The 144,179-nt window shown below is 39.5% G+C and overlaps 2 protein-coding genes and 1 non-coding gene across 14 annotated transcripts; 1 reads left to right on the top strand and 2 right to left on the bottom strand.

The window, feature by feature from the left end:
• Positions 1-2,608: 2,608 nt before the first annotated feature.
• Positions 2,609-2,712, bottom strand: LOC114673626 (small nucleolar RNA U13). Its single transcript, XR_003724400.1, has one exon. It is a non-coding gene; the product is annotated as a small nucleolar RNA U13 (small nucleolar RNA).
• A 25,341-nt stretch (positions 2,713-28,053) lies between these two features.
• On the top strand, positions 28,054-42,778 carry METTL21C (methyltransferase 21C, AARS1 lysine). 3 transcript variants are annotated; one of them, XM_077973936.1, is made up of 5 exons: positions 28,054-30,631; positions 32,170-32,308; positions 35,681-35,832; positions 40,157-40,274; positions 40,790-42,778. In XM_077973936.1, exons 2-5 carry the CDS (start codon positions 32,179-32,181, stop codon positions 41,182-41,184), a joined length of 795 nt encoding a protein of 264 aa, XP_077830062.1. In that variant the 5' UTR covers positions 28,054-30,631; positions 32,170-32,178; the 3' UTR covers positions 41,185-42,778. The 3 variants fall into 3 exon arrangements, with proteins under 3 accessions (XP_077830062.1, XP_077830061.1, XP_001094031.3); XM_077973935.1 differs by having other exon boundaries at positions 32,153-32,308; XM_001094031.5 differs by having other exon boundaries at positions 28,054-32,308.
• Positions 42,779-48,056: 5,278 nt separating this feature from the next.
• TPP2 (tripeptidyl peptidase 2) lies at positions 48,057-131,724 on the bottom strand. Of its 10 annotated transcripts, none has more exons than XM_028837276.2 (31): positions 131,462-131,724; positions 123,800-123,928; positions 114,204-114,299; positions 111,884-111,992; positions 109,542-109,666; positions 105,060-105,223; positions 101,241-101,395; positions 100,177-100,253; positions 97,357-97,484; positions 96,783-96,882; positions 92,888-93,036; positions 91,247-91,362; positions 90,556-90,724; positions 89,715-89,872; positions 88,633-88,709; positions 86,563-86,669; positions 83,567-83,721; positions 82,257-82,373; positions 81,919-82,019; positions 80,567-80,663; positions 79,646-79,783; positions 78,010-78,254; positions 77,670-77,748; positions 75,739-75,777; positions 69,965-70,116; positions 63,504-63,600; positions 62,317-62,447; positions 59,513-59,638; positions 52,731-52,938; positions 50,792-50,911; positions 48,057-48,975 (listed from the first exon to the last, which is right to left on the bottom strand). In XM_028837276.2, exons 3-31 carry the CDS (start codon positions 114,245-114,247, stop codon positions 48,886-48,888), a joined length of 3,573 nt encoding a protein of 1,190 aa, XP_028693109.1. In that variant the 5' UTR covers positions 114,248-114,299; positions 123,800-123,928; positions 131,462-131,724; the 3' UTR covers positions 48,057-48,885. The 10 variants fall into 10 exon arrangements, 8 of the variants coding, with proteins under 8 accessions (XP_028693109.1, XP_014976890.1, XP_077830059.1 ...); XM_015121404.3 differs by having other exon boundaries at positions 111,888-111,992; XR_001440922.3 differs by lacking the exon at positions 59,513-59,638 and having other exon boundaries at positions 62,306-62,447; positions 111,888-111,992.
• Positions 131,725-144,179: the final 12,455 nt, after the last annotated feature.

Raw genomic sequence — 144,179 nt, 5'->3', positions numbered from 1 at the left:
TTCTGGAGAAGTTTATTTCTCACAGTTCCATGCCCAGTGAAGAGACTCTTTCTGATTCACAGATGGCACCTTTTTGCTGTCTCCTTGAATGTGAAAAGGAAGAACTCTGAGCTCGTCAGCTCTTTATAGGGCATTGATCTCATTCTGGGGGCACCACACTCATGACCGCATCACCCCCAAAAGCCTCACCTACTAATACCATCACATTGAGGATTAGATTTCAATGTGAATTATGAATTAGGTGGGGGTGGCGCAAACATTCAGGTCATAGCAAAAACAAAACAAAACAAAACAAAAAACCTTTTGGCTCCTGTGAAACTCTTCTCCTTCTCTCACATCGCACAGCTAATTCAGGAGAAGACCCAGATCCAAGCTACCATCATGTCTTGCATGGATGAGTGCAATTCCTCTTTGAGGTCTCGCTTCTACTTCTGTCACTGTTCAGCAAAGAAGCCATGGCGATATTTAAAACTTAAGTCAGATCTTTCTGCTACTCCTTATTTCACTCAAAGAAAAACATTGAAGTTTTCACAGCAGCCTCCACGGTCCTACATGATCTGGCTTTCTGATAACCTTCTGAGTTCTTATTTTTCCCTGACTGCTTTCTAGCCACACTGGCCCCCTTGCTGTTCCTTGAACACACCACATATCCTCCACCTAGGGCCTTTGCTGTAGCTCTTCTCTTTCCAAAATGCTTTCCCCGAACAGGTGTGGAATTAATTGAATAATAAAAGTGTTAAAATGAGAAGACCACCATGACGTACCTTCTAAAAGGCTTCCCTTCTTTCACTAAAATATCTTAGATTGGCTTCCCTGGTTGTGACAATCTGGTAACACCCAGGAGTTCCCTTGAATGATATGCACTTCTAGTGTCCACATCGTGGTCCTTTGCATGATCATTTAATAATAGCAACCAGTAGGATTTTTTGGAGATAGTAATTACCTAATCTTGGGCCAGGTAGAGCAAAATGGGCCTAGAACTCATGATTGCTTGGAGCAGTGATTCTTCCAGAGATATCTGTGGGCTATTTGTTCCAGAGATATTTGTTGAGCTGGACAGAAAGGTCAGCAAAGGAAAGAAGCCTACCCATGGGGATGGCCATGCAATGGCAATTTGAGCAGGTAAAGCAACAATTACTATCAGTTTCAAGAGTATGAGTATATAAAAGCAAAACAAAAACCTTGAATCTATGAGTATGACACCATGAGTAAATGTATTAGTCTGTTCTCATGCTGCTGATAAAGACATACCTGAGACTGGGTAATTTATAAAGAAAAAGAGGTTTAATAATCTCACGGTTTTACATGACTGGGAGGCCTCACAATCATGGTGGAAGGCGAAAGTCGCGTCTTACATAGTGGCAGGGAAGAAAGAACTTGTGCAGGGAAACTCCCCCTCATAAAACCATCAGATCTCATGAGACTTATTCACTATCACTAGAACAGCATGAGAAAGCCCCACTTCCATGATTCAATTACCTCCCACTGGGTCCCTCCCACAAGACATGAGAATTGTGGGAGCTACAATTCAAGGTGAGATTTGGGTGGGGACACAGCTAACCCATATCAGTAATGTGAAATATGCCAAAAGACAGCTCTTAAGGCACACCTAATTTGTAATGTTGTCTTTGACATCAGGCAATGCTGTCTAATAAGCAAGCCAGGTTCTGATGACAGTGCAGTGAATTTCTTAAGTGCAAATTACTTAAAACAAACGCTTCTTGCCCCACTCGTCTTCAGACTTATTCAAATTAGTATGATTACAAAGAAAAAAGCATTCTTTTTAATCAGAGGGGAGATCCTCATGCTCGCTTCTGCATCTTCCAGACATTCTGCCTCTATCAGAAAATCTTCTCTGCTATCAGCCTCCACCACAAGCCTCTTATGCTCTCCCATGGACGTAATATTTTGAAACAAAATTCAGAAAGTTTTACAGCTGAATTTGCTTTTTAGCCCTAAAACACACTTCTGTGGAAGGAGTAAAATTAAGCTGGATACTTCCTTGAGTGGTGGAAGGAAAAGGGGAATTTACAGGGAAAAGGAGAAAAATCCTTGAAATGAACCTCTCGAGATATTCTCCAGGCACACAAGTCGAAGAAAAACTATTCCTGGTAAAGGGAAAGTGGCATGATCCCCTGTGGCTTGGCTCTCTACCCTCTCTTCTTTCTGCACTGAAGCTAGAGAGCTCCTCACAGCACTTTGAAAAACACTAAATAGTGGCTGAAATAGATGGAGCTCAAAGAATGTGCTGTTCCATCCACAACCAACACAAATAATGGATCCTTACAAATAGAACTGAAATGTTAACTGCATCCCAAATTAATGGTGCTGAAAAGAATGTATTATAGACCAGTGTCTCAGTCTAAATGTGGATGATACAGTCATCACTGTGCCCAGACATCTGGTACATAAACACTTGGATATTTTGGAACAGGGTGAACAAACACAATGGCAAATCTCTGAAAGGCGACTGGCCAACTGAGCAGAGAGGTTAGCAGAACTGACCAGCACATGGAAACAAGTTTTGCTTGCCCGTTGACAGGACATGACTTGATTGCATAATGTTGAATTTTTTTCCTTTTTTTTCCTCCTTTTTGTTTGTCCTTCATGTCAGATGGGTAATGTGCTGACATCATAACAATGTTGGAGGGAGGCACATCTCATATGTGAGTGTGAAAACCCAATCGTCACATGTATAAACCACAAAAGGGTCTCAATATACCTTTAAATAGGAATCTCAAATTTTAAAATATTTTGAAAACACTGAGCCTTATGTCAATACCGAAAAGTCAACTTTGAAATGAAAGGTTGTTTAAAATATTCTATTAGGCCACTTCAGAGTCTTCAAGGGGTGGAAGCTATTGCTATCTCCCTATCTTTTGTAAAAACAAAAACAAAAACAAAAAACATAAACGGGGTAGATAACCTCTGAGTAAATTTGATAGGTGCAAAATTCTCTCTTTAATTATTTCCCCAATAATTATCTATCCTTTTTATCCAACATGATAAAGAGTACTTATCTTATTGTACCAGATACCATAGTATTTTAAAAGAACATTTAAAATATGAATAATATATCGTAGATAAAATACTCAAAGGAAAGATCTGGAAAACCTGTAATACTAGTGCAATGAAATTAACACAGCTTTGGAATCAGACAAGCCAGAATTTGGTTCTTGTAACCAATTTATCAGTGGCATCTTGAAACCAAAGCAGTCTCAGTGACCATCAGAAAACCAAGGCCACTGTGTACATGTGCAGATGGGGGAGCCTGGGACTGAAGACCTTATTCTTTATCTTATACTTGGAAGAATCCTAGTAAAATCCTAGAATTAATGTTCTGACACGAAGACAGGCAAGTCACTGACTTGCCAAAGAATCACATCATTTTTGAAGCGAGAGGTACTTTGGTCTCATCATCCAACCAACCAATTTGACTTGATGGTTAGAGTGGACAGAGGGTCAGAAGTATTGGTTCATGCGCTAGTTGTATGTAAGTATTGTCTGTGTGTGTGTGTGTGTGTGTGTGTGTGTGTGTGTGTGTGTGTTCATCCTTACTTTATTGGTGGGCCAGTCCCAGTCCCATCTTAAACTCCAAAGAGTGTGAAACATAGGAGGAGAGCAATTCTGTTACTTTGCAGCAACCTAGTGATAGAGCTACACAATTTAACATTCAGTTTCTTCCTAGAATTCACAGTTCACTGCAGGGAGAACATACCACCAAAGCCATTTTTTCTAATTTCATTTTGAGACTCATATGCATTTCATATTTAAGATTATTACTGGTTTTACTAAAACACTGTCAAATATGTATTCCTGGTTCCTTTTGTGCACCATATGAACATACCCATGACTTTTCTAGCAACTTAAATGGGTTCCCCCTAAATATGTATAAAAGCATAACACTATGACAGGTCTTGCCCTGTCACCCAGGCTGGAGTACAGTGGCGCAATCTCAGCTCACTGCAGCCTCCACCTTCCAGGCTGAAGTGATCCTCCCACTTCAGGCTCCCAAGTAGCCGGGACTACAGGTGCACACCACCATGCCCAGCTAATTTTAATTTTTGTAGAGACAATGTCTTGCCATGTTGCCCAGGCTGTTCTTGAACTCCTGGGCTCAAGCAATCCAGCTGCCTCAGCCTCCCAAAGTGCTGGGATTACAGGAGTGAGCCACTGCGCCTGGCTCATTAGTCTATTTAAATGATGCATATCATCATAGGATTGCAAGAATTATTACAAAATAAGCCATATCACCTCTTCTTGCTGACAAAAATAGACTGGAACTCTGGAAAGGGAAACTTCCCCTTGATCCAAGAATCTGCACTGATTATGAGCTGCTGCACAGGAAATTTACCAGGCCTCAGCATTACTCTGTGTCCGTTCTAAGTTAACGTGTCATCAATTCTTCAAAACTCAGCTGTTGCTGGCATATCATTTTCCAAAGGGAGAAGATAAGTTGCAACATCCATCCAAACATGAAATAATACCGTCTTGATGTACATAGCAAAGCTAAGTAACCATACCGCGTGTGACCATTCATTAGGGAAATCTGCCTGCCCACACAGCTGGGAGGCTCATCAGCCCACATGCATTGAGCACAAGGCACTCTTTTTTTTTTTTTCTTTTTCCAGACAGGGTCTTACTCTGTTGCTCAGGTTGGAGTACGGTGGTGCAGTCATAGCTCACTGCAACCTCAAACTCTAGGGCTCAAACAATTCTTTCACCTCAGCCTACTGAGTAGCTGGGACTGCAGGTGCATGTCACCACACCTGGCCAGTTTTTTAATTTTTTGTAGGGATTGAGTCTTGCTATGTTGCCCAGGCTGGTATCGAACTGCCTTGGCCTCCCAAAGCTCCGGGATTGCAGGTGTGAGCTGCCACCAAAGAACTCTTTATATACGTAGGGTCATCTAATTCTTACAGCAGCCCTGCTATTATTACTTCCATTTTATAGATACGGAGACTGAGGCTCAAAGGTCAAATAACTTGCCCAAATTTACCAATTAAGGGGCAGCGTCTCAGTTCCACCCTTGGTCTAATTCCAAAGCCTCACTTAGAGAACAGAATGTACAATTCACATCACCTTTAACCTGCACGTTGTGCACATGTGCCCTAGAACTTAAAGTAGAATAAAAAATAAAAAACGATCGGGGTGAGATTTCAAAGGCAGTTACTTCAGGCTGCACTTTCATACGTAGAGAAGAGCCAATCACTCGCTTCCCGTCTGAAAAGTTCTAGGAGCTCCAGGCTCTTTCCTTGAACTGTCCTTGAACACACTCCTGCTTTTCCAGAGCTGTTGCTCCTCTCAGGTCAGCAGAAGCACATGGGGAAGTGGCAGGACCCTGACATGGCAGCCAAGAGACGTGGGGTCAGGCCCAGCTCTGTTACTATCAGCCAGAGCTTCCTGAGTTTTCTTTTGCAAAGTAAGAGTATTGTACTAGATCCATGATTTCAGCCATGCTATATCCAAACTCAAATAACAGATGCCCGACTTTTTAGTTAGCTTAATCTCAACAGTCTCTTTCTACCCTAAAATGCCATAGTTTGCAGTGATTTCTCACGAAGCCCTCCTTCATAGCTCACCCAGCCCACTGTGATCTCTCTCTCCTCTGAATTCATGACTCATCCTCGCCATATAAAATGCTACCCCAACATTTAGCAAGGCTGGGACAAGAATATAAAGGGAGAACCATGTAGCATTTGTCTAAATATGTAAAATTTATAAATCAAACTAATAAGCTGTCATATATGCTCTATTATTCTACCCTGTCAAAATCATCTTTAGCCTGCACTGAAAGCCAGGCTTGAATTTAGAATCCTCAGAGCTCCTGGAGGCCTGTTCTGGAAAGTGACAGTGAATGCAGAGCCACTCTCGGTCTAGGACTCTGGCCCGCAGCCCTCCCAACTTTATCTCCAACCTGGCTCTGTTTCCACAGCAAGAAGAGGAGTCCCAGGTGTCGACACACCAACACACACACATGCCATCAACCTACACACACACACACACACACACACACAGAGCTGTCTCTTGCCTACCACTGGGTTCCTTGGAGAACAGATCCGAGAAGAGGCACGTTCAGGAGTTGTGCCTCTTCCCAGATGTGGCTTAGAGTTGGCTCAGGACTTTTTGGACAGGGTATTCTGGAATCCCAGCAGCACAGAGCAGGGTCCAGAAGAAGGTGGGTGGCCCCTTACTTCCTGCCTCCCCTCGCCCCTCTCACACACACCATGCACTCCTTGCTTGGAAGGTGGCCTTTGGATGGAAGAAAAGCCAGGCTCTTGAAGACATGTGTGCAGAGCAGGGGACCCTGTTGTTGGAGTGCGAAGGCTGCACTAACTTCCTGACATGACTTTCATCCTTTCTTACCTTTACCTCACCTACTTTCCTCTTGTCACATATCATCTTGAGAAAGTTCTGCTTCCTATGAGTCCCAACCTTTCCCTAACTATCAGGGGTGGATAACTGTCTTAGTGTGTTCAGGCTGCTTTAACAAAATACCACAGACTGGGTGGTTTGTAAACAATAGACATTTATTTCTCACAGTTCTGGGGGCTGGAAGTCCAAGATCAGGGTGCCAGCATGGTTGGGGGTCTGGTGAAGGCCCTCTTCTGAGTTACAAACTGTGGTCCTCTCGTTGTATCCTCACATGGTGGAAGCAGGGCAGGAGAATTCTCTTGGGTCTCCCCTCTAAGGGTATTAATCCCATTCATGAGGACTTCACCCTCATGACCTAATCACTTCCTAAATGTCCCACCTCATTATGCCATCCTAATGAGAGATTTCAACACATAAATTTGGAGGAGGAAGTGTACAAACATTCTGTCCATAACATAAATAATTGAATATTTTACTTTCAGGCTATTGAGTTTTTCCTCTGCAAAATGCTTTTTCTGTTACAAAAATCTTTATTTAGAATTTATACAGAGTTCTAAAAACCTAAACAATCCATAATCAACCATTTAGATTTAACTGTAGATCACAAGAGTCAGAGCTATAAAGTATTTCTTCACTTAGTGTTTCCTCATCTTTAAGTCAATCTTCTAATTCATTTGTGGTTTACTGTAAATAGATTTCTCCAGCATATTCATCACATAGAATATGAAAGCTATACTCTCTGAAACCATGTATATCCATGCATATGTTTCTGTTGCTACCTAGATGAAGGATACTTTGGCTGGGTATGGAAACCTTAGCTTGTAGTCTTTTTCTAGCACTAGTTAATATATACAATCCAACTGTTTCCTAGCTTCCAGTGATGACAGACGAGGCATTCCACACAACTCCAAATCCTTTGCTTTAGTAAGTTTCTTATTTTCAGTCTGGAAGCTTTTCAGTTTCATCTTTATGCTTAGAGTTCAGCTATTTTACTAGGAAGTGCCTAGATCTGGGCCTTCATAATCTTTTCTGAAGAGGCATGCACCCTCTCCTTTTATAAAGTTGTGTCTCTCTCCTACTTACGGGTCTCTTCATCTATTACCTGTCCAGTGTTTGCCCCTCTGTTGGTTTCTTTTTCTTCTCCTGGAACTTCTATTATTTGCATGTGAAGTTTCTTAGATCTGTCTTCCAAGTTCCTCATCTTTCCCCTCACAATTTGTGTCTGTTTTGAAATTAGCTTTCATTTGATTTCCTAGGTCACAAATTTGTGTGTCAACAATAAATAACCTCTCTTCAGTTAATCTACTGAATATTTTAAAGGAATCATTTGCTTTGATGGAAGTAAAACTTTTATTGAGGGATAACACACATACATGAAAATGTACAGATTATACATGTCCTACTCAATATATTTTTGTGAAGAGAACAAGAAAATAACATAATAGATTATATAATAAACCAAAATAGAAATTATAAATCAATGGTTTATAATTTCTCTTTCATCACATAGCATATGAGAGCTATACTCTCTGAAACCGTGTATATCCACGCATATGTTTCTGTTGCTACCTGGATGAAGGATACTTTGACTGGGTATGGAAACCTTAGCTTGTAGTCTTTTTCTAGCACTAGTTAATATATGCAGTCCAACTGTTTCTTAGCTTCCAGTGATGACAGACAAAGCATTCAACACCACTCTAAATCTTTAGCTTTAGTAAGTTTCTTATTTTCATTCCGAAAGCTTTTCAGCTTTTCAGCTGATAAATCAATGGTCTATAATTTCTCTTTTCATTTATTATTTAATCTGTTATGTAAAAGACTTTAAGTTATTTTATAGAAATTTTAAACATGCACAAGATTGCAGAGAATAGCACATGAACTCTAGCACACTGCTCCCCAGATTCAACAGTTCTCAAGAGTTTTCCATACTTACCTACCCACGTCCATTTTCTTTTTCTTTGTTAAAGTATTTTAAAGAAAATCCTAGACAACATGTCCTTTCTCTTCTGCATACTTTAGCCCCTAAAGTATAACAGCATTATCTTCCTTGCTCCCGATGTTATCACACCTAATAAAATTAACGATAATTCTTCAGAGACATTTTATAATCAGACCACGATTAGATTCTTCCAGTTGTCTCAAAAATACTTGTACAGGGTCGGGTGCAGTGGCTCACGCCTGTAATCCAGGCATGGTGGCACATGCCTGTAATCCCAGCTACTTGGGAGACTGAGGCAGGAGATTCGCTTGAACCTGGGAAGCAGAGTTTGCGGTGAGCCAAGATTGCACCAATGTACTTCAGCCTGCGCAATGAGAGTGAAACTCCATCTTAAAAAAAAAAAATACTTGTGCAGATTGTTTATTCAAATTAGGATCAAATCAAAGTCCATTCATTTCATTTGCATATTGTAATTTCTAAGTCTTTTTTAATCAAATTGATTCCTCCCTCTCTCCCTCGCTTTCTGACGTTGGCTTGTTTAAGAAGCCAGACAAGCTGTCCTATAGAATGTCCCATATTTTGATTTCTTTTTTGCTTCCTTGTGGTTTTAACTTCCTTCTTTAGCCCTTGTGTTTCTCTAGAGGCTTAGTTAGATTCAGGCTTAACTTTTTTTTTCTGGCAAGAATACATTACAGTTGGTGCTGTGTGCTTCATATCACATTACATCAGGAGGCACCAAATGATCGGTTTCCATTTTTAGTGATGCTGAGATTGATCAAAGAATTCAAGTAGTGACAGCCAGACCCCTCCATTCTTCCCCACCAACCAATCCTGAAGTAATGTTATCCTCTGGTGACTGCTGTGCGACTCAATTGTCTCACTAGGGATGGCAAAGCGACGGTTTTCTCATTCTGTCATTCCTTATTAACTTATTAGCTGGAATTCCTCAGTAAATAATAATTTTCTCTCTCCAATTAGAGCTATTTAATTATCCTGAAAGACAAGATGAGTGCTTAATTCATCTCTTTTAATTGTAAATTTTCAGAGTAAGGAATTGGTGTCCTGGTATTTGCAATAGTGTCCAATGAGCTGGATCTCTCTTTTTCTCATATGTTCAATTTATTCATTTACTTGAATGAATATATTTTTCTTATTCATGCCCAAATTGTGCCCTTTTGGTATGACTTTATACTTGTTTCTCTTTTGTCATACGGAAAATTTTGGTTATTAATAACATTAGTCTAATTATCTATTTTTATTATCCTACACTATGTAAAAATTTCAAAATACTAGTAATACAGTATACCTACTTAAAATTAGACTACCCAGTCAACTCCAACATTTACTCACACTTGTATTTGCCCTTAGAATATATCTCTATAAGCACGCATAGTCAAAATATTATGTTCTAAAATCACTTGAAACAACTCTTTTGTCTGTATGCCATACATATTGACTCATTTATTGTTGTTTGAATTTAATTTTAATTTTTAAGCTTTTTTTTGAGATGGAGTCTCACTCTGTCGCCCAGGCTGGAGTGCAGTGGCACGATCTCAGCTCACTGCAAGCTCCACCTCCCAGGTTCCCGCCATTCTCCTGCCTCAGCCTCCCAAGTAGCTGGGACTACGGGCGTCCGTCACCATGCCCAGCTAATTTTTTGTATTTTTAGTAGAGACGGGTTTTCACCGTGCTAGCCAGAATGGTCTCAATCTCCTGACCTCGTGATCCACCCGCCTCGGCCTCCCAAAGTGCTGGGATTACAGGTGTGAGCCACCGCACCCCACTTAGTTTTTAAACTTTTATTTTATTTTTGAATTGTCTCTGAAATCAAAGCTATATAGCAAATGACTCTCAAGAGAGTCCTGCTTACATTCCTGTCCCTTCATTCTACTTCCTCCCTCTCCATAAAAGCAGCCATTTTTGTTAGCTTTAATTTTATCTTTCTAGTCTTTCTTTTAACAAATATAAGCAGTACTTGCATTCTCCTTGCTTGCTTGCACATTGGGTTGCATACTATATATTTTTTATTTTGAGACAGGGTCTCACTGCGTTACCCAGGCTGGAGTGCAGTGGCATGATCACAGCTCACTGCAGCCTCTACTTCCCAGGCTCCAGCAATCATCCCACCTCAGCTTCCCAAGTAGCTGGGACAAGAGGTGTGTACCACTACGCCTGGCTAATTTTTGTATTTTTGGTAAAGATGGAGTTTTGCCATGTTGTCCAGGCTGGTCTCCAATTCCTGAGCCCAAATGATCCACCTGCCTCAGCCTCCCAAAGTGCTGAGATTATAGGCGTGGCCACTGTGCCCAGCTGGTTGCATACTATATGTACTATTTTCAGTGTACTTTCTTCATTTAGCAATATATCCACCACTCACTCCACAGCAGCATGTGGTGGCCCTCCTCATGCCTCTTACTGCTACATGGCATTACATTAGGAAAATGTGTCACAGTTTATGTAACCAGTCCCCTAATTAGATGCATAAATCATTTTATATTTTTGCTAGTGTGCCTTTGGGAAATTGAATTGCTGGGTCAAAGTATAAATGCATATAATTTTTTTCTAGACATTGACAAATTATTCTCCATTTTACATTGCTACCAGTTTTAGAGTGTCTGTTTCTCCAGTCTCTTGTCAACAAAACTTATTGTCAAACCTTTGGATTTTTGTTACTATGACAGATTAAAGCTGGGGACAGTTGCTCATGCCTCCAATCCCAGCACTCTGGGAGGCCAAGGCGGGCGGATCACGAGGTCAGGAGTTCAAGACCAGCCTGGCCAACATAGTGAAACTCTGTCTTTCCTAAAAATACAAAAAGTAGCCTGGTGTGGTGGCAGGCACCTGTAATCCCAGCTACTCGAGAGGTTGAGGCAAGAGAATCACTTGAAACTGGAAGGCAGAGGTTGCAGCGAGCCGACATCATACCACTACATTCCAGCCTGGGCGAAAGGGTGAAACTCCATCTTGGAAAAACAAAAAAAACAAAAAACAGTTTAAAATGAAATCTCAATGTAATTTGACTTACATTTATTTTACCTGCGTGCAATTCAGCATTTTTTCGTATGTTTAAGGTCATTTTTATTTTTCTTTGAACTTTATATTTTTGTACATTGTTTACTGTAAGTTAATTTGTACATCTTTTAAACAAATTTTCAGAGACCGATATGGTTTGGCTTTGTGTCCCCACCCAAATCTCACCTTGAACAGAGATCTAGCCCTTTATCAGAGACTTAAATTGCAAATATCTTTTCCTAGTTTGTTCATTCATCTTGTGATCTTGCATCTGAATTTTTTTTTTAGATGGAATCTCGCTCTGTCACCCAGACTGGAGTGCAGTGGCATGATCTCGGCTCACTGCAATCTCCACCTCCCAGGTTCAAGCCATTCTTCTGTCTCAGTATCCTGGATAGCTGGGATTACAGGTGTGTGCCACCACATCCAGCTAATTTTTGTATTTTGAGTAGAGACGGGGTTTCACTGTGTTGGCCAGGCTGGTCTCGAACTTCTGATCTCAGGTGATCCACCCTCCTTGGCCTCCCAAAGTGCTGCAATTACAGGCGTGAGCCACTGCACCCAGCCTCGCATCTGAATTTTTTATCATACAGTATTATTTAAATCTTACGTGGTCAAATTTGTACCTTTTTTTGAGACAGAGTCTTGCTCCATTGCCTAGACTGGAGTGCAGTGGGGTAATCATAACTCACTGTAACCTCAAACTCCTGGGCTCAAGCAATCCTCTTGTGTCAGCCTCCCGAGTAGCTGGGACTATGGGTACATGCCACCATCCTGGCTAATTTTATAATTTTTAGTAGAGACGAGGTCTCGCCATGTTGCCCAGGCTGGTCTCTAACTTCTGGGCTCAGTGGATTCTCCTGCCTTGGCGTCCAAAAGTGTTGGAATTACAGGTGTAAGCCACTGGGCTCAGCCTAAATTTGTACATCTTTTAGACATTGGTTTTGGATTTTCAATCATGGTTTTAAAAGTTTTCTTAAATCACAAGTTATAAAGAAATTAACACATCCCTTCTAATACTTATAGTTTCATTATTTACATTTATATTTCATCCATTTGGAATTTATTCCTGTGTATTTTTTTCCACATAACTCAATATTATTTATTAAATAATTCAAAACTTCCCCATGACTTGAGATAATACCTTCACTATTTATTGAACTTCCGTAACCATATATGTCTGTTTCCAGATGTCCTATTCAAATGCAAACTTTGGCCTGTTTTTCTATCACATATCAATACCATGAAGCTTTGAATATAGAAGTTTTATAATGTTTTAAATATCTGATGGGATTAGCCTCCCATATTGTGCTTTTTTCCAGAACTTTCTTTGATAGTCTTGTTTATTAATTTTACTTATTTATTCATTTATTTTTTGAGACAGAGTCTTGCTCTGTCATCTAGGATGGAGTGCAGTGGCACGATCCTGGCTCACTGCAGGCTCCACCTCCCAGGTTCAAGCGATTCTCCTGCCTCAGCCGCCCAAGTAGCTGGGGTTACAGGCATGCACCACCACACCCAGCAAATTTTTGTATTTTTCAGTAGAGACAGGGTTTCGCCATGTTGACTTGGCTGATCTCGAACTCCTGACCTCAAGTGATCCGCCTGCCTTGGCCTCTCAAAGCGCTGGGATTATAAGCATGAGCCACCTTGCCCAGCCTATTAATTTTTTATTTAACACAAACACTATAATCTAGCTCCAGAGGGCAAAACCAGCATTTTTAATGGAATTGCGTCAGATTTATATAGTAAGGGGGAAATTACATCTTAAGGAATTAAGTCCTCTTATCAAGAACGTATTGTGTTTTTCCAGTTGTTTAAGCCAACTTTGTGTCTTTTATTAGTATGCTGTATAATGTTACTCCAGTCAGTAATGAGCCGCGTACATGACCAAACTACCTGACTAAGGAGTGTGGACCAGGAAGAGATGAAAGAGATAGGGTCAGAAGTCTTTTAAATCAAGTTTTCAGGAGGCTGTTCCAATGATCAACAATATCAGATGCCGGTGGGTGTTAGGGAGAGAAAGGGCCATTGAGTTTTGCTGGTGGTTCACAGAGTTGAAAATATGGCAAAGATTAACTTCCAGGGCCACAATGATGTGACCAGAGTTGGTTAATGGAACTTGAACAATAACACCATAACCTGAAAAGGTGTCAAGAGTTTCAGGGCACCACCATAGTCCCATGAAGGGCCCAAAGGTCAGGCTGTGGGGGGCGGCAGGGACAGCACACCCTGCCATGAAATCGCCCCGTTGTGAGGCAAGTAGGTCAACTTGTGTCAGGAGCTTAGTGGGAACCCCGCATCATAAACATGGAGCCCTGCACGTCGTGCCCATCCACAGTGGTGGGTGCGTTCCCACATTCAGCACAACAACGGGTCCGAGGAGCAACGTGGCCATCTGCCTAATGCAGACTCCACCAGCAGCTTGGCTCTAATTGGTCTCATCAGAGAAGGGGCCCTGACCGTTTCCATCTATGTGAGTGACCCAGATGTTTCTCTCAGAAGTCACGATTTGTTTCCACAGTTTGTGTGACCTGCAGACGGGATGCTGTTAATCTGGAATCTGTAGTTTTCCAAGTGAGACTGACCAAACACTTAGCCATTGACAACAGCCCAAGAATGACTAAAAATAGGGCAAGTTGCATCAAAGGCAGTCTTGGCTGGACGTACAAGAACAGCCATGCATTCTGCTTCTGAGCAGAGAGCTCACATCTGTTTTTGGATCTGTGTAGTCCCAGCAGCTCAGGGGACACCACTGGGGTTCAGCTTGGAAAAACCATCAGTGACCCAGGCCCCTGCATTTAGGGGAACCTCTGTAAAGGGAGGGCCCCAGGAAGCCATAGCTTTGCCTCAGGTGGGAGATAGCATTCCCCTCAGAGGGCTTGTGTCCACTGTTTTGTGTACAGCCAAGATGCTGCTGGGGCCAGGCTGTCCGAATTCCATTTTCCAGCCTAGGCTTATTGGACCCTTCTCACCATGTTAGTGATTGAGTCTGGCTTTAAACAGACCAGAGAGTCACAACGGCTTTACAGGTCAGGTGTGCAGTTCAACTAGAGGACAAGACCAAGCTGATAGCTGATTTTCAGAAGGAGTCTGCCTGGTGGTCACAACAGGGAAGTGATGAGTTCAACACTTCTGGGTGTGTGTTTGGGTGGAGGGTGTCTCCCATTGCCAGGGACTCCATTTGGCATAATCATTGGTCACCGTGACCTGAAGCTCAAAGGAACCAGGAGTGCATGAATCTCCTAGGGCACTAGCATGTCTCTGCAGGTGGCTCTTCCCAATCAGAATCATCCCCTCTGGCACTTTCAGGACAGGGAGTATCAGGCATGTCAGTTCCCATCATACCTCTAGATGGAGAAGGAACTATAGCAGCTGCACTGATTAATTTTATACCTTACAAGAAAAACGTAAATTTTATATTCCTGTTGGAAGGACCCTTTGTATGTATTTCTGCTTAGGTGCAATCAGGAGAAAGAAACCAGCCAGTAATTTAAACAGGGAAAGTTGAATGTAAAAGAATTAGATATAACAAGGGATTGGAATAATGAGGCATTGACTAGTAAAACGAGAACCCTAAAAAATGTGGAAATAACAAATATAAGCAGCAGCCTCCATGCTTAAGGCCGAGATAGAAGTTGCCTCTCCCCTCAAAAGGGCTGAGATCCAGAGCCTGTTGAGAGGGCGTGGCCATGGCTCACTGGATTGCGGAGAAGTCGCTGTGGTGCTGCTGCTAGTCACATTGGTCAGAAATCTGCCCCAGAGGGTTCTGGGAAAGCTGTTTGTAGGGAAGGGCTGAGCTACAAAACTACTCAAGGGTGCTGGTAGGGGGGTGAGTTGCTGCTGCTGGGTGCTGCTGGCTGCCATGCCTTGCGGAGACTGAGAACTAGAGAGGTGATGAGCTCTGCAGGAGCTGGGTCCTGGGGAAACCATGGCTCTAAAGGAGCTGCACACTGGGGAAGCCGCCAGTCTGCAGGAGCACACCTGAACCAAGGGGCAAAACCCTCTCCTCTGTCTAGTCCACTGACAAAGTTTAGCATTGTTCCAGCTGGCAGAGTATTGAAAGGGCCCGCATCCATTTGCAAAGAGTGGGCAAAAAGGGTGAATTTGGAGCTGAAAGGTGGTAAGTGCATGATTGACACAGTGCATCTGTTGTAAGGGACCTCTACTTGTATCTGTATCTTTAAAAAATAACTGGAAGCTAATAGGAGAAAATATTAAGTTAACATTCTATGTGGTGGAAATTTTGGTATTTCTTATATTCATTTTATAACTTTCTATATGTTTTAAATTTAGTAAAGAAAAATCTTAGTGAGAAAAAGTGATCGGTATATAGTAGTTCAATCTCTCTAAAGTAGAGAGTATAAGAGTCTTAAGCATCTCTCTACTTGAAAAGAAACTGACTTGCATAATTTTTAAAAATTGTGTGACCTAAATTCTGTTGAAGAAATAAAAAGACGTTGTTCCCAGTTTTCATTCGTACATTCATTTATTCTTTAAACTTTTTTTTTTTTTGAGACGGAGTCTCGCCCTGTAGCCCAGGCTGGAGTGCAGTGGCCGGATCTCAGCTCACTGCAAGCTCCGCCTCCCATTCTCCGGCCTCAGCCTCCCGAGTAGCTGGGACTACAGGCGCTGCCACCTCGCCCGGCTATTTTTTGTATTTCTTAGTAGAGACGGGGTTTCACCGTGTTAGCCAGGATGGTCTCGATCTCCTGACCTCGTGATCCGCCCATCTCGGCCTCCCAAAGTGCTGGGATTACAGGCTTGAGCCACCGCGCCCGGCCTATTCTTTAAACTTTTAATGAGCATTTTTTTCCATGCCAGTAACCAGACCGGGTACAAGGTCTCAACCCTCACGTTCCTTACAGTCCAGTGGGTAGGAGGCAGAGGCAGATTCTCAGATAATTAAAGTGGACTTGATGCAGGTGATGCCTCGTTGTGATGCAGGAAACAGTAAGAATTATCTAGGTAAAGAGAGGCAGGACACATTTTTCAGATAATGAATTAAATGTTTGGGAAGAAAAATGTCTAGCCCAGTTTGTCACTTATGAAATAATTAACCCAAGAGAATGGAAAAATGTTACACTCTAAATAAAGAATGTCTGTAGACATGAGCTATATTTTAAATAAAATCATTAATAAGTTTGATGGAGTCGAAGTTTTTATAAATGATTTATGAACCTACAGCTCCTATTGTGCCAGAAAAGCTAAAAAAAGAGAGGCTATATTTGGGCCTCAGTCAGTTTCTTGGCTATCTGCTAATGTTGATGGTTTTAAGTGGTTGGGATAACGTGGCATGCATTTCAGACTAGAATCAACACATTCTGGGACAGGTGACATAGACAGCTTTCATGAGATGAGCGTTTTATCACATTCATCTTCTGTAAAGTGAGAGCAGTGTGACATTTCCTTGCTCTCCTATTCATCCTGGGCTTCTTAAAGAGATATTACAACATAAACTTGAGGTTTTCTATGCATGTGTAACTGAGTATTTCTGACTTTATTGTCTCTGTATTAAGGCATGCTGTAATTCTTTCTTTTGGGAGCAATCCCTGTGTTGTTATTCCAATACCTAGAGTGATTCATACGTCTGGAATGACAAGACGATCCCATATTGGAGCCACTAATAATGCCATCGTTATTGCTGTGCTGGGAAGGGATCCAAGACTAGTAACTAAATCAGCTGATCTTTAATGTGTGTAAAGCACTTAAGCTACCCTGCAATTCAGGGTTTCAACTTGCACAGACTTGACGATTGAATTCTGATTTCCACTCAGGGTTTTCTATTAACATTGTGAGAAAGGATTAGTAAAATATTAACTTATGGAATTTTGTTCTGGGAGAACTAAAACAGAAGCTAACCTATTATTGCAAAGAAAGTCTCTTAACTAAAACGTTAAATCTTGAAGAATATCTTTGCTATTTACTTTTATTATGTGTGCAGTTATTAAAAGGACGTTTTTAGAGTATTTTTAGGCTTACAGCAAAATTGAGCAGAAAACACATAGACTTCCCATACACCCCACATGCCACTCACCTCTCCCCAGCCTCACCCACTATCAGTATCTCACACCAGAGTGTACATTTGTCACAATTGATCAACTTACATTGACACTTTACCACCCAAAGTCTATAGTTTACATTAGGGTTCACTCTGAATGTACATTAAGACAAATATATGACATGTACTCACCATTATCCTCTCATATAGAGTAGTTCCACCACCCTCAAAGTCCTCTGGGTTCTACCTATTCATCCCCCGCAACCCCACCTCCTGGAAACCACTGATCCTTTTACTGTCTCCATTGTTTTGCATTTCCCAGAATGCCATATGGTTGGAATCATACAGCATGCAGCCTTTCCAGACTAGCTTTTTTCACTTAGTAATATGCATTTAAGATTCCTCCATGTCTTTCCATGGCTTGATCATTTCTTTTTAGTGCTGAATAATAATCCATTGCCTGGATGTTCTACAGTTTACTTATCCATTCACCTATTGAAGGACATCAGGGTTTCTTCGAATTTTTGGCAATTACAAATAAAGTTGCTTTGGAACCAACCCAAATGCCCATCGGTGATAGACTGGATAAAGAAAATGTGGCACATATGCACCATGGAATACTGTACATCCATAAAAGGAATGAGATCATGTTATTTTCAGGGAACACGGATGAAGCTGGAAACCATAATTCTCAGCAAACTAACACAGGAACAGAAAACCAAATGCCGCCTGTTCTCACTCATAAGTGGGAGTTGAACAATGAGAACATATGGACACGGGAAGGGGAACATCACACATCAGGGCCTGTCGGGGGCTGGGGGGCTAGGGGAGGGATAGCATTAGGACAAATATCTAATGCATGTGGGATTTAAAACCTAGATGACTGGTTGATAGGCACAGCAAACCACCATGGTACATGTATACCTATGTAACAAACATGTACATTCTGCACATGTAACCTGGAACTTAAAGTAAAATAAAAAAATAAAGTTTAAAAATAAAGTTACTATAAACATTCATGCACAGGGTTTTTGTGGACATAAACTTAGGGTTCCATAAGTTTTCAGCTCATTTAGGTAAATACCAAAAACCTTGTTTGCTGGATTGTATAATAAGAGTACGTTTATTTAGTTTGGTAAGAAACCACCAAGCTGGGCCAGGTGTGGTGGCCTATAATCCCAGCACTTTGGGAGACTGAGGGGGGTGGATCACAAGGTCAGGAGATCGAGATCCTCCTGGCCAACATAGTGAAACCCCGTCTCTACTAAAAATACCAAAAATTAGCCAGGTGTAGTGGTGGGCGCCTGTAATCCCAGCTACTCAGGAGGCTAAGACAGGAGAATCGCTTGAACCTGGGAAGTGGAGGTTGCAGTGAGTCAAGATCGCGCCATTCCACTGCAGCCTGGACAACAAGAGTGAAACTCTGTCTCAAAAAAAGAAAGAAAGAAAGAAAGAAAATCACCAAACTGTCTTCCAAAGTTGCTGTACCATTTTCGCATTCTCACCAGCAATGAAAGAGACTTCCTATTGCTTTGTATGCTCACCAGCATTTGGTATTGTCAGTGTTCTGACTTTCGGCCATTCTAATAGGTATATAGTGGGATCTTGTTTTAATTTGCATTTTCCTGATGACATGTGATGTTGAGCATCTTTTCATCTGCTTATTTGCCATCTGTGTATCTTGTTTGGAGAGGTTTCTGTTCAGATCTTTTGTCCATTTTTGATTGAGTTATTCATTTGCTTATCACTGAGTTTTAAGAGGGTTTTTTTTGGCATATTTTGGATAAAAATCCTTTATCAGATATGTCTTTTGCAAATATATTCTCCCAGTCTGTGACGTCTTTTATTCTCTAGGTGGTGTCTTTTGCAGAGCGGAAGTTTAAGCTTTAATGAAGTCCAGGATATCAATGTTTTCTTTCATGTCTGGTTTGTTTTTATTTGACTCATTATTTTCTTTCTCACTGCCCTTGATGACTAATAGGGACCTCTCCTCCTCTTTCTGTGCCCCAGTTGGATTATGCCATTTCTGTGGATCCTACACAATTGCCATGGGCATCATATAACATGGTGTTTACAGATGGGGTTTTGAAACTGAAAAGCAGCTGTACACCTATCAGGTGACATTACGAGTCTCTTGACAGTACACACACACACACACACACACACAGAAACACACCACATGCACATATATATCCACATGCTTTTATTTCCTTCTTCTTTGGCCAGTGGGTTGTATTCATTATACTAATTAAAAAGAGACCATCCTTCTTTAAAAAACAAAAGAAAGAAAGAAAAATGTAATAAAGAGACCAATTTTTAGTTAGGTGCAGTAGCTCACATCTATAATCCCAAAGACTTGGGAGGTTGAGGTGGAAGGATCATTTCAGCACAGGAGATCAAGGCCGCAATGAGCCATGATTGCACCACTGCAAACCAGGCTGGGCAACAGAGCAAGGAAGACCCCAACCTGTTAAAAAGAGAGGAGAGAGAGAGAGAGACCATTTTTTTTGTATTACAGTTGACAGTAGCATTTGAAATCTAAGAGATAACCAGTAAATGTCATCTTTCATTCCAGAGGTTTTAGAAGGTTAACTTTCTCCGTCTCAGGGAGAAGTGTATCTATTTCAGTGCCCTCTGTCTCTGGAAGGTACAAAAATTCTCACATGTCTCAGGTTCCTCATGCCACTTCTTGGTCTATCTGTGCACTTCCTTGTGAAATCTAGTTTTAGCAAGAACCCTGCTAAGTCAGTTTAGCCAAAACCTTTGATATCTGATCATCTTCCATCTTCCTCATCTTCAAGGTAAGGTTCCTCATCCTCCACCATCCCTTAGGTGACGTGTCATACCCTGATCTGTCTTCAGCAAGAATCCTGTTAGGTCGATTTAGCCACAATCCTCCTTACCCGGATGTTACCTCATAGTAATTTTCTATCCACTGCCCCCTCCCTGCTCCTTGACTGTAAGTTCTTACTTGCCCCTGCTGTGGTAGAACTTGACCCTGTCAACTTGAAATAATCAGAAGAATTAGAATCCAGCTTGAAAGAGGTTATTTAGGCTTTGAAAAGCTGAGAATATAGAATATCCTTCCAGGAAACACAGACTCCGGAGAAATGAGGTGGGTGCTCTGAAGTTAAAAATTAAGCTTTTGCTTATATAGGCAGAAAACAGAGAAGTTTAGTTCAATTATAACGTTTTCTATACAAGGTTAGTTTATGAGTTACAACAATTTAAATAATGACAGTTTGTTTTCTGTTTGTTTGCATTTTCTTCCCAATTTAAAACAGTATATTTAATATTGCATCTTTAGACAATATTATGTGATAGCCATAAAGCCTTTGTGTGAGAAAGGTAGGGAGAAAGTTTATCTATAATGAAGATCCACAGTGAATAGGGAAGAGGTCTTCCTCAGGGCCTTTAAGTCATTTACACTTAATAGAACAACATAGGGAAGGAAGAAGGCTAATCTCTAATCAGAGAAACACAGGTTTCAATTGCCTGGGTTATGTTTGCCTGCTCGCCTGACTCAGGTCCCATAATCACATTCATTTAAGGGTCAAAATAATTTAAAGTTCCAAAAGCTTAGATTTTAAGTTACTTATTTTCACAAGCCCCATCTCCCCCATCACAAAATCTCACTGCCGTAGTTCCTCCACCAACCCTGATGGTCCTGAATAACATCTGCTTTACTGTGCTGTAACAAGCATCCCTGAATAATGTTTTCTTTAACAGAAGCACCAAGAACTATCTTTGTGATTTTGCAAGATTTTCCCAGTTTACATTCATCTCCTGCTTCAGGGTTTTCTTTCAATTTATTTTGACAAAACTACATGAAACTTGCAGTTAACTTTAACTGAGTAATTAAAGACAACAAAAAGCAAACAGAGCTGGAGACAGAGAGAGAAAAAGAACCCCAATGAATTAACTGTGGCAGCACCAAGCGATTTGATGTTTTCTGGCCTATAGGCCTGGCTACGAGGCACCTAGAACCCTCAGGGCTAGAAGTTCCAGCTGCCCATTGACTAAGCTCTAGGAAAGGAGAGGCAGGAGCAGAAGAGGGCGGGGAGGGGAAAGGAGAAGGGCAGCATGTGAAGCTCTAAAAGCTTCTGATTTATTTTGCTGAAGATCTAGTCATCAGCTATAGAAAGAAAGGTGTCATTTGGTAACTGTCATAACCAGGTAGTTTATGATAGCTCATATTACCTCTATCCCACTGTAATGAGAGTATTTATTTGAAGCTGTCTCTCCATCAATTACAGGGAAAGATCTTGAGAAAAAGACAATTTCATGTAACATCTTTCAATATATTTTATTCCATGGTACTTTAGAATTTCTGTTATATAGCAAATGGCATATTTAAAAAGTACCCTTTCTAAATTTCTGTTATTGGTATATAAGAATGCTGTTTTTGGGGTTGGTTGCGGTGGCTCATGGCTGTAATCCCAGCACTTTGGGAGGCCGAGGCAGGCGGATCGCCTGAGGTCAGGAGTTTGAGACCAGGCTGGCCAACATGGTGAAAACCCCTCTCTACTAAAAATACAAAAATTAACCGGGCATGGTGGCGCGCGCCTGTAATCCCAGCTACTTGGGAGGCTGAGGCAGGAGAATCACTTGAACCCAGGAAGCAGAGGTTGCTGCAGTGAGTGGAGGTTGCACCATTGCATTCTAGCCATCTCAAAAAATAAATAAATAAATAAATAATGCTGTTTTTGTACACGATCTTATACTCAGTTGATAAACTCCTTCATTAGTTCCAAATAGTTTGTCTGTAGAACTTATTGCATATTCTAGATAGAAAATCATGTCGTCTACAAACATGAAACTTTCATTGATTCCTTTCCTATTGTTACAGCTCTTATTTCATTTCCTTGCTTTTATCATTACTGTCCAGACTTCTGCACAATGCTAAAAAGGAACAGTGACAGTGGATATTGTTGCCTTTTTCCTGTCTTTGTAATTTTCCTCCATTTAATGTGTATATTATGTATAAATAATGAATATATTTAATGTGGGCTTTCAGTGGACACGTGTTGTCATGTTTATGAAGTCTACATATATATACATATATACACACACACATACACACACACACATTTTTTTTTGAGACAGAGTTTTGCTTTGTCACCTAGACTGAAGTGCAAGGGCACGATCTCAGCTCACTACCACCTCTGCCTCCCAGGTTCAAGCAATTCTCCGGTCTCAGCCTCCAGAGGAGCTGGGACTACAGGCAGCCACCACCACACCAGACTAATTTTTGTATTGTTAGTAGAGATGAGGTTTCATCATGTTGTTTAGGCTGGTCTCAAACTCCTGACCTCAAGCGATCTGCCCGCCTCAGACTCCCAAAGTGCTGGGATTATAGGCATGAGCCACTGGGCCCTGCCAAAGTCCCCTAATATTTATGTTGGTTTTAAAAGACCATGAATGATGTTGACTTGTACTAAACCTTGTTTATATATCTTTCAAGATGATCATATAGTTTTTCTTCTTTAGTCTGTTAAAGGGAGAAATTACATACAAATTCCCTCTTTCTCACCTCCCACTAATATCACAGGATGTGCCCTGTATTTTTCTTCATGCTTATAGAATAATCATTTGACAAGAGTATGCACACAGCCACACACACACATACACACACACACACACACACACACACACTATCAGGCTAGACTAGAAGTATGTGTGATAACAAACCCCCAGCATCTCAGTGGTTTGTCCCCTAAACGTTTGTCTTGGTCATATAAGATCTGCACGCAAGGGGCAGTGGTTGTCCATGAGAAGGTGCAGCTATGGAGGCAGCTTCCTTGAATGCTTTCATTATTTCTCCATCCGAAGACTTTGCTTTTTACTAGAGAATGGGGGCGAAGCAGATTGGAGAAGTTCCCGGAGGCTTTTCCTTCCAGAACCTGGTGGAGTTGGTATGAGAAAGGTGCTATGTCTCTCAGAGACGAAGGAAACAGAACCACAGAGCTGAAGAGGCACATCTAGGCCACTCATTTGGAAAGGGGGAGGGCTCAGCTTCCAAGGAACAGGCTCTCTGTTGCTTCTCACCTGGCTAGATATTTAAATAATTCAGCCTATTTCCCCCCAAGCCTTGACAGCATGGCCTCATGGGAGAACATGTCTCTCCAACTGAGTCCATTCCTTCCCCTGTTCTAGGGGAAGGAATGAAAGGAATGCCGCGTTGTGGCACATCCCAGAATAGTTCCACCAGGTAAACACATTCTTTCCTAATAGAAATCTGTTGGGAAAAAATGATCTTTCTGAACAGTGGTCAACTGCTGTTGCTAAAATCGGAGCATGATTAGCGACAACTAAGTCCCCTCTCAAAAGTGTCATGTCCAAGCAGCAGACGGCACTATGGAAAGAACGGACAGCGTTGGAAGCATCTGCTCCTGGCTGGGAGTCGTAGGATGTCAGAGTCATGGGGCAGTCTCTGCCGCTGCTTCCCAGGCCTCACAGTAAAACAGTAACCGAGGCATCCTTGCCCCTCCTCAGCTTCCAGGCTGAATCACTGTGAAGAGATGGTGTTTCCACACTGATACATTTATTTCACTTCATTTATCTGAGGATGAAAGTGAGCTGCCGAAAGGTATCATTTATTAAAGTGGAAAATAGAATCAATGTCATTACCAGAGTATCCCTTATTTCAAGCACATTTTCAGTGTCAGACTTTCTCATCCAAACTTGTTTCCCAAGCACGGCGTTCCTCCATGTAATTAATATCACATGCTTATAGCTCAGCTGAAAAGCATTCTTGGCTATTTTGATAACATGAAACCTGGCAGTTACCAGTTGTGATTTACACGTGGTTGCAGTTGGAGATTTTTCTAAAATTACAATAAAATTTCTTTGTGGGGAAATCTGTTTTAAGGACTGGATTGGGGAAAGAAAATAAAAAAATAGAAGTGAACAACTAAGTGTGTCTATTCACCAAAGTGCATATAAGTTTATCAAGGCAACACACTGGCCTTCGATCAGAGCCACTTTACAAGGCAGGTGATTTATGGACAGCCAGGCCGTCCCCTGCAGTGAAGCGTGGGGCTTGAATGCTTAGGGACAGTCATGTGCTATTTTTAAAATGAAAAGACTATAACTTCACTGCGGTTTCCAAACTTATTGGATTATTTTACTCCTATGCTTTATTCCCTTCTTCACTGGTAATGTTGGTCATCTAAGACGAAACGGAAGTAAAATTTTCCATGTTCATAAGTCTGACAAATTTTAGTTTACAATCTCTGCAGGTGGAGATTTGACACTGTACCTGAGTGGATACGGGATTTAATTGTTACCAGAGCCAAATCCAAGGCGGGAAGAATCCCATCTGAAGATCCCAAGGCACAGGTGTTCTAAGTGGCCTCAATCGTTGCATCCCATATAGAAGCAGCTGGCAGTCTCAGCGGCTGCTTTCAGGGGACTCCCCCAGAAGTCTAGCCAGTGCAGGGATGGGTCAGGGGACATTGCAGCAGCCCTGGACCGTTCGACAGATAGGGTTCTGAGCTTTGGGTCACTGTGTTACCAGCTAATTGAGGGACCGGAAGTTATGAAATTGCCTGATTTCACTATTACCTTTTCTCCATTACACACTGAAAATCACACACATCGAATGTCAGTGGTTCCAGGGTTCTTGAAGAATGTCTGTGTCTCCAATGAAACCCTCACTTCTCTGGGAGGGAATTCCCATTGAGTCTCCCTTATAAGTAGGCATGGTGAATATGTCTTGCATTTGTCTGATCAGTATCTCTTCCTTTGTGGACCTTTTAGGAAAGATCAGTGTGGAAATCAATGAGCCTCCTATTGATATTCTGGGATGGGAACAAGAATAGCAGCCCATGGCAAGCTGTGGTGAAACAGCCAATCATGTTATTGTCAGTGGTCCCCTGGGATCACGTGCCTGTTATGGAGGAAGCAATGGAGCCAGGGGAGAAATGGACATCATCTAGAGGTTTGGACTTGGGGAAGTGCAACTCCATTGCTTTTAGTTGCAATAGCTGGAGGAGACTTCAGGTTATTTTCCACTGTAGAAAGGGTGGGTCTCCATTGTGAAGTTGTATTTATGGAAATAAGGAAGTATGTATGCACTGGGTGAGAAGAAGGGTAGGAGGGCTATTATAACCCTTGCCTTTTATGAGTTATGACCCTGCATCCCTTTTTTGAGCTGCCAGCCTGCTCTTTGTGATTTGGTGCAAGGCTTCCCACACAACCCAGTGCTGACTATAGGGGTGAACTTAGGACTAAGTTAGAGCACTCAGAATCTTTTTCCCTAGACATTGAATCTTGACCATAGATACACAGTGATGGATGGTGACTGCAGTTGTGGCCTTCAATGGCAATGTTTAAAGAGAAGGTCTGTGAACTCCTGCTGCTGAGATCTCTGAAACCAGAGCAGCCCTGTACCTTTTGTATCTCAAGGCCGGATGTGTTATGGGACCAACAAGTTCATATTCCACTGTGTAGTAACAGGCCAATGCACTGAGACAGCCAGGAGGCAGCAGAGAAAGTGTAATGATTGCAGGGCTCCTAGCAAGGAGATGGGAGGAGACCCTCAAATCCATCTCCCCGAGAGTTCTGAGTTGCAGTTTTAAAGGGGATCTTGGAGGGTGAGGGGCTGGAAAATTGGGGTCATTGATTGGTCAGGGCGAGGAGGATGAAATCATCAGGATGTGGAGCCTGTGTGCTTTGGTGAGTCAGTTTCTTGTGGGGTCCTTCAGACCTGCTGATGCTGGTGGTTTTAGTGGCATGCAGGATGTGAAAGTATATCTCAAAGGAAAACAACATTTCATAAGGTTCCAGTTGTTATCTCTAGAGCAGATAAGGGGATCTATAATCTTGTAACAGAGTCTATGTGATTCTAGGACAAGAAACAAACAACAACAAGGAAGCGTGTCAGAGAACAGGCCGCCCTCACGATCAATGCTGGGTGTGCTGCAAGCTTGTTTCAGTTTCATTTCTCTCCCTCCCTTCTTCCCTGATTACTTTAATGAAGTTTATTGGGATGGTTTCAGATGCAAAACTTTCCACATGATTAGGTGAGTGACCCAGAACCCTTCCAAAGAACCCTGTGGACTCAACCCTCTGCTTGAACAACATACAAGATAATATGAGACATTTATTTATTGAGGACCTTCTAAGCACCTGGCACTGTGCCAGATTCTTTCAGATGTATAAAATTTCACTTTCTCCTGATGATTCCGGAAAGGAATGACGGCATCTTATGAAGCTGTAGCAGATGCTGTCCTGGCCTCACTCACATCTCTCAGACGTGTTGGAGTGCCCCGGCTGCTGCTCTGCACGTGTAGCTGAGGTCCTGGTGGAAAAATACCACCGGAGCTCTCTGAAGCTGGAGTGGAATAATTCTGAAGCGTGTGTTTTGCCTCCTTTCCCAGTGTCTCCCCATGGGGCTAAACTCTGGTCACCTGCTCCTGTTGCTGGTCTTGTGGCACACATGTGGCAGGATGTCACCCTTTCCCTGGGTTGTGTCCACTTTCCTTGTTGTGTTATTCATACTCTCCAAATAAAATGCTTTCACTCAAATCCCTGCCTTTGTGTCTGCTTCTTCAAGAAACCGAACTAAGTAAGATGGGGGCTTCTGGGACGCTTGGAAGATGCAGCTCAGGGTTGGTCCTGTGTTAATCCCTCTATCAATGCGAATCCACCTCCACTGTATGGATGAGAACACTGAGACACAGGAGAGGCGAGAACAACTCACCTGACATCACTCAGTCAGCAGACACCTGGGATGGCAATTGGGGTTTACCCTTCATGGCAATGTTGATCCTTTTCCTGGCCCAGGGTGGCTTGACCTTTGCACTGTAGACATTCTGAGCTGGGTAATTCTTTGCTGTGCAGGGCTGCCCTGTGCATTGTAGGAGGTTTTCCTGCATCCTCTATGCACTAGATGCCAGGAGCATCCCACCCCTTATTGTGATAACTAAAAATGTCTCCCCAAAATTGCTGAATGTCCCCTTGGCAGGAGGGGAGGATTCCCCCTTGAGAACCACAGCCCAAGAGAGCCAGATTCCATAGGAAAAAGGGCAGTGCCCATCCTGACGGAGAGAGGCGAGTGACAGCACACGGACAGCCTCCTTATGGAGACTTTGATCCAATCTTGTATCTTCTGACTCCAAATCTGGCCCACTTTCCATTATGTAGGCTTCTTGGGATCAATTGTTCCATTGCTGTACTTGTTAGAAAGTTCTTTCCTGTTGAGCCCAAATCTGCTTCCCGGTAACTGACTTCATCAGCGTGCCCTCTGAAGCCATGCAGGAGTTCTAATCCTTTTCATGGGCTGCACTTCAACTATTTGAAAACAACTTGTGTGTCCCTGCCCTGTCCCCTCCCTGCCCTGCCTCCCGCCAATCCCTCCCTGAACCTTTGGAGCATCCCCGTGGCTGCTTGGGCACTCAGAGGTTCACTCAATAACAAATTCAGCAACTACAACACCTACTATGTGCCAGGTGCTACCCTATGTCAGGAACAATTCTCAGACAGGGAATTCAAACTTCTTGGTTCCTTCTCAAACCTGCAAACAAGAATTGCCAGAGCCTGGAGTTCATGCATGTTAAAGCTTCCGAGGGATTTGGGCATAGTCTGCCTACAGTTAAGTCCAGCATTTAAGAGCCTTTGATCTACCGTGGTCTAGCTCCAGGCAATAGAGCTCTGATTTGTATCTTAAAGCAGCTATCTAAAAGATGGCTTTGAAGAAAGTATTAAAAAGGAACTCTTTTAAAAAATTATTTATTTATTTATTTTGATTATACTTTAAGTTCTGGGGTACACATGCAGAATGTGCAGGTTTGTTACATGGGTATACACGTGCCATAGTGATTTGCTGCACCCATCAACCCGTCATCTACATTAGGTATTTCTCCTAATGCTACCCCTCCTCTAGTCCCCCACCCCCCAACAGACCCCGGTGTGTAATGTGTCCCTCCCTGTGTCCTTATGTTCTTATTGTTCAACTCCCACTTATGAGTGAGAACATGCAATGTTTGGTTTTCTGTTCCTGTATTAGTCTGCTGAGGATGATGGTTTCCAGCTTCATCCATGTCCCTGTAAAGGACATGAACTCATCCTAAAAATAGGATGCTAGGTTAAAGAGGTACATGTTTCTATCAAGTCACACTTTCAGTAAAATAGCTTTTAAAAAGTTTATGCAAAAAAAAAAAAAGCCTAGAAGTTGATACAAAAACAATGTTCGTGAGGTTTCCTTCTCTAGATAGTAGAGTCAAAGGAGATCAACATTTTTTCCTTTGTCCTTTGCTTCATTTTAAAGCTTGTAGAATGAATGCGTATGTGTGTCTATGTGTGTGTATATATGTATATAGATATACACACACATATTCATGTACATTGCCATTAGTTTTTAAAAGATTTTTGTAAAATTGTACTGATGGCCATCTTTTTGCTATTTCTCATAGGGACTGATGACACCTGGAAGAAATAAGTCACAGACATGCAGAATGCGATCATAGACTAGGAGCATTTGGGGAATAAGAAAGCATTAGAACGACAGAGCTAGAACAAATGCCGGGTCATCCCCCATCATTTAAGAAAGTGGGAAAGGTGATTTATATGGGACCACAGCACATCTAGATGAACATCCTGAGTGAAAAGAAACTGACATAAAGAACACAAAATAGTGACACCAGAGAAACGAGTACCAAGGGTGGGTACAAAAACATAAAAGGGCTTTTATATCTACTCAAGTTAAAACACCATTCATCCAACTCCCTGGTTGAATGTAGCCTATCACAAATGATTCTTTAATTCCCATTTGTCTGAGGCTTTACTTTACATGACCTATATTCTATTTTAAGGGTTTCTGAGCTTCACAAATGAGCACATGATTTTCCTCCTTCCCTTTCGACTGTCCCTTATTTCAATCACATAAATCACAATGGCTTACTTTTTCTTGGAAGAGGTTTTCTGATTTCCTCTTCTCTTTGCTCCTTCTAAATCCCCCGGATTCAGCGTTAAGCCTTTGACTCCTGTCCCTTCTCATGGATAGACATTCTCCTTTCTTCCTCCCAAAAGCATTCCTTTCCTCTTGGTAGATCCGTGAGTTCTTTCTGGCTGCCAGGATATGGGTCCTAGGCAGAGCCTGGGTGGGCATGTCCTCCCTGTGGCTACCGGAGTTTGGTAAATGAGCACAAAATTCGCAGGTCTGTGCAACTGTCCAGCACCCACTTCTTTGAAAAGTGAATTGGAAGTCTAATGTTTCCTACCACATCGCAGCAACTGGATGCCACAGGGGTAGCCTCTGTTCTGTTGCAGTGATATTCCTGAAACTTTTGAAGGGAATTCCATTTAATGTTGCTAGGACTGTGTGTGTGTGTGTCTGTGTGTCTCTGTGTGTGTGTGTGAGAGAGAGAGAGAGAGACAGACAGATAGAGAGAGAAAGAGAATTCTAGCAAAGTAATGTGTCTATGAGGACTGGTAGATAATGCTACCCTAAATAACTTGGGCTTCCACTGGCTGGCTTTTGTTCATAAAATGCTAATCCTTTCAGGTGTGGACCTATATAAAACATTGGGGATTAAAGGTGCACAGAAGCTCCACTCTCTTCTGCTGCATAAGGTAAAGCTATGTTTAACAATTCAAAATTATTCTGGGCTTACTAACAACGAGTCATTTCCAACTCTTTATTAACTATGAACATGTGATGTAGATCATAGACGTGCTGAACTAATAACAGTCAGTAGACTATAGCAGTTCTTTTGCAGATGGCTTTTCAGAGCACAGCTGTCTTCGGGAAAAGTTAATTTATCACATCTACAGTGATGGAGAGGTCATCATTTCATTGCACAAGGAAAACTGTCCTTGGTATTTGACTGAAAATAGTTCTTTCCTTGCATGGAAAATGAAGATGCCTTAGATTGAATGTGCACGGTCCTATGGTGACAGGTTGAAATTCCGTATACAGCGTCACACTGTGTATTTCCTCTGTAACTTTGAAAACAATAACAACAGTTGATATCGCATGAGCAGGAGGCTTTGCATGGGCGACCCCTCTTAATTCCCACAACCATAGTATGAAGCAGTCTCACCGTCATCTACGTGATTTACTTGGATTGTACATGGCACAGGCAAGAGTCAAAGGCAGGCAGGTTTCTCACCACAGTGCTGAGACGTCTACACTGCGGACCCTCCAGATACTTTCTAACAACCAGTCTGCTATTTTCTAGGGGGAACAATCCACTTCCTGCAGCTGTGAGAATGTTGGAAAGAAGGAGCAAGTGAACGCCTGCAAGAGAAACAAATCCTCCTGTGAAGCAGAGCCTGGTAGAGCATTCTTGGCTGGCTTGGTGAGCTGGAAAATTGGGGCAAGTAGTTGATTATGTGATTCTAGAGTCAATGAAAATGCCACATTACTTCCACCACAATCTCATTGCTTTGAAATCTGTTGTGCGGACACGTGTGGGGCACACAGCCTCCCCCAGGTGTAGACAGAATTACCCACATGGTGGGGGCCTGGCACTCTTTCTCATGCTTTGTTCCCTGAGGGCAATTTCGTGCCTGCACGGCTGGATTTAGTGCTGGTCTTAGGTGAGCTAGTCAGTCGTGGCGTGGCTGGCATGTCCAGTTTCCACCCTCAGTTGGATGGAACCTCAATGTGATGGGCAACTCCTGTGTGTGAGGAATAAACCCAGGACAGTAAACACAGATGAGAACCATTTACATTTTGTAAAAGGGACTAGAAAATGTCACTGTGACGGTGTAGACTTCAGATACACAAAACATGATGAGAAATGTCAGGACAAAGCAGGCATAGAAAAACAAGTCAGAACCAAGGCAACGTGGGCTGCGTCCTGCCTGCTGAGTAAGAATGGAGACTTGGGCTGGATGGCCCATCCTGGCTGTGACTCCTGGCATCATCCCTGGCCAGCTGTGCTTGGTCTTGTGCTGGTTTTTAATCTCTCTGAGCCTGAATTTCTCTCATCTGAGACAAGGCGTCATGCCAGTGTCTACCTTATAGGGTCTTTGTGAGGATTCAATGAATACACATCAAGCCCTTCAAGAACTATGCGCAGCAACAATGTGAGAATTCCTCCAGCAATGTCAGGCATCGTATTTTAGGACCAATCAATGATCCCAATAGCTAGGTCTCTTGTTCTGGACCAGGTACCATTTCCTGCGCTTTAATAATCACGTTCACTCTTCTGTTTCTCACGGCAGCCTTGGGAGGTAGGCAGATATTATGATCGCCTTTTCGCTGATGAGGAAATGGGCCCTGAGGGACTGAGTGAGTTGCCCAGTGTTAGAGAGGGAGCCAAGTCGAGCTCCTGGCCCCGGTCCCAGTACTTTCTACTGTCTTGCAATAGAGCCTCAGAGGAAAGCAGAGCAGCCTTGTGTTGGCTCCAAATCCCAGCTTCTAATCCATGATGTCATTAACCCCAGAATCCACACGTACCCCCAGTGGTATGCAAGTCTGGACAGATTTTATGATTCAATTCCAGAAGTTATTAGAGATACAGTATGGAGTTCCAGAACTTAGTGATGGGCTACAGTATTTGGAGTGGGGAGGAGGATGGCAAAGAATAACTTTTCAAAAGAACAAGAACTTGCTGTAGGCCCCTGAGCAACATAAAACTGGTTTTCAGGCCAAAGCTGCTGTTTTGGCATTTCTTCACGCACATAGGTTCAGTAATGCTGAATGGTTTCTCTGCATCTTGCTCTGCAAAGCCAGGATAACAGGTCCTTGGGTGGCTGCTTTGCTCACTCAGGGAACTAAGCTGAAAAGCAGGCGTTCTTTTCAGCTAAGATAAACTACACCTTTCGGAGCCCTCCGGGAATGTCTTGGGCTGAGCGACTCGGGCCTTGTCCAGCTTTTTCCTCTCAGCAGGCTCCGGCTATGGACGTGTGTCTGAGCTCCGCGCAGCAGCCTGGGCGCCGGGAGGAAGGACTGAGCTCCCCGGGTGGCTGGTTAGAGGCTGAGAAGAAGGGGGCTTCGCAGAAAGACAGCACCGGGGCAGCCCTAGAAGGTAACCTCCTTCTTCACCACTTCAACAGTTGTCCTCAGTTGCTTTCCTGGCGATGACATATTCAAGTAAATTTCAGTGACAAGAATTTCCATTTCCTTTTAACACTAGATTTTTTACTATAATGAAGCTTAGCAGAAAAGTGCTGTTTTGCAAGCATAAACATAATTCCTGTTTTTTCATTATTTACTTTTAAAAGTAATTCCTGTTTTTTCATTATTTACTTACCAAAGTTCACACATTTGTTTTTATTGCATGTATAGATTTAAGCTTGCTATATTTTTGTAACAAGAACTTAAAAGAAGAAAAAAAAATCTAGGTTCGTTTCTGCTTTTCCCCAAAATACATTCTTGGCAGCTTTGTCATATAGCGAATCTTTAGAAATCAAACTGTATTTTCCCATTAGGACAATGTAACAGTTTAGGGTTACATTTCTGGGCATGGATTCAGTTGTAAATAAATAATAGACATAACAAATAATATAATAAAAGCCAAGATGCAGCATTTACAGTGTTTATAATTAAAGGTGGTAAAAAATACATCCCAATTCTAATAAATGAGAATGTTGTCTATTTTTACTGAATTGTTTACATAAAAATGCAACTCTACCTTATCTGAAAATCTGATCTCTCTAAAACTATCAGAATAGCACAGATAGAATAAATGAAAATATTTCAGGTGTAATAAACATACATTTCTTTATTGTTGCAGAACCTCACAGGGTCTTATGAGAGAATACATGTATGTCTATATTTCCTTGCAATGTTGACTGGAAAAGTGTAGCTGTCAAGCTTAATATTTGTCAGTTTATTTACCTGTGAAATGATGAGCCATTCAAAATCAGCCTACTTACTCTTCCTAGTCTCTAGAGAAAAATAAGTCCCCAGATGGTGACATATGGGAGGAGGGACAGGCATGGCCTGGATGAGAGTGGGGCAGGGCAGGGAAGCGGCAGGGGCTGGTACAGGTCCCAGATACTCTGAGCCACCACCCAGCACTGTGCTGGTGATGGCTTGTACTGGCACCTGAATTTCAGTAATTTTTTTGTAGCTGGTTGTTATATATAACCATCATTCAAATTTAAGTTAGAATCTTATTATTAAATAGATTATATTAAAGACAAAGGATATTAAAGACAAAGGTATATTAAAAGCGAAGTTGATAAATACTCAAAAGTCATCATCAATTATTCTATTACCTCTTCCTAATATCTACGCTCTCGAGGGTAATCGTGTCTATGGTGCCTGTATGGTAGGAACACTACACTGTGGCGAGGTACTGCACGTCTTTCCCCAGCGACGTCATGCTGCTTCTCTGAAATCGGCATGGTGGGATTAATGGTTATTAAACATTAATTACCCTATTCTTCGGCCTTCCTCCTGCCTCTGAACCAGAATTCAGAGTCAGTCTCTCAGTTCTGTGTGGTAGGAGCTGGGATTCTGTTAGATGTCGGTGGCTTCCCAAAAGAGGTGGGGAGAGCTACAGGGCTCCCTCCTTTTTCTACAACCTCCCTACAGCCTCCTACCAGGGCAGGTGACAACAAAGGACAAGGTCTCAGGACTGAATTGGCTACTTTTATTAGAGGGGTCTTGCAAGTTCACTGAGGTCCCAGGTTTCTGGAAGCTCACCTTTTTTGTCAGGGCAGAGAATTCTCCTTCAAAGTGGTAGAACATACTAAATCAAAGTCCCAGGCGAAAACAACACTGTGAAGGGCCGAAGACACCCGTGATGCTAATTTACAAATGAGTCACTTCATTCCCGTTTTTTTCAGTGTGCTGCACACTGATACTTTTGTACTATACAACAAAAAACGAATTTCTAGATAAATTAAATGAAAATATATAGAGACATAGAAAATACAAGCTCCGCGTTTTGTTCGTGGATTTAACAGACATGGTCAAATGGTCGTGACTGTTTCTAAAGGCACACTCCAAATCCCTCTACTTACTGTGGAGCTGTTACTGGCATTTGCAGAGCAGTGGCATGGAACTGTTCCAGTGTGTATGGCATGAGTGACACCTGAAACACCCAGAGGCCCTGCCCCTGACCTGAGGGATGCTCTGCTGACCAGGTTTCTCCCAAGACCCACTTCCCTTTGCCTCGTATTCACCTCCTTCTGCCTTCCACCTTGAGTGCCTATTTCAGATTAAAACACTTCCAATGTTCACCGGCTGCCTCCTCTACCTTTGTCCAAAGCCCGTATTTTACCTCCTGTTAAACGTTTTACAGTCATATCCCAGGCCACAAAGGCAGGTTTCGTGCAAACAAAACTGACCTTCCTCCCCGCCAGTCTCCGCACTGTTAATTCTTTCCCAACGCTGGGACCAACACCTTTTCCTCTGCTCCTGACCCTTCTTCTGCACACTTTGACTCACTGCTCTTTTTACTCCCAAACACTCTGGAAAACCTGCAAACACTTGTGATCCCTTGGTGTCGGCCCGATCAGGTGCTCTTTTCCTCTCATTTTATATGTCATTTGAGAGCTGCTAGCGTGGGTCACGGGTTTAAAGGAGTATTTAAAGCAATAGTAACTTAATAGCCAGAGCTCAGTTGACATCCTCCCCCAGGGATGTGGGGCTGGCAGGGCTTGGGTGGCTTCTACCTTTTGAGCAGCAATTGTAGGAAAGATTGAAGGAACACGCTCCAGCCAACATGTGGGAATGTTACTTCACTTCAAGACCTAAAAATAGGCAGGTCTGGCTGGGCGCGGTGGCTCATGCCTGTAATCCCAGCACTTCGGGAGGCCAGGGCATGTGGATCATGAGGTCAGGAGTTTAAGACTAGCCTGACCAACATGGTGAAACCCTGTCTCTACTAAAAATACAAAGATTAGCTGGGCGTGGTGGTACACACCTGTAATCCCAGTTACTCAGGAGGCTGAGGCAGGAGAATCGCTTGAACCCGAGAGGTGGAGGTTGTGGTGAGCTGAGATTGTGCCACTGCACTCCGGCCTGGGCAACAGAGACTCTGTCTCAAAAAGGGGGAAAAAAAATGCAGGTTTGTGTTTACCTAGTTGCTCTGTATCCAGACAGCTCATTTGTGCAATTTTGCTGGTAAATTCGCCGTTTTTCCATCAGCAAAACATATGGTGGGGACGGATCCACACCTCTTCTGTCCTCCCCTAAATAAAGAAAGGGCCCAGAGCATTCTCTGGCATTTTGTCATGTGACAAAAATGTCACATCCAAATTTCATGTCCCCGTCATCCCATGTAATTCAATTTTGTGCCAATTTGCAGGCGTTCTCCTTGATAGCATCATCCCCTGTGTTTAGGGAAAGGTCGCTCAATCTAATGCCGTCTTACAGTTGTACCAAGTGTGTCTTTGCACTGGATTTTAACAAATCATGAACTCCAGTTTATTTTTCTACTTCACAGAATCCAACAGGATAGAAGCATCTCTTCACAGCCTCCAGAAATTTGTTCCTACAGATTACGCCAGCTACACTCAGGAGCATTATCGGTTTGCAGGAAAGGAGATTGTCATCCAGGAATCCATAGAGAGTTACGGAGCGGTGGTGTGGCCAGGGGTGAGAGAAGTGTCACGTTTGTGATGTCAGGATTTCTGGAGATAACAATTCCGTACTTCCGAGTTGCCTTGGACAATTTGTTAAGTTCCTTCATATCCTGTGCTTCTCAATTTGAGAAGCCCCTGGGGGTGTTGGTGGTGGGCTTGGGATCAGCAAAAACAGTATTTCTTTCAGAAACACTGGTTTTACTTTAAGCTCTGTTTCTTGAAACATTATTTTTATATTAAATAAACTCAGCTATATGAGGAAGTGAATGCAAAACTTATATACATTGTTAAGAAAAAACCCAGAGATTTAGAGTTTAGATATTGCAGTGGGCATCTCCGAGACATGCCCGTCAACCCTCAGACATTCATCTCTCTCTCTCTCTCTTTTTTTAAATTTTGAGACGGAGTCTCACTCTGTCGCCCAGGCTGCAGTGCAGTGGCACGATCTCGGCTCACTGCAACCTCCACCTCCTGGGTTCACGCAATTCTCTTGCCTCAGCCTCCCGAGCAGCTGGGACTATAGGTGCGTGCCACCACGCCCGGCTAATTTTTGTATTTTTAGTAGAGATAGAGTTTCACCATATTGGCCAAGCTGGTCTCCAACTCCTGGCTTCAAGTGATCCGCCCACCTTGGCCTCCCAAAGTGCTGGGATTACAAGTGTGAGCTACTGCTCCCGGTCACCAGCCATTCATCTCTTTTCCATGGGGGCTGTGTCGGTAGGGACGTTTGGAAGCATGACTTTGCGGCATGTTACCCCTGTCACAGCCCTGAGAGGATGGCGCTGAAATGAGGGCAGTCCTCTGGATTTTGAGTCAGAAAAGCTGCCATTTCCGGGCTGGGTGGTCACAAATGTTCACTTCACCTCCATTTGCCTTCATTTCCATGTTTAAAACCTAGGGTGGTGGTAATGTCTACAGCACTCCTGACGTGGTTGTCAGAATTGTGAGAATTAATTTCAGGTTGTGAGATTAAATGAAGTCCTAGTGTAAGCTCAAATGAGCTGTCCTCATTAAAGTAATATTCTTGCCACCTTCAGCTGAGGAAATGGGGATGCGGGCCCATATGCTGGCGTGGTAAAACTCCCGACTGGGGTGCAGGGCAGAGCCAAGTTGGGCAGTGGCCCTCGGAGCCAGCGCTGTCGCTTTTCCCACTGCAGATGTTGTCAGCTTAGAAAGGCTCCAGATCAGAATTTCTCAATCTGCAGTCTTGTTAAAATGCAGATTCTGATTCAGGAGTTCCAGGGTGGGGCACATTTCTTACACATTGCCAGGTGATGTGTATCTGCTGGGCCAGGGCCGCCACACTGAGTAGTCTTGGTTAGTGGTTCCATAGGGCTCCCCCAGGTCATCTGGTGATGACACAGGATGGGGAGAAGGGTAGCCAAATGGCTCCAGGCTCTTAGAGTGTCGACCTTCACTCACTCCCAAACAGGGAGCTCTATTTTTACACCTTATGCATATAATTTCCTTCAACCAAAGGCTTTTCTTTGCCTTAAAAACAAGTTTGAAAATCATCAAACTACTCACAGCTTCCTATTGTAACACATTTGGCAAATAGACGATAGCAGTGGTGTAGCGATAAAGTGGTGTAGTAAGAGATAAGAGGCCGGGCATGTGGCTTACGCAGTAATCCCAGCACTTGGGGAAGCCGAGGCAGGAGGATTGCTTGAGCTCAGGAGTTTGAGCCCAGCCTGGGCAACATAGTGAGACCCCATCTCTCTTTAAAAAAAAAAAAAAAACGAAGAGATCAGAAATTGAAAAAAGACTATTTGTCCACCTGACTGTTTTATTCTGAACAAGGTATCATTCATGTACCAAACACTAGCCTCTCACGAAACCTGTTTCCTGAAAGCTGCATAAGAAGGGTATCTAGAGTGGGATGGCACCATTTTCCTGTGCGACTTCAGGTGCAACTCTGTGAAAAGATCCCTTCGGAGTTTGCTAACAGGACTAGGGGCTGGGGGGAATGTTTACAATGTCAAAAGACATAGCTGTTCCCGAGAAAAGCTTGGTCTCCAGATGACACCCTGGGGTCAGCCCCTCACAGAGCAGGGCACCAGGAAGGATGCCTGCAGCCATCTCCAGAAAGTTTCTCAGAGCTGCCCTCTGAATGGCTCCAGGTGACACTCTCTTCCTGATATTGACCTCCTCCCCCCCAGCCCCCACTACAAATACTACTCTTCTTTCCTTAAGGACCAAATAACTCCTTTCTTTAAAACTTCCCTTCTAGACTCTGGAGCTCCTTGCAGTGTGCTGCGGTTGGTGCTGTTTATGTCACACCCATGTTGCTATTTCACCCACCACCCTGGCCTTCCACACCAGCTGGCTTCTCCCCGGCCCCTTGAAGTCGGCCCTGACTCCTCGGCAGCTCTGTGGTGATCCCTCTCCCCTCAACCTGCTGTACGCTTCCTCTACAGCACTTACTTCCCCAGAATGCAGTTTGTAATTGGCTGACATGGCCCCCAAGCCCCACTACTGAGTTCCCAGACAGTAGAGATGACTGCGTCATATTCATCTTTGCTTGTAGCAGTTCAATATGAACAGATGAAGATGAAATGGAGTGACACACAGGATCAGGTTGGCTACTAAACCTACCACTGGTGATCCTAAGAGTGACACATCTCAAATCATCCTGGTTGCCCCCACTCCAAACTGGGCCCCAAATAGAAAGTAGAGTCCAGAGGAAGATGGGGGCATATCGTTAGCTAGGGCCTAAATGTGTAAGTAAATCATAGAGTTCATTATTTTTTTAAATCTCAGTGTTCACATTCCTCACTCTAGGTTATTTATACTCAAATTTAAGTAACTTTGTCATTTCTTCTCATAACTCTTCCTAATCTCTCCATTCCAGGGCACTGCTGGTTGATTCCTCATGGCCATAAATGTAAACACCTCAGCAATCAATGCAAATCAAATACCCTTTACTCTTTGTGGAAAGGTTAGAGGAAGGTGGAGGCAGAAGAGAATGAATAAAGAAGAAAGGGATGTTTGATTTCCTGTATAAAAAACTAACAATATTTAGTTATATATTGTTATATATATAACTAAACGTTGATATATAAAACATTTTATATGTATTATATATAAAATTTAGTTATATATTGTTATATATATAAATGTTGATATATAAAACATTTTACATGTATTATATATAAAATTTAGTTATATATTTATATATAACTAAATGTTGATATTTATATATTATATATAAAATTTAGTTATATATTGATATATAACTGTTGATATAGAAAACATTTTATATCTAATATATAAAATTTAGTTATATATATTGTTATATATAACCAAATGTTGATATATAAAACATTTTATATATATTATACATAAGATTGTTATATATTTTTATATATATAACTAAATGTTGATATAAAAAACATTTTATATATATATTATATATAAAATTTATATATTATATATAACTAAACATTGATATATAAAACATTTTATGTATTATATATAAAATTTAGTTATATATTGTTATATATATAACTGTTGATATATAAAACATTTTATACTATATATAAAACATATATTGTTATGTATATAACCAAATGTTGATACATAAAACATTTTAAAAAATCTCCTTGCTACTACTCAAAGTGGGTCCATGGGCCAGCAGATGAGCATCATGTCAGGGCTTGTTTAGACGTGCAGGATCTTGAGTCCCACTCTTGACCTACTGAATGAGGATGTGCATCTTTAACAAGCTATCCAGGGGATCTTTTTGCACACTGAAGTCTGAGAAGCAATTTCTGAACAGTCTGTTTCTTAGAAGAACCACATTTTAAAAAGTCACTAACCCGTTGTTCAATATGGCAAAGCACTAGCCAACCTGAATTTTGGTAAAGGAGTCAGGAAAGAGGTGTTCAAGTTTATAAAATGACATTTAAAAAAAATTATTTCTATAATTTAAAAAACTGTCTTACAAGAAAGAATTCTAACATAAAACAACATTCTTAAAGCAGCTGGAGACCTATGATTAAACCTGTGGAAGAAGTTGCTGTTTTTTCAGCCCAACATTGCCCTGATTTGAAAGAGCTAAGCTGATCTACCATTCTTCCTATGCTTTGGAGATTGAGCAAATCTGATGGAGGCAATTTTAACAAATCTGTTTCCCCAGTTCCTTAGATGCAATTTATTATAACTTCTTTATTTCAGAGGTCTATATATGGCATTGAGTGTACATTTGGGTTCTGATGAATATAAACTGAACATATATAATAACATGTCTTTTAGTATTTAAATTTGGGTGCCAGAAAGGGTTGCTACTGACTTTCAACGTTCCAATGCCCACATGAAAAGTTATAATTATTTTTCAGGCTACGGCTTTGTGTCAGTATTTGGAGGAACATGCCGAGGAACTGAATTTCCAAGATGCAAAAATACTTGAAATTGGTGCTGGACCAGGCCTTGTTTCCATTGTGGCCAGTATTTTAGGTTTGTTTATTCCTGACCTACTATCCAGACCTTTACTGTAACAATAACAAGTGCTTACTCTATGACAGGCTGTGGTTTAGGTGCCTGGCCCTGACTTCACTCAGTGACTCTCCCAAAAATGTCATGCAGCAGGAATTACTGCTGTTATCCACAGAGATAACTGAGTCTCAGAGAGGTTAATCAACTCCAATCAACCAGTTTCCATGGGACGAAGTTGAGTCCAGAGGCATGACTCAGTCTCTGTTGTCAATCTCGGGGGTGGGGTGAGGTGGGGGAGCTACTGACCTCAGGTGGTTGGAGGCCAGGGAGGCTGCCCACCATCTTACAGTGCACAGGACAAGACCACCCACAAGGAAGAATTAGCCAGCCCACATTAGGTCAAACATGTCCAGCCCACCCACCAAGAGCCAAGGCTAAGGAATCCAGTTGTTTCTTGCGTCTCTCCCTGTGTCTATGTACACTGTGGTTGCCCAGATGTTTCCAGGTCATTGTTGCAATTTTTCTTTCTCTCTTAGGAGCTCAAGTCACAGCAACAGATTTGCCTGACGTCCTGGGAAACCTTCAATACAATCTTTTAAGAAACACACTACGATGCACAGCACATCTGCCTGAAGTGAAAGAACTGGTATGGGGTGAAGACCTGCACAAAAACTTTCCCAAGTCAGCTTTTTACTATGATTATGTCCTAGCCTCGGACGTGGTCTACCATCACTACTTCCTGGACAAGCTGCTCACCACCATGGTGTACCTTTCTCAGCCAGGGACGGTGCTGCTTTGGGCAAACAAGTTCAGATTCAGCACTGACTATGAATTTTTAGATAAATTCAAGCAAGTTTTTGACACAACACTGTTGGCTGAATATCCAGGGTCATCAGTCAAACTTTTTAAGGGGATACTAAAATGGGACTAAATCCAACAAAATGCCTTTCACAACGTTAGTGTGTCTTTTGAGTGATGTGTTAGAAATTGCTTTGTTAATAAAGACTTCTTTTATAGGATTGAGAAGGTAGTGCATACAAACAACTTGTATACTTGGAACTAATGTAACAATACTGCAGAAACTTTCTAAGATAACTTAAGATTATCTGGTTAATCTAAATATCTAAAAAGAAAAACTATAAAAACATGAAAAGTAGCTTTGTTGGTTCCAACGAAGTTACATGTTTAATAGATCTTATATGGATAAATTAATAAGTGAATTTCTTCCCTGTTTCTGCTATAGAGCATATGTTTAAACTTGTCAATATACTGCTGTCACATGATTTTTGAAACTGGGCTTGACAGAGTCACTATATCTTAGCTTGAAGACTCTACTTTTGCAGATTTTTAACTGCAGCAAAAAGAGGATATTGAATGATAGAAAACAATTAATAGGCTTAAAGTTGATTAAAAGTGAAAAATAAAACTGCTGGAATAAGAACAATGTTGTCTTAAGAACTTCTTAATTTACAAAGACTCTCCCTCCGTGTCCATTATCTTAATAATTTCTAGTTAATTTCTATATTGTCTGCTTTTTTTCACAGTATTTTAGGCTCTCCGGTCACATACTGTTCTACATCATATCTCTATATATCTCTATATATCTCTCTCTCTATATAATACATATTATATATATTTGCTTTTACAACCATTTACGGAAAGGTAAGAACCTTCTTAGCCTGTACAAACAGGCAAGTTAGATTTGGTTCACAGCTCATAGTTTACCAACCCCTGGAACTGCAGGCAATCCACAGTGAAATTATTAGAATTTGTAAGAGTTTAGGCAAGGTTGCCAAATGTCAATAGTGAAAGCTCAACCTTATTTGTAAATTCTAACTACAGATTGTTAGAAAATGAAATTTAAATAAAGATACCACTTACAATTGCCATATTGAAGACTGAGGAATCAGTCTAACAAAAGATGGGCAAGAAGTTGATGCAAATGTATCTAGCATTATCGAGACAAATTAAGACTAACATAGGTAAGTGGGGAGACATCAAGTTTATGCATTGGAAGACACTGTAAATATGTCAGTTTTCTCCAAATTGATCAACAGCTTATGTGAAATCATTGTAAAAATCCCAATATACTTTCCTGTGGAATTTGTCAAGCTAAGTCTAAAATCATGTGAAAATAAAAAGGCCAAGAAGAATCAAGGCGCTCCTGAAGAACCTGGTGGGAAGATCTGCTTCATAAGAAGTAGTACTTTAAAGAGGCAATAATTGAGACAGCAATTAGTATGATTTGCTATTATTAATACATATGGGTATTTCTTAAAGTGATCTTTAAATCTGCCTGTAAAACAAGAAGTATCTGTAAGTTTAAGGAACAAATGGGCATTCTAGCCATAATTCCAAAGATTTAATTGTCTCTATTTTCTCCTTTATTGATATTGCTTTCTGAGAATGAGTCTCTAAGGTAAATTTCGTGATGTTTTTAAACACTCTTCAATTTTTCTTGATGGTGATTAAGGTTTCTTCTTTTAAAATAAACAATAGCTGATTCATCAACAGCAAAATCTACCTGATACAAACCTGTTTCCAAGATTTTAAGACTAATTGTTTTTTAAAAAGGAAATCATGCTTCCCCCTACTCCCACATATATATAAGCGTGTGTGTGTGTGTGTGTGTGTGTGTGTGTATATATACATACATATGGTGCTAAAGAAGTTGCCTTTCTCTCAAGCAAAAGGGAAGGAAAATGAACATTCCTTTTGCAATGTCCTTTACGATACAGAACTTATAAGATCAGAACCCCCAAAGCAGAAGATAAGTTGTAGGAAGAGGCAGTGTGTCTTCTACATTTGGATGCTATGTGAAAAGCACAGGGTGTCTGCCTGGTGACTTCCAATTATTCTACCCAATTTTACTTGGAGCTGCTTCTCTGTCTCGTGTGAGCAAGGCCAGGAAAGTCACTCAATCTGGAAAACGTTGATTTGTTAGTATGAAGCCCAGTAAGCAAGTCAGTTGATTTCAGCTTAAAAATAGATGTATACATCAATGGAACAGAGTCCAGAAACAGACTCACACATATACAGCTAACTGATATGTGACAAAGATGCCAAGGTAATTCAATGGGAAATTATAGCCTTTTAAATTAGTGATGTTTGAACAAATTGTACACACACACACGACCTTGACCCTTCTTTCATACTACACACGAACATTAAATTGAAATGGATCACAGACCTAAATATAAGAACTAAAGCTATAACAACTGTAAAACTTCTATAGGCAACATAGGGTAAAACCTTTGTTACCTTAAGTTAGACAAAGATATCTTAGATGTGATACCAAAAGTACAACTTGTAAATGAAAAAAATGCTGAGTTGGTTCTTATGAAAATTAAAAAGTTTTGCTCTTCAAAAGACTATTACACACACTGGGCCAGGTGCGGTGGCATGTGCCTGTAGTATCAGCTCCTCAGAAGGCCGAGGCGGGAGGATCACTTGAATCCAGGAATCTAGCTTGGGCAACATAGCAGAAACACACTGGGAGAAAATATTTGCATCACACACATCTAAAAAACAGCTTGTATCCAAACTCTCACAACTCAAGACAGACAATCAAACAACTGAAAAAATGGGCAAAATATCGGAATAGAAACTTTATCAAAGAAGATATACAAATGTCTAGTAAGTTCATTATTTACTGGAGAAATGCAAATTAAAATGAGATACTGTATCACAACCAGTAGAATGGCCAAAGTTAAAAAGGTGACATCATCAAGTGCTGATGAGGATGTATGAAGCTTGCAACTCTCACACATTGCTAGTAGGAATGTCAAATGGTACAGTCATTTTGAAAATGGTCTGCTAGTTTCTTACAATATAAAAAGAAATATACCATGTCTCAGCAATTTCATTCCTAGATTATCTATACAACATTACTTGAAAAGATATGCCCAAAGACTTGTGAACAAACTTTCACAGCAGCACAGCAGCATTATTCCTAATAGCCTCAAATATAAACAATCCAAACATCCATCAACTGGTGAAGGAACAAAATGTGGTACATCACACAACACAGTATACACAGCAGCAACACGGAATGAACAGATACACCCAAAGTGGCTGAAACTCAAGAACATTACACTAGGCAAAAGAAGACACAAAAAATTAAAAACTGTGATTCCATGTATATGAAATTTCCAGAAAAACTGTAGGATTAGCAGTTCACCGGCTGTCTGGGGCTAGGGATGAGAATGGAGACTGGCTACAAACGAGCTTGAGGGAGTTCTTTCAGATGATTCGGAAGTGCTAAAAACCCAGACTGTGCTGATGGCTGCATTCTAGACATTAAACTGCACACTTGAAATGGTTAAAGTTTATCATATGTACATTACACTTGAATAAAGCTGTTAAAAACCCCATGGTTTGTCCCAAATGTTATGCACATTTTCTTTCAAATCCTAGATCTTTCAAATACATAATGTAGAGGAATCTACTAAGAAAATTAAAGCAATGAAACTCGTTCCTTTAAATCTCTTAAACTTTTCACATTTCCAGGGCAAAGGAATATGATCATATGCTTATTTTGTAAATCAAGTGTCCTTTTAGAATGGCTGAATTGATTAGTTATCTTTTTCTTTACATTATTACAGAAGATTTTAAATAGATGAAAGTAGACGAACTGTATATTTTAAATACGTGCAGTTTATTATATGGCAACTATAGCTCAATATTCTGCTAAATAAGTGTATTTCAATTCATGGAAAACCGTGGTTAATCTAAACCATTACTTTCTCTGCTCTCATATTAATTTGAATCAAATCAGACAAATCATTCCTTTTGTAAATTCAGCTTGTATCTATACAAGATACATAATCACAATACTATCACATCTAAAATTTTATATTAACACATTAAAATATGCAGTGTTCAAATTTCCAATTGTCTCATAAGTGTCATTACATTTATGTTTAGTTTCAATCAGAACCCAACCAGGTCCAAATTTGATTAATTACTTATGTCTCTTAAATCTGATCCTCCCTTCATCTTGCTTTTTTTTTTTTTGTAGAATTTCATACTACTGCATTATGCAGACTGCATCATTAGAGTGTCGTTTAACTTGTTCCTCAATCCTCTGTTGTTTCTGTAAATTTTACATCTTTTTTTTTTTTTTTTTTTTTTTTGAGACGGAGTCTCGCGCTGTGTCACCCAGGCTGGAGTGCAGTGGCGCGATCTCGGCTCACTGCAAGCTCCGCCTCCCAGGTTCATGCCATTCTCCTGCCTCAGCCTCCGAGTAGCTGGGACTACAGGCGCCCGCCACCACGCCCGGCTAGTTTTTTGTATTTTTTTTTAGTAGAGACGGGGTTTCACCATGTTAGCCAGGATGGTCTCGATCTCCTGACCTCGTGATCCACCCACCTCGGCCTCCCAAAGTGCTGGGATTACATGCTTGAGCCACCGCGCCCGGCCAAATTTTACATCTTAATGACTCAGGCTTGAAACCATCTAGCCCAAGCCCAACTTAGATCTCCCAAATTCCAGGCAAGTAACTTACTAGTGAAAATAAATTATTGTAGACAGCTGAGTTTTGAGGTAGCTTAACTTTTAAAACCACACATAAACTGAAATTACAAAATATATTTTCAGTTGCTTTGTATTCTATTTGCATTTTGGGTAAGACCTGGCCGATTCTAGAGTGAATTTGTTTGACATGACTGAGTAAGCAGGCAACCCTAGCTGCACAGTGAAAACCTGACAGCTGGCACTGACACTGGACCTGTAGTTATACATGTTTGTCCTTCGAGAGGACTCGGCTTGAATTCATTACATACTTGCCTGATGTTTGAAATCCTCTCACAAATCAGGGGTTCTAAATGAAACTAAAACAGTACATTTGCAGAGCTGAGTGCAGAGATATTTTGCAGCAAAGTGCTGGCAGGCACTGCACCATCACATCCTGACCTGGCTCTCGGTACCAGGAGGGCAGGTGGAAATTCTGCTGATTGGGATGCCCAAGAACCCTTCATGTTAGAGCATCACTTACATCTTCCTCTTCTGGTTTTCAGGATTTTACTTAGTCAGCTACCCTTTCTCAGTTTACCTCCCATGACTACCGATAAATTTTTCTCCCCTTGGTTTACTATGTTAACACAGACTCAGGCTCATTAAGTTCAGTTTCTCACTTTTTCATTCCTCAGAAAATTCTCTCCATTCAAGGTTTTCTCCCCTTCCCCTTTTGGGGAGACAGCAAGGATCCCTCTTACCTATCTCCCTATGAAGGCTTCTCTGACTTAGATCCTAAAGGGAAAGACAAAGACACATGTATTCTGAATGCTGGGTTGTTGGGAGGACAGAGAAGGAAATACAGTGGAGGCAAAGACTCAGTTAATTCAAATGAAATAATTTTCTACTTGGAACAGTCACACTGATTCAACACCATGATTTTCTTAAGGAGATTCATGAGGGTCAAGTGATTTGGCTTGTCAGTACTTGAGCCAGGATGAGACAGCAGAGACCCAGGCTGTGGCTTCCAGTCATCCAGTCCCTGCACATTTCATTAGAGCTGGGGGTGGAGAAACGGTTTGAGATTTGTGGTGCCTAAGAGGAGGAGCAGGTGGGGCTCTTCTGGGGTAAAGAGAAGTTCTCCCAGGAAGCAGCCTAACATGAGGAAGGAAAGAAATCCCATGAGATGGCAAAACTCCTCCCAGTAACAATTGGGAACTGCCTCTTCTTATTGGAAAGGGGCCACAGAACTAGTATTGGGCACATACTATGTACTGTCTCTAATGGTTCTTTAAAATGTTATTTTTACCCAGTTTTTTCAATTGTTTTCAGTGGGTGTGCGCAAACATTGGCTACTATGACCAGAAACAGGAAAACTGCTTGACTTTTTGAAGTACCATCCTACTGCTTGTATTATTTTTAATGTAATCACATAGAAACAGTAATGATTTTACTGAGGACATCTTCTGGAGCTTACTTGGGTCCACTTGTCACCACAGAAATGCAGAATGATCCAGACAGGAAACAGGAGCTAACATGGCAGCTTTGTATAACTGCCTCCAGTTACAGGAGTCATAAATGAATAGGCATGGCTCTGTTTCAGTACAACTTTATTTACAAAAACAGGCAGCAGTCCAGTTTGGGTTAAAGGGCCAAACGTTACTGATTCCTGCTGTATGTAGTACTTACCTGAAATAGCAAACCCTGGGTTGTAAAGCAAGGTCTGTAATTTAATTTCCAACAGGTGATCAGCAGTATAACCTTGGGAAGTCATCCTACCTTTACTGGGCTTCTCCATTCTCTTACTGGACTAGACCTATACAAATGGGGACCTGTATGTCTGTGCAGGTGACAGTCTGAGTGTGTGAGAGAACATGCATGTAGCTGTTCATGAATGGACTTCAGACCCTACATAGCCCAAAATTGTAAACAATATGCTTATACATGTATTTATGTTTCTCATAAAGGCTCTAACACTTTCATGAGATACAGCAAAAACAGGAATGACTAGATAGGATTACTGGTAGGCCTTTTGCAGCAGTAAATTTTAAGAGAACAAGATAAAAAAATACATACACACAATTTGCCATTAGATAAGGGATCATAAACTTTTTAATACTACTTGTGTCTGTTTATTTGGTGGAGGAATGATGAGAGATGCACATGTAGTAGCCAAAGATAAAAATAATAAAAAAGTTAATCACACAAGAATTGGAAATATATTCAAATAATTGTAAGCCTATAAGAAACACTGTAAAATAGATTACCTTATGTTTAATTTTTTGTCTATGTATTTAATGTATTATTTGTTACAACCCCAAATTTTATTTATGAAAAATTAAGACCAACTTTAAGAAGCTTCAATATTCACTTTTATTATTTATAAAAAAAAAAATTAAGGTACCAGAGTGCATATGGTGTACTGTGATCTTGGTTTTGCAAATTTATTCACGTGTTTTACATTATTTCAATTTTAATAAACATATCATATGTGTATCTTTACAATACCTGATAAAGATTCAGCTGTCTGGCACTTACACATGTATTCATAGAGTTCATTCTGATGCTCTGAACTTCTAGAGGATGTGAAAATGACTTGCCTATAATTACCCCAAGATGAAGCAATTGCCACTCATTTGTGCTGGTTCTATTTTTTCCCCTTAACTCAATGTAAACATTTGCCAAAAAGAAAAAAAAAAAAATCTGGAAATGAAGTTCTGTTAATTTTTAGTCCAATAAATAATTTTAGCTACGCTTAATGTAGCTTTTTTAAGGCCTTCATACAATTGAAAAAAATTAAAGTTGAGCATGTTAAAACCCTGTTCATTTATAAAATAAAAAATAGAACTTTACAGGTTTGCAGTTAAAAGTTACCCTCCAAAACCTATCATGCATGTCATAAGCTGCAACCCAACTCGAAGTCCTCTGTGCTGGCAGGCAGGGCACATCCCCGTGCCAGCAATGTGAGGCATTAAGAAAACATCATGATGTCAGAGGTCTAGATTTACATGTATTAAGCCACACGTCAGTGAATTCTCTGATAAATACACGTCATTTTAATAATCAGTATTGGATAGTGGATGAAAACATGCATTAGACTAAAAATGCCACAAATTTGTTTTTATATCCATTCACTATAAAACTTCCTTTTTTAAAATTTAAAGTCTTGTTTCCTATTTTAGAATACGCAATAATCGGGAGGATACATGATGGGGAGCCAGTTTTCAGTAAAAGATGCACAATGGGTCCATCCAAGTAACTTCATCAGCTACAACAAAATACAATAAAATATTATTATAAAGGAAGTGACAGATTTTTAAGCTCAGTATTTAGAATAAATTCTGTATTAAATATTTAGTAACAGTAAGGTAGTAGCATACAGAATCTTCCTTGCACCAACCGTCACCCACCCACTGATCTTTCTTCCCACCAACCAACTTTTCTTAACTGTCAACCAACTTTCCTACCAACCAACCTATTCTTCTCATCATTGTCTCTACCAACTGTCCTTTTCCCTCTTTCCTATTAACCTGTCTTCCCTTCTTCCTTCCAACTTACTTGGTCCTTTCCTTCCTACCAACCTAACTTCCTTTCATTCATTTTTTTCTGAGTAACTATCATGTCAAACACTGGGAAAACAGCATGGAACAAATTCACCTCCTTTCAGGAAAAACAAATAATACGCAAATTAATAAATGAATAAACAAGTAATAAGATATTTATCAGGTGTACGGTAGACATAATATTTGATACAATATAAACTAACTGGGGAGTTAGATGGTTAAGAAAGAATCTCTATGGAGGTGACACTTAAGTGGAGTTTGAATGACAAGAAGAAATTTGTGTGAAAATCTGGGAAAGACATTCCATCTAGCCGGAGTAGTTAGTGCTGAGGTCCTTTGGTAGGAAAAGGTGTGGCTGTTTCTGCTAAGCAGAGATGCTGGTGTGGCAGAAGCAGAGTTTATATGGGCAAGTGTGATATGAAATAAGTCTGGAGAGGTAGGTAGGGGCCTTATGGACCACAGGGGAGAGTTCGGATTTTATTCCAAATGTGATGGAGATTCAACAGCAGGTGTCAAAAGACATCTTTTCCAGCTGCTGTGTGGAGAATAGGCAGCGGGAGCGGGGCAGAGTGGAGGGCACACAAGTTAAGAAACACTCCCTGATGTGAACGTCGGCAGGGATCACTGGCTTTACAAACCTAAGCGCTCACGGATCCGATTCCACATGATGAGAACCACATTAGACATATCAACACCTGGCTCCAGAAAGAGTTCTCTTAATCTAGTCAAAGATCCGGAGGAGCTCATTTAAAATGTCCTGCAATTTGGACTGACTGGTGAAGGTAAACAAAAAGCTCTAAGAGTAAATATGAATATATCTTACTCTAATTATCAAACATTTTCAGAGGAACCTACTGGTCAGTTTTACATCCAAAGCGTACCTTGCATATAAGGTATAATTAACCTGGACTTGCCCTTTAGCTGAATCTGCCACCACCAAACTCCCCTGCCTTAACGTATCCTTTAGGCATAAACCAATTACGCAAGTACAAAGACGAGGTCAGACTAAACTGACTTCTGTAGAATTCAGCTAATTTTTTTTACTTGACAACTAACTTGTGCAGAAAGTTCAACTACAGAATTTCTCTGCACATAATATGATACATGGTAAAATAATTTTAAAAATGCCTACCACCTCAAATGAAGAATAAAATCAAATATAAACTCCAGAAGTTCAACCATTTTAGAGTTGAGGCAATGTGCATTTAAAAGGAATTGTTTCCTTCATAAAGAAAAACTGGCTTCTACTTTTACAAAATTCAAAATGCATTTGCCCTTGCTGAAAACATTTGAGGCTAGTATCAGTTTTTTGGATAGCAGTGAAAAGTGTTTTTAAAATTTAAATAGCTTATTGACTGTCTCTCATGTATTTATTCTATAGTTCACATTATGCTAATTAGTGTAATAACTGGTCACAATAAAACCATGATTTCTATATCACAGTCCTAATCCTTTCTAGTTATCTTGTCACTATGCAATATCAAAGTGATGCTTAACAGTGACATTTTAAGTATCACTTACTTGAATACAATTTTTCCAGTTTTCTTTTGTTGGTTTTTCTTCCACAAGTTTAGTTGCAAATTTAAGGCCTCTCCCATACATTTTATTTACTAATGCATGTTTATATGCAAATGTCAAAACCTACAATGTAAAACATGATAAAGCTTGTTTATAAAATAATTTACATTTTAAGGCATTAGTTTTAACAATAAAATTAAGGCTTTAACAGAAGTGTAGCTTTTGAAATGAATATGGTATATCGAGTACATTTTTAAACACTTTAAAAAAGATAATTAGTGTCTTCAAAAGAGCTGAGTATTCCACAGAATGAACCATTTGTTTTTTAGGAAGAAAACTAATACGAGAAATTATTAGCTGTGGAAATCCACTTAAAAATACCTTTTCATGCATAAGAAACCAGAGCTAACATAAATAATTACAAAGACGCAAATCAGGATAGAAATACAAAATGCAGAGTCAGTATAAACTGCCAAAATTGCAAATGAGGATAGAAGTCAAAAAACAAGTATTTGATTATATAAGCATGGATTCTTTGGTACAAGTTTTTACCTGTAATTACTGCATCTGTCAAATATACTTATAATCATTTATATATATTTTTGGTCTCTACTTTGGAATGTGGAGAATGTACTCAAAGAAAATCCTATGACACTGATTTGTATTCTAAAGTATTTAACAATCGTTGCCATAAACACAGTAAACAGGTAATAGAATGCATGACCCCTAATATAGTAGTAGTATTGCAAAAATAGAATGATCTAAAACAATTTTATTATGATGTTCATCAAGTGTTTGTCAATCTCTGTTAGATTCCTCAAAGACAAAAACCAGGTTCTTATTCATCTTTATGTTTCCAGTGGTAAGCAGTGTTTGGCACATAGCAGGCCTTCAATAACTGTTCCCTTGTTTGTTCGCAGTAACAGCAAATATTGTTGGGGACACTGCATGTACTTGACACTCACTCATCACAGCCTAAGGCAGGTCATGCAGATAAGAAACTAAGGTATCACAATTTAGTAAGTTGCCTAAGGTCACATATAAAAGTGGTAGAGACAGGAGCCAAACTCAAGGGGTTTAATTTCAGATTCAAATTCCTGACCTCTGCTGCAATACTGGCTCTTTCAGTTTCCCAAATATAACTGAGTACCTTCTATAAATGCACAACCGTACTGTGCTGGAAAAATCTGAAGCATATAAGAATTTTCTTCCCACTTCCAGGGTCCTTTACTGCAAATTACCAGTTAATTCTGAGAACAAGCATCTGTCTACTAAAACAAAACGATGGTCTGTGATAAGTGAAGGGAATCCTACTGACTCCATTTACTTTATTTTCTTTATTTTCACAGGAAAAGAAGATTAATGACTTGTATAATCTCTATTGCAAGAATTATAGTAGAGACCTAAAAGAAATTAACCATGTTTTTGTAACCAAAATCCAAAAAAGTTCATCAACAATGCTTTTCCGAATTGGGTTTTAAAACTGATTAGCTACAAATCAAGATGATAATTATTTAGAAGTTCAAGAGTTTTGAGGAAAATAAGTAACATCTAAACTAACCAGTATGCCCCCTCAACCTGCCCCCAATCTCCTATCACCAACAAATTAGCATATAAATAGAGAAGGGTAGGCCTGAAGGCATTTTCTAGAAGACTGTCTTAATTTAGCTACATACATAACTGGTTTAACTAAAAGCCTACTACATATATTCTCAAACTTTTTAAAATTATCATGGTTTAACAGCCAGTTTGCAGGCCCATAAAATAATGTTTTTTTAAAAAAGGTGAGACAAACACGAAGTACTATGCTAAACATGTCATATTCAGAGCCCAGCTTAACTCTTTCCATTTACCTCCTTCCTCTTGTAACCAGCAATGCGGCACAGAGAGGTCTGTGAAGTAACCCCGAGAACTTTGCCAAAACAAGAAGCAGAAAGGTTACCTTATTGTCAAAAAGATCAGTCCATTTAGTAGTTTCCCAAAATGTTTCTGCCAGAGAATCCAAAGGACTTTCTCCTTCTTCCTCTTTTCCTTCTGCATCAGTGGAAATGGCTCCATCTTGAGCCTGGGTGTGAAGAAGATGGTCTGCCAGGGCACAACCTTTCCTACAAAGGGCATCTACGAGGGTGGATTTTTGTTTGTCCATGTCACTGTACAGCAAATTAAAAAATATTTCAGATATCAGTAAACTGTCTTTAAAAGTAAATTTTTATCTGAACTTAAATTTATGTATTCTTTTGCTTAAGATTTATAATGCAGAAATACTGTATATCCAGGTACATATGCTTGTATTGTACATCAAATAAGATGCCTTATTAGTAAACATCAAATGAGCTACTATATTACACATATAGATTAAATGCGTTAGGGTAGCTGCACCTTGTTGAAACAGAATGCCAGAAGCAACAGAGTTGAAAGGTTAATCACTATTCTAAATTCTTTTAGCTATATAACTCTTAATGAGGTCAATGTCGTCTGAGTTTTCAGATTTCGTACAGACAGCAATCATTATGTATTTGTCTATGTGTACACACAGAGGTCATGTCTTAAAACTTTCAGTTCACGACTAGGACAACCAAATATAATGCTTTACTCTGAATGTGCCAGCAACTGTCTCAGCATTTTAACACGTTAATTCATTCACATTCAAACCATTCTGAGTAAGAGAGACTATTAATCACTGCCACGTTGCAAAGGAGGAAACTCAGGTCCAAAGAGACTATGCTATTTGTTCAAGGTCCTCCACTTAGGAAGTGGCAGATCCAGGATTCTAAGCTTAGCAGTAGAAATCTGTAATCTGTGCTCTTAATCACTATGGCACACTGCCTTGATCCAGGGCAGGCATCTTTGTTTTCTTCAATGCATTCCAAGTGCCTAGGATAATGCCCGGCACAGAATGGAAACTCAATGAATCATTGCTGAATGAAATACAACCACCACCTACACTCCAGGGGAAAGTGTTAGTCTCTAGAATGTATGCTTATTTGAGGCATTCTGTCCAACTCATGTCAGATACACGTGAAAAAAATGTGGACTAGAAGTACTGAGAAAATGATGATGAGGCACTTAGCTGTGGAACAAACTAACGGCTAAGAGTGACTCTGAAAGACTCAGAGTGAAACGTGTAGCATGTGAAACCTGCCGGGACTATACCATCAATAAGGATCTGCAGTAGGAAAGGCAGCCATCAGCCCAAAAACTTGACAGCTCAAGGGCTCACCCACATTAATCTGTGCACCAAAGAGTCCTGTTAATCTAAGAGGCCGCATGGCAGGGAACATGAATGCTAAGTACCACGGAAAATGCTGTTGCTGAAACATTGCCGGAGACTGGGGTATTCTCAGAGGTTCAACGCCCATTTGATCCGGTACCTTGAAAGTGAGCAGGGAGGCAACGTGGATAGTAGAGCTGCTGAGAAATTCCTTCAGACTGGCAGAGTTCATCAAAGAGGACAATTACCAACCCCAATACATTTGCAATGTAAATGAAACTATGCCTAAAAGATCCCTCAGTGCTTCTCAGCACAGCATTTCAAAGCTTTAAGAACCAACTTTCACTCCCTTTTTGTGGAGATGTTTCTGGGTACTGCTTGTATACACTGGAATTAAGAAGAAAAGGATTTACAAGTAGACTTTTGGGGCTTCCAAGCTGTGGGGCATCTGCATGGCTTGTCATCGCCTGACCCACCCTCCTTCCCCTCCTCCACTCTTAGATGCCAAGTGCCATCCTTAAATGTCTTCTCAGCAGTCCTTTGTTTATGCCTTCCAACAACCCAAGGTGTCAGGCACAACTACTATCCTGATTTTGTGAAGCAGAAAAGGGGCTTGGAACAGCAATGGGTTGACAAGGCAGGTTTCCACACCCAGGCCAATGCTTGTAGAAGATCGATCAGGGTGGTGGGTAAAAGTTAGAGGGAAAGATGGAAACCTTCTTGGAAGGCCGGGGGGTTTTGCAAAAGCTTTGAAAGAGGATTTGGTTGAAGGCAGCCAAATTCTCTTGTCTGGAGCCTGAGAACAAAGGGCAGATAACAATGGAATGTAAAGAAACTTATCAGATAAATTTGTTTACTCCTGTCTCCAAAAACCAACCTTTGATCATTCACTCTACTTGGGGGTCGACAATGTTTATTACCCACAGATTGTGTTTGCTCCAAGCTTTTGTCATTAAATCTGTGCTAAATAAATGTGAACATCGCTGGCTTAGGGGGACTGCTATCTCTCTTCGGCCCCTAGTGCTGGCAGACCCCTAGCCCGCTCTTTCACTGGATACCTGTGCCTAAGTACTCCTTTCCTTTCATCCGTCACTCAGTCAGTCTGCAGGACAGACTTGGCAGGTGGTGCCCCGTGTGAGGAACGCCGCAATGGATCACAATGGAACCCTCAAAAATGAAGGTGAAGAGACTGCGCAGTCAGTAAGTCACTGGTGCCCGCTTGGGATTTCCAAGTTCGAGGGAATTGTTCAGGCTAGGGTTTCATCATGGGGCAACAGTTATCAGCTCAACAGCAACAGTATATAAAACTATTGAAACAGCTGCTTAAAGCTAGTGGAGCCTCGATTTCACAGGCTCAATTAAGGGACCTAATGCAAACTGTTGTTTCCCATAACCCATGGTTCCTGGAAGAATGTACGCCAGACATAGAGCTCTGAGAACAAGTCGGGAGAAATCCTAAACATCATGCACAAGGGCAACAGGTCCCAGTAACATCTCTAAGGTTACAGGCCTTATTCAGGGCTGCTTTGGTCCCACTGTACACAGAAGAGCCTACAAAGGGAAGGGAGGAGGAGCCATCATCTACCTTACCACCTCCTCCTTCTCCCTCAGCCCCGCTGTTACAGGGCAAAAATAACAAAGACAGAATGGAGGTTTTGCCTCAGCTCCCTCCTCCAATAAATTGGAGAAAAGACAAGGAATATGCTATAGCTATGGGACCCTGTCTTAGGCAAGTGGCATTAGAAGGGGAGCTCTTGGCCTGCCTGGTAATGCAAAATTGACAAAGCAATTAGGTGTATGAACCGTTAGTTTTAATGCTTAAAAAGACATAAGGAAAAGCATAAAAAAACAAAAACAAAACAAAAAAAAAAAAACAGAGCTGCTAGCCCATTTACAAGAGGGTTGAGGTCACTCTGCAGATCTCTAATACTGTTATTAGAGATCCACTGTTACTCCTCCCCTACCCCTGACGAGGTTCTCTCAAAATCTTATTTGGGTAGAACAGTGACCTTTAAAGGGAGAGAAATTACAAAGAGCCCATGAATCAGCTGAGGAACCGTTAAAAGCCAGCCATATACAACCGTCAAACAGCACTTGGAATTCGCCTATTTCTGTCATTCCCAGAAAGTCTGGCAAATGGAGACTTTTGCATGACTTATGGGCTATCAATGCTAATTTGCAAGCTATGAGGCCCCTTCAACAGGGCCTCCCTTCCCCAGCGGCGATTCCTATAGATTGGCCTATAGTCTTATTGACTTTATTGACTTAAAAGACTGCTTTTATACTATTCCCCTTGCAGAACAGGACAGAGAAAAATTTGTGTTTACAATAGCAGTTATCAATAGAGGCCAGCTTGCCAATTTCATTGGAAAGTACTTCCTCAAGGAATATTGTGTCAGTATCAGGTAAATCAGGCTTTGCTCCCCAGTAGAAAAACTTGCCTAATTGCAAGATTATTAATTTTATGGATGATATTTTACTAGCAGCTCCAACAGAGCCAGTACTTTTAAGTTTACATGCCTCTGTCGTAAAGAATACACAGTTAAGAGGTTTAATCATAGCACTTGAAAAAGTACAATTGTCTTCTCCTTGGAAATATCTTCGATACATTCTAACTTACCGGTCAGTAAGACCTTAAAAAGTTAAATTAAATACTAACAACTTACACACCTTATATGATTATCAGAAATTACTAGGCGATATTAACTGGCTTCGCTCCACCTTGCGCATAACTACTGATACATTACAAAACCTGCTTTCTATCCTAAAGGGCAATACAGCCCTAGACTCTCCCAGGTATTTAACTCCTGCAGCAAAAAGGGAAATTGAGGAAATACAGCATGCTATTTTTCAGAGGCAACTGGATCACAAAGACCCACAATATTCAATATTCAGTTCAATTGTTTGTTTTTCCTACTAAGCATTCCCCAACAGGATTAAATAGGACAGATGTCCCCAGGGCTATGCTTCCTAAAATGGGTTTTTTGCTCACACACCGGAACTAAAACTCTATCTCCCTATATCCAACTAGTTAGTAAAGTCGTCTATTTAGGCTGCAGATGATGCCATCAGTTGCTAGGTTATGACCTTGATGTCATCAGAATTCCTTTAAGTAAAAAGCAATTCGAGGCAGTCTTGCCCTTATCTCTAGACCTGCAAATAGTACTCTCTGATTATACAGGCCATATAGAGCATGCCCTTCCTGCTGATAAACTACTTCAGTTCTTATCTTGTACTCCTGTAGTTATGCCTACAAAAGTGGTTCACCCTCACCATACCTAATGCTTTAATGCTTTTTACTGACGGCTCTGGTAAAAAATGGGAAAGTGGCTATTTGGTGGAGACTGCGCAATTCCCTCATTCGTTCTGGATTTAATAACACTCAGAGAGCTGAGGTTGGAGCCTTAATATTGGCCCTGGAGACCTTTTCTGCTCAGCCTATCAATATTGTTAGTGACTCTGTTTACTCTGTTTGTTTATTGCAAAACCTTGAAACAGCCCTCATTAAGTCCACTCTTGAGCCCACCCTGTGTGTAGTTTTTCTTTGATCTCAGCAATTGGTGGATCAACGTACACATCCTAGTTTTATTACACACATTTGGGCCCACAGCTCACTGCCTGGCCCCCTAGCTTATGGCAATGATCAAGCAGACCTGCAGATTATGATGTCACTGCTTGACCAAGCCACCCATTCGCATCAACGTTTCCACCAAAATTGGAGAAAATTATCTAACCAATTTCAACTTACCCAAAGACTAAACACATTATCCTGCAATGCACTAACTGCCAGCTCACAGGCACGTCTGCTCCTTTAACAGGTGTTAACCCTAAAGAACTAGATCCTAATCAGCTATGGCAAACTGATGTTACACACGTCCCTAAATTCAGAAAACTAAGATATGTACATGTATCTGTTGATACCAATTCTCACCTAATCAGCACACATGCTCTTCCTGGAAAGTCTGCCTAATATGTTATTAAACATCTTCTTTTAACTTTTGCATTTATGGAGTGGCCCACAAAAATTAAAACTGATAATGGTCCAGCTTATGCCAGCTCAACATTTCAGCAATTTTGTCACACGTGGAACATCCAATATTCCACAGGCATCCCTTACAACCCCCAAGGACAGGCCATAGTAGAACGTGTCCAATCTGCCCTTAAAAATACGCTCAGAAAACAACAACAACAACAAAGGAATATGAGTAAGGACCCTGCAACACCACTGGCACAAGCCTTATTTACCCTTACTTTGTAAATCTGAATGATAAATTTCAATCAGCTATAGAAAAGCACTTTGCTAAAACCTCTCAAGACATTAAACCCTGCAGTTTTATGGAAAGATATAAACAGTAATGTATGGTGTGGTTCAAATGAATTGTTAACGCTGGGAAGAAGATATGCTTGTGTTCACACCCCCTCAGGTCCTCTCTGGATTCCAGCATGAGGCATCAAACCATACCATAGCATGGCTAGGACCCAATCTGGTACCAGAAATGAATAAAATGACCCTGCAGGACCCATAGCCCTGGATGATGCGGCTTCTTTAGACGACACAAGCCCCGGACATTACCTGGGGGATGCTGAAGAAGAAAACTCAGGAGGCTAAGCGAATCCTGCTCTAGACATAGATATCATTCACTCCAGATAATCTGTTCCTTGCTATACTTTCTGCTGTACACTGCAACTCTCATAGGGTATTAAACCTTCGTATTCTCTCACTCTGCCTGCAACCCGTACCTGCTACCCCTACTGGGCTCATCTCTTAGATTTGCCTTTCTTCTGCCCTGTTACCTGGGCAGACACCACCTTCCCAGGCTCTAATAATGTAACTGCTTGGCTGGAAGGGGTTAATACACCCCCAGTGGGGTTCCTTAGTAACAGCACACATTGGACTGAGGTGCCAAGAAACACTACACGTCACTCCTTGATTGGAAAAGCATGTTACTGATTATACTCATGTTTGTCTTATATTATTTACTAATTCTAGGAATGCAAAGCTGGAATACAAGCAGTAATCATTATGCCAGACAAACTGGTTACTGCACACATCTGTACTCTTCAATCGACAAAACCTGATGCAAAAAACAGAAAAGGGGGAGATGTAGGACACCAGTCAGGGTGGTGGGTAAAAGTTAGAGGGAAAGATGCAAACCTTCTTGGAAGGTTGGGAGGTCTCACAAAAGCTTCGAAAGACGATTTGACTGAAGGCAGCCAAATTCTCTTATCTGGAGCCAGAGAGCAAAGGGCAGGTAACAAGGGAATGTAAAGGAACTTATCTAGATAACTTTGTTTACTCCTGTCTCCAAAAACCAACCTTTGATCATTTGCATGCAGGACTGCTCTCTACTCGGGGGGTCGACAATGTTTATTACCCACAAATTGTGTTTGCTCCACGCCTTTGTCATTAAATCTCTACTAAATAAATATGAGCATCACTGGCTTAGGGGGACTACTAACTCTCTTCGGCCCCTAGTGCTGGCAGTCCCCTAGCCCGCTCTTTCACTGGATACCTGTGTCTGAGTACTCCTTTCATCCGTCGCTCGGCCAGAGTCTGCAGGGCAGACTCGGCAAATGCTGCCTGATGGATCCTGGCTGCCCAGAGAAGGGCTGGAATGATGCAGAAATCAGAAGGCAACCTGGAGGTGACATAGGTAATCTGCATTTGTCAGACCTGGGTTAAATTAGCCGTAAGAGCCCTTTCTATTTTAGCATCCTCTGATCATGTACTCTAAATGCTACATATCTAGAGTATTCCTTTCCTCTCCTTAGGTTGTGTACTGACTGGCTAAGATTGAATACCTTTTTAATACATGAGGCTTTTTCCACTCAGGAGAAAGTCAGCTTTTCTTTCTACAGGTTTTTACAATTTGAAATATTTATTAAAAAATACTTGTATTTCATTATCTCTTAATAATTTCCTATCTGGCAATTTCATCTTCTATATTAGATGGTAAGTTTCCTAAAAGTAGAGACTATTTTGTTCATTTTTTAAGTCCCAGTCAGTGATGCCTTACATGAAGTATTTGCTCAATAAATACCTTGAAATCAAATTAACAAAAAGTTAATATCATTTTTAAGATTAGAAAATGGCATTTTATAATATTTGATGTTAGTGATTTAAGAGAAAGCAATTTTGCATGGAAATGAGAAATTAATGCTTAAGTTGGCTGCTACTTGCCCACAGATGACATCTGTAAGAAATGTTAAGTATTTCCTGATAGCATCTTGTAAAATATTTCAACTCTAAAAATTGTCTTCTGTCCAAACACAACCTGGCCAGAGTCTATTTCAGTCAGGCCAAAGCAAAGGCCTGGAGAGAAATTCTTTAATTACAAGGATAGACAAGTTGACCCAGTGTTGCTAAAAACTTAACGCAGCTCCACTCTCAGCATTTTTACAAAGTTTTATGGCTTCTTTCTAGTTTTATCCTGGCTTATTTCCAATAGCCATGATAGTCAGTGTCTAGTAATCTCCAAAGAGTAGAAATTTAAAAAAAAAAAAAAAAAACGAGATTAAAAACAGTGATTAAAAAAGACCAATAACAAAATAAAACTAATTTTGTATTAGTTTATGGCTCACTGTAATCCGAGATTGAGTTTCCTCTGTGGATGGTAAAATTGAGAAAACCATATGTGTTATTTCATGTAATATCTGAGTTTGAGAAAATCATATTATTTTCACAAAGTATAAAAAATAGCAAAAGCTAGAAAGTATATGGGATAGTTAATGTCAGGGGCTGCAGAGAGCTCAAGGAAGACTCAAAATGGGCCATTCTTTTTTAGCAACTGGTTATCACTGGTGATCTGCAGAAGACAGTTTTAAAGTGACCAAGGCCAGCCTCCTCTTATAATAAGATGAACAATGATCACCCTGAGACAGAAAGGAACACAATGAGGATGTGTGGGAGGCAGATGATGCTCCTTTTTCTGTGAGATAATAATGAGTTATGTTAACTTTCTCAAGAAGGCAGTAAGAATATACAGAGAAAAGAAAGGGCATGGGCTGTGGAGGCAGACCCTGATTTGACTATGTGCTTTCCAACGTCCTAGCAGTGGCAACTGGGCCAAGTCATCTAACCCCTCTGAGCTTCAGTTTTCTCTTCCTTAAAAGGGGGATACAAAGGCCTCTGCCTTTCATGTTGTTTGGAAGACTAAATTTAAATAAAACAATGTATTTAAAATGCCCTCAATAGTCCCTTGTATATAATCGGCACTTAATAAATGGCGGCTGTATTTTCTATTATTAACAACAACAACAAAATGGCAATGGTCTGAGACTATTCTTTTGAAAAATATGAAAAGGTAATAACAGTGGCCAAAGAACTAATTTTAAATACATTCTATCCCACTTGCAAATTATTGCTTGTAAGATTCGTAAGATCCTATAGTGTCAATATAAATGATATAATGGAAAGAATTCTAGCAGTTTAGAATCCAACTATTTTATGTAGAAAAAATACTAAAACTGATAAAATTTTTAAGGAAAATTTAGTATTTTCAGGCAGCCTGAATAGTTTTGGTTAATTAGTTATAATAACCACAAAAGAATCAGGATATTTCTACTAGTTAACGATCTTGTTATGTTGAAAATGAACCAAAGTGATAAACAAGTAACTGACATTGGAAGAGCTACCATGAGGTGATGGTTTAAGAGTTCATGGAAGGGTGAAAGTGACCAAATGGTAGCTTGGTTCAGAGTCACTGGACCATTATATCAACATATGGAAATCACACTCTTGCACGGAAGGAACCATACCAACCACTCATAAACCCAGGGAAGCTTCTCTATTTACACACAGCATTAGGTTTTCTAAAGGCAAAACTCTAAATTCTTTCCTTCTATTCTCCCTAAGTAATACTATAAAGCCAGTTTCATAAAAGTTGCCAGATAGTTTTACCTAATTTTATTTTTTATCATTTATTTCACTACAAACCAAATATTGGATTTTTCATGTTATTGGACCATAAACATTTTAAAAATTAATTTTACAGTGTTAATTTTTGTCTTCCTGATATGGTCCAATTCACATAAACCCTCTCAAGTGGTTGGACTGCTTGATCCCAGATACTCATATCTCTCCACCTTGACAGTACTTAATAGCAGAGAAGGTAAACTACTTTTCTTGGGCTTTTAAAAAGATTGGACAAAATTATTTTAAAATTTCTAAGGAGAGAGTATCCAAATAGTGTTAATTCCCATTATAAGGATATAACAAACATCAGAAAAGCAATATTCTCTATATTATTAGTCCCTACTTTTAAAACAAGTTAACTAAGAAATGAGATGCAAGAAAGATTATTTACTGGTTAGGTACTTTTTTATAGTAGCTGCATCAGGCCTGGGATCAGTCTTCATCGCAATATAAACTGCTAGGGCTGTTTGATCTATATGAGAAATAACAGCATTTGCCGCGTCAACAATTTCATTAAGTCTTTTCATTCGTTCCTGGAGATGAAAAAAGAAGTAATAAAAAATAGGTACATCAATCAGCATATGAAAGAAATTACACTTCTGCTGTCTCAACCATGAGAGCTACAACTGCAATGTGAGTAAACTACATAATTGAACCCAGGGGGCTCCATGCTCTCTCCTAATGTGATTTTTCTAATTGCTGATATCTATAAAACTTGAGCTCAGATGTATAATAAAAATACCTTATTTACATTCCCTGCTGGAGTACAATGGTAAAGTAAGCAAAATATAAACTTCATAAAAATGTAGTTTTCTTTTTTTTTTTTTTTTAAACAAAGGTAATTCCTTTTCTATATTTCTTAAGATTCTAGAAATGTGATTGGCTATTGTTATTACTCTAGTTGCACACTACCTGAAAACAGGGAGGAAAAAAAAAGCCCTAGCTGATGAAACCAGTTCTTTCTGATCCATCATGAAAAACACAAAGATGACAGTAAACATTATAATCAACAGTCTAACTGTGATTACCATGATGTTCCCAACAATTTGCCTCTTTCTTGTTAAAGTCCTTTAAGAAATCTCCTTTAAACACCCTTTGGTTCACTCTGAACCCTTGATGATTTTTATCTGATTAGGACAGCACTTTGCCACTGCTTTGATGACTAATGAGAACTGGTTCATCTCATCACAGGCTAGAACTACAGCCAACTCTCACAAATGGGAATCATTAACAAAGTTAATGCAAAGTAGGAATTCTTTCAGCGAAGGGGTTCAGATTTCCACCTGGCCAGGATTACTACCTTCTGCCCCTTACCCTTTAGGTTAAGGTAATGAAAACAGTCCTTAGGGTATCTTCTCTATTACTAATCTCACTGACCAAGCATGAGCAAGAATCCTAAACTAAACTCAGAGTAGTGGCTAGGTCTTATAATAACCTTCATGAAAACAGCTTAATACAACATTCAATTTGAGAAAACATGTTTTAGTTAGCAAGAACAGAAGAGAAAGATAATAATGCACTTTTCCTCAAAACACAAACCATATCTAATTACAAACAAAGTAAGATGTATTAGAATGAACATGTCTAACCTTTTCAGCATCCAATTGATGAAGTCGAGCAACGTACAGAGGAAGATAATTAGGATATGTTTCTTTCAATTCGTTATAAATGTCACTAGAATCCAGCCTAAGTATGTAAGAAGGAGATAAATATTTACTTTTTCTTTTAAAAAGAGTATTTCTGTCTTCTCTATTATTTAACATTGCTTGGAAGTTTAAGCCAATAAAATAAGACATTAATCTGAAATGTATAGTTATTGACAAGGATTATCATTATTGGCAGGTAGTATAAATGGTTAACTAGAAAACAAAATAAATCAAACTGGGCTGGGTGCAGTGGCTCACAAGGTCAAGAGATCAAGACCATCCTGGCCAACATGGTGAAACCCCATCTCTACTAAAAACACAAAAATTAGCTGGGCGTGGTGGCACACGCCTGTAGTCCCAGCTACTCGAGAATCACTTGAACCTGAGGCGGAGGTTGCGGTGAGCTGAGATTGAGCCACTGCACTCCAGCCTGGTGACAGAGTGAGATTCCATCTCAAAGAAAACAAAAACAAAAAATAAAATAAAAACTGAAAATTATTTCAATTAAGAGTTCAATAAGATATCCAAATAAAAATATGCATCAATAGCTTTCTTACATACCAGCTATATTTATTTAAAAGGAAGAAAAGCACATTCACAAATAGCTAGTAAGATGAAAAGATTTAAAAATGTCTAAGATCTATTAAACTCTTCTGAAAATTCTAAAAAAAATAAAAATTTAAACTTTTCTGAAAATTCTAAAGTCTTGAATGAATACAGTTATTCTACATTTCCTGATGCAGAGGCTGAATAACATTCTCAATTCTACCTGATTATATGTATCAGGATAAAAACAAATTAACATACAAATGCTAAGTAACTAGCACCAGAAATGGGTAACTTACATTAAAGTCACTTACTATATCAACAAAACTCCATAGTAGCATAAAAATAAGGTTGACTGGGATTTTGATACTCTAACTAACTTTCTATGAAAATAAATTTAACTTGTAGACAACAAAATTTACACTAATTCTTAGTACAAAAAAAATTAAGTCCTGTTTTTCTCTTTTCCCTAACAATTACACAAGGGCAAAATCAACACTTTCATTTTACATGTTAAAACTACTGCACCTTAATTATAAATTTTTTTTTTTCCAAAAAACGTTCTAAGGTTTTTTAAGTTTTGTAAGGGAATGGTAATAATTTTTTGCTGTTTTCTTCTAAAACACCTATTAGGTAAACCTTTTCAATTTTTTCTCCACACAATTTTCCCATAAGTGTGAATTTCAATGTTTTCCAGCATAGTAACAGATATATGCAACTATCACAACAGTCAACTTTAAATATTTTTCATCAATACAAAAAGAAATTGCCATACCCTTTAGCTATCAGATCTCCCCAACCTCCCCAGCACTAAGCAACCACTAATCTACTTTCTGTCTCTATAGAAAATTTCCTCATTCTGGACATTTAATATGAATAGAATCATATTAATACAAGGTCTTTTGTGACTGGCTACTACCACTTAACATACTATTTTCAAGGTTCATTCGTGTTGGAGCCTGTATTAATCCTATTCATGGCTGAAGAGGAGTCCCCTGTATGGATACATCACATTTTGTTTGTCCATTCATCAGCTGATGGATATTCCACCTTTTGGCCATTATGAATAATGCTGCTATAAACTGTCATGAACATGTTTTTGTGTGAATATAGGTTTTTATTTTCCTTAGGTATATACCTGGGAGTGGAACTGCTGGGCCATATGGAAACTAAGCTTAATCATTTGAAGAACAGTCAGATTGCTTTCCAAAAAGTCTGCATCATTTTCGTATTCTTTACCATCAATGTCTGAGGATTCTGCCTTGTCCACATACTTGCCAAAACTCATCATCTGACTTTGTGATTCTAGCCATCCTAGTGTGAAGTTCTATTTCATTGTGATTTTTATGTGCGTTTCCCTGAAGACTACTGATTTTGAGCATCTTTTCATGCACTTACTGGTCATTTGTATATCTTTATAGAAATATCTATTCAGATTCTTCACCCATTTAAAAAATTGGGCCATTTGCCTTTGTATTACGAAATTGTAGGAATTACTTATGTATTCTGGGGGCTGGGTGTGGAGGTGGCTCATGCCTGTAACCCCAACACTATGGGAAGCTGAAGCAGGAGGATTACTTGAGGCCAGGAGTTCGACTAGCTTGGTCCACACAGTGAGATTCCATCCCTTAAAAAAATTAGCTGGGCGTGGTGGCGTGCACTTGTAGTCCTAGCTATTTGGGAGGCTGAAGTGGGAAGATCCCTTGAGCCCAGGGGTTCAAGGCAGCAGTGAGTTATGATCGTGCCACTGCAGTCCAGCCTGGGTGGCAGAGTGAGAGAGACCCTGCCTCAAAATATTGAAAAAAAAAAGGTCAGCATTCTTTACATATTCTGCATACAAGCTCCTTAAAAATATATAACTTGCAAATAGGCCTTTTTTTGCACTTTCTTGATGCTATGCTTTGAAGCACAAAAGCTTTTAATCTTGATTAAGTCCAAATTATCTATTTTTTTCTTATGTTACTTACGCTTTTGGTATCTTTAAAAATTGTTTGCCAAATGTGAGGTCATGAAAGTTTACCACTATGTCCTCATTGAGGAGTTTTATAGTTTCAGCTCTCTGATACATTTTGAGTTAACTTGTATACATGATGTGAGGCAAGGGTCCAACTTCATTCTTTTCACATATGGCTATCCAATCCCAGCATCCTTTGCTGAAAATACTATCCTTTCCTCATTAAATGGTCTTTGCATCAGCACCCTTGCCAAAAATAAAAATCAGCTGACCATAGACACATGGTTTTATTTCTGGACTCTTAATTCTATTCCATTAATCTATATATGTCTTACCCTTGTGCCAGTATAACACTGTCTTGTTTACTGTTGCTTTGTATTTAAGTTTTGGAATCAGGAAGTGTGAGCCCAACTTTGTTCTTAATTTTCAAGATTGTCTGGCTATTCTGAGTCTCAGGGAATCACATATGACTTTTAGAATCAGCTTGTTAATTTCTATAAGAAGTCTTCAAGGATTCTGATGGGAATTCAACTGAATCGTTCGATCAATATGAAGAGTAGTGTAATGATATTAAGTCTACTAGTCCACAGACATGGAATACCTTTTCCATTTACTCAGGTCTTTTAAATTTCTTTCAACAATGTTTTATAGTTTTGATGTGTAATTCTTACATCTCTTTTGCTAAACATATTCCGACACATTTTATTTTTTTCAATGTTATTGTAAATGGGATTCTCTTAATTTCCTGTTAACTTTAAATTATTGATATATTTGGACTTAGGTCTTCGATTTTTTTGTTTTTGACGTATCCTATGTCTTTTTTTGTTCCACTGTTCCTCCTTTACAGCTTTCTTTTGTATTAAGTGAATATTTTTAAATGAACATTTAAATTTATTTAATGATTTTTTTCAGTTTACTTTTAGTTTTCCTTAGTGGTTGCTCTAAGGCTTACCATATACATCTTAACTTATAAGAATCAGCTTCAGATTTTTCCTAGCTTAATTTCAGTGAGATATAGAAATGTTATCCATTTATAGCTCTACTCCCCTCTCCTTCCTTGTGTAGTATTATTCTATCTGTTGTATCTATTACTGTTATACACCAATCAATTGTTATAATAATTACTTTACTATCTGCAGTCATTTCTTTAGCCCAATACAGTTTTGCTCCTTTGTGCTATCAGTAAATATATATTACAGAATATTACATTTAAATATTACATAGGCCTAATATATACACAACATTCATAGAAGAGCTTTTTAAATTAGTTAACAGGAAAAAAAGGAGAACTTCATGCTTTTATAATTCCATAATAATTAACTTTACCAGCATTTCTTTCCCCACTCTCACCGATGTAGATTCAAATTACTGCCTGAGATCACCTGCTTTCAGGGTGAAGAACCTCTTTTAGTACTTCTTATAAGGTGGGTTTGCTAGCAACAAATTCTCCGGTTTACCTGGGAATTTTTTATTTCATTTTCATTTTTAAAGGATAGTTTTGCTGGATATAGGATTATTGGTTGAGACTTTGAGCACTCAGAATCCCACTGCTATCTGACCTCTACTGTTTCTGCTCAGAAGTCAGTTGTTAACCTTACTAGTATTTCTTTATAAGTGATGAGGAGTTTTGTCTTGCTCCTTTCAAGATCTTTTCCTTATCTTTGACTTTCAGTATCTTTAACACGCTATGTCTATTTGTGGATTTCTTTCCATTTACTTTGAGTTCATTGAGTTCCCTGGATATGTAGGTTAATATCTTTCAATAAATATGGGGTGTTTCCAGCCATTATTTCACTGGATATATTTTTGCTTTCTCTCTGTTCTCCTGGTACTCCTGTTCCATGGATTTTGGTGCACTAATGGTATCCCACGTTTCTCTGAGGCTCTGCTCTGTTCATTTTTTTTCATTCCTTTTTTCCCCGTTTTGGAGAGAACCCTTAGGTACATGGACTTCTCTATCTTCTGTTGCAAATGAAGTCAATTCCTTCAGGAAGAAATTAGGAGTTGTCAGTTTTATGAACTCCTTAGGCCCCACTGGCAAAATCACTAAGCTGAAGCTCTGGAACAGGGAGTGGAAGAATGGCAGGTTTTTCTTTGAGTCACACGCCCACTTAAGGAGCTTAGCACTCTCCTGTGGTCTTCTCAGCTTGCCTCGTGTGCTATGGAACCACAGCCTCCTGGATATTAGGGCCCCAGTGTTCCCAACAGTACTTCACAAGTAAGGGTTAGCAGAAGAAGAGAGTCCCCACCTTTTGACAGCACTCAGCAGAACTGAGCCGCTGCAACTGGCAGTGGGTCAGGATGAGAAATGATGACATCCTGCTCCTCCAAGGAGGAAAGCCTTTCCTCCCCCAGGAGCTGGAGCTCCTGAAGGCAAGATCGGAAGTAAAGTTTCTGGCTCACTGAACTGCGAGAGGAAAGGGAGGCAGTGGTCTTGGTTCAAATATCACAGACTCTTGCTTTTCTTACCCAATTTTTGTAGGTATTTTTGAATAGATGTTTCTTCATTTGCTGTATGTCCTTTGGACCATTTCCAGGGGCTTTTAAAAGTTGTTTTGTTTTGTTTTTAAATAATTTTCACTAGTTTTACTGGGGACCAGCATCATGGGTCTCCTCAGGCTGTCATGCCAGAAGACAATCCCTGCAATTTCACTTTTGAAGAATTTATATTTTATTGTCAACTGTTTACGACATCCTAAAATCAGGCAGAGACAGACCTGAAGACTTTGACTTCCAGTGGAGATACAACTTAGTTTTAAGTGGGAAAGGTATATTTGCATGTGAACTGACATTACAATGGTTCAATCTCTGGGAAATATTTTCACATCATGATGACTTCTATTCCCTCTAAAACCATGTAACTGCAAGGATGCATACATAATCAGCTAAAGAGGATTCCCATAAAATACCAGCAGTAAAAGAAATATTGCAAAACAGATGTAAAAAGCAACTGATTTGACTACATAGAATAAATTTCAAGTAGAAAGTAAGCCCAAAGTCAAAGAGTAAACTAGAGTAAAATCTGTGGCAAGTGCAGAAAAGCATTAATATCTTTTATGTAAAAAGTTTTAATCAACCAGAAACATCTAATGTCTCAACAGGAAAAAAAGGTGAAGAATACGCTCAACTGTCAGAAGCTACACTAATAATGAATGATACCATCTAAAAAGCTCTCCTTTAATAATAACTAGAGATGTAATTTAAGACAGCAGTAATGGCCCGCTTTTGCATTGTGTAGTAGCACACATACATGGCTAGATGAGTGTAAATTATTATACTCATCTCAGAAGGCAATCTGGCAAAATATAGCAAGACGATTTTTACTTTTAAGATGCCACATGATGGAAATTTTAAAAAATCACCTTTATGTATAAAAATGTTTATCACAGCATCAGGAAGAAAAGCTATAAATATATATATGCAAAATAAAACGTTTAAATACATTATGTTGCATCCATAGAACCATATACAACACAGACATTACAAATGGTATTTCACAGGGCTGTTAAATCATAATAAAAAAGTAACTGAAAAATGGAAACTAATTTTATCCACACTGCTACATGTACAAACACAGAAGAAAAAAATAATATGAGGACAATGACTATTTATGAATTGTGGGCAAAAGTGATTTTTCTTTTTTATACTTTCCAATATAATTATCTTCCAAGAACAAATTAGAGTGATTAAAATAAAAATTAAAACATTTAATCACAAAATTACAAATTTATAATTTAAATAAATTACACATTTATATAAAAAGAGGAAAATTTAAAAGCACCTATAATCCTACCATCTGCTGTTAACATTTTAAAATACGGTCTATGTATATATACACAATATTGTTATAGTTGAGAAAACAGAACTAAACATTTAAAGAATTAAAATACATTTAAAAACCTACTTTGTCATCCACTGAATTTTAAGATCTCGTAATGCTTCAGTAAACTCTTCTTTCAAATCTTTCTCTTTTTCTGAATCTTTTTCCTTATCTTTGCTGCCGTTCTTAGTCTTTGTTGGTGGAGGTATTAAGTAGTAATGAACAGGGATTACATCCTACGAATGTGGAGAGAGATTCTTAGATTAACATGCTTAATTTTACATATGTCAAAATCATCTTCAATAGCTACATGTCATGTAACATGGGCTGCACCTGAGTAGTACTACACTGTATTCTAGATTCTAAGGGTCACAATACACCAAAAATTCCAATCTCTGGTCACAGTAATTTTCTCACAAACTGATGCTGAGTACTGATACTTCAAATATCTCCTTTAAAATAAAAGGGAGAAGAACCCACTTTTCTCCATTTGAGTATATTTGGTATTCTTGGCTTTACTTGGCAGACAGATGACAAAAGTACCCTAACCTTTCACATTTTAAATCTGAGAAGAGGATGAAATAAGTCCAAAGTAAAATAAGATCCTCTAAGTAAATTTAAGGGGACATTTACACCTTCATTAAACCAACAGGACTTACTGAGTCCCCGCGACGTGCCAGGTAATGCTCGAATAGGTAAAGAACACACCAGATGCTGACATCTGATATGAAGAAAACAAAACAGAATAAAAGGATAGAGTGACTGTCAGGTAACAAGGGGGAGCCGATGTACACAAAGTGGCTACGGAAAGCCACTCTGAAGAGGTAATATCTTATGCAAACGACCCTAAATGAACAAGGAGAAGATGAGCAAGTGTAAAGACCTGAGCTGGGTATAAAGCAAGCACAGCTGTATCTTCTGAGAAAGCAGGTGGCAGCCAACTTAAGTAGGGCTTGAGAGCATATGGTTTAAAAAAGAAAAGAAAAAATACTATATATAGTATTCTAAGCACACTAAGAAGCATACCAGAAGAGTTTTACAAGACAGTGACATGATTAAAGATTTCTGCTTTTTGTTTAATGACTCTAGTTCCTGTATGGATGAAAATTTTGGTTTGTGTTCTATTTGGAAAATAGATTATAGAGGGTAAACGTGGAGGCAGGAAAACAAGAAGTTAGGAAACAAACCTAGGAAACCCTACACTGCGCCTTAGACTAAAAACAAAATTGGAGAAAATGAACAGATTTGAGATCTTTAAAGGTAGAACCAATGCGTTTGCCGACAATGCTGAAAAATATGTAGATGAATAAGATTAGGGATGGAGAATGGAAAAAGCAGCTCTGTGAGTGAGAAAGGGAAAACAAAAAGCACCTGGGATTATGGAAGCCTTGAGGAAAAACCAGCAAGAAGGAAAATGATCAACTGCCCACCTAGCTGAGAGGCAGTGTACGATGAAGTAGGAAGGAACTGAAAACCTGGCAGCACAGAGCCTGCTGACCCCCCTGGACAAGAACAGTGTCAGGGGACAGTGGAACAGTCCAGGCCAGAGAAGACAGAGATGAAAAGAGAATGGAAGTCAATACGTCTGTGGGTCTTTTGAGAAGTTTTGCTTTGAAGACAGCAGCAGAGAAATGGAGAGTAACTGTATTTATTTTATTCACAGATAAATCTTGACTTGTGAAAGGTAAAGCATTATTTGGGAAATGAAATCACATGCTATACCTGCTAGATTTGTTTTTGGCACAATAACTGGGTGTCCTTAATTAAGCCATTATTTATTAAGTCAGTTCCTCAATTTCTATCTTTGGGTTTGTATTTAAAATGGTGCTAAATTAAAATACTATATTCATTTTAATTAACAAAGTTCATAAAATTGAAACAAATGTTACCAAAAAGACATTCACTGAAAAAGCTTTACTCTGGTTGAGTAAAAAAATAATATTGCAAGTCCCCACCTCCCTGTAAATAGGATGTTTAGGAGCATATACTACACAAATATTCCCATTTTAACAATTTTCACAAATAAACACAATTTCAGGGTATAAAATGATGTAACAGTAAACCAGGAACTATGGTTGTAGTTCTAATGGTATTCCAACACAAAATAATAACTGCTATCTCCATACTGATTCATTTAAAGCACAGAAAACCACTTTGACATCAGATATAACCATATAAATCCATTCATAGCCACTGGCTGTCATTCTCCCTCTGAGGTCAGGGAGCCAGAACCTGTAAACAAAGTCCTTATGTGAAACATGAGACTGGGAAAAGGAAACAGGTCTACTGCTTGGGCTAGCTCTTTCAGGACCCAGCTGCCTGTCCTTCTCCTCTCCTTCTCAAGGTTCACTCTCTGGGCAGGCACTGCCCTGAGCAAAGCCAAGGAAAGCGCAAAATCTGAGCTGATCTTCTACCAGCAAGTTCTTATGAAAACAGACTGCATCCGTGTCATCAGTACAGTAAAGACAACACATCTAGGAATTGAAGGGGCTAAGTGGCCTCCAATATTTACTTTCTGTTAATATAGCTCCATTTTCCATGGAATTGAGCTTCTCTGCCACCCAGTGTGCTAGAATGAGCGGTCTCCAGTCTTTCTCCCTGAGCTTCCCGCACCTCCTCGCCGTATGAGGGAGAGAGGTCTGCTGCTCTTAGGGAGGCAGCCTGTATGTTGTGAGGCACTTCCTCCTCAGACTCAGAGATATGTGCTATTGTTTTAGTACAGAACAGAGAAAAGAGAATTGAATTTAAAATGAGCCATCTTTAAAATTAATTTAGGATTTACAATGAACTCTAACAAAGACCTATCAAAAGTAGGAAAAAAGATATCCTAGCAACCTTAAACTATCATTAAAAGCAAAAAAGAGACAAAGAAAGTTTATGATGAATTATCTCACGGAAACAAAAATCAAGGTTTTGTAATCAGCATTTTACGTATTAAATATAACAAATTAACTATAAAAGTTAGTGTAATCCTACAAGATGTTTCAGGACAGGGAATTTTTTTATTAGTAAAAATTATAAACCTGGTAGTTTTAATTTCTAATCAAAAGAAAAATGGCGCTATTTCTCACTTGCAGTATCACAATAATTTCTTCTTTGTGCCAATATTAATATTTTTATGACAATTCTCAAGGGGTTAACGTAGTATCAATTTAATAGAAATAATTTTGTACCTTTAATCTTGAGAAATCTTGATTATGGTTTAAAGAGACAGTCAAGAAGAATCTTCAGAGCAGAAATGCTATGAAGATTTCTCTACAGTACACATTTAATGGTTACGTTTAGAAAAAAAGCATTCCAGCTACTCACGAAGTATTTCAACAGTGTTCAAACTGAACAGTGTTATTTAGAAAGTCAAACTCACCTGCCAAACCAATAACTACTCTCTGGGCAACACAATGCACTGTAAGTTAAATTGTGGTTCCAAATAGCAATTTCTTTAGTTCTTAAAATTATTAGTAACTGAATATTCAAAATTTTAAAAGCTTCACATACACCATTTTAAAGATGTATATCATATTCGAGTGCTATTTATGATCTGTTAAAAGTGACAATATTCAGGCTGGGTGCAGTGGCTCATGTCTGTAATTCCAGCACTTTGGGAGGCTGAGCCAGTAGGATTGTCTGAAGCCAGGAGTTTTAGACCACCTTGGGCAATAAGACCCCTCTCTACGAAAAGTAAAACTTAGCCAGGCATAGTGGCACATGCCTGTAGTCCCAGCCACTCCAGGGAGGCTGAGGTGGGAAGATCGCTTGAGCCCAGGAGCTGGAGGCAACAGCGAGCTACGATTGTGCCACTGTAATCTAGCCTGGAGTGTAGAGTGAGACTCTTTAAAAAAAAAAAAAAAAAAAAAAGTATATTATTGCATTTTACAAGGAATTTTAAAAAGGGTGACATACTTTTTCAAATCAAGTCACTGAAACCCAGAGAAAAAATCTATTAAGAATTATATACAAAATGCTATTTATCTTCATCAACCGGGAATTATACATGTATTTTTTTCTTCGTAATGTGACTGTAAAACTATAATACTAATTATTTCTAAAATAAGAGCTTTATTGTGTACTTGCATTGAAGACAGAAAGGAAGAAGCAGAGATAACTCTAGCTGCTAAGTTCTTCAAATGAAGCTTTACTAATCATCAAGTAAATGCCTTTCTATTCATTCAATGTTTTCCTAACTATACAACCTAATTCAAACAAAATCTACCAAAACTTGCAAAAGGTCAACTAAAATAAGAAAAATAATTGCTATGGCTTTCGTGGTAAGTGCCTTCTATTTTTAATAGATTCCTAGAGTACCTTTTCCTTGTTCTCTAAAGCAGTGACTTGCAAACTATTTTCACAATGTCCCAAAGATATACACATTAATACATAAAATGAAATTACAATTTTACGAGTCTGATGAACTGACATTTCCTATTTTTTAAAAAATGTTGTTTTTATCCCATTACATGGCCCCCAAATCGGTCAAGACACCCAGGTGAGAAACACTGATCTTTAGATCTTTCTCCAGAAAGATGATTCCTAGTTATCTGTATTTTGTTTGGACAAATTATTTACTATTATGTAATAATATGGACATTTCAGAAGACATCTTAATAAAGGAATTTAAGCTGTTTACAGAATGGTGATTCCCCAGTTCCATATCACTATGAAATAAGAAATATAAAGTTATCTTTTGCTTATACATTAGGACATTACTGATTTTCCCACTGTAAATCTTTCTGTTTAAAAGGAAATCATGAAAATGCTGAATGATGTAGCAGGTCTTCACCAGAAAGCGTATTAAATATGCAGTCCCTTTCATACACACACACACACACACACACACACACACACACACACACACACACACACATATATTTGTTTTGAGACAGGGTCTCACTCTGTGGCCCAGACTGAAGTGCAGTGGTGCAATCTCAGCTCACCGCAGCCTCCGCCTCCCAGGCTCAAGCGATCTTTCCACCTCAGCCTCCCAAAGAGTAGCTGGGACTATAACTGTGTGCCACCACGCCTGGCTAATTTTTGTATTTTTTTGTAGAGATAGGGTTTCACCATGTTGCCCAGGATGGTTTCAAACCCCTGAGCTCAAGGGATCTGCCCAACTTGGCCTCCCAAAGTGCTGGAATTATAGGCATAAGTCACTGTGCCTGGCCCTAAAATATATTTTTAGCAGAAATTTTCTTTTCTGAGTTAAATCTGGCTCCAGCAGTAAATCAAAGATTGCTTAATATGCTGCAGAGAGGCTGATCAGACCACTTAGTAGCGATGGCCTTAAACTCTGTGGTCTTAGCGTAAGCTTTAATTGTCAGTGAACAGTCCTTATTTCTGTTCCTGCTACGTCCATCGCTCTTTCTTGTTTCTGTTCTTTCAGAACCAGAATTGATACAAGAGCAGGGAATAAAGTTCACTTTAAAAAGCTGCAACATTTTATTAATCAAATCACCCAATTTAAAAGTGCTTTTAGACTTTAAAAATAATTAAGCGCTTTAGCTTATATGGCTAAAAAAAAAACTATCACATCCATCTCTCTGTAAAATTGTAAATATGAAAAATTTCAAATATTGTTACTTGTTATCATATCTGTAGCAAGAAATGAATAGCATTAAAATGTCTGTATACACAGAGAAAATGAGTCTTCCAGGAATTTATGGTGGGGAAAAAAAAACCCTTTAGAAAAGCAGTATGTCAACAATGCTTGTAAGTAGAGCTAAGAGCACTATACTTCAGAATGCAAAGAAAGGAAACTAAGGGAGACTTATTTAAAAAAAAAAAGGTTTATAATAGTGACAGAAAAAAGTTTAATATGCAAATAAGGCTTTAAGACATCTTTTTTAAGAACTGACAATCAGTACCTTTTTAAATTTTCCTTGTCGTTTTGCTGCAGACTGCCCCTGGGAGTTAGAACGACATTCTGTAAGAAAACATGCATAATCTACACAGGATGGAGACAGAACCTCTGTCTAATTGTCTTTCAGTTTATGTTCCACCTGTGTCACACCACTTAGAAGGCTCAGGTCTGTGATCAAGATGGCACGCTTTTAAAGAAAGCAACATTGCCACTTTCATTTCTTAAATAAGAAAAAGTACTCAAATATGTTATTACTAAGAGTACCTGTCAACTTCTTATTGAAAAATTTAGTAGATCAAAATCCATTACTTATGAAAGCATTTCTTAAAATAGTAAATTTAGTTGATGATCTAATCTGATTAAAGGGTACCACAACAACCCCACAGCCTATGCATTCCTATAAAAAGCAACAAAGTTACTGTGAAAGTCAAAGTGAAGTAAAAGTTACCTTCCCAACTACCAAAAAACAAGAAATGCTAAACCACTGAGAAAAGATTACATAAACAATGTGATGGAAGTTACTATGAACTCAACAGCTTTAAGTTACTGCTTTCTCCCAGGAAAGTCTCCCTTGATAAAGAGCCACCATAGTTAACACCACATATTTGTAATTTAATTTCACAATTGTCTCCTAAAACAATATAGCTGGGAAGTAGTAACTATTTCTGAATTGCTAAAAGCCCATTATTTTACTAATAATGCTTTTCTGTTACACTCTTCACAAGTAAACAGACTCTTCAGAAGTGTCATCTGTCATCTGAATGAAAATTCAGAGCTGAAGCCCAATAGCTGAAGCAGCTATGCTTCCTGTGAAATGAAATCTACAAAAAAGACTACCAGGGTTTCTTAAATCAGTGCATGTATTAATTGCAAATCATTAACTATTGATTTACTTCAAATTATACTAAAGTATGTATGTATAAACAGTCTAAACTGAAACGAGACCCAAGAAATGTCAGGGTAGGCAACTTTTTCTAAGCACAAACTTCCCCAATTATGCTTCAATGACAGTAAATAAATGGCCTTTGATTCAATACTGACAATAAATATATATAATTCTTAAGATACATGAGATCTACTCATTCTGATAACAGCATTTATGTAGCAGGCTTAGCTCTGTAAGAAGTAATAGTAAAGAGAGATACAAAACTGTTAAGAATGACAACTTCTACTGGCATTGAGCTAAAATGATTTTTATGACAAAAGGTGATAGATCTATATAAACACCATTCTCATAATACATTTTTAATGAAAACACAGAAGGAAAAAACAAAAACAGGTAGGTACTTGTAAAATTGTAACATTTATCTCTAAACAACAATAAGAAACATATTTCTAACAAAAAGCATCATTTTGAAATTAAAAAGCAATACCAAAAGAAGTATCTCATATTTTCCTACTTGGAAACCATGGAACCATGTTTCCATGGTTTCTACATTGGAACCATGTGAAATTCCAATGAGAAAGGTCTGTAGAAGTGTGAAGAAACATGTTTTAGAGTAATAATTGTTCTGACTTTTTAAAAGCACCCCAAGATAATCTGATTTATTCCTATGTCCATAATCTTATATTGGTTAAATTTCTATAACATGTTCTAATCTTAAACATCATATTTTTTAAAGCCAATTTTGATTTGTATTTATGTGTTTCACGGGAAGTTCAAGTGTATTAGCCACAGGAGGTAAGACAAGTTCAGGGCCTGAGTACTGCCGGCTTGTGAAAAAGAAGCCTAAATATTTCAAAAGTAGTATACATTTTAAAAGACAACTAAATATTAACTGACCTTCACTAGTAACCTGGGAAAAAAGGATTAAATTTGTTTTCCCAAGAGTATCTTCTCTTTTACGCATTCTGAAATGTAGAATTAATTCTTATCTTTAAAGAAATGGAAATTTTGTAATAGGTAATTTCAGTGTTTAAAAAACTAATACTTACAGCTTTCTTTCCTAGTTCAGTCTTTGACAATGTTAAGGATCCTGCAAGATAGCATCCAGGTCCTGCCCCTTTAGGTATTCTAAACAAGAGAATTCAAAGAGAAAAAAAGCAACAAAAGAGAAAGTTTCACAAAGACAAGTAAGGGGAAAAACATGAAAACAATTCCATATTGAATTCATTCCCATAGCTAAGACTTCAAAAATCAAAGGAAGAAATGACTTCAGCCAAAAAAAAAAAAAATGACAACATACTCCAAATTTAGCCTAGATGTCATAAACTTACATTAAAAGGACTACAGTGTATAAGATGGGCAGTAAGTATAAGCAATGTTATCACTTACTTATCGTCAGGTAAGGAAGTAACAAAGAATGGCTGGTTATATTTGGGTGGTAATGTCAAGTTGCTCGATTTCTTCTTCCCTAGAAGTGCAAAACTATGATTTTCATGAATATCTAAGCTCAAGGTATTAGACAATCTATGAGAAACAATAAATGGAAGGTCTTTAAGGCGTTCCAAATCACTGATTTGCTCATGGCGAATTTGCAGTCGAATTGTATAATCTCCTTTCTCCAGTTTCAAAGAATACTAAAAAAGAAAAACAACATTTGGGAAAAGTTAAGTTTAACCAAGTCAATGGAAATCACTGAAAGAGGATACAGTGAAAGTTGCCATTCACAGACTTGCTTATAATATGTGAGGTACAGTGCAAGGCACTATCCAGACTTTCATATACACACAAAGTCCCTAGTATGCTGGTCAGCAGACAGGACCAGGGACATCAAGTGACTTGCCTAACATCACACAGAGTAAAGTATAAGACAGCTGGAGTCAGGTCTGACTTCAAAGCCCTTATTCTTTCCAAAAATATTAGCAAAATTGGGGCACCACAGAATATCTAAGACAAATACACACATGTAACTTATGACTACTGGTAATCCTTATTTACTTTTAGAGACGGGGACTCGCTATGTTGCCCAGGCTGAAGTGCAGTGGCTGTTAACTGGTGCAATCATAGTGCACCATAGCCTAGAGCTCCCGGGCTCAAGCGATCCTCCCATCTCAGCTTCCTGAGTAGATGGGATCACAGACATGTGCCACCATGCCCAGCTGATCTTCAAATTACAACCAAAATGTCACTCCTTTATTACAGACTTGAAACAAACAGGAAACCAATAGAGATCAAGGAATACAAGTTCGTTACCCAGGTAACAGGTTCAAAAGGATGAGATGCTGTATCCTGTGTCAGCCACTTTTTCTGAGATTTAAAAAGTAACCAAAGTAATAGCACTGCAGTAGGCCATTCTGTAATGAGATGTGACTGCTACTTGCTTTGAGGAAAATAGATTATCACTCCTTTAACAACGAATTGAAAAAAATTCTCCATAAATTATTTTCATTTGTCAGCATAAAATTATACATGTTACAGGAAATGTCTCATTTCTTTGCAGTAATCTCTAAGGGATAAAATATCTATAAATTATGTGATTTTTCTCTTCAATAAAACAGCACAAAGCATAGTGCCTAGTATGTAGTAAGTGCTCATTACAGAGTTGTCCAGTAGGGTAGCAAATTTAAAAGTACAAATGAACCGAAGACACGTGGCCACTGCTGCAGTGCTCTCTTTAGCCCCCTCAGACTTAGGATCATTTCAAGAGGTTCACGTATCTTTGATGTATGCTTTGATCTACCTTCAGGTAGGTAGAATCAGTGTATAGGAAGGAGAAACACTACATACACCAAAAGTTATGCTGGCCAACGTGGCAAGCTTCACCTTTGTCCTCCTCTAATTCAGCACAACTACATGGTGAAAGAGTTGACACAATCTGTTCCTCACCAACTACAACAAACAACAGGCTCTTATGGTTTGTGAAAGTACTAAATGCAAAGCTATCATTTTCTTTTTTTAAAGTATGAACGTTACCATAACAAGAAACCAGGATTTTGTTAGTTCAGGAATGAGCTTCTGTATTTTATACCTGATGTGGATAGGCATCACCTGAACCCATCTGTCTTTTGTTCTGGTCAAAAATAATCCACAGTTGGCTGTCAAATTCAGATTCATATAATAGTTCGCAAAGTAGTGGGCAGCTTGGAGTTACTTCCCCACTCTTGGGCTATTAAAAAAAAAAAAAAAAGGATTACTTTGCATGATTTGCATATAATTTCTGATACAAATTTTTAATATTGTTATTGACATGAGACTTTTTCATTTAAAAATGAAAAGTATTTGTGGCAAAAAATTTTGAAAATATAGAACACATAGTATTTTGGCACTTATAAAAGTCACTGCTCTCTTACAAACTTTTGAAAACACACACCTGGCTATGTGTATTCATTAATAAAGCAATATATACATATTTCAGGACCTCTAATTACTTTATAAAACTGTAATCTGAAAACTCACTGAAACCAATTCATTTCCCTAACATTATAACCAAACTGATGTGTGTTTCAGTAACAGTTTTATTGAAATCTCATTGATCCAGCATTTACACTGGCCTCCATTACTTCCGCCACCCATTCCACCTGGGAGCTACTCTGATCTTTTCCTGTTCCAGTGCCTTCTTCACAGAAAGCAATCAGGCCCAGCACCATCATCAGAAGACAGATGGTATTTCTGAGCCTTCTAATCATCCCTGGGTCAGATGGACAGTGATCAGTGATTTTATCAACTAAGGCTCAAGGTTAGGTCACCACTCAATTACATTTTGTGACTTTACGACTGAATGGTATTTAATTACAAATTATAATTTCCTAAAGAGTAATTCCAAATTAACCAATGTTAATCACTTGATTCTGTTTTATATATATACACCATATACACTGTCCTTCCATTTTTGATTTTATGAATCATAAATAAAACACAAAAGTTCATTCTTTACTAGGCAAACACTTACTTGATGAAAGTTATATGTCAGGACCATCTCATAAAGTTGACGGTTATTTGGCAAAACATCTCTTGATCCTAAAGGTTTTGTTTTTGCACTCACTGGGCTGTAATGAGGAAACTACATAACTGGTTTGATTCAAGAGTTCATTGAAACAGACAAAACCATAAGCAACAAAATCTGTAACATATTGCAAAAAGTGACAGATGAACCTTCCTGAGAGCTATCCTTTTCAGTATACTCTACAATATTTTAACCATTAACTTACATAATTCTTTGATTGAATCATATCAATACATACAGTTTAAATTTTGCAATAAATATTACAAAGGCAATCTTTTCATGGCAAAAACATTTTCAAATACCAACAAATACCTCTTAACACAACCAAATCCCAACACTAGGGTGACAACTAAAAGTGTTGTAAGACAGGTTCTGATTTGTACTCCTTGTGCAAACTATTGACAGTACTGTGTTGTGCACAGCACAGACCTCCCCAGGCCCCGGGTGCTCACCAGATAGCAGGGGCCACACTCAGCCCTCCTCCTGGCCGAGGGAATGGTATTTCATATTTTTAGTAGTCCTCTGAAGGAAGCTGCTAACGTTCAGATTTTATAAAGGAGAAAACTAACACTGAAAAGCACGTTTTAAATATAGTTTAAAATGTCAGTGAAACATAATCTACTCCTTTAAATTTAGCTCCAATTTTTTAGATTTAGGAAGACAACATTAGAATGATATAAATTGGATCTATCTTCAAAGTTGTATGTTTTAATTTTTATTGATAATTCTAGGAAGCTGTGTATCTTTAGACGTTACCGTGTCACTGACTATTGTCCCTAAATGGTTATTTTAATGCACTTATGACTAGGCTGCATGCTGATGAGCAACAGAAACCAGGTATCTTTATAACACAGTGAGTATGTGAACACAGGTCACAGTGTCCTGCTTTTGTAAGGGGAGGTGCTGAGGCACAAACAGCAGGCTACAGTACTTAAGTTTCTACCATTCAATAAAAATTTCAGTATTGCAGTTTCTACAAATGATTGCATTAGGACTCACAAAATAGTATCAGAGAGAATGTTAACTTGCTATTTTACGGCAAGAAATAAAAAGGTGAATGTCCACTGATCCTAACTAGTCATGACAGGGATCGGCTATCCACCATCTTTGACTTTGCTGGTCAGGTGAGACAGTGAGGCTGGAAGCTGATACTGGGACTGCCTTGCAGAGATCGGCAAGGATAAAATTCTCAACTCTAGCATGCAGATGGGTTAAAAAAAAAGGCTCTTTTTTCAGAGTGTAAGAGATCCCCCCAATCTCTATTCAATATTTGTAGTCCCTAAAACATTGAATGATACCGTAGTGTTTGGACCCAGTTCTTCAAAGTTATGCAGGGAGCCAGATCTTCATATTTCAAGGAGGACTGAACATCAAAACGGTTGATTCCTTCCGACGCATGCTACAAAGGATATTTGTCAAATTACTTTCTCAAACTTTACGAAAAATAAGCAATATTTTGTACCTAAAATAAATGTGTCTAATATAAAGTTTGTAAGTACCCACACACAAAGCCTACTATTATCTTCAGAACCACAGGTAATTTCCCCTCATTAAAGTTTAAATCTAACCAATGAAATTACTCTCCAATAACACAAGTAACTGACATTAAAAATCATGAAAATGTTACGGAACTTACAATGTTTAACTGAGGAGCAGTACACACTATCCCATGGAAAGAAATGGTATAATCAATGTTGACATCACTGAGACTTGCCCACCAACGAGCAATGCAAAATTCAATTGCTTTTCCACCCTGCAAATAAAAGTAAATAAAATATATCTCTTATTTTTCTCAAATTACAGAATATAAATACTAGCTGTTTCAGAGCAATTCCATGTTTTCAAACTTTTCCTATTTGTAGCAAGAAAACTCAAAAATTTGAACAGCTATGCTAAGAGTTAGACAAATCATTTGCATGTATATTTGCAAAGATATGGTGCAAGTATTTAAATATACATAGTTATTTACTCATAACCCTATGCTTCTTGTCATAAAAGATCCTAGGCAGCTTCTGAAAGCACATATAATAAAGCAAATGTGATCTGATTACTTCAAAGTGAAATAAAAAATTAGGACCAAAAGAAAAATAATCAAGTATAATGACACAAGAAAGATACTACAACTTTGTAAGGTATACTCAATAGGCACAGTTGAGTTTGGGCTCAAAGCTGCCTGGCAGCTAAAACAAAATGACATTACGGTCATTTACATCTTTCTCCCTGTTAAAAAACAAAGATAAGAAAAGAAAAAAAAATTGCTCTTAGCACTGAGTTTTAAAGTACGTTTTCTAGCAATCAGTGAATTTAAAAGTTTAAAAAGATGAATCATGCAACACTGATCCATGGAAGAACACAAGTGAAAAGTAACCAGAAACAAAGAGATACTGCAAAAATCCCACAACCAACTGAAAACACAAAGGAGCGAGTTGAAGGAAGAACATCAGTACTCTTCCTTCTGTGGAAGAAAGACTAGTCATCGTTTCCAACACCACAGATAAGAATGTAGTGCTGCCATCATTTGAGATAACTTAGACATGAAGCAGTAGCAGTCTTCCTCTAATGCAAATTAGCCTCATAGCTTCTTAACAACACAGCATTAGTAAAATAACTTAAGTGACATGCAAACAAGTCTTAAAGAAATTAATCTACTGTACAACAAAGAATAATCTAAATCAGGGTCCAAACTACAAGATACCAGAATCTACCAGACTAGTATGTTTCTTTGATTAAACTATTCAAGAATTACAGAGATAATTACCTCTAACTTGATTTCAAGTACCCTAATTAGATTTTCTATCTTCCTACTTCATTTTCTTTGGCATTAAAAAATATATTATCCCAATGTGCTAAATACAAAATATAAAATCAAATGCAAATACTTAGTCTTAGCCCATACCAAAAAGGCAAATAAATTGTTTTAGGATTATAAACTGTAGTTAAACTTACTAGGACAGGAAAAGCTTCAGTCAGTGTTCCTTTCTCTGGAAGAGAACAAAACTTATAGAATTCATGGCTTCGATATGCTCTTTGCTTCACAAGCTGGACTGCATGAAGAACAAACTTTGCTGACACCTCAGAAGAACATGAACACACTGTCACTTCTAAAATGAGAAAGAAAGAAGCAAAGCTTTAAACTTATAAGACCTAAAATTGACATAAAGTGGCTTTAATAATGCCCACTTAGGGAATAATTCCCATGTAGGGAATTAATAGGAATCAAAAATAAAATGATACACTCAAATCTGCATATTTCCATAAAAACAAATAATCAATAAAATATTAATAAAGTTAGAGGAGTAGAAGATTTTCTATGGGAAAGAAACTGGTATTAAAATGAACCAATATCATGATGCTGTAAACACCTGGAAACAGCAGGCTGTCCACAGATGCATACACAGTTATATTAATTGGGTACCTTTTAAAATCCCTCCTCGTTTTAGCTGCAAACCAATCAATTCCAGATAAAGGTAGGTAGGTTATATTTTTGGAAACCTTTATTTGTTATCATGCCTCAATTCCTCATTGATAACTCTTCCTAATCTCTCTTCTTGGTCTACTTGCGTGCTGTGTGCTTCCACAAAGCCTGGCAGGACTACACATGCTTAACTTTACTCTGAGGCAGTGCTGGAGGTAAGCCAAGATCACCACAATGCCAGATTGGCAGCTTCTCTAAAGAATACCCAAGCTAATTCAAGGGAACTGAAGCAAGGCGCAATCCCGTGGCTGACAAAACCAAGTGGGCACAGAGCTCTCAGGACCTAGTCAGTTGCTAAGGATACAAAATCTAGTGTTATGACAATATTTCTAATTATTTGAAATAAAACTAAGACTGTTAAATGCTCTGAACTACTTGCATTCTAGATCACTGGATAATTTTTATTCAAAAAACAAATTCTTTCCAATACCGAACTAAACCAATCATAAATCAGTGCCATTTATCACTAAACAAATACCCAATTCAGTATTATAGATTTGTATTCTTTAATTTACTAGTGCACAGGTTACCAGAGCCTGGAGCTGTACAACTCCAAGGGGCCCTATGAGAATGGTACCCCAGAAATGTTGAACACAGCAACTCTGAGTCCACTCCCTAGAAGTACTGTCAAGTGTGAGCGAAATCCCAACGAAGACAAGCTATGTATCAAGTACTCTATAAAATCCCTGATCCTTACAACAGACTAACAACTATATTTATAGTTGAAACAGAAGTTCAGAAAATTTAGAAACCTGCCTTCAGGTAACCATTAGTGTATGGCAGAGTGTGGATCCAAACTCAGACTTCTCAATTTCCAAAGCCCATGGCCTTGCCGCTACTCTGTGCTGTCTCCCTCTAATACAGTTCTCTTAACTACAATGTCTTGGACTAGATGCTTTTAAGGCCTCTGGAAGCAGGGTCCTTGTCTAAGTAGCTCACCACCTTAGCCCGTTGAAAAGGGCCTGGCACACAGATGGTACAGAAAAATATGCTTAATGAACGAGTCTAGTACAACCCCTGATTACCCTTAGAAGCCTCTCAATGCTGCAATAGCTCCATTATAACCCAGTACGCAAATTAACAGGCAATATTGGGTACTGTTCAATTCATTGCTTTAGCTCTCAGCTTTTGCTATTATTTTGCCCTTACCTAGTTACATAAAACAAGGAAAGTCTTGTATTTCCTGTGATACCAGGTAACAAACAGATGGACTGTATACAGATAGATGACCACAAGATGGTATGGGGAATCAAATACAACCAGTTATTCCCAAACCAGGTCATACATGTGTGGTATCAATATTGCATTTTCAATAAAGTCTCAGATGTAAATATATTTGTACTTTCATACAAGTACAAAAAACACACTCCGGAGTAAAATACAAGCCATTTTTACTAATGACACCTATCTACCTTATAGGGTTCTGATGGGACTAGACAAGATAATCTCTGTAAAGTGCTTAGCAGAGAGGCCAAATCCAAGAAGTATCAACAATGCTGGCTGCTAATTTAAATTGGGTGACACTTGCTTGACTGCCCATATTTGCTTCCTTCTACCAATGTGAGTGAGCTCTGACAATTGACACACCCCTCCATACTGACTGTTAAATTGTAAATTTAGGACATAGAACTTGTGAAGGAAAATATGGTATACCCACAGCTCTTGTATAAAAGAATGACATGAGCACTCTCACAGGACTATAACATGTTAATTCAAGAGCTTTGTGTTAGGCAATCATTTACTCTCAACATTTCAGAGACACTGAAGTGAAAATCTCTCATAAACAGAGCTTCAAAGATTTAAAAGCTCTATTTCTAAAATTGTAAGAGTTTAACAGTTTGAGGTTTAAGCAACGCTGCATTGTTTAAACTGATTTGTAGTATTTTAAAAATTAGGCCGGGCGCAGTGGCTCATGCCTGTAATCCCAGCACTTTGGGAGGACGAGGCGGGTGTCTCATGAGGTGAAGAGATCGAGACCACCCTGGCCAACATGGTGAAACCTCGTCTCTACTAAAAACACAAAAATTAGCCGGGCGTGGTGGCGCACGCCTATTAGTCCAAGCTACTTGGGAGGCTGAGGAAGAAGAATCGTTTGAACCAGGGAGGTAGAGTTTGCAGTGAGCCAAGATCATGCCACTGCACTCCAGCCTGGCAACAGAGTGAGACTCCATCTTAAAAAAAAAAAAAAAAATTACTACCAGATAAGGCATTATTCTAAACTAAGCTCAAACCTTAAATACTAAAAACATCTTAAGATGCCTTAATTTGCTGTATGGGCCAATGCAAAATATTACTAGATCTTAAAAACGTTTTGAACTTTACAGAAAGTCTAAGGTGCCCAAATATATATATATTAGTACCATTAGTACCAGGGAAATACATGTTACAGATAAATGAACCTCATATAGCTATAGTCATTAGAATGTAAACAGAGATAAGTGGTCACGTGGATTTTAATTTTACCTACCAGCCCATGTTGCACCCTCAGGAACCTCAATAAAATGCCTTCGAATTTGGCCAGGTTTAAAGTGTACATCTGTAAAGGCTAGATCGTAATGTGATGATTCATTTACTCTGAAAATTAATAAAAATAATTAAATGTATATATTTATTATAAGACCACAGATACTCTGGATTTTATTGGATAAATGCAAAATTTATCCAATTCATTAGAAATAAACACAGGGACTTAGAAGCTGGTTACAAAACAGTATGTACAATATTATTCAATTTCTGCAGTAGGTTAGCAGAGACAACCTCTGAATAGCAGAGTACAGATGATTCTATTTTTTGTCTATTTTATGATTTTTAAGATACATTCACACACACTATTTAAAAAGCATTCTCTTTTTTGTTAAACGCATTCTACAACATTCACAGAATTTTCCAATTACCAGATTCTAAACTACAGTGAGTCCTAGATATTAAAATCAGTGACAAAGTTTTTATGTCACTGATATTATAGCTATGAGACTAATGTTAAATTAAGCTCCTCCTGTAGCTTCAAAACACTCCCATGATGTAAAATAGTAAAGAAAAGGCAAACTACTTTCAAAGCATTTTTGTAAGAAATCAATGAAACAAAGTTTAAATTCATAACTACCCACCATGGAAACAAATTTTATGCTAGAGACAAATTCTTGTCAGTAGGACAGTTAAGTGAGTGCCTACGACATATGAGGCCCTGTTATTAGGAGCTAGAAAAGGTAACAAAGAAGAAAATATGATTCTTTACCCTAGACAGTCTAGCATGGAGAGAATCATCATCAGAGACATTTAACATAAGATGCTCCAGAAAGACAGGAAGAGTTAGGGAGCCTGGGAAGCTTCCTGAAGGAGATTGCGTGGCAGCTGACTCCTGAAGGTCTTACATATTACCTTGTCTAAATTACTACTGGATTTTGAGGGAATATACGGCTGAGAATTTAACTGCTGCACAATTTTCCCATGTGTACACCACTTTTTAAATTTATTCTCCTCAATTTCGTCCTGTTTCTCATGGGCAGGTATCTGTTGCATACTTAATATTTACCAGAGTAACTAACAGAACTGTTAAAGTTTAGAATTTCCACTTGGCTTCCAGTACTCTCACAATCTCAATCTCACCTTCATCCACTAGATAATTTATTTCATACATCCTGTATAACAGTAGTCCCTGTGCCTTCAGTGGGCTCACAGTCAAATAGTGTAAGTTAAATAAAAAATTACAAAATATTGGCTGAAGTCTGTTCAGGGGCATGTAAAATGTGCCACGAAGCAGAAAGAAGGGACTCCCTTCACCCAGGGATGACCAGGAATGCACTTGGTCATTAACTGAAGAGACAGGAAACTGAAACCAAGTTATCAGCTGTGTACATGCACAAATCCTGAGAAACCTGGAGTGCCAAAATCAGTGAATTGGCCAAAATGTGTAATTTGGTGTACGGAAAGGCAGGAAACACTGTCTACAGCTATAACTGTGAGGGAGATTGTGTGCTATTTTAAGGAGCTTGAACTTGATCCTTGGAGGTGCCACTGATATATTTTAAGCAGGAAGTAATATAATCTGCTGATTTTTTCCTTGGTTCCTGGGGAATAAGATGGAAAGTTAAGACTTTCTTAACTTCTGTTTCTACAGTAGATAACTAGAAAAGTGGGAGCATTAAGAGAAGAGAGTAAATCCCAAACATGAGGGAGACAAAAAGGGCAGGAATGGAGGCGAATCAAGTAATATTGTCAAATACTGCAGTGGGATCAGATCAGATGAAGGCTGAGTTAGCCTCTGAACTGGGCAATACAGAGCTCAGAGTGACTCTGGTGGAAACAGTTTTGATGTAGAGGCAGGGGAGATGCCAGGTGCCATCAGTTACTCTCAGAGTGCACAAGAGACAGCATGGCTGACTACATGACACCTAAAAATGCTAGCTGGGAGCAGAACTAAGACAAAATCCCCACTACCCGGTTCTGTATTAGTGATCCCTTAAAAGTTCACAAGACTCCATGAATAGCCATTAAAATCTTACAAGTAACAGTAAGCTGTGAGTAACCTGTTACTTACTTGGCTGCTATAACTGCAGTGATGGGAACTCGGAAGAGCGGACCTGCGTTAGGGGATGCTATATCATAGCCACATACCTTGAAAAAAGAATTGGTAAGTTTCAGTATCCATAAACAAACGTTTAAAAGGGGGGGAAGAGGTCTAAACTATTGACAGAATAAATCAATCTACTCTTAATATGTCAAGGTCTTAACCGCAGGCTGACACCAGTTTCCTGACACTAGGTCACATAATTAATAGCAAACAGTCCAAACAAATGTATAGCAACATTTGACTAGTTCAAATGGGAAAATGAGACGTCAAGTACAAAGTAAGTGCATTTTAATTACTCCCAACTGAAAATTAGCTCAAACTAGTACTATAGATAACTTTAGATGTGGAGACACTGTTGTGATACTATTCTATGCCTGGTTTACAACTATTTGTTTAACAGATGCTTTCTTCATCTGAGTACTAAAAGGTATAACTAGCTGGGTGTGGTGGTTCACACCTGTAATCCCAATGCTCTGGGAGGCCAAGGCAGGAGGATCACTTGAGGCCAAGAGTTTAAGACAAGCCTGGGCAACATAGAGAGATCCCATCTTTACAAAAATAAAAAAATTTAGCCAGGCTTGGTGGTGCACGCCACTAGTCCTAGCTACTCAGGAGGCTAAGGTGGGAGTATCCCTTGAGCCCAAGAGTTCAAGGCTGCAGTGAACTACGATCACACCACTGTACTCCAGCTTGGGCAACAGAGCAAGACTCTGTCTCTTAAAACCACAACAACAAAAAACAAGAAGAAGAAGAAGTAACTGCAGCTTTGTGTAGCTGACAAAAGACCAGTTAGAGGAAGACCTAATTGAAAGGTTCTGCTGTACCTCTTCTTTCTTTCTACTTATTCATACAAGGACAAAAGATATTCTTTAGAAACTTCACTGCTTAAATGAATACAGACACACCAGAAGAACTGCATAACCTGGCAGGTGGATAGGTCTAGCTATTTCTTAGCAAGAAAGCAATACATTGCAAATATACTTTGGATTTTTTTAACCTTTTAAACATTTTAAAGAGTGAAGAAAGTAAAATTGAAGATACATCAATACCTCTGTATAATGCAATCCTTCTCTTAAGCCCCTGGGATCCACACGTATGTTTATGTGTCTACATTGATTCATGAGTTCCAAATGGCTAGGACACTGAACCCAAGATGAATTTGAAGTCAGAGCTAAATGAAGCTGAAGGGATATTTTTTCAGAGTTTTCTGGCATGAAAAAGACCAAAAATTAAAGATGAGTATTTTTTTCTTTTTAAAAATGTTGCATCTTCCCAAATAAATTTAGCAACTTAGTTTGGTTGGCGGTAAAATGCATCCAAAACACAGCTTAAATAAAACAGTCAAACAATCTTCCTTACAATTTAGATTATTCATGATTCATTTATACTTTCACCAAGCACTGGTATGACCTTAAAATAAAGAGTTTAAGTGAATGTTTTCATTACTGCACACAGGTAATAGTATTCAACTGAAATGAAGACAGCCAGATAATAGTGATGACTATTTTTTTTCACACCTAATCAAGCTGCAATTCTCCTAGAGTGCTTCTACTTCTCATTCTTCAACTGAAAGCTCTCTCTTATACCTAAGCAGGTAAAGTGGAAAAGGAATTTGATGTTTTATCATCCACAATTTAATAAAGCTGCGGGTCACTGAGGCTCATTCTACTGTTTTCTTTGGTAGTTTAAGATGCTAACTAAATTGCCATTGTACAAGGACCCCAAATTGCTCTAATATTTTCTCTTATGACTATAAGATTTAAAATAATCATACTGGCAATTCATGTATTCTCTTCATAACACTGGCCCAAACAGCAATTCTTTATTATGATACCACTCATTCAAATAGCAAATGTGAATACTTCAGCTTACTGCCAGCCTATTACTGACCTGTGTTCTCTGGAAATACAGGTTCAATGCCAACGCCATGATCTGAAGGTGCAGCCACCTGAACAGGATCTCGGAGGTAGATGCCACGGTTATTTCCAACAGTAACAGTAAAACCTAATTTATTAGCAAATGATGTATTCTGAACGAGGTAGTCATAGGCTTTATCAACCTAGTGAAAAGAATATACATGGTAAGATATAAACAGTTGGGTCAAAAAATATTTTGTTGCAAATTACCAATCAATTTGATTTCAGTTGTAAAACAAATAGTGTTTATATTCACTTCTCAAAACTACCTGGTACCCCAACTAAGAGGATAATTCTACATTTTTAGAAACAATACCAGTCACATCTTCCACTCCACCCTATTCACACTGTTATTCTCAAGTGACCAAATTTAGGAACTAATCCCTATGTCATTATGATTGGACAGTTTTTGACCTCGATTTCTTTGCTTTGAATTTCTAACCTCTACATGGCCTCCATCTACTACATTTCCTGATCTTAGTGCAATAGATTTGTCTTAACTACAAAATTTGTTTGTGTATCCTTTTTGCTTAGAGTTATATGGCCATATAATCTATAATTCAGATACACTGAATCATTGTTATAAAATGAAATATTACCCAATAATACCTAAGATATTATCTTAATGATACTTTACAACCCATTTTTCATATAGGCAACAATACCTGAATAATACCATGTCCTTGAGCAAATACTTCTATATTGTCAGCCTTCACTGCAGTGTTTTCTAGAGCTCTTCTGACTGAATGAACTGTGTAGTCAATGTTATTAGCTTTCAGACCTAAAATTAAGAAACAAAAACAAGCAGTGTAGCACTCACTATCTGAAACCTTAGCCGCCCAACAGTATGATCACCTGTAGACTCTCTGGTTTTAATGTCTTGTGTTTTAACACTCATTTTAAAATCTTTTTTGAAGACCTGAACTAAACAATCTGACTCAAACTGCTTGCGTCATATGAAGGTTTTATTCCACAAAAATCACGTGTTCTCATTATGTGGTGGGCAGAGACTCTGGTGTGGGTTTTGTACCGTAATATAAATGTACAAAGCAGACACCGAAAGGCATGTGAATGACATTTTCTTTAAAACACTGCTGGGTTAAACTAAACAAGATGGCTGTTGGCGTTATAATCCCCAGGGGAACTCAAGCAAAAAAGATGCTGAGGTCTCAAGACAGACCAATAAAATCAGAATCTCTGAGGACTGTCCCAGAGATTGCTATTTATTAAACACCTCTCAGATGATTCTAGGGTACAGCCAGGTTGGGAATTACTGTTTTATGGGAAGGATATGGAGGCCACCAATTCGTAAGATGAGTGCTGTATCATTCTTGTCCTCTCCAGAGCTCATCAAACATATATACATCGATGATACTGTCAGACACAACGCAAGCATGGAAACACTATGAAGTTATAACAGCAAATCAAGGAAATGACCAGTTTTGTGAGAATCTAAAAAAGGTGAAGCTCCATCAGAGGAACTGACATATGAGCCGCCTCTTAGAGAACGTATAGGAGTGTTCAAGGCCACAACATGGCAGAAAGGAGTACACCCAAAGATGGAGGCCAAGAGGCCTTGAAATATCTGGTGAGGCTGAAGAGAACTAGAAAGAGGGTCATGTTAGGATCCATCCTGAGAGTGTGGGCTCAACCTAGAAAAGGATGGTAGCACTTGACAGTGGTGTATCATCACAGGTTTATGCTGGTAGCACCAGTGTGGACAGGCCATGCTGAGGAGATGTGGTCAGCAGAAGAAACTGTGGTGTGGGTCAGAAAAGGGGTGAAGAAAGGAGGCAGAGGAGAGACAACTTAAAGAGGGACATTTCTGTGGAGGGAGTTTCATAGCAGCCTGGCTACCCTAAATGTGAGTCCTGGCTAAACCCAGTGTCACTCTATTTAATCCTGGGCACCACTCTAGAAACCCCTCCTTCTCTTTCTACCTCATTTTGCTCACAGTATCCATTAACTTCTAACATGCAACATCTACAGTTTTTTATTTTGTTCAAAGTCTGTTTATCCCAACCATAATATATATGATATAAACTCCACATAAGCAGGTAGTTTTGATGCTTTGTTCACTAATTTAGCCCCGGAGCTAAAATACTGCTTGATAGTCGTTAACAAATATACTACTGAATGAATAAATACACATTCAAATTGTCATTATCACATAAGTTATTTGTTACCTTAAATTCTACTTTGTGCCAAGGGAATTATCAATTCTACCACATGTTCTTACCATGAGAGCTTCAGAAAACAAAAATATCTGTCTGCAATAATGTAAGGACAATAAGGAACATGCTTACCTGAAAGGATCAGGGCAATGCCTCCACATGCATTGGGGGAAGACATAGATGTTCCATTCATTAGCTGCGTCCCTCTCAATGTCCAGTTAGGAACAGAAGCAATGGCTCCTCCTGGTGCACTGATACTCACACCAAGGGCCCCGTCAGCACTAAATGAAAAGCCATTGAAGTTTGCTTAGGATGGTGAAAGCTCAACATAACACGGGCATTTTTAAGACAGCCACTGGTTAAATCCAATAGTATAACACTGTGTACTAACTGCACTCATTACAAATAATGACAAAGATATTATTATGAAGAATCAATGGGGGAAAAACACCCAGCATAGCCATTTTCCCATAGGCAGCATTTATTTTTTCCTTATAAGCGTACAGAAATGTCCGTGTGTATATACATATCTGGGCATGTGTGACAGGCCATAGTGTCAGGTATATTTAGAGAGATGAAACAAATGTCACTGTTCTGACTCTTCGATGAATGTACTTCTCTCTTATCTGTAATAAGAAACTTTCCTTTTGTTTAACGTCTAATATAGCACTGTACAATAGAAATATAATGTGGGCCATATAAATTAACATTTTCTATAAGCCACATAAAAAAAGCTAACAAGACACTAATGCAATTAATTTTAATACGTTTAACTAGACATAGCAAAAATATTAGCATTTCAACATGTAATTAATAGAAAAAAAAGAAAAATGAATTCATTTACATTTTTTTTTGTACCAAGTCTTTGAAATCTGGTGTACATTTTATACTTACAGCACATGTCAATGCAGACTAACCTCACGTCCCTGATTGCTGCAATACTGGATAGCTCATGTCTAACAGGACTGCCCAGCTGACAGCTTCAACCAAGCAAAGTCTGATGAATTAAAGCCCTTAGAATTCATAACCACATTATCATCCAACAAGGCTCTGTTCTCTGCCCCAAGTAAAGAAGGAATGACACAGAATAGCACACTACTTCCACCTTCCTGGCAAAGTGGCCATACATTCCCCCACAGAGGCTGCCAGACTCTCCTTATACCAATCTCCCAACTGAGTGAACGATTTTACTCGGGTAAAAACACTAGGGCAATTTGGCTTTACATTTTTATAGAGAACTGAAAGCAATACATATATATTCCTCTTGAAATGGGCTGATGGCACCTCTTTTAGGAAATATCTTAGAACGATTATTATTAGGGAAATATCTGTTGACCTGTGAAGATGTTCACGATGTAATACTGAATGACAAGTAGGTTACAAAAGTGCCTGAACAGTGTCATCTCCCACTAATTCATGGGAGAATGACTAAAAGGATGTTCATCAAAATGTCACCTGTACATATCACAGATAACAAGGTTTAGGGTGATTTTCTACCTTCTTGTTTGCACTGTATTGACTAATGGTATTCAAAATGAGCATTGGTATTTGATAGCATTAGAAAAAATAACTGGAAAGAATCATGAATTCTGACTACTTATTGCTCTTTACTAATTTTCCACTAGCCTGTTAAAGTGGTAAATGATAAAGCATTTCTATGTGTTTAAATCAGTATTCTAAAAATGAGTCTCAGCTGGGCATGGTGGCTCAAGCCTGTAATACCAGCACTTTGGGAGGCCGAGGCAGGCAGATCACGAGGTCAGTTCAAGACCAACCTGGCCAACATGGTGAAACCCCGTCTCTACTAAAAATACAAAAATTAGCCAGGTGTGGTGGTGGGCGCCTGTAATTCCAGCTACTTGGGAGGTTGAGGCAGAAGAACTGCTTGAACCTGGGAGGTGGAGGTTGCAGTGAGCCGAGATCATGCCACTGCACTCCAGCCTGGATGACAGAGCAAGACTCCGTTTCAGGAAAGAAAAAAAAAACAAAAGTCTCATGAAACAGAAATGTTTCCTTAAAATTCAAAAAAAGCCAGTAATATTTTTCTTCTCAATTTATATAATAAAACTTCACAACCTGTTTATGTAGCTGTGATTACATGTGCCTGCCACCATGCCCGCCTAAATTTTATATTTTTAATAGAGATGAGATTTCACCACACTGGCCAGGCTGGTCTCAAACTCCTGACCTCAAGAGATTCTCCTGCCTCGGCCTCCCAAAGTGGTGTGGTGGGATTATAGGCGTGAGCCACTGCACCCGGCCGACATTTGGTAATATGTCTTTAAGAAATATGCCACACGTGCAAATGCCTGGAAGTAGTAGATGCTGTGTGTCTCAGTCAATGCTGATGTGAGGCAGTGTTTTCCAAAGATAACAGAACATGCTCTGCTCAGTGACCATTAGTCAATGCTTTATGTTTTGTACCATCTAATGTAATAATTAAAGCAAATTATTTCTAATAATATTTCATGTTTACGAAAAATGAAACAAATTCAATTCTTAGAACATCTGGTTTGTGAATCAGTATCTACTTTAATCCAAGCTTCCCCCATAATTCATGAACTCCTTGGTATTTTCTTAAAATAATTCTTTAAATGCTCTATGGCAAATATCAGCAAAGGCTGGTTTAAACATTCTCTAATACTTTGTTTTTACATTGACAATAAGATAAAACTTAAAATTCCAAACTCAGTTTTAGAAGAGAGTAAGTTTAATAATTTTACACTTTTATTAACTGAACATAAAACACATCAAGCTTTGCTGACTTTTGGCTCTTATCCTAAGCCACTCTTACTGAGTGTCTTCAGCTGGGCTGGCAGGGGCAGTCTACAATGACAGTGCAAAGCAAAGCTTTTTGATCCATGTGGATGTCCACAGCCTGGTTGTTTTCAATGACATTTGATAATAAACTACTAAGATTAAGTTTATTTTTTAAAGAGGAATCACCTAGAGAAAATGAGGAAGATACCTGTAACTCAAAGAATGTAACATTATTGCATCTCACCTGAACACAATTTTTCTAATCTTATCTTCCAATATTTCCCACTAATCTTATACTTCAAACATACTCAGTTACTAGTTATTTCCTCAAAAAACTTTACTCTAAAACCTGCTCATCTTTGGGTTCATGTTATTCTTGGCATATAGAACTCTTTTCTTCTGTCTCTCAACATCCTATCCATCCTTTAAGGCCAACTTCAATACCATCTCCTCCATGAAGGGGTCAAGTGATTGCTCCCACCTCTGGAGTCCCATCATACTAAAATGGCATTTGAAACTCAGATCACAGACTGTTCATTTATGCCTTGCCCACTGTAGGCACTAAGGTATTTGCTGAACTAAATTCAAAGTCTATTCTTTTTATAAATTAACTCCAAAGAGATGAATTAAAATAGGCTTTATTTTTCATAAGGTTTATGTACCCGTTGATGGTATAATGAAGAATTACATAATTTAGGACTTAATACACCTCTTGAGAAAATTAGTTCCCAGAATCAGATAAATATAGTTCAGAGGGCTTCAGGGAACCAAAAGAGATAAACTTCATTTCTCAATCAGAACTTGTTTACTTACAGATCTCACCCAAAATTGCTCAAAGTAAGTTATAACTTCAAAAACATGAGCCACAGGTATGTGGGCCCTATAACTGTGATGCTTTATAATAAAGCTCAGGGCTTTTGTTTCACCAAAGTTCAAATATCAAAAATTATTTAAAACTAGGCCATCACTACTATATAAAGATAGCCAAGTCCCCACTTTTTCTTTAGATTCTTATAAATGAAGAATTATGGATATAGGAATAAGAATTTATACTCAGAATAGTGATGTTCTCCATGTAACAACAACACTATTTCATTTATTTTAATTATCTGTCCTTGAGATAAGACTGTTAATCAAAATGAAAATACTGAAAAAAAGTAAAAACCAACAGAAAAAAACTAGCAAACTTATCTAAAACTCTGCCCTTCTCAACAATGTAAAGTTTAACCAAATATACGTACTGGTCCCGTGTTCTACCTATACCTACCTAGGTCCTCTAGAAGACCAAGTGTATTGATTTGCAGGTAATTTCTCTCTCAGTGAATACTCAGCAACCATCATATCAGGAGAAACATAAGCACCAACACCTATGGGACGGATTTAATCATTAAGAAAAGAAAACAAATAGGGATTCTGATTCTAAACCCACTGTTGGCTTGAGTGAACTGCCTAATCTCTCAACACCAGTCCTCTCTCTAATACAATGAAAGAATACAATTTAATAAGGAAACAAGGAAAGTCTACTATGTACCAGACATTTTACTAAGAACTTTGCTTTTGGATACAAAATACCTATCTCCCAGGATTATTTTACAAATTAAATATGCTAATGCACCTAAAAGCATGCGTTTATATTTCTATGAAACAACTTATTTCAGTCCACTTTAAATTACAGTCAGTTCTAGATGTGCCAGTTCCCCTACTAGACTGTAAGTTTCCTGAGGACACACTTAAAGTGTACAGTGTCTTACACGTAATAGAGATACAAGTAACATTTTATTAATTATTGTTTTTTGTTTGCTTGTTTTTAAACAAATCTATTTCTAAAACAGGAAACTAACCTATCACACTTGATGTAGTTCCACCTGGACAACCAACTGTAGACAGGCATGGACCATTATTTCCAGCACTTGAAACATAAATTATATTATGCTTCCATACTGCTTCATTAATTACTTCACAAATTCTCCTGAAAAAGAGATAATTCCTTTGAATATATAATCAGCCTCTATTCCCAAAGTGTATATAGTACCAAAACCTTGTTTAAATATATGGTTACATAAATTTTGGTACACCCACCTTTGGTGGGACATGATACAGCTATTCTAGGTGATATACCCTACTTGGGCTTCAGGGTGGGGAGGCAATTATAAGGCCATATTAAATGTGGGGAAAAATGCTAGATGTAAAACAAAAATATATGGGAAAATATACTACAAGGTAGTAAAATATTAGTAGTGACTGGGGCAATAGGTGGTTCTATTTCCATTCCCCAGTTAACATACTCCTGAAGACACACCTCAGAAGATTCATACATACAATTATGAGCAGAAATTGACCCAAAGAACTAGTATCTTTTGTGGCAAAGGTAACTAAGGCCCTAGGAAGAACTTAAGAGCAAGATTTTAAAGTGTAAGAAACCTGCTTAAAGCTTGATAGCAAACAAGAAAAATGTACTGACATTAAGTAAAGGAGATGAGGTTAGACCATGAAGAAGAAAATGAAGTTAACATTAAAAAGCTACAAGGCCATGTACAGGGCCCTTCAAAGTTGTAAGTGTGAATATCTGAGACAGGAAAGAATATCAGCAAAAGAGGACTTCAAGAGGATGAAAGTTAAAGAAGTAGAGAAAGAAATGCACTTAAGTAAAAGAAGTGAGAGAAGAGGGAAGAATGAAATGACTGATGATAACAGGGTGCATGTTACAAGGACGGTAAAGTGATGTCTCAAAAACCAGATGATAGCTTGGTGATGAGAATGGGGGAGAGATGATCAATAAGTAAGTAAATACTCAAGGTAATTTCAAATAGCTACTAATATGAAGAAAAAAAAGGAAGGTAACATTAAGGTCAAGGCCATGACACGATTTGGCAGCAAAAAGACAATGAAGGCAACAAGGAAGGAGGGGAGTGGGGGTACATCCTAGACACACTCGAATGGATTGAGGAGATGTGAAAACTGACCGAGTCAGTGAATATATGACACCAACAGTAAGTTTTGCCGATGAGATGCAAGTCACTAAAGAGAACAGCAAAATTTTAGCAATTCTGGGGGTCTGTTGGGTATGTATATACAACTGGGGATGGCTTCAGAGGGAACTGGGTTCCCACATGCACTTGGGAAAAAGAAAAAACCACATTGGTGCGTCAGGTATCGGGGGAACCCACCCCAATAGTTCAACATAGGTTCTTTTCTATTTCCCTAAATGTCGGTCGGTCTGAGAAATAAAGGGAAAGAGTACAGAAGAGAGAGATTTTAAAGCTGGGTATCTGGGCACACATCACATCGGCAGGTTCCGTGATGCCCCCCAAGCTGCGAAGCCAGCAAGTTTTTATTAGAGATTTTCAAAAGGGAAGGGAGTGTACGAATAGGGTGTGGGTCACAGAGATCACATGCTTCACAAGGTAATAAAATACCTCAAGACAAATGGACGCAGGGCGAGATCACAGGACCAGGGCAAAATTAAAAATGCTAATGAAGTTTCATGTCCCACTGGGCACGCACTGTCATTAATAACATCTTACCAGGACACAGGGTTTCAGAGCAGACAACCAGTCTGACCAAAATTTATTAGGTGGGAATTTCCTCATCCTAATAGGCCTGGGAGCACTACGGGAGACAGGGCCCCGGCTTATTTCATCCCTTATCTGCAACCGTATAAGACAGACATTCTCAGAGTGGCCATTTCAGAGACCTCCCCCTAGGAACACATTCTCTTTCTCAGGGCTGTTCCTTGCTGAGAAAAAGAATTCAGCGATATTTCTCCTATTCGTTTTTGAAAGAAGAGAAACACGGCTCTGTTCTGCCTGGCTTTCAGGCAGCCAGACCTAATGGTTATCTCCCTTGTTCCCTGAACATTGCTGTTATCCTGTCCTGTTCTTTTTTCAAGGTGCCCAGATTTCATATTGTTTTTTTTCAAGGTGCTCAGATTTCATACTGTTTAAACACACATGCTTTATGAAAAACGTGTACAGTTAATGCAATCGTCACAGGGTCCTGAGGTGACATACATCCTCAATTTATTAAGATGACAGGATTAAGAGATTGAAGACAGACATAGGAAATCACAAGAGTATTGACTGGGGAAGTGATAAATGTCTATGAAATCTTCACAATTTATGTTCAGAGATTGCAGTAAAGACAGGCGTAAGAAATTATAAAAGTATTAATTTGGGGAACTAATACAAGTCCATGAAATCTTCACAATTTATGTTCTTCTATCATGGCTTCAGCCTGTCCCTCCGTTTGGGGTCCCTGACTTCCCATAACAGTAATGATAATGATGGATAGACTGTTAGACCTAAATTGCCTGGGAAGAGAAGTGAGGATGCAGTGAATCTGACAGTGAAAAAACACCAGAGGAGTCTGTGGGTTGCACATCTCAGAAGAACTGTGAGGGAGACCTAACCAAGGAAGGGTCACAAAGGACAGCACAGGAATGCTCAGAGTTGAGACTTTAGGCATGATGCAGTGAATGGCATCAACATCATCACAGATGTGACCACAGGAATGGGGGCATGAGGCCTACAAGACACACAGTTACCATCTAACCACTGCAACTGTTCTTTCTTCCACTGTGACATTCAATCCGCTTATGAAAAACATCTAATGCTCTTCACTGGCTAAGGTTCTATGGCTAACAACTGTCAAGGAACACTCACCCAGAATTTGGCCAGTGAGTTGCTTCTCCGTAACTGTAGTTGACAAGATCACACTTATGATTTATAACTTCTATCATCTATTAAAAAGATTAAAGAGTCTAGTTTAGGCAACAATTTATAGAAACAGATTAGCCAGTAAAATAAGGGCATATATATAATCCTATAGTTTCTTAGCCAATCATATTCTAATTTATAAGTTACCTCCAGGCATATCACCATATACCTGGACATATAAGTACATAAACACAAAAAGGTAGGAGACACATAATAAAGTAGTCAATGAAAAAAAAAAGCTAGCATTTCTAGAAAAGAGTGGGGTTAGAGGGGGAGAGTGGTATAGGGAATGGAATGGTCCTTCCTAGGTTAAAAAAATCACTAAAATTAGGGCCGGGTGCGGTGGCTCACGCCTGTAATCCCAGCACTTTGGGAGGCCGAGGCGGGTGGATCACGAAGGCAGGAGATTGAGACCATCCTGGCTAACACCGTGAAACCCCGTCTCTACTAAAAATACAAAAAAAAAAAAATTAGCCAAGCGTGGTGGCGGGTGCCTGTAGTCCCAGCTACTCGGGAGGCTGAGGCAGGAAAATGGAGTGAACCCGGGAGGCGGAGCTTGCAGTGAGCCGAGATCGTGCCACTGCACTCCAGTCCAGCCTGGGTGACAGAGCGAGACTCTGTCTCAAAAAAGAAATCACTAAAATTAAATATACTTTCCTACGTTAAAATGACGTACAGAATATTAGCTGAGGTTTTAAATTCCTCTTAGGCTAGAGAAAGCTGGCTAAGAGGTCTTTCAAGTACCTCAAAATTGCTTGTTAGGAGATTTGCTAGAAATGACGAGTATGAAGTAAGTAATTTTTTCACAAAGGTTAGGCCAAATAACTTACCATAATAATATTTAATAAAAATAAAAATAAATTAGTAAATATTTTTGCTTTGTTAAACAAAGTCCTGTATAGTATATATATTTCAACGTATTCTTGGTAAACCAGGAGCACTTATAAACCTAAAAATATCCAAGATCATTAATCATTAATCTTCTGAATCAACAACTCACAAACACTCACAGCTCTTATGAGGCCTGTGCCTGTTTCCATTGTGCTTAGTCTTGTATCACCAATCTTGATGGAAAGAATTTGAGCACCAGGAGCTACCCCATTCCGTTCAGGTTCTTCTGGAAAGTGTCCAGCAGCTATACTAGCTACATGTGTCCCATGAGCTCCTAGAGACATAAAGGTGGGGAAATGACAAAACATTCTCATGGACTGAAAGATCATTCAATTCAATTTGTACATTATTAATCATGATAAAAATAATACACATTACTCTGCTACCCTGTTCATGGAAAGCAAAAACTCAAGTCACAAAGGAAAAGTATTTGCAACATATATAGCTGACAAAGAGCTTATATCTGGAATATATAAAAATCTTTCAAATTCACAATAAAAAAAGGGAGAATCCCCCCTTCAAACATTTGAAAAAGCATTTTATAAAAGAAGATATCCAAACGGCAAATAAACACATGAAAAGATGTTTAATTTCACTCGTCATCTGGGAAACGCAAATTAAGCCACAAAAAGATGCTTCTACATACCTTCTAGAATTGCCAAAATGTTAAAGGCTGACAAAAGCAAGTGTGGATGGAAGTACATACCACAAACTGCTGGCAGAAGTGAAAGCTGAACACTGCCACAGCCTATGAGCCAGCCATAACTACCTCTAGCTACACACAATACAAAAATGTGTGCACACATAACTAAGACACCCGCAAAAACGTTCATGGCAGCACTGTTTATAAGATTCAAAAACTTAAAAACAACCACAATATCCATTAACAGTACATGGTTACACGTATATCAATTCATAGAACTGACAATTATACAGCAATATATATAAACTACTACTATGTACTATGAGATAAAGCTCACAAAAATAAGGCTGAACTAAAGAAGTCACACACAGAAATGTATATTGAAATTTCATATAAATGAAAAAAAGGCCGAACCATCTGAAACTGGCACTATTTTATCATTTCTGATCATAAAAAGAGCAACATCATATGGTCCAAACTAATGTGGCAAAGGAGATCAGGTTAGTAGTTAACTGTAGGAGGTGGGAGGGTAGGTTACTGATTAGGAAGGGGCATGATGGGAGTTTCATTATGTTTTATTTCTTGACCTGAGTTACGGTTACAAAGAAGTGTCCACTTTGTGGTAATTCGAAGAGTTGTACAACTTGTGATTTGTAACTGTTTTTATACATGTTATATATAAAGTAATACTAAAACAAAAAACTAGCCTTTTAGTGAAAAAGTTTCTTAAAAGACATGAATATAGAGAAATACTCCACTACTCTCAGAAAAACAATAATACAAGCACAATGATAAATGACAACTGGCACTGGGCCTTAACGTTTGGGGACTATAGTGTGTTAGAGCTCCGGGGGAAGTAGGCAGGCATCTCTATGTGGCTTTGAATGGGGTCTGCAGCAATGTTGAGTCTCCTCTGCTCTAGCCAGATGCTGTCATGCAAGAAAACATTCACCCAACGTTGCGGATTCTGGCTTTCTTATTTTTTTCCCCAAACAAAATTGGGAAAGCACAATTTTAATGTGATTTTTTTCCAAAATACCTTACACCAGTTAGAATTACTACTATTAAGACTGACCATAGCCAAGTGTTGCTGAGGATACGGAGCACCTGGAATTTTCATACACCACGGTGGAAGTGAAAAGGGTACAGTCCCCTTAGATAACAGCTTGGATGTTTCTTAACAAGTTAAATGGCCGGGCATGATGGCTCACACCCGTAATCTCAGCACTTTGGGAGTGCAAGGAGGGCAGATCACAAGGTCAGGAGTTTGAGACCAGCCTGGCCAACATGGTGAAACCCTGCCTCTACTAAAAATACAAAAACTAGCCAGATGTGGTGGTACGCGCCTGTAATCCCAGCTACCCAGAAGGCTGAGGCAGCACAATCACTTGAACCTGGGAGGCAAAAGTTGCAGTGAGCCAAGATTGTGCCACCTGCACTCCAGCCTGGGCGACACAGTGAGACTCTGTCTCCAAAAAAAAAAAAAAGAAAAAAGAAAAAAAGAAAAGAAAAGAAAAAAGGTAAGTACATATTTACCATATCCAACTAGTTCTCTCAGCTATCAGCCCCAAAATAAATAAAAATATATGTCGACAGATACCAAAACAATCTAAATGTCCATCAATGGGAAGCTGGATAAACAAACTGTGGTGTAGCTATATAAAGAACTATTACTCAGAAATAAAGAGCCAACTTTATAATCATAACATGAATGAATCTCAAAATCATTATGCTGAGTGAAGGAAAGAAAACAGTATTTTTTATTCCACTTCCATAAAATTCTGGAAAGTGTGAAATACTCTGGAGTGACAGAAAACAAATCAGCGGTTTCCTGGGATGTGGGTGGAGAGAGGCTGGATAATAAAGAGAACAAACTTTTGGGGGTAATGAGTATGTTCATTACCTTGATTGTGGTGGTTTCCTGGATATATTTACATATTTACATAAAAGTTTATCAAAGTATATACATGTATGTATGTGACGTTTTTGTACTGAAGCTATACCTCAATGAACTGGGAGGTAGGAGGGGGGCATTAAAGAGTTAAAGTCATTCCACTTCATTCTCCTTTCTCCCCCCACCCAAGGAGGGAGAACCTCCCCCAGAAGTAGCCATCATCCTACTTTGTGCATAATCTTTCCATCTATATATTTAACATTTTCACCATACAAACACACATATCCATAAACACTGCACAGTACTATTAGGCATGTTTTAGAGTTCTACATGTTTTATCATCAATATAATTTATGTATTGGGGTTCATACATATAGCATTTTGATTGCTATATAATACATTCAGCCCTCTGGATCCACAGGTTCCACATCAACTAGATGCAATTTAACCAACCACAGATCAAAAATATAAATATTAAAAAAAATAGTATAACAACTATTTATATAGCACTTACATACTATAAGGTATTAGAAGTCATGTAGAGATGACTGAAAGCATATGGGAGAGCATGTGTGTAGGTTATACACAAACACTACATCATTTTATATCAGGTACTTGAGCATCCAAGGGACATTCTAGAACCAATCCCCCCAGATACCAAAGGATGACTGTATGATAGTAAGAATAACACACAGTTGTTGAAAAAATCTGTTTTTTTGTTAATAGGTATTTAGTTTCCAACTTTTTGGAAATCACACAACGCCATAGTGAGGATTCTTTTATCTGATTCTCTGTACTCATGGGTGAATTTCTCAAGAGTTAAGATTTTGAGGCAACATTGCTGTTCATAAGATAAATTCTACTGATGGATTTTTTTTGAGATGGAGTTTTGCTCTTGTTGCCCAGGCTGGAGTGCAATGGCACAGTCTTGGCTCACTGCAACCTTTGCCCCCCAGGTTCCCCAGGTTCAAACGATTCTCCTGCCTCAGCCTACCAAGTAGCTGGGATTACAGGCATGCACCACCACACCCAGCTGATTCTGTATTTTTAGTAGAGACGGGGTCTCTCCATATTGGTCAGGCTGGTCTCAAACTCCCAGCCTCAGGTGATCCGCCCGCCTCGGTCTCCCAAGGGATTACAGGCCTGAGTCACCGCACCTGGCCTATTGATGGATTTTCTGATGTTGGACCATGCTTATATTCTTGGACTGGATCCTATATGGTTATGACCTTAAAAAACAACATCTTGCAGGTGAATTAAATCACATTTATGATTCTGGACCTAGTCCTTTAGCTGGGATCTCTAGCTTAAAATTCTCTAGAAGGTTGCTGTGGGCTATTACAATGTACCACTTATCACCTCATATATCTATATCTCATTGGTCAATCTGAAATGGGATACCTCCGCTGGTCACAATGGAGAGCAGGTTTCCATCATCGTATATATTAACGGAGTAATTCAACATCTCAGCTGTGCCAAAAGAGCCATATTCTTGGGCTTCTTTGTAGTTTCTCAATACGGTAGATTTACTCAAGTCCCCATCTTCATTAGAATCAATGCAGGCTCTATTAATTAAAGAGAAACGGAGACAGTAAAATTTATTTTCTTATCTTTTTAAAAATCATGTAATACAGTCTCTCTGCTACTTTACTACATTACTACTTCTACCATAACAAATACAATGACTACCTGGTTTAGGCTGTTTCATAGAGCGGGCAGTAAGGATTAGGTAAGATAGCTTACAGGAACCAGTTCTTAAATCATGCACAAAGTGCTTTAAAAATACTGTCCTTCACAAAACTTTAGGTTGAAAACCACCTGAACTCTTAAGAATTAGAGCTAAAACTTGGCTTAGAGTTTTAGAGCAGTTTAGGATAGTTCAGACACGTGGCCTAGGTCTAATTTCCAGCTGCTGCTTTTAGTAATGGCTTCGAGAATCTAACAGTTTACACAAGTTCTTTGAAACTAGGTGAATTTTACTGAGCTTCAGTCCTATAGTTATAACAGACTTTTATTTATTTCTCACAAAAGCACTTTCTACATTATTTTATGGTTGTCTTCCTTCATGTTTTTTCCATTTTACTAGCATTTTAGTTTTTAAATTACATTCCAAACACTTTAGAAGATAGCCTGATTAAAACAAAATACACCTAACATTCAAAAAGTCATAAATGAAATGAACATCATTAAAAGTTCAATATTATGTTTTTAGCTGTAAGTATGTTTTAGCTGCAAGAACTGTTTTTTTTTTTTTTTTTTTTTTGAGACGGAGTCTCGCTGTGTCTCCCAGGCTGGAGTGCAGTGGCATGATCTCGGCTCACTGCAAGCTCCGCCTCCCGGGTTCACGCCATTCTCCCGCCTCAGCCTCCCAAGTAGCTGAGACTACAGGCGCCGCCACCACACCTGGCTAGTTTTTTGTATTTTTAGTAGAGACGGGGTTTCACCATGTTAGCCAGGATAGTCTCGATCTCCTGATCTCGTGATCCACCCGCCTCGGCCTCCCAAAGTGCTGGGATTACAGGCTTGAGCCACCGCGCCCGGCCAAGAACTGTGTTTTAACAAGCTATGCAAGTCAGTCAAAATTGCCAAGTAAATTAATGGAAGCCTATTGGTAGAGCACAGAGAGAAGATTTATCATAAATACTGAAGCATATTTCATTAACAAATTACAACACTTTGGAAAAAAGGATTCTTAAAAATTTGTTTTTATGCATGCCCTAATGTGACTGATGTCATTTCAAATAATCCAGAATATACCAACGTATAGGAAACTAAACACTTATGGGGAAAATGAAGCAAACAGCAAACAAGTCACGTATTAAAACAGAATCAGGCTTGAGACTGGTTGGTAAAATGCATGTTGCCAAATCTTCCATATGCTACAGAAAGTAGCACTTGTCTCCAAAATGTATGCAATCGGCCAGCATCCATCCTGGAAGTCATCCATGAAGTCCTCCCTCTGCCCTTCCCCAGCCCATCTAACTGCACAGTCCTATCTCCACAATGTGTCTGCCTATTTCCACTGTCTCTTCCTTATCTCTGTTGCCTGACGAGCTGATGGCCTGCTCTGCCTCTACGTTTGACTCCTGCTTTTTAAAACCTTCCATGTCTTCCAATGGCTCTTAACACTGAAACTCCAGAGCAAGGCCCCTAATAATCATCTGCTCACCTCCCTTACCTCTTGCTCCCATCATATCCTTTGTGGCCACACCAAACTTCTCACAGTTCCTCCAACATCCTCCGGATCTTTCCCCCACCCTTTCTACCTCTCTGCTTAGTTTACTGTGATGATCCTTCAAGTCTCAATTTAAGATGTCATTGCTACTTTTGGGAAATCTTTCTCAATGCTTCCTAGACTGGTTCAGACGTTCCCAACACTTGCTTCCATGGAGTCTAGAGTCCATAGAGTAGCTTCTATAGTGTCAACCTGATACAAAGAAGGTACTCAATAAACATCTGCCACGATTAAAGAATTAATGAAATCATCATCTTTAACAACATTCTCACAGCAAATACAGTGACACATTCCACAGGTCAGTTTCTTATAACCACCATCATTGGAGTGACTCAACAATACAACCAACACATCAAAACATAAATTACTACTGACTTCCCTAAATAACTCGACAGGAGAACTATGAATGTGGTGCAAGGTTATAAGTTTCTGAAGGTCTAGTTGGCTGAATTCAAGTAGTAGTTAGAATACAGAGAAAGGATACGAAAATGAGGCTCATACACAGAGCAGGGTACATGTAAGCTGGGAGGATGATGAGGAAAGACTTTTGTTTTACGTATTTCTCGACCTTTTTACACATCTCTCAATTTTCTATGGAAAGAAGATAGAGCTTTCATCAAGAAACTAAAGGAAACATGACATAAGCAAGGTCAAAACCCACCGTAAAGAAATCAACTAATAGCTTCTCCTTTATGTAATCCTCTGTAAACACTGCTTCTCTCAACCAGTTTTTGTTCCATTTGGAGTGACAGTGAGTCTGAGGCTCTGCGTCCTGACAGATGCTCAGAGCAGAGTCATCTGAGGCCACCCGTTAAATGCAGAGATATGCGCTTAACAATTAGCAGAAATGTGGAAGAGAGAGCACCCGCTGGACATTCGTCATCAAACAAAACAAAACAAAAAACCCAAAGTACTTAAAAGAACAGTTCACTTTACCTCCCTTCGGAAATGGTTGGCATTTTTGAAATGTGAAATGAGAACATCTGCAGACAGGACTGGATTAACCTTATGTACCCTGGGATCTTCAAGGTTCTCTTCAAAAAATTTTGATCTAACCTGGAGATCAAAGCCCTACAGGATATACTGTATTATGCAAAGAAGTTACATTTTATCTAGTACCACCTGAAAGTATAATTATGCCATATTCATTTATTATAATAAAATGTTCTAAAATGTTATTCTAAGATTTCAGATTTTATTTCATTTAATGTTAGATTAAATTTCATTTCTAACTCAAAAACTCTAAACAAAACCCTTAGAATAGTTATCAACAAACTGCTACAAGTGAGTCACTTTATCAAGTACTGTGAAGACCAAGGAAACCCTGTGGAAACACACACTGGCACCCTGAACATCCTGACTCCGGATTCCTTTTCCTAGGACAAAGTCATCTGCAGTGTTTTCAGAACCTAGAGCAAACACTTTAAATGAAAACACCTACTGCCTCACTACTCAATCCCTGCTAGTATTTTAGTATTTCTCTAAGTCCTTTTGTCGTATATACTTTCCTAAATATGCGGTTTTGTATTTAGCATTTTCCTTGAATTTAACCTTGCCTCCTTCCCCACACTAAAACGCACCTAAGGCTTATCACTGAGTGTGACTGTATCATGTTACCCCAGATGGTGGATGTACCAAGGTTTATTATTCTTTATAAAGCCTCTAAAAAATAATTTTTCAAAACATGCATGCATGTGCACACATCAAAACAACATATGTGAATACACATAAAAGTGCATTAATATTTAATATCATCTAGATTGAAAGTTATGTGCAGCAGTCATTTTATTAACACCATCGTCCCCAAATTGAGCCGAAATTTCTCATTCAACTGAACATTGTATATACCTTTGATTAAAGATGAGAGTACCTGCACACGTGGGAGAAGGGTGCATTGTGAAGGTAAACAATTGCGAGAGCAGTGAGGAAGCTGTCATGGCATGATCTGTATCTGCCCCACCCTGTGATGCAATTCTTTGCATATAAGCAGGGACACAGACTACAAGTAATTCTTGACTACAAGTTTAAGAAATAGTCCCTGTTTTTTATTTTGCAGAAATCCTAAAGCACACATATGGCTAAATATGTGTATTAACATGTCTTCCTGTTTTCATGCAGATAGTAACTCAAGAAGGCAGACTAACCAACTCCAAGAAGCACTATGCAGTATATAAGGCACTAAAAAAGAAACTGAAAAACGTACATGATAGGTAACTTGGTATAAATCACATTATTATTATTATTTTTCAGTTTTAGTACTAGAAACAGCAGCAGCAATAATAGCATACACTGATTGCTTACTATATCTAGAAACATCAAATTTAGTTTTCTCAAAGCCCTGTAAGTACCACTATCTCAAGTAACAAATGAGAAAACATTTACAAAAATACAGATGGCCAACATACTAATAAATTATTAATGAAATAGGTTTCTTTAAATCAGATAAAATTCAGGTTTAGTGTCAAAAATCATAACTAGAAGTTCAAGGGGCTTGTCCAAAACGACCCAGATTTGGCCCTCAAATGATTCTGCTGAGTGATACTGTCACGAATAAACCAAAATTTTGTGCAGCTCTGAGCACTTAATGTTCTTCAGAGTAGATAAGAAAACATTTGTAAATGAAGATCTATAAAATACATCAAGTTTACCTCCAGACTTCACCATCATGCCACACCAAGCAGTCATATACAGGGCCAGGATCGCTGTATTTCTTCTCAAAAGAATTCAGCAATTCCACTTGACTTTGAAGCTCCTCCTTGATGAGTTTATTTGCCTAGTCAATTGGAAAACTGATTAACATTAGTACATTCTGTACTTCTGAAAGTTGTATTAACATACAACAAAAGATACAATGTTAATCAATAGTAAATTTATTTTACCCTGAAAAAATGTAAGAAAATTTTGTTCTATCTATGCAACTTGTCATTCAATGAAGCAGATACCCATTCATACAGTAAAGATCTAAACAACAGTTATTTTACTCAATCTCATTTACTCACTCACTAGGCCTGCTTTGGGAACTACATTGTGCTACATGTTGGTGATTACCTTTAGCCAAGATATGCTTGTTACGTATTTCTCATCTAACTCATTTCCAAAAGCAACTCTAAAACTGCTACAAAATAGGTTATCTATTGACTTTCAGATTTTTATATCAGGACCTTTTCTATCTCAAATTTATTTTCTTAAGAATCCAAATAAATAATAAAACCCATGAATCATCTTATCTCTTTTAGAAACTGCTATGTTAAAAAGAAACACTTAATGGGGTAAGTGAAACCTTATTTTAGCTCTGTGGTCATTAATAAAACCAAGTACTTTACATTCGATAATGTACAAACTAGACAACAACTGGCACTAGCATGTGTTACCTCTCCAAAACATTTCTCTAACCTAGAGTATATATAAAAAATAAGTTAGGTACTCAAATAATTAGGGAAATGACTGGTTTAAACAGAAATAAGCTGGGAGATAGAAAGGCATATAAATACTGATATTAAGACGAATAATATCTCTAGACTCACTATGTTACTATATTAAGATCCAGCAGGGGTTGACAAATCATGGTGCATGGGCCAAATCCAGCCTGTGACAAAGTTGTGTAAATGAAGCTTTACTGGAACATGGCCTTCCTGGTTCAGTTACATATTGCCTATGTTTTCATGATACAAGGGGAGTGTTGCGTAGTCATAAGAGAGTACTAAAAATATTTACTATTTGGCAATTTATAGAAAAAGGTAGCAGTCTTTGATCAAGAGCACCTAATATTGCTTAAAATCAATCTGCCTTCTATAAATAGCATGGTGTGAGTATTAACCTAGAGGAAAGAAATATGGATTCAATTCAGAAACTTAGCTGTGCAATCCTGAGCAAGTTATTTGTCCTTATGATAATCTGAGGCTGTCACATCAGAAACTAGTAGGATAGCAAATTATCTTGGCCAATGATTACTAAATTCCACGCAAATCACAATCATGTAAAGCCTACCACAAATATCGATGTTATTTCTCATCCCACATAGTAAATCAGAATTATCAAGGGATAAAGCCCAGAAATCTTAATTACTTTTAAAATAATTCAGGTGATTTAGAAATAATCAGTTCATCAGTATCAGTTCCATAAATCAGTATATGGGAACCAAGGACTACACCCTCTCATGTTTTGAAACAAGGACCATGAGGTCTAACATATTAACTGAAAAATGAAGTATTCTGAAATCCCTTTTTAGAAAAGTGACAATAATACATATAATTAGAGAATACATAGGCCAGGCACGGTGGCTCACGCCTGCAATCCCAGCACTTTGGGAGGCCAAAGTGGGCAGATCACGAGGTCAGGAGTTCAAGACCAGCCTGGCCAACATGGTAAAACCTCGTCTCGACTAAAAATGCAAAAAAAAACCAAACAAACAAACAAACAAAAATTAGTTGAGTGTGGTGGCACATGCCTGTAATCCCAGCTACTTGGGAGGCTGAGGCAGGAGAATAGCTTGAACCTGGAAGGTGGAGGTTGCAATGAGCCGAGATCACACCACTGCACTCTAGCCTGGGACAGAGCGAGACTCCATTTCAAAAAAAAAAAAAAAAAGAAAAAAAAACAACAAAACATACTATATAGTTCCATTTTACACAAATCAAAGTAGGCAAAATCATCTGCAGTGTTAGAAGTCAAGGCGGTGGTTGTCTTTGGGAAGAGAAAGGGAGCAGTGATGAGGAAGGGGCACAAGAGAAATTCCCAGGTGCAACTTTCATGGGAGAATTCATAACTAAACACAATTTTTGTACTTTTACCCTATATGTATTATATGTTAAGTTTTAAAAATTCATACACATGTACATTGACTTGAGGATAAAGGAAAAATTAGTAAAATTAACTAACTTAAAAGAAAATTTGTGAAAAAAGAAAACTTGTGAAAAACAGTCTATTAGTTCTCTAAAAACTCTATGGGAATATGGTTCTAGGGTAATGTTTAAATGAAATCGACTAGCACCAACTTGAGAAGACCCGTTGTTGGCAACATCAAATTCTTCCTGTTTTCTACAGGCTTCTGCAAGGGCCACTCTGTGAACAGGGTCCCAGATCTTTTCCTTCCGTTCTTTCTGCAAAGAGAGAAAAATTGTTATAATTAGGCTGACAAATGCTCAGGTAAACCTAGACAGGCATTTGTATGTGAACTTTGTTGTTACAGCTGTGGTGCTACACAATTCTCATAGAGAGGTTTTAAAAAATCATTTCTGGCTGGGCGTGGTGGCTCACGCCTGTAATCCCAACAATTTGGAAGGCTGAGGTGGGCGGATCACCTGAGGTCAGGAGTTCGAGACTAGCCTGGCCAACTTGGTGAAACCTCGTCTCTACTAAAAATACAAAAATTAGCTGGGTGGGGTGGCAGGTGCCTGTAATCCCAGCTACTTGGGAGGCTAAGGCACGAGAATAGCTTGAACTCAGGAGACGAAGGCTGCAGTGAGCTGAGATTGAGCCACTGTACTCCAGCCTGGGCAACAGAGTGAGACTCTGTCTCAAAAAGAAAAAAAAATCATTTCTAATGAAGAGGATAAAGCCATGGATCACTTATTAAAAACTGGTTAGTCAATTCATTGCACCTACGGTTTAAGAGAAGTTTACCAAGACATATCCAGATGTATTGTTGTGTGTCATATTCCCCAATTTAAAACCTTCTCTTCTCCAGGAATACCTAGTACTACCTCAGAAAACTGACTGAATTCCCAGTCATTAAAAGGAAGAAAATGTTGTATTCTGGGCCCATACAAAATTGGGAAATGCCATAAGCCTAGCAGAGGACTAGATTAAGACTACAGCTGCACTTTGACAGATAATGCAGGCTTCCTCAATTTCCTCCCTCTCTATTTTTTTTCCATCCTCTTTGACTTGATAGGGTTCTGTATTACTGAAATTGGTTTTAACCTTATCTCCAGTGTCTTTAACTCATGGTATCTCCCCACACAGCTAAAGGAACAGTCCACGTTACTTTAACAACACTATATTTGCATATTAAATTATATCCTATCAACACAGCTGATTAAATTTAATAAACTGTATAAAATGCAGTCATGCAATGGTTCACACCTGTAGTCCCAGCACTTTGGGAGAATGAGGCAGGTGGATCACTTGAACCCAGGAGTTCGAGACTAGCCTGGGCAACATGGTGAAACCCCATCTCTACAAAAAATACAAAAATTAGATGGGTGTGGTGGTGTGTGCCTGTAGTCCCAACTACATGGGAGCATTGCCCAGGAGGTTGAGGCAGTTATTAGCTGTGATCATGTCACTGCATTCCAGCCCGAAATTTTAAAATAACATATTATGCAATAAAAGTTATATGCATTATTCTTGTTTATTTTGCAGAATGATGAGAAACTGACAAATAAGGTAATCTGAGTAACTTCTTACGCTTCACAGGCCCTTGGGGAAATAACACTACAGAGGCAAGGGCCCATACATCTTATTCATCAGGCTCACTTCCCAAGATTATACCTTATCTTACAGCTGCAACCCTGGACTTGTATTAGGTACTTGTATTAGCTACTTGTACCAGCATTCTCAACACAGTAGTCACTAGCCACATGACACTATTTAAACTTAAATTTTAAAATATGACATAAGATAAAATTTCAATTCCTCAGTCACACTAGACATATTTCAAATTCTCAATAGCTACACAGCTAGTGACTACCATAATGGTCAGAGCAGAAACTGAACATTTCAAACATTTCCATTATCACAGAAAGTTTACTGAACTGTTTTAAAGCAGGCTCTTTATCATTCTGCTTACCACTCTTATTTTTCTAACGGCACACTGGTGCTTCTTACACTTCAGCAGTTTTAGGTCTGATTAACACTTACCTTAATACTAAATGATGACTAAGTGGGAGCAAGAAGGCTAGTTAAACAGGGGAGGGACATTATCACAGAAACTACAGGAACAGAAACGAAAAGGTGGTCTGGACTTTGAATTCACTGTCTTTAGCCTTTTTCAAGTAAAAAAGTCCTTCAAAAATCCAGCGAAAGCTATATCCCATCTCCCAGAAAAAAACACAAAAATCTGAATATAATTTCAGTGTATTCACAGATTCCCTAAGCTTATCCATGTACTCAAGATTAAGAATCACGACTTTACATGGATGACATTCCATTGAGCAGAATTTTTAAGCAGTCATTGTTTGAAAGCCACCAACCCCCCAAAAAACTAAGAGTTAATAAGATTTTATGAAATATTTCTTCAGTAGGAATAAAATCTGAGGAAGAAGACAAGTCAGAAGAATATAAGTCATTGGTACCAGATTGTACATTACCTGTATCCTTTCCTTGAGAGCCTTAGGATAGAAGTCATAGCCATTTTTTATGCCAATATGATATTTGCCTGAGGGATTTGTCCAGCTTGCAGGAATCTACAGAAAAAAAAAAAAAAAAGGGTAACCTGTTCATTCACTAAATGCTTTCCAATTCCAATGATACACTACTGAGCAAAAAAGTATATTACTTCTACTCTAACAAGCTTAAATTGGATAAGGATGCTCATGTATGACAACAATGTGTTTAATACTCTTAAGTAGTTAATGTCTCACTTTTTTTCTTGTCCATAAATAATTCAACTAGAATAATACCTTTCATTTATACACTGTTTCGTAAAAAGTGCTTTCAACATACACTGTCTCAATAAACCATTAAAATCTGGTAATAATCTTTTAAACTATCTCAAAGTATTTTAAAACACTTTAAACTTTTAGTAGAGCGATGCACACAGTATGCTTAGTTTACAAATAGAGAAAGCAAAGCAGCAGAGAAATCAAATCACTTGCCCGAACAACAGGAAAGTTGAAAACTGGAACCCAGTTCTATCATGGAAATCAAAAATTCTGTATAAAGGATATGGGATTTAAAGTCAGATAAATCTGGCTCTGAATCCAAACTCTATCACTAACTAGAAGGAACCCACAGGCTTCTACTTCGTTATCTGTAAAAAGAAGAAAATCTCTACCTTATTCTTGTGAACAACAAAGTGAACTGAGCGTCAACCAACATGAATCATCAATCAAGAAAATGTAGGGTATTTATACTCTTTGCAATCATGGAACCGTGGTCATCAAAACCAGCTTTTAAATATGTATAAATGACAAGGTTGAAACACGCAGAGCTGGTAGCCTCATCAATCCTCAGTTGTGCAGTATCTTTAACTCATCCCCATGTCCTTCATCCAATTACTTCCCAGGCAGAAAACTTTTGGATGAAATTTCCTCACAACTAAATAGAGGAAAACAATCATTCACAGAGCTTCAAGGAGCTATTAATACTACGTAGTGACCTTTTGAAGGCCTATGTGCTATTAATCACTTTCAAATCAACTGGATGTCTGGAGAATGTGTAATTTCAAACATGTTGGCATACAAGCTAGCACTTTTCACTCAAAACTTAACCTTCTTTAGAGAATAGGAATTCTGAACTTTAACGTTTTTGCAACAGCCCATGGCAAAACAGTAAAGCACTGCAACAACAAAATGGGAAGTAGTCATTAGCTTTTAAATTCAGAGTATTTATTCACCCGTGTCCCCTACACAGGTGGCTTTGTAACCCTTGGCAAGCAGCAACTTCTTTGTACAAAGACATTACAGAAAATCATGAAATGCCAAAAGATTAAATGAAGTAACTAATTAAAATAACTGCAAAATAGAAAGGCGTTAAGTTATATATAATCACACAATAAAAACAATCCAACAGAATTTATATTTAAATATAAATGAGATCCAAGTCTGCACGGTTCATGGAAAGATACTTCTCAAATCACAACTATGTATTTTTCCTTACCACGAAGACAGACTAGTTACAAAAAGTACACCAAAAAAAATCATATAAAAGTTATAATCAGGGCTATCTAACTTTAGGCGAGTAAGAGTAAAGCTAACTTTATGAGGCAATTATGAAATTTTATTTTGCATATTTGAGTATTCTACATAAAGTTATTTTTATTTCTAAGAATAAAATCTTTACATTTGACCATTTTAAGTTGGTATCTTAAAAATAGTTCTAATTACACAGTAACTACAATGTATTAAGACTGATTTTCATATGATACAAGTAATCTTTTTAATTACCAATTACACCTCATTTCTCTGACTCTCTTAAAGAGAGGATGCCTAACAAATCGAACATTTTTCTTAATGGGCCAAGTGTCACCTGAGTGTTAGGGTACCATGTGGTGAAGCCCTCTTAGAAGCTTTTTTTGCTTCCAAATGATTTCAGTCTTGCCAGCCTCATCACACAGGCCAGGGCACATGCACACTGTTTCCTTTGGCTGTCACTGCATCTAAGTACCATGCTGAATCTGGCCAAGTCATTCAATATACCTGGATTTATCTTTATTTATTTAAAAAAAAAAACAAAACCAAAAACATTTAAGACTAAGTGTTGATTTTTAAAATGACTTCCAGTTAAATGTGGTAAAAATGAAAAAAATTCCAAAATGCTACTAAAATTAGAATAAAGGTGGGGGAAGCATCCAAAAACAAAGGGACAAAGAGAATATGAAAGAGACTTTAGAAGCTCACCACATTTTGAAGGGTGCCAACTGAAAAGAAGGCACTAAAAATTAGAGTGAAAATTGTGGAATACATGGTGCTGGGTGAAAATTGTGGAATACATGATGCTGGGACAACTGGGTCTTCTTACAGAAAAAAGTAAACAGAACTCTTCAAATTAAGCATATAAAATCAATTCCAGGTGAATTCTAGAACAAACGAGAAAAGCTGTGAAACTTCTTAGAAATATAGGAGAATATCTCTATGATCATGGGGTCAGAAAACACTTGTTATACACTGCTAGTGGAAATGTCTTTTTGTAATTTTTTTGAGAAGGAGTCTTGCTCTGTCGCTCAGGCTGGTGTGCAGTGGTGCCATGTTGGCTCACTGCAACCTCTGCCTCCCAAGCTCAAGTGATTCTCCTGTCTCAGCCTCCCTAGTAGCTGGGATTACAGGCACGCACCACCCTGCCTGGCTAATTTTTGTATTTTTAGTAGAGAGGGGGTTTCGCCATGTTGGTCTGGCTGGTCTTGAACTGCCGACCTCAGGTGATCCACCTGCCTTGGCCTCCCAAAGCGCTGGGATTACAGGCGTTAGCCACTGCGCCCGGCCTGGAAATGTCTTTCAATACAAACACTTGGTCAAGGAGATGTCCTGTCCAATCAAAAAACACACAGTTGGAAAAACTGTTTGGCATGACCTAGTGACATATCTCCATGATTCAGCAATTCTACTCCTAAGAACACATCCTGGAGACATCCACACACATGTGCACAGGATACACACACATCACAGCAGAATGGATAGAATGTGGTAGGTACAAACCATGGCATACTGCACAGCAATGAAACTGATAAATCATTGCTGCCCGTGACAACACAGGCAAGTCTTACGAAACTGAAATCTCACAACACCAAGGGAAAAACGATGTATGACGAAATTTTATGAATGAAATGAGACTGTTCATGTAAAGTTCAAAACTGAACAATATATTTTATGTAGCCACACAGATGTGGTAAAACTACACACAAAAAAGCAAAGGAATGATTATCACAAAAGTTGAAATAGGCTGTGCTGTAGGAGGATGCAGGAAGTTTCTGATGTACGGCAATACTCTTTATCTTGATCTGGGTGGGTACCATGGTGTTAGCTATACTATTCATAAAACTGTATATATGTGTTTTATGTACTTTATGTATGTATATTTTATAGTAAAAGGTTTTAAAGTTATATTCCCCTTTCGTACTTTCATCTGCTCATGGCAATACCATAGGCCATAAGTAGCTTACCATTGGTTTCTCAAGGAGGCCTAGGAATGTCATTCTCAGAGAATGAGGTTACTGAAGTGTTCAAAGCACGTAACAGTTATCTTAAACTGACAGAAAAATAAAAAGTCTGTTAGCAGTTTACGGGCTATGTGAAAAAAATAGACTATAAACATTCAATTCATTTCAAAGCATGATGGCTGCGTGCGAAGGCTTACGTCTATAATCCCAGCACTTTGGGAGGCCGAAGCGGGTGGATCACCTGATGTCAGGAGTTCGAGACCAGCCTGGCCAAGATGGTGAAACCCCATCTCTACTAAAAATACAAAAAATTAGCCGGGCTTGCTGGCAGGCGCCGATAATCCCAGCTACTTGGGAGGCTGAGGAAGGAAAATTGCTGGAACCCAGGAGACGGAGGTTGAAGTGAGCTGAGATTACGACACTGCCCTCCAGCCTGGACGACAGAGCGAGACTGTCTTAAATAAATAAATAAATAAATGCATGACTACATCAAAGAAACTTGAAGACTTCATTGTGCTGCTTTCTAAAAACTGTGTACCAAAGAGTTGCAGAGATGCAAGTAGAATCCCAGTGATTAATAATTTTTCCTTTTATTGATTACTGCAAAATATCTAAACACCTGCACATCTCTGAAAAAAATTAAACTGAACATGTGTGTGAGTACACTTTATGGATGGATGGAGAACAGAGTTCTAAGAAGACTGGTGGAAAATTTGTGTAAGAACACTCCCATTGCCTCATCTCACATCCCGCCCAAACTTCACCAACCAAGCAATCTCCATAGCTGAACCGGAGAAAAGCTGATACGTCAACTTTGTCAACACAGCAAAGAAGAGGTGATATGTCTTGGCTGTGTGTCTCTACCCAAATCTCATGTGGAATTATAATCCCTTCCTGTCAGGGGAGGGACGTGCTGGGAGGTGACTGGATCATTGGGGTGGGTTTCCCCCCGCTGTTCTTATGGTGATGAGTTCTTAGGAGATCTAATGGTTTAAAAATGCATGGGGGTCAGGCACGGTGGCTGACGCTTGTAATCCCAGCACTTTGGGAGGCTGAGGCAGGTGGATCACCTGAGGTCAGGGGTTTGAGACCAGCTTGGCCAACATGGTGAAACCCTGTCTCTACTAAAAATACAAAAATTAGCCGGGCGTGGTGGCAGGCGCCTGTAATCCCAACTACTTGGGAGGCTGAGGCAGGAGAACTACTTGAACCTGGGAGGCGGAGGTTGCAGTGAGTCAAGATCATGCCATTGCACTCCAGTCTGGGTAACAAGAGCAAAACTCCATCTCAAAAAAAGAAAAGAAAAATAAATAAATAAATAAATGCATGGCACTTCTCCCTTTGCTGGCTCTCTCTCCTACTCAATCATGATGAGAAAACACATCTTGTTTCCCCTTCAAGTTCCACCATGATTGCAAGTTTCCTGGGACTCCCAAGTCATGCTTCCTGTTAAGCCTGTAGGACTGTGAGTCAATTAAACCTCTTTTCTTCATAAATTCCTCAGTCTCAGGTAGTTCTTCATAGCAGTGTGAAAAGGAACTAATACAAGAAGGATGAGACATAAAAATGAGTCTGCATGACATCACTCCAGACCCCTTGCATGGTGTGGCTACCTGAATATCTACGGCCAGACTTCTTGCTCATTCCTCTCCTAAACCCCAGGTCAAATGAGCTAAGGACTTCTTTAAGGTAACAGGGCATCCCAGTGGAAAAAATACAGTGTATAGTGATATTACGGAGGTCCCCCTAAATGTTATCATTACCCTACAGTGAAACCCACCAAAAGACCCCACACAAGCAGAGGAGCTTCCAATCACTTTTTCTTGTACCTTGCTAAAATAAGACAGCCAGGAATGATTAGACACCTAAACAAAATATCTAATGTAAAAAGCAGAGAACAAGGAAAAGGAGGAGGCAGAGAAGGAGGAAGGAGAGGGTGAAGAAAAAGGGAGAAAGAAGAGAAAGCAGAATAGGAGACTAAGAAAGGAGAACAGGAGGAAGAAGAAACAATGGAGGGAAGAAACAATGAAATAGAAATAAGTTAAAATTTTATCTCAGAGATAAAATGTTGCATACATGATACAAAAATATGCTCCCAGTGAACATGAAGGGGCTTTTGCAATTAAAAATAGGCAAAATTTAAAAAAATTCACACAAGGGTTACAATGTTGAGAAAATGCTGGAAATCTCTCGGGAAGGAAAAAGATAAAGGCAGTGAAGAAAAGGAGGGTGGAAAAGAATTTAAAAACTGGAGGATCGGCCGGGCGCGGTGGCTCAAGCCTGTAATCCCAGCACTTTGGGAGGCCGAGGCGGGTGGATCACGAGGTCAGGAGATCGAGACCATCCTGGCTAACATGGTGAAACCCCGACTCTACTAAAAATACAAAAAACTAGCCGGGCGTGGTGGCGGGCGCCTGTAGTCCCAGCTACTCGGAGGCTGAGGCAGGAGAATGGCGTGAACCTGGGAGGCGGAGCTTGCAGTGAGCCGAGATCGCGCCACTGCACTCCAGCCTGGGTGACACAGCGCGAGACTCCGTCTCAAAAAAAAAAAAAAAAGAAAAGAAAAAAAAACTGGAGGATCAAGTCAAGAGGTCCAATGTGCAATTAACCAAAAACAACAAAACAATGGAGAGGAAGTTACCTATGAGAAAATGCAAAAAAATGTCTTGGAAATAAAGGACCTGAGAATTAAACTCTCTTCTTCCACATATTAATTCTACAAATAAAGACTAAGACTAGAAAAAAAAAATCAAGAAATAAAAACTATTAGCATGTTATTTTAAACTGAAGAGAATTTAATGTATCAATGCACTGCTGAAGTAGAAAACAGTAGGGGAGAGGTGTTACGGGGATTTAACTCTTTTTGTTAGAAGCCTTGTAAAAATATTTGTCTTTTTAAACTATTAAGACATACTGAACACAATTAAAAATTAAGTGTAAAAACCCACAATGAAGGGCTGAGAATACTTAATAGTAGAGCTAAAGAAATATGTCTCCAAGCTGAGAAAAGACAAACCTTATAATTTTTTTGACTTTATATAGATATCAATATTTATGATACATATATAACTCTACCTTTGAACACTAGTGATATTGTTAGTTCATGTGGTTTATCTAAAGCAGGGATTACTACAGCTATTTAAAAACAAATGAGACCACGCATGGTGGCTCATGCTTATAATACCAGCACTTTGGGAGGCTGAGGCAGGTGGATCACTTGAGGTCAGGAGTTTGAGACGAGCCTGGCCAACATGGCAAAACTCCATCTCTACTAAAAATATCAAAAAAAAAAAAATTGGCCAAGTGTCGTGGCACATGCCTGTAATCCCAGCTACTCGGGAGGCTGAGGCAGAAGAATCACTTGAATACAGGAAGCAGAGGTTGAGATGAGCCGAGATTGCACCACTGTATTTAGCCTGGGCGACAGAGTAAGACTCCATCTCAAAATTAATATAAATAAATAAATAAATAACTGAGTAATAATTTTACATGGTTCTAAGCCTGCAGGACTTACTGGGAATTCTCTCTAGTTTCCCAGAGTGCCATAACTCACAAGAATCCCAAGTTTCCCTTTGAAACATATTCTAACAATAAGGTTCACTTGGTGGAAGACAGGCCAAACTCTAGAGCAATTCAGATGGCTGAGCATTTGTAATCCGAAAATCTGAAATGCTCCATTTAAGTGTCATGTTGGCACTCAGAAAGTTCTGGATTTTGCAGCATTTCGGATTTTGGATTAGGGAGGCCCAACTGGTATATACAATGCAAATATTCCAAAATCTGAAACCTAAAACACTTCCGGTCCCAAGTGTTTCAGATAAGGGATTCTCAACCGGCAACATAAACTGGATGACTCTGACAATTGAAACTTTTTCATAGTTCCAGCGGCTGGAAGCTCAGCATCAGGGTGCCAGCATGGTTGAGGGCAGGGGAAAACCCTCTTCCTGGCTTACAGAGGCCACCTTCTTGCTGTGTCCTCATATGCCCTAGAAACAGCCTGCTCTACAGAGAGCTCTCTGGTGTCTCTTCTTACAAGGGTACTAATCCTATCCTGAGGGGACACATACTCATAACCTCATCTAACCCTAAATACCTCCCAAAGGCCCAACCTCCAAATACCATCACACTAAGGGATAGGGCTTCAATGTATGAATTTTGGCAGGGGGTAGGGACCCACATAATCAGTTCATAACACACGGAAAAGGAAGTATAACCTGGATTATTAATGGCTGCCATCTGCCCATGACAGCCAGATTTCTAAGAAGAACCAAGTCCCTCCACTAAGTGAAGGCAGGACCTAATGAGATGTCACTCCCATGATTACATTATGGTATGTATGGTGAAGGGATTTTGCAGATGTAATTAAGGACTCTGAGCAAAGCAAAAGGGAGATGATTCTCAGTGGGCCTGAACTAATCAGGTGAGTTCTTTAAAAGAAAGACTGGAGTCATCACCAAGGTCAGAGATTCTCTTACTGTCCTTGAAGAAGCAAGCTATCACGAGTTTTACAGTTGCAATGAAATGAATTTTTCCAACAATCATGTAAACTTGGAAAAGAAGCCTGAGCCTCAGCAGAGCCTTTAACCTTGACTGCAGTCTTGTGAGACCCTGAGCAGAGATCCACAAAAAGCCATGCCTGGACTCCTACCCCATGGAATCAGGGATATAATAAATACAGAAATACACAAGGTTTTAGGCTGCTAAGTCTATGGTACTTTATTACACGGCACAGACAACCAATATGCTGCCACAAAAAGTTTATTTGAAAGACAAGGCCTAAGTACAATTCAGATAGATGGTAAAAGGTGGGAAAAGCTAACTAAATAATCATAATTTTATATTCCAAACTAATTCTGCTTATTGCTTTAAATGATAGAGTACAGGATCACAAATTATTGCCATCCTTCATGTTCCTTAGCTCATGAGCCGCTCTGTGCTTGTTTTATACTTATTTTTCATGTTTAGCTTACCCAGGCCTTTCTACCAAGGACATAGAATAAGACAAAGCTGGTAGGCCAGGCACCATGGCTCACGCCTATAACCCCAGCACTTTCAGAGGCTGAGGCAGGCGGATCACAAGGTCTAGAATTCGAGACCAGCCTGGCCAGAATGGCGAAACCCTATCTCTACTAATAATACAAAAATTAGCTGGATGTGGTGTAATCCCAGCTACCTGAGAGGCTGAGGCAGGAGAACTGCTTGAACCCGGGAGGTGGAGGTTGCAGTGAGCCAAGATAGAACCACTGCACTCTAGCCTGAGCAACACAGCAAGACTCTGTCTCGAAAAAAAGAAGTTTAAAAAAAAAAACAAAACAGACAAAGCCGGCCATTTAAGTTAACAGCTACTATAGCCTAAGTATTTCTTCAAGTTCACTGGGAATACTATGAAGGGACAATAAAAGATGAAGGCAAAGCTATGATGTGGTTACTTTCTCTACCTTTATATTCAAAACAAAATTTGGCAACCTCATTGAAAAATACAGCCCAATTCTAAGCACCTCATCAAACAACAAAATAATGGCTTCTTCTAAGGCAGCCCCAATGACTCACTTCTTGTGAACCCCTTCCCCTTCAGTGTATGCTTGATTTCTCAACTCACTTCCAATAAGCTGAATATAGTCAAGTGACGGGTGGTCCCTTCCAAGATCACTTTTACAAAAAGTCTGTGGCTTTCATTGTGGGGACTCTCTCGGCTCACTCCCCCAGGGAAGGTGCTGCCAGGTATTGTAGCACTGTGGAGAGGCCCAATGGCAAGAAGACAAGGCCTGCCAGTGACCCTCCAGGCTTGGAAACAAACTTCCCCTCCTCTCCCAAGCTGAGCCTCCAGCTGAAGTCACAGCCATGGCTAACCGTTTGCAACCTCCAAGGCGATTCTGAACTACAGGAACCCCATTAAGCCACACCCAGATTCCTCACTCACAGAAACTCCAAGGTAATAAATATTAGTCATTTTAAACCAGGAGGTTTTGAGGTAATCTGTTATGTGGCAATGGATAACTAATACCCCATCACTAAATGTAAGGTAAAAACATTAGATGCTTTGAGGCAAGAGTAAAAAAAAAAATTCAAAAAGAAGACAAAAGCTCTGACCTTAAGCACTCTTCCTGAAAGGCCAACAATTTCACCATCCTTCGGCTCTACTTCCGTAGCAGTATTCACATCGCCACTTCCTGTTGTATCAATGATATCAACAATTTTTGGTTTTCCATCAGTTGTAACCTGAAAATTAAGAAAATTAAAATATGAATGGTAGATTTTAGGTTTTTATTCCTAAAGAAAACAATGCAAACCCACGCATATATGTGTGTGTGTATATACAAAATCTGCATTCACTTAAAAAAGAGAACTGAATTGTTTTAAGCCAAAAGCCTGGACAAATACTAGTAAGAAAATTTAATTGTGGAAACACTACAGAATCCTTCAAGTGGTTTCATACATTCAGTTAACAAATATTTACTGAGCATGTACTATAGGCGACACCCTATTTTAGGTGCTGGGGATATGGCAGTGATCCATACGCAAAAATCTCTGATGATCTTATAGTGAGGAAGCAGTTCAGTTAATAACAAAGTAAAATAAAGAACATGTCAGATGTGCTATCACACTGGGTATTAGGGAAAAAAATAAAAAGAACATGTCAGATGGTGAGAATTAACTACACAGAAAAATTAAGCAGGGAAGGGAGATGGGTGGTGTGGAGTTTTCAATGTAAGTTTGACTGGTCAAGGAAGATCTTACAGAGACGGTAACATTTGAGAAAAGATCTGAAGATGGTGAGGTGTGGGTTGGAAGTATAGAGCTTTAGGGGGAAAAAATGTTTTAAATGGCACCATTATTGGATGCCACACTAGCACCTCAAACACAATGAAGTTCAAGCTTAACATGCCCCCCCCAACCTGATTTTCTCCAGGCTTTGCCATCCCAGGAATCCCCACACCCAGCTGTTCACCCCGGAAATTTAACAATCCTCCTCTGATACTTTACTTCAGTTGACTCCTCACAGTGAAGCTAACAGGAAATCCTGTTAATTCTTTGTCTAGAGGATAGCTCAAATCCATCGCATTTTCACTACCACTATCTTAACACTCCAAACCACCACCATCTCTTGCCTCCATGAGGTGAATCACCTCCTAAGCGGTCCCTCAGTTTCCACTCTTGGCTCCACCAAAAGTAACACAGGCTGAGTCCCTAACCTGAAAATTCCAAATGCTCCAAAATCATCAACATGAAGCTCAAAGGACATGTTCATTGGAGCCTTTCGAATTTGCGATACTCAACCTGTATTAAAACAAGCTGTATTTTATCGGTCCTCTCCTTTAAGCCCACCGATGTATTCACGGAGCCCTCAGAATACTTGCATAAAAAGCCTCGCACCATCTGATCCCTGCCAACCCGTTACTCAGGAGTCTAACCACACCAACCTCCTTTCAATTCCTGAAACATGCCAAACTTTTTCCTGCCTCATGACTTTTTAAAACAGGTTCCTTCTGCCTAGAATATTTTATCTCTTCAGTCATTCCACAGGACTCCATCCTCTCAGTTTTCTATTAAAGTCCCTCCTGCAGAAAGGCCTCCTCGATGACCTCCTTTAGGTTGCTGCCATCCTAAACTTGATTATTCTTTCTCATTGTACCTCATTTCCTTTACAGAACATAATTCTATTTCTAATCATACAGGTGGGTCATCTTCATCTGTTCCCCCTATTAGAATAGAAAGCTCCATGAGGGCAAGAGCCATGTCTACTTTATTCACCAACATATACCCACTACCTAGCAGTGCTTGTCAGGCATTAAATGAATATTTAATTACTGAATTACAAGACATAAGTTACTCAGCACTAAGACTGATTTTCAAAGGTTTGATTTCTTGCCAGTCCACAAATTTTCATTTGAGCCATAACATGATTGCTACAAGTAACAGTATATATTTTCACACATTTTTGTGGGAAAAATAATTTCTGGGCTCTTTCTTCGCTAGCTTTCCAAAGGAAATATGTTGCATTCAGGAATATGTACTGAGTTACCAGTAGGAATCAGACAGAAAACAGAGACACAAAGACTGAAGGAAAAAAAAAAAAAAAAAGACACCATCCTCAAGAAACAGAAACATAAAAACCATAGAAACTGTCAGTAAAGTGGAAGAGCCCAGTCTTCAGACTCCAATTCCACCTGGAAATTCACACTCTTTAAGAAAAAGCTTAATGTCCGCTGCTCCAGGTCTTTCTGACCAACACCAAGTATTTCCTCTGCAATATCCTCCAAGCTCTGTAATTAAGGTACATCCTAAAGAAGGAGAAGGAAATTCACGATGTGGAGAAAACAAAGGCACACGTTTTTTTTTTTCTTCCTTTACCAGACAAAGCAAATGGGTGGCTGGTGGACCCCAAATCTCATTTCAATCTTGTTGCCATGGAACAACTGAGGGCCTGATAGCTGAAGGGGCCATAAAGGCCTCCCAGGCACAGCTGTGATTTTCATGTATGGTAATTTTCAAGTTGGATGTTTACTTCTTGAGAACTGTCCTATAATCGTAACAAATAAGAATTCTAATAACTCAGAAAGCTCAAAGTCATAATTCAAAAAAAATCACTGTAGGAATCATACCAAACCCTGATGATACAACTATAAAACTCAAATACTGATTCTGAAGAGATAGGCTATGTGTCTCAAAAATATAATTAAAAAAGAGAAAAATGTAAGAAAATCTACCAAAATAAAAATGGAAACAAAGTTGATACTACTCTATAAAATTAAAACTAGCTAGGTCATGTACTAATCATATAAGAAAATAACCTATTTTAAAATGTACCCCAAATAAATACGAAATTTGAAAGATATACAGTAGGACTAAGAACCCAAATCACCTATCTTCACCTCAATAGGCAAACCTGAGTGACTTGAGATCAAGAATAACAAGAGAGCACTAACAGGTCAGACAGATCCCTCTCATTAGAAACCTCATTATCGATATATGAGCAAAGGAAAAAAGTCTATTGGGATTTAATGGCTTATTTGTCACCTATTTCCACACGCTTATAAGGATCTCTCTCCCACACACACACATTTTCATTACAAATTATTATACGTGCAATTATTCTATCCATGAATTTCTTACTTTAACATTAGATAAAGAAAACCACTTCACTAGAAATAAAAAGACAAAAACAGAAATGTAGGGTCAGAGGAGGGTTTTAAAAAGGCAAATCCCCTGAGGATTTTGCCATGGGGTTTTCAGAGAAGTAAAGGAAAGGAGGAAGGTGAACTGCTAACAATGGAACTATATTCCTCATCTCTGAGAATGGGGAGGCTTCACATGAGAAAGAGGGACTACAAGCATGGGCAGTTAGTATGGGTAGAGCTTCAGTACTAAATCCTGGGTCCTGGGGTGGAAGACTGGGAAATGCTTACTGGGCTATATTGGCTGGATGAAACAGAAATCGCCCAAAGCTTTTCCCAAAATGTCAAAAATCTTTGTGTATGTCTCCACTGTAACCATTAAGGTAGAGGAGTTAGTGAAGGTTGGAAGATTTGCCAAACATGTGCAGAGAGGATCAGAACAAAAGGTGGGGTGTTTGCAGAGAGGACCAGAACAAACCTCGGGAAGTTTGCAATCTACCATAAACAACACAAAGCTAATGAATTTACTTAAAATTTCAGGAAAGATACTGAAAATATTCTTTTAAGCAAATAAAGATTTAATAAATATTAACCAGTGACTTTTATTCTGATATTATAAGGATTAATATAAATAAGACAATCTTTGCTTTCAGAAAGGTTATTGTCAGTTGGAAAGAAAAGTAAGTACAGAGATGATCACAAAACAGGACAATAAATAATAGCAGTCAGGCCAGTCTGGGTAACACAGTGAGACCCTGTCTCTATAAAAAAATAAAACAATTAGCTGGGTGTGGTGGCACATGCTTATGGTCCCAGCTACTGCAGAGACTGAGGCAGGAGGACTGCTTGAACCCAGGAGTTTGAGGCTGAAACGAGCGGTGATCCTGCCACTGTGCCACTGTACTCCAGTCTGGGTGATAGAGACCGGGTCTTTGAGGGAAAAATAATAATAATAATAAAATAAAAGAGGTTAGGACACTATCTATGAAAGCATATAAAAACATGTAAGAACACAAAACTCAGCTTAGGGGGAATGAAGGAAAGCTAACTGAAAGAGAGGTAATAAAAATTTTAGTGCATGTAAAAATAGATTTTTATGAAACGAATTGTAACCTCCTCAAACCTCAAACCTCCTCAAACCTCCCTCCATGAGGAAATTATATTCCTTCATTATGCACACACGTATTTTTTCCATTCAACAAAAACATTTAACATTACAAGCACATTTCATACAATTTTGATAGATGCTTTTGAAGATTTTTAAGTTAACCAGGAAAAAGTTATCTAAACAGAAATACTAAAATAAGTATTTCAGGTGCTATTAAGGGGATCTGAGCAAATTGCTATAAAAACAAAGGGACAAAAAGCCTAAATAACTCTTAGGAGGGATTGGGCCTTACTCACCTCTGAAGCTGCAGGCCTTAACACAATGGCAAACACACACATAAATATGAGGTGGGGTGGGCACAGAATTAAATCAGTTGATTTCCCAAAACATAACTGTGTCAAGACCCGCCTGGATCTTAAAAGGATGAAGCAGGAGTTTACAGATGATGGGTAGTAGAAGTCTGATGGAAGATGAAACGCCACATGCAAACGCATGTATTGGCAAAAAGACCTGAAACATCTGGGTAAGTGAAAGAGTGAAACGGCCAAGGAGAGGCAAAAGATGAAAGATGGGATGAAGGGGCTGTGGACATAAGAAATGATGAGAACTGAGGCTACGTGAGCAGGGCAGAGTTGGATGGCAAACGGCCTCATATATATACCATTCAATTTTTTTTTTTATTTTTACACAAAAGCAATTGAGATTCCAAAATGGCTTTGTTTTAAATGGGGGTATAATACAAGGTTTGTTTTTTAAGGAATATAACTCTAGAAATGTGAAGGATGTATCAAAGAGAAACAAGACTGGTGGAAGGAAGACCTTCTGGCTACTGTGTATATATATTCTGGACTAGTCCAAGTTCCATTTGGTCTGTGAAACCTGACCAGCCCAGCTCTTACTGGCCAGTGCTCCCCACCAATCCCCGCCCCATCCCCCCAATAACCCCTGTCAATCTCTGTAACAGTGACAGTTTGCAAGACTATATCATTTAACACAAACTTAGCCACCTAGTAGGTGCCTGAATACCTGCTGAGGAAATATGAAATCAGTTATGTAATTACTACTCTTCTCATGCCACCCATCCTCCACTTTATCATGCCCACAGAGCTGTCACAAAAGAATTGGGGCCAAGGAAGTCACCAAAGACTGAGACAACTCACTATGTTCTTCCAAGTTTTCACTTGTGCCTCTAGTCCTTTACTCAGACCCCACCTGGCTTTCCAAACGGCCAGTTCAGCCTCACCCTCCTCCTATTTCATTCTTTCCTTCCTTTTTATTTCTATCCATCCTCTAATCTTAATGATGTACACATGTATCTACAAAACAAATCTGTTAAAGGTACAGGAAAAAAAATTCTCCTGTAAGCCACCTTACCCAATTTCTTTTAACTGGCTATGTTTAGGTAAATATCTGAGTCAAGGCTGTTAAAAGAGAAAGAGTTATGCTTTCATTTGATTTCAGTATTTTATTATCTGAATATTTATTACATGCAAATATCTAACGTATATTTACCCTCCAAATAGTTGGTGATGAAAGATCCAGCATAAACTTCTATTCACTTATGGTGGGAGCTAAACACTGGGTACACAGGGACACAAAGATAGGAACAATAGATACTGGGGATCCCAAAGGGAAGGGGAGGAGATAAGGCTGAAACACTACCTACTGGGTACTATGCTCACTACACCTGGGTGACAGGATCAATCACACCCCAAACCTCAACATCAGGCAATATCCCCATGTAACCAACCTGCACTTCTACCTTCTGAATCTAAAATAAAAGTTGAAATTACATATAAAAAAAGAATAAAATAAATATCATTGCGAAAATAGTTTAATATTTTTCTTGAGCATTTAAAAAAGTCACATGTAATTAGTCCTCTTATAACCAATTTTCACAACAACGCTGTGGGGTGAAAATTATTGTTACTTTAGAGAGAGAAACACAAGAATGTGAGAAACAGATCTGGAAATTCTACCAAGCAGCACTTCTCCAACCTTTTCTGACCCTCTTATTATCCTGACAAAAGAACCGGTGAACCACTTATCCCAGCTGTTTTCCTCCCACTCATCCTATAAAAAGTAAACACACTCCACAGCAGAATGGAAAGCATTACTACTTTGTAATAAAGCCTCAATGAGTTGATCGCTGCCATTGTTTTAAGTCTTTAAGCTATTAATACAACGACAACTATACAAGGCCAGTTACTGGAAGGGAATTCAGTACCTGCTCCTCTTCTGATTCATCAAAGGTGTGCAGTACTCCAGAGTGGTGCTGAAGAACACACACCAGGAATCAAGATTCTCAGGGTTTTCTAAGCAGATTCGGCCAGACTCCCCCTAGTTACTTCCAAAATGCTACCTCAATAATCAGAAAGCACGATAAAGGATCCAGAAGGGAAGCGATATTGTGGGGAGGAGGATGAGTGTTTAGTGTAGAAAGGAGGATAAGATAGCACGAGGCTGATCAACGAGAGATCAGCATACAGTAGGATTAGTCAGGGATGCTGGGAGATGGATCCTGAACAATAGTGAAATTTATTACTGGATTTCAGCAAAGGGCTAAATGTACAAAAGTTAAACTTTACAGACTTTAAACAGAATGCTTTCAACGAGAGACAACATACTTTAAAAAAAAAAAAAAACTACCTTCTGGTATGATACCCTGAATCTACAGATTTTAAAGTTGCTTAAGGCAAAACTAAGTAATTTTTAAACACCGTTTTATGCTTTCAGGTTTAAAAAAAAAAAAAAAAAGTCGCATCATTTCATAAGGTCTGAGAGGCTCACCAAAACCAAACCTAACTGAATTCTCCTTATGTAAACGAAGACTAAGCCACAAGATTCAATGACCCTAAGCAAATACGCTGCAGAAGATCGTTTAAAAATAGAATACACAAAACTACCACAGGAAACAATTCCGGAAGCGGACTGGGTTATCTTCTGGAAACCCAGCTTTCGTGCTTAAAGACAAGCTATTCTTCCCCAAACCAAAGCTCCCGATCCCTAAACATTAAGTTCTCATGTCACTTGCCTATCTGGTGTCCCCACCCCACCCCAATGATAAAAGCTGTAAAATTCTCTTTAAAAACGTCAGGCAGGGACCAGTGTCCGAGGCACGAGGGGTCTGCAGAGGAAGGCGGCGTGGAGGGAAGGAGCCTCTGGGGGTCCGGCCTGGCAGCGCCGAAGCGAGAAGGAAGGGGGGTCCCTGGGGCCAAAGGCGGACCCAGGCTCCCCCTAGCCAGCCGCGCCGGGCACGCTGCTTTTGTTGGGCCGGGAACACGGCCCAACCTGGGGTCCAGGCCCTCGCCCGCCCAGCGACCCTGGCACGGTGCGCCGTTAGTACCCTTGGCGGGCGCCGGTCCCTCCAGCGCCCGGCTCTGACCTCTGCCCACCCCAGTGCTGCCCACCCAGGCCCGGACTCGGCCGCAGAGCGGGGCTTTGGCATGCCGGGCTCCGAAGCTGTGTCCCCACCCGCGTCCCCGGCCGCCCGCGCCTCCACGCCCGGGCTCTCGGGGGCTGCCTCACCTGCATGCCCGGAGCCCCCGGGTCCACCCCCGTGTCCAGGACGGCGATGAGTACCCCCCGCCCGTCATACTCCGGGTAGCGGCAGAGGAAGGAGGCGGCTCCGGTCTCCTTCTTCGGCAGGAGACCGTGAAAAGGGAAGGGCTCCTCAGTCGCAGCAGTGGCCATGGACGCAGGATGGAGGACGAGGAAGCGGCAAACTGCCAGGCTGCGCGCGGACTAGCAGCGCGAGGACACCCGTGCGGCCTCGGGCCGGAGGCGGGGGCGAGGGGCGGGGTCGGCCCCTCTCCCACCAATCCCGACCTGCCAAGGAGCGGTGGCCAATCACGTACTACTACGTAAGCCAACGGCGCCGCTCTCAGGAGCTAGGCCCGAGTATTGCCCGGGCTGCAGTGAAGGGGGCGGAGTCTGAGGCTATTACTGGAGGGTTCGGATCTCGAACCTGGGGTCCTAAAGAGGCCCGCGCTTGGGGTTTTAGGCAACAGCAGGCCTCTAAGCAAAGAGTCCTGGTGTCTCGGACCGAAACACTCCCCGAGAGACGGGCAAGGAGATAGACCGCCAGCCAGGAATAGTGGGAACCCTTCGCTGGGCAAACGATAGTTTCCAAACTTAAGGTTGTGGATGAAACTTTTCGGTGCGGCTGCTGCAGGGGCCCCAGACCCGGGGTGCTGACCCGAGGCGAGGGAGCCGGCGCACGCACGCTTAGCTGCTAAGGAGCCCGCGGTGTCGGCGAAAGCTCCGGACATGAACTTGGAAGGTCGCAGGTTAAGGGGTGTAGGCTTTGGGTTCCCCTGTGTTGTTATGCGCCTTTGATGGGGGTGAGGTGGTGAGGGGGAGCAATAGGGTGGAGACAGGCAATAGTTTCAGTCAACAGGAAGTGAGTTGTTGGCCATTCCGTCGCCTTTGTAGCCAGTAACAAAGCACGAGACTGAAATGGGCCCCTCCTATCTGCTGATCCTTACCTTCCAGGATTTCTGAAAAACATCTTTTTTTCCCCCTCTTACACTGAAGTTTCTGATTGCTCTTTACGGCTCTCCACTCAATTATAGAGCCATAATTTGTAGTTTTCCAAACTCACAGTGCCTGCTGTCAGTTGCTGCAAGCTGCACAGTGGTCCTCTAATGATCTTTATGTCTATGCTCATGCCAGGGTAATCTTAGCCTTTTATTGTGCCAAAGACCCCTTTGGCAATTTGGTGAGGCCTATTTCTCAAGCAGTGTTTTAAAATGCATACAATGAAATATATAGGATTACCCAAGAAATAAATTATATTTAAATGCTGTTATCAAAAATAGTAAAGGCAGTTTTGTTATATAACAATAGCTTTACATGTGGTATATAGTTACAGGTGTGCTTCTTTTTCATTAAATAACAGGAGCTAGGGCCAAGGCTAATAAACTACCATAACTTCAAAACAATGAAGAATATAATTATTTGGAGATAGCAGTGAAAACTGCACTATGATGAACTGATTTTTATTGGTAATGTAACAGCAAATGCTACCCTGGTTTTGCCTACATTCATACTTGATGTGAAAAAAATTAAGAGGTTTGTATCTTTTTTCTACAGAAGTTTTTGAACCCCTTGGATTCTGTCTATGGACACCAAGTTAAGAATACCTGGTATAAAGGAAAGCCTTATGCATGTGGTTTCCAACCCACAGAATTTCAGAGATCCTCCATGAAGTCTCAAAAATTATTCTCATGGCTGTGAGTTTCATGCAATGGTTTCAGCTGATTCCTTGATCATTTATTCACTTCATAAGTCTTAGAGAAGCATGTTCTCTTTAGTGCAGAGGAAAAAGAGAAAAGTTGAATGTTTTTCTTCTTATTCCCAACTGTTTACCTCTAGAAAAGAATTCAAATTAACACAGAGGAAAACAGAATAACAAACTCGCAGAAGACATTCAATATAGAGCTTACAGTGACAGAATACATTGGCTCCCAGTTTCAAATGAACCATAGTCCAATCACTTCATTTTACAGATGAAGAAACAAAGTTAACTGTCATGGCTTACAAAACAGGTTAATGAAAACACTGGATATGTCTTCTCACAATCTCTCCCCAGTATGTTCTGCCACACCATGTGCGTGACTTTGCCAGAGTATCACCCAATGAATAAATGTGGAATGAACAGTTCCTTATGAAACCTAAGTGGCAGACTTTTTATTAGACTGCTGTAACCATGTTCTTTAGATTTTTCTTTTCTTTTCCTTTTCTTTTTCTTTTTTTGACGCAGAGTCTCACTCTATGGCCCAGGCTGGAGTGCAGTGTCACAATCTCCGGTCACTACAACCTCCACTTCCCGGGTTCAAGCAGTTCTCCTGCCTCAGCCTCCTAAGTAGCTGGGATTACAGGTGTGTGCCACCACACCCGGCTAATTTTTGTATTTTTAGTAGAGAAGGGATTTCGCCATGTTGGCCAGGCTGGTCTTGAACTCCTGACCTCAGGTAATCCACCCACCTCGGCCTCCCAAGGTGTTTGGATTACAGGCATCAGCCACTGCGCCCAGCCAGATTTTTCTTTTTTTGCTTACATATCTCATAAACATGTTCTTTAAAAAATTATGTATCCCTTTGTACAGCTGTAAAATGAAGTCTAAATTTGTCCTTTTTTTTTTTTCTTTTTGAGACGCAGTTTTGCTCTTCTTGCCCAGGCTGGAGTGCAATGGTATGATCTCGGCTCACTGCAACCTCTGCCTCCCAGGTTCAAGTGATTCTCCTGCCTCAGCCTCCCTAAGAGCTGGGATTAGAGGCATATGCCACCACACCCAGCTAATGTTTGTATTTTTTTAGTAGAGATGGAGTTTCTCTATGTTGGTCAGGCTGGTCTCGAACTCCTGACCTCAGGTGATCTGCCCGCCTTGGCCCCCAAAGTGCTGGGATTACAGGCGTGAGCCACTGCACCTGGCCTGTCATAAATTTTAAAAATTATAAAGGATGTAATTTTTGGCGTAGTATAAATATCGTCTTTCTTTAAGGAAACTTTCATGTTTCTCATGTAAATATACCCAGTTGAATGTAACTCAGATAGCTACCATCAACTATTTATAAAATACCTGAACATTTAAAATCAGACATTTTACATCATTATTTCTTCTGGAAACTTTATTTCCATTCTATACAGAATTTTTTCCCAATGTAATTTGCATTTATGATGGAAAGGCATATTGATAATTTATCATCATCTGCAAAAAAAATATTAATTTTTAAAATTTTCCTGGAAGAAAAATGTTAAACTTATTCTCTTGGGTTATCTTTCAGTTATTACAAAGTTGATTACAACAACATGAGTAAGTCTTAAGCTTTGATTAAAAATTATAGGACAGAAAATTTTTTATTGAAAATAGAGCTCTTAAAAAGATGCTTGGTGTAAATAAGTCATGCTTCCATTAATGACAGGACTAGTTAAAAGGATAAGATTTGTATGTCTGTGTCTCTTGTAAAATTGAATCATTGATTCTCAAGAAGCAAAACCAGGATATGTAAGTATTACATAGTATGCCCAGAAAGTGATGTGAACAAAATTCAGACTTAGGTTGAAGCTCCCATTTTAAGAATCACTCATGTGACAAATGTCATCATTTGCTATATAACCTTTGCTTAAATTGGAGAAAAGATGGATTTAATGAGACAAATGAAAACTGGTACGGCCGGGCGCGGTGGCTCAAGCCTGTAATCCCAGCACTTTGGGAGGCCGAGACGGGCGGATCACGAGGTCAGGAGATCGAGACCATCCTGGCTAACACGGTGAAACCCCGTCTCTACTAAAAATACAAAAAACTAGCCGGGCGAGGTGGCGGGCGCCTGTAGTCCCAGCTACTCAGGAGGCTGAGGCAGGAGAATGGCGCAAACCCGGGAGGCGGAGCTTGCAGTGAGCTGAGATCCGGCCACTGCACTCCAGCCCGGGCTACAGAGCAAGACTCCGTCTCAAAAAAAAAAAAAAAAAAAAAAAAAAAAAAAAAAAAAAAAAAGAAAACTGGTTTAACGTAACACACAGCAGAGCATATGCTGTTATGCTTTGGTGTTTGTTCCCTAGCCCTTGTTCCTCATAATAGATTCTGGGATGTTTCAAAAATGCTGTCTTTTTCGCTAATTGTGGTCTTAACAAAAATTGTTCTTGATCTAAAAAAAAAAGATGAATAGAACTGGTTATTGGACTTTGATATTAAATAGAGTTTTACTGATGGTATTTCAAATTGTCCCTTTATTTGATGCCCCAGATGCTATTACACCTGCAGGTGGTACATAATAGTAAGATTCAGGATGTGTTCCTTTTCCCTAAAAAGGTGCAAAAGATAATCACATCTTTCCACCACAGGCACGCTCTCAGGCAGATAAGCTTAGAAAAAAGTGGATGACTTCAGGCATCTAGAAATTGATTTCGTTGGCCGGGCACGGTGGCTCACGCCTGTAATCCCAGCACTTTGGGAGGCCGAGACGGGCGGATCACGAGGTCAGGAGATCGAGACCATCCTGGCTAACACGGTGAAACCCCGTCTCTACTAAAAAATACAAAAAACTAGCCGGGCGAGGTGGCGGGCGCCTGTAGTCCCAGCTACTCGGGAGGCTGAGGCAGGAGAATGGTGTGAACCCGGGAGGCGGAGCTTGCAGTGAGCTGAGATCTGGCCACCGCACTCCAGCCTGGGTGACAGAGCGAGACTCCGTCTCAAAAAAAAAAAAAAAAAAAAAAAAGAAATTGATTTCGTTGAAACTATCTATTACTTTGTACCAGTTTGAAACCCACTATTTTATATAACCCCTGAAATCTCAATACAGTCATTTACTGTTTTTCTTCAAGCCAAGTATTGTACATAATATATGTGCTTACATTTTTTCCTCCTTTGATTTAATGACATTATCACTGGGGGGAATTTTTAATGCTAAGTCAGTTTGTGTGACAGTTCATTGGAAACAAATAGAGAATATAAGTAGAGAAACATGGATAATCTGTAATAATAGATAATAATAAAACAAGGGCTTAGACATAAGAGGAGGAGGAGGAGGAGGAGGGGGGGAGGAGGAGGAGGAGGAGGAGGAGGAGGAGGAGGAGGGGCAGCAAAAACAAGGTCAGTAGGCCTAGGCGTTAGTCACCTTATGGAGGGTAAAGTATTAATAATAGGCTGGACGCACAGCAACTTCTGTCACCCAGCATTGTTCAAAGCAGGAAGCGCTGAGTCAGATGTTTTTCCTATCACCTGCCCCATTCAGGCTGTAATCCAAGGCACAGGTGCGGTGGAAGGCAATAGCTTTCTATGAATCGCCTTCTTTGTAACTATTGCTGCATCCTATCGTTTAGAGAATATTTTAAAATTCAATTTCTCAAGACTCTAGAGATTGCATAAGCATCCTACATATGCCAGCCTCTGGGCTTTGAAATCTTCCTCAGCATTGCAGCGAGGCCGCACCTCCCGTGGGCGGCTCCCAGCCTGTGATTGATGCGGGAGGGATGCTGGAGCATATTTGTTCCGGGAGGCGGGCAACTTCGTGGACAGCCGTCTCAGGCTCCAGGACTCCCCAGCCGGCTTTGCCAAGTTGGACTGCGTGGACCTCGTGGTGGTCCAGGGCGCTTCCACCCAGCCTCTCTGCCTCTCCTACTTACTCGGGGTCGGACTTGCATCGCGACCTTATGCCTCTCCCAGCTTTTTGTGAACCCTTGACTACCTCACCTCGCGCAGGCACTAACGTGAATCCTTGCTTCTTAGAACCCATCTGTCCCCACCCCAAGGACCGGAAACTAAAATAGCTCATACCAAAGAAGCAGGTTCAGAAGCATGAAGCTTCGCCACTGCTGCCGCCCAAAGGCAAAAGCCGTTGTTACCATTTCTACACAGAGTCCAAAAGCCAGGGCGACCTGATCAGCAAAGTTTCAGTCACAAGGCTGTGCCTGGCTGTATGGAAGCCTGATCAAGTAGTTCTGATTTCTTACATGGAGAGCAGGGCTGAAAATGTGGGAAATTCCGTCCACGTAGGAAGGACTTTCCGGTGATTCCAGCAAATCGTGACAAATACCCACTTTGCTAACAGATACACCTCCAAACCAAAGTAAATTATACAACATCAAGTTCCAGGTACTTGAGCCTCCAGTAATAAAATGGTAAACTAAGCAATTTGGACCAGGTCTTCTGGTGAAAGTGAGAACTGGACAATGTATGAAAAATATCTGCTTGAAAGATACTTCCCTGAAGGATCAGAGAGCTAACAGCGCGGTGAAGAGTTTGTGTAAAAGACATAAATTCAGAGACTTAAGCTTAACATTTGAGACAGCTTTGCCTTTCAGGGCTTTTGCTAGTGCATAAAGAGGTAGCTGAGAGGCAGATTTTTGTTTGTTTGTTTTTTACAGCCTTGCAGGGCTATGGGTACAATGGTGGAGGCTAGAGCCTGCCAAGAGTGGGAACAGCATGGAAAACCTGTATTTTGGGTTGAGGCTGCAAAGTCCACACCTGAGAAGTAGGAATAAATTGAAAGTAAACTTCGACTGGCCCCCAGAGGGATATCACATTATAAATAATATTAAATCCTGAACTTGGATCAAGGTGATTATTCTCAATGGTATATGTTCATTGGAATCATCTGGAGAGCCTTAAAAATATTGCTACTTGAGCCCACAGATTCCCAGAATTCCAGATATTCTGATTTAATTGGTCTGGGTTTTTGCCTGGGCATTGAGATATTTTATATCTACCAAGATTATTCTAATGGGTAGCTAAGGCTGAAACCCACTCAGCTAGTGCTACTTGGCAGAAGCAAAAAACTTTAAAATACCTACATTTACTCCATTCAGGAAGATAAAGATATAATTGAGCATTTGGGCAGAAAATCAGAAACTTAAAAAAGACTAAACCAATTTAGAAAGAGCCAAAAGGAAATTTTAGAACTGAAAAATACCAAAGCAAAACAAAATTAAGAACTCAGTTTCTTAATTAAGAATGAGTTTCATAGTTACTGTCATTTAGCCAAAGAGAATTATAGACTGGAAGAAAATACTAAAAAAATACCTGGAGAAATAAAAGGATGAAAAACACAGAAGAGATGAAAAGAGTGATAGATGTAATAGTGGGAAGTTCTAACAAACTTTTAGGAAATGAGAAAGAAAATGCTTTAGAAGCAATAGCTGAAGAGATAATTTATGAAAATTTTCCAAATTGGTGAAAGCCTATATATTCAAAAAGTTCGATGGCCCTAAAGCAAGATAAATTTTAAAAAGCTACATCCAGGGACATCATAGTAAAAAAAAAAAAAAAAAAAAAAAAAAAAAAAAAAAAAGAAAAGGCAAGAGTAGCTGGAGAAAAAAGATTATTTTCAAAGGAGCAGCAATTGATTGACAACTGATTCCAAACAGAAATGAAGAAAACCAGGAGACAATGAGACGACAGCTCACCCATGCTGAAGGAAAATAATTGCCAGCCCAGAATTCTGTAGCTAATGGAAACATCCTTCAAGAATGAGAATGTGATCAAGTGATCTTCAGAGATACAAAGGCTGAGGCAATGTGTCACCAGAAAGGCAGCAAAAAATAAATACTAAAGGATAGTCTTTAGGCAAAACAAAAATGAGCTGGGCGCAGTGGCTCACACCTGTAATCCCAGCACTTTGCGGGGCTGAGGTGGGCGGATCACGAGGTCAGAAGATTGAGATCAGCCTGGCCAACATGGTGAAACCCCATCTCTACAGAAATACTGAAATTAGCCAGGCATTATGGCAGGTGCCTGTAATCCCAGCTACTTGGGAGGCTGAGGCAGGAGAATCGTTTGAACCTGGGAGATGGAGGTTTCAGTGAGCCGAAGTCGTGCCAGCGCACTCCAGCCTGGGTGACTGAGTGAGACTCCATTTAAAAAAAAAAAGACTCAGACACCCCAAAAGCTATATCAAATTTGAATCAATTTCAAAATGGCGTCCCTTATTGTCAGTTAATGCAAGAAAATTTTTAAAATGCCTTCCTAGGCCAGAGATGGGGAGATGTACTTTTAGCATTATAAGGTTAGGGTTATTACTTTACACAAAAAATAGCCAATGTTATGTAAATAAGAGAAATGTGATTTTTTTCATACAGGAAAAATAGGTGCTTTTGATAGGAAATTAATACTTGGAGTGGTGAGGTGTGTTTAATTTCAGGTATCTCACAAAACACCGTGAAATCTCTCACCATTTTCCTCTAATCTGTGGGACCAGAGCTGCCTTTTCTCCCTTTCTCCCCAACGGCTCTGAACGGCTGTCCCAGGGACCAGAGGCTCACCCTTTCCTCTGCAGGACCAGTAGAAACTGGGCAGAACAGTGAATCCATTTACTTCCAGAGGACACTAGAGACTGTAGGTTTAAAGACATAAGAGAATTATGTGGCAGATGGCCTTGATTCTTTGTGTAGGGCAGATGGTATGTACGGGGAAACACAGAGGCTTAGGCAGGGGCTTCCCTTCGTGGGCAGCACAAACAGATGCAAGCTCGATCCTGGGCATGAGGCCCGCTTCTATGCTCCTCTCTGTTGCCTTCTCCAGTTGTGAGACATTCACTGGAATTTTCAGTAAATAACTGCTTGGGACCTCTGTCAATCAGGGATAGTCCAGGCTATGCTGTGGCAGAATATAAGCCCAAATTCTGGTGAGCTGAAGAACATTGCCCATGTCTAGTCATGCAGCATCTCTGCTCCGGTTGGCTGAGAGCTCTGCTCCAAGTTGTCACAGCCTTGGATCCAAGTAAGGGCTGCACTGTCTGGAATGTAGCTGGTCACCACGGCAGGAGAAACAAGAACATGGGGAAACAGGCATCAGCTTACAGACCTTCTATCACTTCTGCTCACATTTCATTAACCAAAGCAAGTTTCATGGCCATGGCCAAGTTCAAGGAGGCAGAGAAGTGCAGTTCTATCATGTGCCCATGAGGACAGTCTTAATCCATTCAGGCTACTATAACAAAATACCGTAAACTGAGTGGCTTACAAATAATAGAAATTCATTTCTCACAGTTTTGGAGGCTGGGACATCCAAGAGCAAGTTGCAGGCAAATTCAGTCTGGTGAAGCCCCATTTTCTGGTTCATAGACAGCTGTCTTTTCACTGTGTCCTCACAGGGGAAGGAGTAAGGGAGGTATCTGGGGCCTCTTTTATAAGCGTGCTAATCCCATTCTTGAGGGCTCCACCTTCAAATACCATCACTTTGGGGGATTAGGTTTCAACACATGGATTTTAAAGGAACACATACGCAGTCCATAGCAGGAACAGTAACTCAGACTTTTGGATGGTCCTGATTGCCCCCACACCCTCACTGGTGTCCACTTTGTTTTCACTCTAGTGAGCATTGGTCATGGAGGATCTGTGAGGTGGGGGACTGGCAGGACTTATTTCCTGGTCCCAATGAATGAGGTGAAGAAACTGGTAGGAATCAGCAGATGGTGACAACAGTGATTCCTTGCTGCCCTCATTGCTCATAACATAAAACAGTCCCACCAGTGCCATGACAATTCTCAAATGCCATGGCAACAACCCAAAAGCTACACCTCTTTCCATGGCAACTACCAGGAAGTTACCTCCCCTTTCCTAAAAAGTTCGAAATAACCCAACCCTCAATTTGCATTAGCCCGCCCCTTAATTTGCATGCAATTGTAAGTGGGTATAAGTGAGTATAAACACAGTTGCCAAGAGCCCATATACTGCTGACTCTGGGTGCACTGCAAGGAGCAGTGCTGTTCAATAAAAGGTTGCTGATACGACTGGCTTGCCCTTGAATTCTTTCCCGGGTGAAGCCAAGAATCCTCGCAGTTTTGGTGCTGTCTTGCCCTGCATCATCCACAACAGGAAGTGCCCCCCCTCCATGGTTAGTAACCTTGTGTGAACTGCTAGACAGACAATGGGAGGCTTCTACTCATGGATAATCCTCTGGATAGAAGAAACTACCCCAGGTCATCTGAGAGTCCTATCTTCTCAACTGTATACCCCCTAGCACTTGAGTGCTTCAGAAATAGTGGTTGAACTACACTATGTCCTCCCTGCCCAAAGAACTGTGTTCTACGATACCCAATGATGTCTCACACTGCTTCTAACTCAGAATAGGTTCTCAAATCTTTGTGCAGTCGCACAATTTATTTTAATATCAAATGTTTACACTATTTGTAATTACTGATTGCATAGTCTCTAACTTACTACTTGGTGTTCTTAGAAGTGAGAAAAAAGAATAATACGAAAACAGTATAACATTATGCGTTGTAGTATCATAGAGAGAAAGGAATGCCCAGAAACATTGCAGCTTGAAGAGTGGAAAATTCTCTAGACTTCAATTTTATATCCTTCCAGAAATGTCGTATGCATACAAAGAATATTATATATATATTTCCTCTTTCCTTTTCTACGCGAACTATAGTATACTATACTCACTCTCCTGCACTTTATTGTTTTCTTTGTTTTTTGCTTCACAATATTTGCTAATGAACATTCGTACATAGAATTTTATTCTTTCTTTTTAGTCATGCGTACTATTAATTTGTTTGGATATATCTGTATATTTAACTCTATGTGTTTGTTTTTAAATCTCTTGAGAAGCTGGAAATGGGTACCTTCTTGCAAGAAGTGTTGTTTCCAAAACATAAGCCTTTTGGGTAATAAAAGTCTTCATTTACTTTAGTTCTGACATAGTTAGATGCCTGTATATGGCTTAAGTTCCACTGCCATCCTTAGAGGCATGCAACCCACAGTCCCTGCTAAGTGGGCAGGAAGAAAGTAACCCACTTACCTTCTGGCCACAGATGATGGACCAGGAGTAGAGTCCTGACCTGAGGCAGAGAAGAAGCAAATGGGTATGCAGTGTGTGATGGGGGCTTACAGTGAGCTTCTGGTCCAATCAGCTTCTGCTTTTGGGTTGACAGGTGATTCCTTTGTACCCTTACATTTGACACTTTTATTTGACATCATATGGGATTTTCCCTTACTTAAAGCAGCTTTTGCTAGAACAGGGCATATAGTACTTATTTTGTTTCCTTTCAATTCCTGATGTATATTAATCAGCAAAAACATTCTCTCACTGAATTCTATGACAATAAATCACCATGAGGATGGCAGACATGTATTAAATCAGACAGTGAAGCCATTGTTCCAGGTGTAGTTCCTGCCCTGTGGTGTTTCACTCAATGGGCTCATGCCTGGACTTGCCTAACTGGGACTGTTGTCATTTGCTGCCCCTGCATGGGACTTCATAAAACCTGTCCATCTGCCCACATTTGGAGTGTCAGGAAAACTTGCCAGGTTTAGGATTTTAGTAAAAGGTGAATCTCAGTGATGATCCCAAGCATCCTGAATTGAACAAGAGAAGCCAAGAATATGGTAACAAAAGCATCTAGGCAGGAGTTAAAGTGTTTTGTCTTCTAGGTCTAGGTCTGCCACTAATTAGCTACCTGACCTTTAGCAAGGCCTCTGTTTCCTCTGCCATCAATCTGGAAGTTATATGAGTTAAATGAGGCCGGGCGTGGTGGCTCATACCTATAATTCCAGCACCTTGGGAGGCTGAAGCAGGCCAGGAGGCCAGGAGTTCAAAACCAGCCTGGTCAACATAGTGAAACCCGTCTCTACTAAAAATATAAAAATGGATGTGGTGGTACACACCTGTAATCCCAGCTACTTGGGAGGTTGAGGCATGATAATTGCTTGGGCCCGGGAGGGGGAGTTTGCAGTGAGCAGAGATCATGCCACTGCACTCCAGCCTGGGTGACAGCGTGAGACTCTCTCAAAAAAAAAAAAAAAAAAAAAGTTAAATGAGAAAAAATAGCTTCCACGTGCTAATAACTATTTGCTGTTAAAATTTGGCTGTATGCATAAAAAAGGATGAGTTCGTGTCCTTTGTAGGGACATGGATGCAGCTAGAAACCATCATTCTCAGCAAACTATCGCAAGAACAGACAACCAAATACCTCACGTTCTCACTCATAGGTGGGAACTGAACAATGAGATCACTTGGACACAGGAAGGGGAACATCACACACCGGGGCCTATCGTGGGGAGTGGGTCGGGGGAGGGATAGCATTAGGAGATATACCTAATGTAAATGACGAGTTAATGGGTGCAGCACACCAACATGACACATGTATACATATGTAACAAACCTGCACGTTGTGCACATGTACCCTAGAACTTAAAGTATATATATACAAAAAATGTGGTTGTATGTAGTGGAGACTCAATAAAGAAAACCAAAACTGGTCAGATTTAGCATTCCACCACCTCAAGTTAAGACTTACTAAAGTTACAGATTTTTTTTTAAAAGAGGACTTTTTAGTTTGCAAGAAATGTTTTTAAAAATCAGCTTAGCCATATAGTAAAGGGACCTTGTTTTCTTGAGGTAAATCATCAAAATTTACTTCATAATTTGTCAAATATTTTATGGACAGATACGTTTATACTGTTTTTAGAATCTAATTTTTTAAACAACATACATGTCTGATCTTGCAGCACTATTCTTTTTTCTTTAATAAAATAATGACAGATAGAGAATTGGTTATAAAAATCACTTTGTGTGTGTATTCATGTGAACTGGGATGGTCACATTTTGGGGCGCCAGATAGAATTCTCTGAAGTCTTCTAAAACTGACTAAGTATTCATTTACAACAAGCCAATTCTCAATGAATTCATAAAGCTGTTTTTTGGTGTTTTGGGGGTGGTTTGGGGAACATAAAAGGAATTGGGAGAAGGTAGGAAGGAAAGAGAAGAGGCTTTATAAAAAATTAAATAATTAAAATTTTT

This window comes from Macaca mulatta, chromosome 17 (assembly GCF_049350105.2).
Source record: "Macaca mulatta isolate MMU2019108-1 chromosome 17, T2T-MMU8v2.0, whole genome shotgun sequence".
NCBI lineage: Eukaryota > Metazoa > Chordata > Mammalia > Primates > Cercopithecidae > Macaca > Macaca mulatta.
Note: the sequence above shows the minus strand (reverse complement) of the source record. Positions and strands in the feature narration are given on the sequence as shown.

Coding starts and splice junctions, on each gene's coding strand:
- TPP2 (XM_015121404.3), bottom strand. CDS start 131,626: ATGGCCACTGCTGCGACTGAGGAGCCCTTCCCTTTTCACGGTCTCCTG. Junction 78,255..79,645: donor GTGATGCCTATCCACATCAG/GTATAAAATACA, acceptor TTTCTTTTTTAG/TATTCTTTGAAACTGGAGAA. Junction 50,912..52,730: donor CTGATCTTTTTGACAATAAG/GTAACCTTTCTG, acceptor TTTACATTGTAG/GTTTTGACATTTGCATATAA.
- METTL21C (XM_001094031.5), top strand. CDS start 32,119: ATGTCTTGGGCTGAGCGACTCGGGCCTTGTCCAGCTTTTTCCTCTCAG. Junction 32,309..35,680: donor CACCGGGGCAGCCCTAGAAG/GTAACCTCCTTC, acceptor TCTACTTCACAG/AATCCAACAGGATAGAAGCA. Junction 40,275..40,789: donor CATTGTGGCCAGTATTTTAG/GTTTGTTTATTC, acceptor TTTCTCTCTTAG/GAGCTCAAGTCACAGCAACA.